The following is a 144,179-nucleotide window of genomic DNA, read 5'->3' on the forward strand; positions in this document are numbered from 1 at the left end:
TGGGCAAGAATGTGGCAGATGGAGTATAATGTGGGGAAATGTGAGGTTATTCACTTTGGTAGGAAGAACAGAGAACTGAATATTTTTGAAATGGTGAGAAACTATGAAATGTTGATGTCCAGCGAAACTTGTGTGTCCTGGACACCTGAACTCCAGGTTGTGCTCACCTCGTATAATCATCCAAAACCTGATGACGGAGAAAGTCTAAAAAAAACTAAGACAATAAACAACCCTTGGTGGATTCTGAGAGTCAGCAAAGTGGAATGGTTTACGACCACGAGTTAAGATCAGTGGTGCTTACGTACAGAACAATGCAGCCGAATCGTATAAAGATAGGGCATGCTCCCTTCTCAAATGTTAGAGCTCTCAATAGGGGATAGTCAGAAGTCCATTTCCACAGGCAGTCCGCAAAGGTCAGGTCTGATCTACCTGGATTCGCAGACAGTCCAGGTTGTGTTGATTGCTTGTCATTAATGTAATCTGTAGACAGTTGTATTATAATAATAATACTGTTGAATGTAATGTTGAAGACACCTGTCGTGCAACTCTGTTGTAATCAGTCTATTAAAATTGCTATTTTGTAACCACTCGGGCTAATTTCAAGCGGAAGTTATTGTTGATGGATTAACAACCCATAGTTGCGACAGTAACGGGAGAAATCCGCAAACAAACATTCACTTTAAATAGAAGCATCACACCCATAATTTATATTTTCACACGTTCATTTTTGCAGTTCTCACCAAAGTCCAAACATCGAAAGTCCACGTGTTTTTCAGAAGATTCCCATCCTGTTATGTATTTTGAGCAGTTTCCTACATGTATAAACATCACACCCATAGTTTATATTTTCACACGTTCTTTTTTGCAGTTCTAATCGAAGTCTAAACACGGAAAGTCTAAATGTTTTTCAGAAGATCCCCTCCTGTTATGTACCTTGATCAGTTTCCCACATCCATTTCCTGTGATGTGATAATTCTGGGTGCAGGATGAATGGAATTGGATTTGCTGCAGTCCGCTGACAGCAGGCGATGGAAGCGAGCGCCATGCTGAAGCTGACAGGTGACGGCGACTTCTGATGCTGCCTGACGTCCGGTGGGAGTGGGCGGGGATTTGAAAGCCAACCCATTCCACCAATCTCGGAGCTCTAAAGCGGTGCTTGACAAACATTGATAGAAACAAACACGCAATGTAGCATCCAGGCCTCGTAGAGCAACGATAGCGCGTCTGACTCCGGATCACAGGGTTGCGTGTTCAAATCACGTCGGGGTCGCAGTTTTTTCCCTGAGAGCCGGTTTGAACAATTCTGCAATTCAAGTTTGCTTTGCGTCTTCACAATTAACAGAACCCTGCTCTAAAGTCTGCCTCTGGCCGGGAGGGAAGCACCTGATGACCTCATTTATTTAATGCAAATAACAGAAGACAAACACACATCTTCGTTCAAAAACCACCCTGCAGGTGGACACATAGTGAGATAAACACAGGGCAGAGATGCAGACAGTATCCGGAAACATCGGGAAAGAGACAAGAGAAATAGATTGAGCGCTTTGTTATCAGAAAATTGTCTGAACCTCCACTGTCAATGAAAGGGCTTTTGTTGGTCGGTTTCCCATTGAACCGGATAATTCGGGAGAACTTGGTGGATGGTTGGTTCGTATTCCATTGTCCCCCACCATTGGAAAAGGTTTGTCCATCCCACCCGACTAACTCCTTTCAAAAGCCACTATTTCCAAAGCCAATATATCCTACCAGATGAGAAGGGAATAAAACTTGAAAAGAGCGTCACTGTGGATCAGTTTTCTCTCACTCAAAATTATCTGTTTAATGAAGTAAAATATGCAGGTGACAAAGAATACGGCAACAGCCACTGTCTCCCTTTTTGGCAGGAGAAGAAAATCGATCTGTCTGTTTGTGGAGACCAAGTTCCAACATAATGTTTCCACCCGGGATCGAACTGGGGACCTTTCGCGTGTAAAGCGAACGTGATAACCACTACACTACGGAAACCGATGGCATGGTATGTTACACAATGGGTAGCTGAATGGTGTGCTCTCTCTGCTCGTACTTGGAATGTGTTCTTCCATTGCAGCAAGAGACACAGACAGTGGCTGCTCCCCCTTATCTTTAAAAACTCTCAGGGTTGTGGGTTTGAGCCCCACGTTGGGCGAGTACCGTTTTAAACTTTTATGCTGCTTCCACCCGCCCCCCTCCGTCTCACCGCACACGATGGGGCCGCGCCCGGGCTGAATCGCTCCAATCAGGTTTCCGCCCCTGTCGCAGCATGAAATGGTCCTTATCAAAGTCACAAATGATGCCCTACGTGACTACAACCATGATAAACTATCACTCCTCATCCTTCTCAAATACAATATCTCACCGTGCTGTTATGCTGTTAGACTCGTTTCCTCTCTCTGCTCTTATTTGGAATGTGTTGCTTTTCCATCTGACAACACTTAGTATCATGGTATTATGTTAGTCCACAAGAGGAGATCATTCGGCCCATCGTGCCTGTGCCGGGTCAAACACACGTATTCGTTCAAAATAAGTTCAGAGACAGATTGAGTGTTTTTTTTATCAGAAAATTGCCTGAACCCCCACAGTCCACAGCTTTCCTCCCCGCTATCAACCACACGACCTACTTTTATGTCAACCGCAAATTTCTCAATCATGCCCCCTACGCTTAAGTCTAAATCGTTAATGTACACCACAAAAAGCAAAGGACCAAGTACCGAGCCCTGCGACACCCCACTGGAAACAGCCTTCCAGCCGCAAAAACACCCGTTGACCATTACCCTTTGCTGTCTACCACTCAGCTCATTTTGGATCCAACAAGCCACATTCCCTTGGATCCCATGGGCCTTTACTTTTTCGACCAATCTGCAATGTGGGAATTTTTCAAAAGCCTTGCTACAATCCATGTCGACGACATCAATTGCGCTACCCTCATCGATCCTCCTTGTCATCTCCTCGAAAAATTCAATTCGGTGAGTTGGACACGACCTCCCCTCAACAAATCCATGCTGACTGCCCTTGATTGGTCCGTGCCTTTCGAAGTAACAGTTGATCCTGTCCCTCATTTGAAATGGAGTCTTTCTCCTGCTTGCTGCAATAACAGATAAAGCGGGTATTAGCACTCAGGCCTGGCGAACTCAGTTGGTAGAACATGAGACTATTAATCTCAGAATCGTGGGTTCGAGCCCCACATTAGGCGAGGACCATTTTTAAGTTTCATGCTGCTATCACTGGCCAACAGTGCAGAAATAATGCAGAATAAAGCATGGTATCGGTAGTCAGAATAGCCGAGCGGTCTAAGGCGCTGCGTTCAGGTTGCAGTCTCTTCTGGAGGCGTGGGTTCGAATCCCACGTCTGACATTGCTGATTTTTACCAAGACGTGGAAATATTTTATTTGTGGATTGGGCTGCAGCTGATTTTTCTGCCAAGTTGATTTGCTCCTCCCACAAAAGCAACTGGCTTTGTCATGCATATGTGACTTGAGAAGTTTTGAATGGTGAAATGTTTGACATATTAATGACCGGGACAAAGAAATAGAACAGCAGTGGGAAACATTTAAAACGATGATCGATAGAGTCCAGGAGAAATATATCCCACGACAAAGCAAGAAAAAACTAGCCAGAAATGATACAACAGGGATGAATAAAGAAATAAGGACAAAATTGAAACTAAAGAAAAAGGCACACACGAGATAATAAAGGAGAGAGGGGAATGTGAAAAGACTGGGAAATAAGTCTAAAGAACTATTGGAAAGGCAAAAAGGAATATCAAAAAAGCGAAGTATTCTGGACACATCAACAGCCAAAGAAAATGTAGGATTGGAATAGGGCCACTAAGGGATACACATGACAAACTCACAGGCAATGACAGCGAAATGGCAGAAATATTAAATAATCACTTTGCTTCAGTATTTACCAGGGAGACTAATATTGTGGGCATGACAGGAGAAGAAGAGATCAAAAAAAATATAAAGACATTTAAGATCGAAAGGGGGGAGATAATTCATAAACTAATCAAAGCTAGAGAGGAAATTTCCTGTTAGGAGCCGAACCACAGTTTCAAACCGCTCAGCCACGCTAATTTCCGTATTACTGTTCAGGAGCACAGTTCACAGGGACACGATTACTGCGCTCCATTTAGAGAGGCTTAGTGACAGGTGGAAATTGACCTATTAATAGAATCATAGAATAGGACAGCGCCATTCGGATGCCATTCGGCCCATCGTGCCTGTGCCAGCTCTCTGAAAGTGCTGTCCAGTCAGTCCCACTCGCCTGCTGTTTCCCCACAGACCAGAAAAAGTTTCCATCCAAGCTTTTATCCAATTCCCTTTTGAAAACTGTGAGTTAAGAAAAACAATATTGAAAGGGGTGCTGGGGCCTCTGCAGCGTCGATGTAGAGTGTGTGATGATTGAAGTTATCAAGATGGTTGCTTTACACATGGTATGTTGTGCAATCATCCTGAAATATCTTCAATATCCAATACAATTTGAATTGCAAATCTGACGGACAAACACTGGAAAACAAGTAACGAGTGAACGCAAATCATCTGGGACCCGTTTTCAGCCTCACCGCACTTTAAATAAAGTGAAATAACTTTGCATTGAAAAGATTTGGAACTTGCATCTGTGCCTTTATCTGTTCCATTTCTTAAAGTTGCTGGCGTCTGATGATGAACACGCCTCTGCTCCCTCCATTGAACAAGAAAGGAGGTGTTTGACGTTGACGGGACCTGTTGGTTCTGAGCTCATTCTTTACATTGAGTGGGTTCGCGTCCTTCAACTTTAGCCCAGCGGTGAACTTCGCAGCAAACAAGTTCGACACCGTCTCACCGCGGACGCTGACTGCCATGTTTATTGTAAACAATTTTACAACACCAAGTTATAGTCCAGCAATTTTATTTTAAATTCACAAGCTTTCGGCGGCTTCCTCCTTCCTCAGGTGAACGTTTGTTGGAAATGACAAACGTTTCCAACAAACGTTCACCTGAGGAAGGTGGAAGCCTCCGAAAGCTTGTGAATTTAAAATAAAATTGCTGGACTATAACTTGGTGTTGTAAAATTGTTTACAATTGTCAACCCCAGTCCATCACCGGCATCTCCACATCATGCCATGTTTATTGTTATTTCTTTCAGACCTAAATAAATAGTGACCGTGATTTTATATTTGCACTCAGTGATTTTTAGGTAGTCTCCTTTCAGTGTTTCAAAGGCGACCCCTAATTTATGATAGTCCGGCCATTTCACCAGCCGTGTTGAAAACAAAACATGTCTCTGCTTTTCGCGTCTTTTTTCGAAAGGCAAAAAATATATTTCCCGTGACCTCTGAAGGATGGACAAGTACAGTTCAGAAACCAGAAGCAAGTTCACCGAGCTTAAATCGTCTGACCACGTTAAAGGCGATATATACATATATATATATATATATGTACAAGTAGTTGCTGTCTGTTTCTGTGGTTGTCTTTTTTCTGTGTGTGTCCATCTGCAGGTCGATTTTGAATCAATACCAGTGTTCGTGTCAGTTTGTTGCATGAAATAAATGAGGGTATCAGGCGCTCCCCTCCCTGCCACTGGGTAGGTACTGAGTCAGGGTTCAGACCAAACTTCTGTTTTGTTTTGTGTGAAAAAGCAATTGAAACCTTCATTCGGGAATTATCCAGTCTCATGTGAGCGGTGAAAGAAACAGTGACCCCGATGTGATGTGAACACGCAGCCTTTTGATCTGGAGTCAGACCTTTGCGCCACGCACTCTGAAGACAGGATCCTGGATGTTATTATATATATGAATGTTTCTCAAGCACCGTTTCAGACATTGGTTTCATCGATAGGGCTTATCAAATCTCCGCCAGGTCCCACCGGGTGTGAGACAGTATTGGAAGCAGCCTTCACCCCCAATATCACGCTGGCTTTCATCGCCTGCTCTCAGCGGACTGCATTAACAGGGCTGGGAGATATGGACTTTGTTCACATCATTCAGCAATGTGAATCGTTCAATATTTAATCATTTTTATACTACGGAAAACTGATGCTTCAAGCTCTGTGATATGGATATAACCCCTCAGCCAAACTAATTTCCGTATTACTGTCCAGGAGCTCATTTCACAGGGATACATTTCCTGCGCTGTATTTCGGAAGGCTGCAGAGAAGGATCGGTAGCGATGGTCAGGCAGGGAATCCCAGAGCATCGCGCCCACACAAACATTTCACTGTTTTTTTCATGTACCTGTTATCCGACCGCAGTTTAAACTTTTGCGAATGGCATGCTCAGATGATATTGTTCATTGAGTGTTTTCTTGCTCGAAACATCAGCCTTTATGGTTAACAGCCGAACGCGCTAACCGATTGCGCCACAGAGACCAACCGGTGCGGTTTCTTGCAAGATACACGAAAGCAGCGTGTCACCTGACCAAAGTTTCAAGTTGCAGCCACAGAAATGTAGTTGTCCATTATCAGTGTTACTTTTCCAGAAATAAAGGAAGGAACATTGTTTGTGGAAACATGGAAACGGTCTGATCTCGCTCACAGCATCGATATCACCGCCAACCAGCTCTCCTGCAACCGGCGCGCTAATCGCTGCTTTGTCTGTTACTTATTAGCACTGCGGGAGAGCATTCGTCACACGGATTGCAGCGGTTCAACAAGGCGGCTCACCACCACCTTCTCAAGGGTAATTAGGGATGGGCAATAAATACTGGCCTCGCCAGCGACACCCACATCCCATTAACGAATAAAAAATATTAATTTCAGATTCTGCATCAGTTTGAGGTGCTGTATTGGATTAAGCTGTTGTATTTGTTTGAGGTACTTTATTGCTTTGAGATACTGTATTAGATTTAGATGCTGTATTAGTTTGAGGTATCAATTTATGTTTCAGGTTCTGTATCGGTTTGAGGTACTGTATTAGTTTAAGGTGTTGTATTTGATTGAGGTACTGTATTAGTTTGAGGTACTTTATTAGTTTGAGATGATGTATTAGCTTGAGGTATTATATTAGTTTCAGATTCTCTATCCGTTTCAGGTATTGTATTCGCTTGAGGTACCGTATTAGTTTGAGGTACTGTTTTAATTTGAGAAGCTCTATCAGTTTGAGGTGTTATATTAGTTTGGGCTATCTGTATTGTAAGGAAAGAGTTAGTCTTTATATTGAATTAATATTAACCTTTACCATTTGCCTCTTAAGTAAGGAAGTATAAATCTCTGTTGGGAGAATGAAACTACAATCATAAGTCAGATTTGCTTCATTTTATATGCATGCATATGTTTAATATAGAGACGAGTAGATTCTGAAGTCCAGAAACTCTTGGATCGGAGCTGATATCATAATACTCATAAGTTTAATTATCCTTTTGATATAAACAATTCTCTGACAATCATAACAAGGCCTTTAAATCATTCAGAGCTGGTGTGTATGTGTGTCAGACAGCATTGTGTGTTATTCGTCTTACCAGCTTCACAGGGAAGCAGGAGAGGTGTGAGATATGTATGATTGCTACGTATCATTCCAAGCTGACGCAGCGGGAAAGAGCTGCACTGGTGAGAGATAAACACCATTCTGCTCTCTGGTCAATGGGCAAGGCCATATGTTTTAACTCACAAGTTCAAAAGTTATCGTTATAATTAATGCCTAAAGCAGAACACCTGGCTGTGCCGAAGGAGCCTGTTTGCACCACAAGGCGACATCTAGTGGAGGAGTGTAGTTAGGTGATGAGGGAAGTGATACTCTGATGACATCGAAAATTCTGGAAACCTTCAGCAGGTCAGGCAGCATCTGTGGAGCGAGAAACAGAGTTAATGTTTCAGGTCAATGACCTTTCATCAGAACCACGTTGGGCAGTTGTGTTTGGTGATAGTATGAAACATTGGAATTGTTTCACTCATGTGGGGTGATTTGGGTACTTTTCTGTCTTTGGAAGTTGAAGAGTAAAATAAGGGCTCGTCCGGGATTTGAACCCGGGACCTCTCACATATTTGGACAGACAACCCCGAAGCGAGAATCATACCCCTAGACCAACGAGCCCGTTGACAAAACCCAACGCATTAAAGAGCCAGCCGTCGTAAAACCCTTTTTGTTGGCTATCCTTGATAAGCAATTATGAGGACAGGTTGCAAAGACCAGACTTGCATTCCCTTGAGTGCAGAATATTAAGGGGTGATCTAATTGAGGTGTTTGGATTATTAAAGGATTTGACAGGGCAGATAGAGACTATTTCCTCTGGTGGGGAGAGTCCAGAACAAGGGGGCATAACCTTAAAATTGGAGCTGGGCCGTTCAGGGTTGATGTCAGGAAGCACTTCTTCACACAAAGGGGAGTGGAATTCTGGAACTCTCTCCCTCAAAAAGCAGTTGAGGCTGGGGGTCAATTGAAAATTTCAAAACTGAGATTGATAGATTTTGTGGCTAATTCGGGAGTTTAATGACTTTGACATTTTTTCCCTGTGACTTGGACAGTTTCGATCGATGAAATATTCGTGAAAAGAGTCAGTGCAAAGAGAGTCAACAGTTCATGTTTTCCCGAGACACTTCCTTCAGAGCTGAGAACGAAAAGTTTCTCATTTCCATAGTGCAGCGGTTATCATGTTCACCAGTTACACGCAGAAAGTCCCCGATTTAACCTCGGAGGGAAGCATGTTGTTGGGACTTGCTCCCCATAAACCTTCAGGGTCGAGTTTGTTCATGCATGAAAAGGGCGACAAACCTTTTTAAATTTAACAACGGCGACACCAGATTCCTGGTACAATAAGCACTAAACACTTTTAAGCAGACTCCTAAAATACAGTATGTAAAACGGGAAGGGATAAAAGTTCATGACATACAAAACACAAAGATTTATTGACGTTTTAATTGTCACTTGGCAAACAAGTTAGCATTTCCTTCAGTGTGCAACAGAACGTATTAATGGCGATTAAAAAAACATTAAATGTCTCACAGACTTGAATTATTTTTGTGCAATGAACTATTCCCAACCACAAGGGAACACTGCATCAAACATATATATTTAAGTATATAATAAGTATATATAATATATATATATAATCTATGCCATCAGTAGACCTCGTGGTGAAACGGTAGCGCGTCTGACTCTGGATTCTGAAGGCTGCGTATTTAAATCATGTCGAAATCACTACTTCTTATACCATTCATATCAGCCTGGATAATTTCGGAATCACTGCTTTTTAATAATAAACGAAACTTTGCTCACTAGTTCATTGTTCATTGCTCCCTGTCATTGATAATTGAAATGAAATATTAATCTGGCAAAGCCGGAGAACAAAATATTAAACCAGCGAAACAAATACTGAGCAAAATTATTTGCAATGTTTGGGGGGAAGTGCAGCTGAAAAGCAGAAGATCTGAATGGAATGATCAATGATTGAGCGGAATACATTGCTCGACTTGTTACTCGATTGCTTTCTTGCACAGCACCTCACAAACCCGTGACCTCAACCACCGAGAAGGACAAAGGCAGCAAGTACATGGGAATAACACCACCTGCACGTTCCCCTCCAAGTCACACACCATCCCGACTTGGAAATATATCGGCCGTTCCTTCATCGCCGTTGGATCCTGGAACTCCCTACCTAACAACACTGAGGGAGAACCTTCACCACACGGACTGCATCGGTTCAAGAAGACGGCTCACCACCACCTTCTCAAGGGCAATTAGGTTTGGGCAATAAATTCTGGCCTTGCCAGCGACACCCACATCCCATGAACGAATGTAAAAAATCTCTGTGCTCCTCCAATTCTGGCCTCTTGCGCATCCCCGATTTAAATCGCTCCGCCATTGGCGGCTGTGCCATCAGCTACCTAAGCTCTGGAAATGCCTCCTTAAACCTCTCCGCCTCTCTCTCCTTTAACACATACCTTAAAACCTACCTCTTCGACTAAGCTTTTGGTCACCTGTCCCAATATCTCCTTATGTGGCTTAGCGTCAAATTTTGTTCAATAACGCTCCCGTGAAGCACCTTGTGACGTTTTACTACGTTAAAGGCGCTCGACAAATGCAGACTGTGTCCTCTGGTTATCGACCCTCCTGCCAATGGAAACAGCTTCTCCCCATCCATTCTATCAAAATCCCCTCATAATTTTGAATACCTCTATTAAATCTCCCCTTAACCTTATTTTGCTCGAAGGAGAACAATCCCAGCTTCTCCAGTCTCTCCACATAACCCATCACTGGACACAATGCAAGGCGGAGGTTTGCAACGAGGATTGCAAATTATTGCCAGTCGGGAGCTGGACAAATCGAAAGGAACCGAAATGACAAACAGCTTTGTGAATCTGTAGATACGCTTTGGGAAACGGAATTGGAGGCGAATAAAAGACTGACCAGACAGGCGGCCAAGACGCAGCTGAGTCGGCATGTCCCCCTGGAACAGTTACTCTGATGTTGTGGATGAAATTAAGAGGTCGGAGCCATTTAAAGCGCTCCCAGTTACTGCAGATCAGGGATCAAAACCTGACATCAGCGTCAGGACGCTTAGAATACTTTTTCTTTATTTGTTCATGGGATGTGGGCGTCGCTGGCGAGGCCGGCATTTATTGCCCATCCCGAATTGCCCTTGAGAAGGTGGTGGTGAGCCGCCTTCTTGAACCGCTGCAGTCCGTGTGGTGAAGGTTCTCCCACAGTGCTACTGAGTGACAGACAAAGCACCGGTGGGCGCGTCGGTTGCAGGAGAGCTGGTTGGCGGTGATATCGACGCTGTGAGCGAGACCATATCGTTTCCATGTTTCCACAAACAATGTCCCATCCTTTGTTTCTGGAAAAGTAACACTGATAGTTGTCAATTGCATTCTGTGGCTGCAACTTGTAACTTTGGCTAGGTGACACGCTGCTTTAGTGTATCTTGCAAACACATGCACTGGGTGGTCTCTGTGGCGCAATCGGTTAGCGCGTTCGGTTGTTAATCAAAATCTTTGGTGGTTTGAGCCCACCCATGGACGAAAGTTGCACCTTTCTCTTCCCACTTTCGGATTCATTGCCTCATTCTGATCGTCCTGATGCCGGTGCAAGGTTTTAATTCCTGATCTGCAGTAACTGGGAGCACTTTAAATGGCTCCGATCTCTTCATCTCATTTCAAGTTTTCGAATGTGTGATTTGGCGACAAGAAAACACTCTGTGAACAATGTCATCTGAGCATGTCTGATTCGCTACAGTTCAAACTGCGGTCGGATATCAGGCACATGAAAAACAGTGAAATGTTTGTGTGGGCGCGATGCTCTGGGATTCCCTGCCTGACCATCGCCACCGATCCTTCTCTGCAGCCTTCCGAAATACAGCGCAGTGAATGTATCCCTGTGAAATCAGCTTGGCTGAGGCGTTATGTCCCGAACACGGGACTGCAAGCTTCAGGTTTCCGTAGTGTCGTGGTTATCACGTTCGCCTAACACGCGAAAGGTCCCCAGTTCCTTTCGGGCGGAAACCTTGTTCCCATTAAAAATGAATAAATATTTAACGATTCACACTGCTGATTAAATGTGAACAAAGTCCATAACTTGCAGCCCGCTGAGAGCAGGCGATGAAAGACCCGTGATATTGGGGGTGAAGGCTGCTTCCAATACTGTCCCACACCCGGTGGGACCTGGTGGAAATTTGGTAAGTCCTGTCTATTCAACCAAGGTGGGATAAATGAAACGGTGTTTGAGAAACATTCATGTGTATAATAACATCCTGGATCCTGTCTTCACGAGTGCGAGGCGCAAAGGTCTGACTCCAGATCAAAAGTCTGCGTGTTCACATCACATCGGGGTCACTGTTTCTTTCACCGCTCACATGAGACTGGATAATTCCCGAATGAAGGTTTTAATTGCTTTTCCACAGAAAAGAAACAGGTGTTTGGCCGAAAACCTGACTCAGTACCGACCCAGTGGCAGGGAGGGGAGAGCCTGATACCCTCATTTATTTCATGCAACAAACTGACACGAACACTGGTATTGATTCAAAATCGACCTGCAGATGGACGCACAGAAGAAAGAGAACCACAGAAACAGACAACAACGACTTGCATATATATCTGAAAACATTGCCTTTAACGTGGTCAGACGATTCAAGCTCGGTGAACTTGCTTCTGCTTTCTGTAATGTACTTGTCCATCCTTCAGAGGCCACGGGAAATATATTTTTTGCCTTTCGAAAAAAGACGCGAAAAGCAGAGACATGTTTTGTTTTCAACACGGCTGGTGAAATGGCCGGACTATCATAAATTAAGTCGCCTTTGAAACATTTAAAGGCGACTATCTAAAAATCACTTAGTGCAAATTTAAAATCACGGTCACTATTCATTTTGGTCTGAAAGAAATAACAATAAACATGTCAGTCAGTGCCCGCGGTGAGACGGTGTCGAACTTGTTTGTTGTGAAGTTCACCGCTGGGCTAAAGCTGACGCCGTTTAAAAAACGCGAACCCACTCAATGTGAAGGATGAGCTCATAAGCAACAGGTCCCGTCATCGTCAAACACCTCCTTTCTTGTTCAATGGAGGGAGCAGAGGCGTGCACATCTTCAGACGCCAGCAAATTTTACAAATGGAACAGGTGAAGGCACAGATGCAAGTTCCAAATATTTTCAATGCAAAGTTATTTCACTTTATTTAAAGTGCCGTGAAGCTGAAAACGGGTCCCAGATGATTTGCGTTCACTCGTGACTTGTTTTCCAGTGTTTGTCCATCAGGTTTGCAATTCAACTTGTATTGGATATTGAAGATATTTCAGGATGATTGCACAACATACCATGTGTAAAGCAACCATCTTGATAACTTCAATCATCACACACTCTACATCGACGCTGCAGAGACCCCAGCACCCCTTTCAATATTGTTTTTCTTAACTCACAGTTTTCAAAAGGGAATTGGATAAACGCTTGGATGGAAACATTTTCAGGGCAATGGAGAAACAGCAGGCGAGTGGGACTAACTGGACAGCTCTTTCAGAGAGCTGGCACAGGCACGATGGGCCGAATGGCATCCGTATGGCGCTGTCTTATTCTATGATTCGATTAATAGATCAATTTCCGCCTTTCACTGAGCCTCCCTAAATGGAGCGCACTAATCGTGTCCCTGTGAAATGAGCTCCTGAACAGTAATACGGAAATTAGCGTGGCTGAGCGGTTTGAAACTCTGGTTCGGCTCCTAGCAGGAAATTTCCTGTCTAAGTTTGATTAGTTTATCAATTATCTCCCCCCTTTCAATCTTAAATGTCTTTACATATTTTTTGATCTCTTCTTCTCCTGTCATGCCCACAATATTAGTCTCCATGGTAAATACTGAAGCAAAGTGATTATTTAATATTTCTGCCATTTCGCTGTCATTGCCTGTGAGTTTGTCGTGTGTATCCCTTAGTGGCCCTATTCCTATCCTAAACTTTCTTTGGCTGTTGATGTGTCTAGAATACTTTGCTTTTTTTGATATTCCTTTTTGCCTTTCGAATCGTTCTTCAGTCTTCTTTCCCAGTCTTTTCACATTCCCCTCTCTCCTTTATTGTCCAGTGTGGGCCTTTTTCTTTCGTTTCAATTTTACCCTTATTTCTTTATTCATCCCTGGTGTGTCATTTCTGGCTAGTTTGTTCTTGCTTTTTAGTGGGAGATATTTCTTCTGGACTCTATTGATCACCGTTTTAAATGTTTCCCACTGCTGTTCTATTTCTTTGTCCAGGTCATTAATATGTCAAACATTTCACCGTTGGAAACTTCTCAAGTCACATATGCATGACAAAGCCATTTGCTTTTGTGGGAGGAGCAAATCGACTTGGCAGTAAAATCAGCTGCAGCCCAATCCATAAATAAAATATTTCCACGTCATAGTAAAGATAACAAATGTCAGAAGTGGGATTCGAACCCACGCCTCCAGAAGAGAATGCGACCTGAACGCAGCGCCTTAGACCGCTCGGCCATCCTGACGACCGATTTCATGTTTCATTCTGCATCATTTCTGCACTGTTGGCCAGTGAAAGCATCATAAAAGTTTAAAATGTTACTCACCCATGGTGGGGCTCGAACCCACGATTAAGAACCTCGTGTTCTGTCCGACTGAGCTTGCCGGGCCTGAGCATTGTTCACCATCTTCTCTGTCAGAACAGCAAACAGGAGAAAGACTCCATTTCGAATTATTGCAATCAATTCTGAGGGACAGGATAAACTGTCACTTCGAAAGGCACGGACGAATCAAGGACAGTCACCATGGATTTGTTAAGGGGAGGTCGTGTCTGACGAGCCTGATTGAATTTTTCGAGGAGTTGACAAGCAGGATCAATGAGGGTAGCGCAATTGATGTCGTCTCCGTGGACTTTCGCAAGCCTTTTGAAAAGTTCCCACATGGCAGATTGGTCAAAAAAGTAAAGGCCCATGGTATACAAGGGAATGCGGCTTGTTGGATCCAAAATTGGCTCAGTGGCAGGAAGTTAATGGTCGACGGGTGTTTTTGCGGCTGGAAGGCTGTTTCCAGTGAGGTGCAGCAGGGCTCGGTACTTGGTCCTTTGATATTTGTGGTATACATTAACAATTTGGACTTAAACGTCGGAGGCATGATAAAGACATTTGCAGGTGACACAAAAATAGGCCGTGTCGTTGATAGCGAGGTGGAAAGCTGTAGACTGTGGGGGTTCACGCAATTTTCTGATAACAAAGCACTCAATCTATCTCTGAACGAATTTTGAACGAATACGTGTGTTTGACCCGGCACAGGCACGATGAGCCGAATGATCTCCTCTTGTGGACGAACATAATACGATGATACCAAGTGTTGTCAGATGGAATAGGAACACATTCCAAATAAGAGCAGAGAGAGGAAACTAAACTAACAGCATAACAGCACGTTGAGATATTGTATTTGGGAAGGATAAGGAGGGATGGTTTTTCATGGTGGTAGTCACATTGGGTATCAATTGTGACTTTGATAAGGACCATTTCATGCTGCGACAGTCTCTGGTACTGTGTGTGAGTGTGGGATTCATTCTGTATCTGTCAGTCTCTGGTACTGTGTGTGAGTGTGGGATTCATTCTGTATCTGTCAGTCTCTGGTACTGTGTGTGAGTGTGGGATTCATTCTGTATCTGTCAGTCTCTGGTACTGTGTGTGAGTGTGGGATTCATTCTGTATCTGTCAGTCTCTGGTACTGCGTGTGATTGTGGGATTCATTCTGTATCTGTCAGTCTCTGGTGCTGTGTGTGAGTGGGGGATTCATTCTGTATCTGTCAGTCTCTGGTACTGTTTGTGAGTGTGGGATTCATTCTGTATCTGTCAGTCTCTGGTACTGTGTGTGATTGTGAGATTCGTTCTGTACCTGTCACTCTCTGATACTGTGTGTGAGTTTGGAATTTATTCTGTATCTTGTCAGCAGTGTGTGTGAGAGTTTGTGATTCATTCTTTATATTCAGTCTCTCATACTGTGTGTTAGTGTGGGATTCTTTCGGTATCTGTCAGTCTCTGGTACTCCATGAGAGTGTGGGACTCATTCTGTATATACAGTCTCCATTACTGTATGTGGGAGTTGAATTCATCCTATTTGCAGTTACTCATACTGCATGTTAGTGTGGGATTCATACTGTACCTGTCAGTCTCTGGTACTTGATAAGAGTGTGGGATTTACTCTGTGTCTGTCAGTCTCTAGTACTGTATATGAGTTTGGGATTCCTTCTGCATCTGTGAGAGTTGGATTCATTCTGTGTCTGTGTGTCTCTGCTACTGTCTCTGAATGTGAGATTCATTCTGTATCTGTACGTAATTATTCTCTCAGATTATATTATAGCGTTCAATATTATAGCTTTAATATCTCAATGTTTAAATAGTAAATATGGACGTACTTTCGGATTTGATGCTCGAGGTTTTAATCAGATTATTTGTGTGCTTTTTGGAGTACTATTAAATCTGTATCTCTGTGAGTACTGTTGTGGATGATAATATATCTTTCAAACTGATAAGGTGACATTTTAGAATTGGTATGTATTGTTTAGATCAGTCTGTAGAAATGGAATTGATACCGTATCTTTCAGTCGAATATTGTACGAGATTTTTGGACTGGTATGTAATGTGTATCTCTGTCTGCACTACGAGAATTGATACTCTATCTTTAAATCTCATTCTACGAGTGCATTCTGAACAGGTATCTAATTTGTTTCTCAGGTTTACTATCTTTCAATATTTCTCACTCTGATACTCTACCTGAGTTTTGGACTTGTATGCAATTTGTATCATATGATACACTTTTCGAATGGATATTGCATGGATTAAAGTCATGTGTGTGAGAGTTCTGGGCTAGTATTCAATTTGAATCTCGGGGTACATTATTGGGATTCATTCTGTACCTTTGAATCGGGTACCATGTGTGATTTCCATCTGGTATTTAATTCGTAGCTAATTTTGCTCTGTTGTGAGATTGACACAGTGCCTTTCACTCTGAGCGTGTGATTTTGGACTGGGATTTTTGTATCTACCTGTCAGAGGGACTGAGTTAGGGGGAAATGGAACAGTGTCTGCCTCACCGACTCTGCTTGACTGTAGGATTGAAAATGTGTCTCTGGAAATTGTGATCAGTGTGGTACTGACTACTCCTGCTGTCTGAGACTGTGGAACTGATGAGCTGTCTGTGTCTCTGTGCTCTGTGAGTGATAATATACCTACTGTGTGTGAGAAGGAGCTGGCTGCACTGTTCCTTCTGCCTCGGGTGGAGGAAGCATCACATTTATTCTGGATCGTTCAAGGGTTTGCCTGTAGAAAGAAAATTATCTCTTGTTGCTCAGGAACATGTGAGGTAGAAAATACAGACGTGATCGGTTTAATATCTCTGTTAATGATCATTTTGAATATCCACAAATGAAATCCAGTGATACAAACAGTGTCAGTGTCTGACTCCACTGCAGTACTGCAGCACTCAGCTTCTGCATACCAGGTGTGTTGTGCTGTTTTACAACAATTTAATGACATCCAGACACGGCCCAACCCCTGCACTGATCCATGAATGGGACTACCCGATGGGGCAGGGAACTTTGTACTGGTCAGGTTTCTAATCTCCTCTCCCATGGGACTAACCGTTCAACCGAAACCAAACAGCCGCTGTTTAAATTGTGTCCTTCACACTTCTCACCTGATGCCTGCAATAGATGCTCTTTGTATAACTCCCCACATCCTTACTGTCCGGCTCTGTTTCCACTCTTCACTATCCAATCACAATAAATAGGGTGAGGCTGGAACTAAACCAGGGCCATTCATTACTGGTTTGGGGAGAGAAAGCAGCAATGATTTTAATAGCAGGTCCTTCCCATTCTCTCTCCCTTCCCCTGGACACACCCTGTCCACACACAGCCCGAGAATGACCTCTCCCTTCCCCCCTCTCAGTCCATGTTCAGGGACCTGTTCCTGATCCACTCCGCCTCTTATAAACAGCCCCCGGACTCCCCCTGAACTTGCCCCGGACTCAATGCCGATCTCTAAGCCCATCTGCGGACACGGTCCCGAAGCGATGATCTGCTGTAACGAGGCTGCTCTTTGCTCCCTTCCCCCTGGGGCCGTGATCTCTCCATTCCCGGCTGTTTTAAACCATCTTCTTCCGCTCACTGAGGGAATGGCGCACACAATTCCCAATCCAAAAATCGATGCAAACTTTCCCCAATTGGAATTAATCCCGAGTCTGAGCAAAGGAAGTGGGTCTGGGGGAAAGGTCAGAGGGAATGGGGTCCACAGGCAGTGCAGGAACAGGCACCAGAATGGGAAACAGATGGGATTCCACCAGTGCCTAACTCTGGAATCCAGACTGACTTTACAATCTCCAACTATTAAACTAGATGTTTCCATCCCTGCTGTTTCTCTCGGGGTCTTTTGATGGCAAAGAGCCTTTCAGAGATAAAGTGAGCAGCTGTGAAATCAGCCAATGGATTCTCTTCATTAATGGCCCCTATAATGTGTGACTGGGAGAGGATTTCTCAAACCAATCCTGGAGAAACATGGGAGGAAAGTGGGAGTCGGTGTATTTGCTGGGACCGTGTAGGGTTAATATCAGGCAGCAACAGTCGCAGATTAATTTAACCGGAGTGAAACTGTAGCTCACTGAGAGTAATATCGAACAGCCCTGAGCTGTAAAACTGCAGATAGTACAACAGGCATTAGAGGGTTAAATGTGACCCATTGTTTCTGTCCCTCTCTGTACTGTCCCTGAGTGTGGGATTAATAGTGTTTCTGACCCTTGTACAATATCAGTGAGAGATGAGATTGCATCTTCTGTCTCTCCAACGCGATCTTTCTGGATAAAACGGCACTTTCCCGGTCAGTCTGGAACTAATACTGTTAACGTCTGTCTGTCACTGTGTCTCACCGCTCTCTCTGTCTCTATCACCATGTCTGCCTCCCTCTCTCTCTCTGGTGCTGTATATGAAGGTGGATACTGCTATTGAGCGTGATTTGGACACAGATAGGAAGTGTAAGACTGATACTGTCTCTCTCTCTCTCTCTCTATTGCTGGACATGAAAGTGGGATACTGTCTGATATAAAATAGAGAGAATGAGATGTCCGGGCCGGGCCTCACTGGAACTGGGGATGTGTTTGGCTCCAGTCCCAGTTCATGGTCATAATCTTTTCACAGATTCAGAGCGAGAGTCTCTGTGAGACGGTAACACTGGCGGAGAAACTCCGCGTCATAACTCAAACCCCAACACATGAGATTCTCCAAATAAGCTGCAATAAGGTGTTTGTGAAACGCTGAACCCGTCTGGGAGGGGATGTGTGGGGAGATAAAACAGGGAAACAGACTGAAATGGAGGAGCCGAGTTGACTTGTTATTGAATGGACTGTATTTAGGCAGGAATATTAACGATTTCTCATTGTAACGGGGCTTATTTGAAAGCTTCGGGTTTTGGGAATCCTTGAATATGAAGCCCGGGTCTGTCAGGGTTTGTGCGGAGCGCTGAGGTTCGGTTCTATTATCGATAAACGGTTTGAAACTGTCGGATGGAGAGAACTGGAGGTGGAGCTGGAAGATCAGAGGCCGCTCTCCGCTCTGTCACTCTGACTGTCTCCTCCCCTCCCGATTTCTCTGTGTAATCCCCCATATGGAACCAAAGCGGGTCGGTGGACTCTAAACACGGTTTACTCGTTAACAGGACGAAAGGCGAGTAATGTTCCTGATCTCCTGGGCACCAGGCAATTCACTGTTATTTGTTTCTGTACAGAGTTACATTTCAGTGATTCCCCAGTGAGTTTGATGCGTTTTATAAATAATCCAACAAAATAGAACAGAAACGGAGCGAAGCGCTGAATTCCACAGATGCAGAAATGTTAGTCGATCAGTTCTGGTGATTCTTTTCGAGCCCAGCATGGCAAGTAGTTTAAATAAATACAACAAATCTGGTGATGTGTGGGCTGGGGTCGATAAGTCACCGTTTAAAGTACCGGACTGTGGTCACTGCCCCGACTCCAGTCCCATTAATACCTCATCTCGTCCACAACGAGACAAAAGCAGCTCAAAGCCACACTGGTAGCATGATATCAGCGTCTCCCTTCAGACAGTAACCAGTCCTTTCACAGATACAGAGGGTGGCTCTGAAAAGAGCCTTTACTTCGAGTTACATTGAAACTACAGCACAGAAACAGGCCATTCGGCCCAACTAGTCTATGCCGGCGTTTATGCTGCTCATGAGCCTCCTCCTTCCTTACTTCATCTAACCCTATCGGCATATCCTTCTATTCCTTTCTCCCTCATGTGCTGATCTATATTCCCCTTAAATGCCCTCATGTTATTTGCCTCAGCTGCTCCTCGTAGTTGCGAGTTCCACATTCTAACCACTCTCTGGGTAAAGCAATTTCTCCTGAATTCCATATTTGATTTATTAGCGACTATTTTACATTTATTACCTGAAGTTTTGGACTCCCCACAAGTGGAAACATTTTCTCTGCATCGATCCTAACAAACCCTGTAATTATCTTAAAAACCTCGATCAGATCAACCCTCAGCCTTCTCTTTTCTCGTGAAAAGAGACCCAGTCTGTTCAGTCTTTCCTGATAAGAATATCCTCTCATTTCTGGAATCATTCTTGTGAATCTTGTTTGCACCTTCTCCAGTGCTCCTGTGTCTATAATATGGAGACGAGACCTTTTCGCAGTATTCCAAGTCTGGTCTAAACAAGGTTCTATACAGGTTTAACATAACTTATTTGCTTTTCAACTCTATCCCTCTAGAAATGAATCCTACTGTTTGATTTGTCTTTTTATGATCTGATTAACCTGGGTCGCTACTTTTAGTAATGTGTGTATCTGTCCCACTAGATCCCTTTGCTCCTCTATCCCGTTTAGACTCTTATTATCCAAGCAGTGTGTGACCTCCTGATTCTTCATTCTGCAATTTTATTAATGGCCTCTTGCATTGTGAAGCTTTCTTCCTTTGTATTAACTAAATCCCCCAATTTCGTGTCGTCCACAAATTTTGGAATTGTACTTCCGATTCCCGAATCCAAATCGTTAACGTAAATTGTGAAGAACAGTGGTCCCAGCAACTGGAACTCAACTTCCCACCTTTTGCCAGTCTGAGTAGCGACCCTTAACCTCTATTCTCGGCTTTCAGTTTTGTAGCCAACTTACTATCCATTCTGCCAGCTGACCCTGACTCCACGTGCTCTGAACTTAGCCATGAGTCTACAATGTGGTACATTATAGAAGGCCTTCGGAAAATCCAAATATATCACATCGACTGCATTAAACTTGTCTACACTTTCTGTTCCTTCTTCAAAGATTTCAATCAGGTTGGTCCTGTCCGTTGGGTTATCAGATTAAGCCTTGGCCGGTTTATTTGCTCTTGGAGCTCACAATGCTGGTTTTCTTCGGCAGCAGCACGGCCTGGATATCAGACAACACCCTGAGCGATGGTCACCCGTCCCAGCAGCTTGTTGAGCTCCTCGTCGTTGCAGATGGCCAGCTGCAGGCGTCTGGGGATGAGGCGGGTCTTCTTGTTTGTCCCGGGCCGCGTGGCCGGCCAGCTCGAGGATTTCAGCCGTCAGATACTCGATGCACAGCAGCCAGATAGACCGGGGCTCCGGCACCCACACGTTCAGCATAGTTCCCCTTCCGCAGGAGCCTTTCAACACGGGTAACAGGGAACTGCAGTCCGGCCCGGGATGAGCGAGACTTGGCCTTGGACCGAGCTTTCCCGCCGGTTTTTCCTCTTCCAGACATTTCCACAATCTCACAAACACTTTCACAAAGAATGAAGAAATCCTCCCGCACTCGCACTTCTGATACCTTCTGGAGGAGTACAGTGGGGACACTTGTGATGGGTCTCTCTCAGAGTGTTTACACAGCCCGCTCACCCTCACTGATATTCTATCTTTGAACTGCTGTAATATTGTCCTTTAGTAATATTGCTGCTCCTCCTCCTTTCCCTATTTCCCTGTCCTTTCTAAAGATCTTATAGACTTGAATATTAAGCTGCCATTCCTGCCCAGTTGGTATTCAGGTCTCTGTAATGATTTAATGTAATTATTTAACTTTCCTCAAAGGCTGATGTGAGCTGTGGTAAAATGTATTTCCAGCTGGTCAAGTATTGCAGGTATCGACTGTCTCTTCAGTCCGATATCAGGTGAAGAATTACTGGCTGGTGTGGAATTTCCATTGATTGGGGGTTGGTGAAATCGACTGGGCGGAAACAGGAACTGCAACAGAGCGAGAAAGGATCCGTCAGAAACCAGTTCAAATGAAGAACAAAATCCAACAGCCTGCAGTGTCTGTTCAGGGTCTGATGTTTGGGAACTATTTTATTGTTGGTTATTTTCAGCGATGGTGGTATAGTGGTCAGCATAGCTGCCTTCCAAGCAGTTGACCCGGGTTCGATTCCCGGCTATCGCATTTAAGTGTTCTTATTAGTTTATTTCCATCAGAAACTGTTAAGTTTACAATCGAATTTGATGCAGTTCAGTTGGATCTTGTTTCCAAAACATAATCGGGTGTAATTATGGTAAAATGTTTTCAACCTTCATTTCTTTTCCCTACAGAAGGAAAAGAGGAAAAACATGCTGGAAATACTGAGTTACCAAGGGTCTAATGAGAGTGAGGAAGGGAAATGATATGTTCGCCTTTATTGTAAGGGTGTTGGAATATAAGAGTCAGGAGGTCTTGCTGCAATTGTAGTATGAGGAAATATTGCGTAAAATTGGCCAATATTCGGTGGAGTTTAGAAGAATGAGAGGTGATCGCATTGAAATGTATAAAATTCTTAGACGACTTGACAGGGTAGATGCTGAGAGTCTGATTCCCCTGGCTGGAGAGTCAAGAACTGGAGCTCATCGTCTCAAGATAAGGAATCGGCCATTTAGGACCGACATGAGGAAACATTTCTTCACTCAAGGGATTGTGAATCTTTGGAATTCTCTACACCCCAGAGGGCTGTGGATGATCAGTCGTTGAGTTATATTGAAAGCTGAGATCGATAGATTTTTGGACTCTTGGGGAATCAAGGGATATGGGGATGGGGCAGGAAAGTGGACTTGAGATCGAAGATCAGCCATGATCTTATTGAATGGCGGAGCAGGCTCGATGGGCCATATGGCCTATTCTGCTGCTATTTCTTATGTTCTTATGTAAAGAGCTTTATTTCCAAGTGTGCTGACGACAATAATTTAGGTAGCACAGTAAACATTGTAGATGGGAGCAGAAATTTGCAAAGGGACATTGATAGATTAAGTGAATGGGTGAAACTGTGGCAGATGGAGTTCAACGTGGGGAAGTGTGAGGTCATCCCTTTGGACCATAAAACGATAGATCAGTGTATTTTCTAAATGGCAAGAGGCTAGGAACTGTGGGGGAGGATAGAGATTTAGGGGGTCCAATACAGAAATCACTAAAAGTGATCACTAATTCACTAAAACAATGTTAAAATGGAGATTAAATTTTGATCTTTATCTCAAGGGAATTGGAAAAAAAGCAGTGCTCTGGTTAGGCATCATTTAGAGTTCCGTGCTCAGTTCTGGGCACCGCACTCTCTCTAATGGCTTGGAATGAGAAGGGGTTTTTCATTAAAGGAAGCTCACTGAAATACAGGGTTTTTGAAGAGTTATGATCAGAAATGGGAGCGGAGCTCATTTCCTGCTTCACACTGTTACAACACATTGAGGAGAACAGCATCAATGAAGATAAAGGGAATGAAATGAAATGTGTCACACAGTTACATCTCGCTGCTCTGTCTGACCATTTTAGTCGCTACTTCCCTGTAGAGGGATTTGAAAATTTGAAGGAAAAGCGTTGGGTGAAAATCCTTTTGCTTTGGGAAATCCTGAATCAATATTGAGGCTAAACTTGATGCCTGAGCAAGAAAACGAGCCGGTGCGACTCACCTGTGAACACATTGAAAACACGCCACAAGTCATTCAGATTGTCATCTTTTTGGATCAGTGCTTTCAAAGAATATCCTCTGTTATGATTCGTGTTCTGTTGTTGCTGCCGTTCACAACAACCTACCTGTGCGAAATGGGATTTTCGACTTTGACAAGGTTAAAAACAAGAGAAAGAAACTCAACAGCGCACCTGAGATGCGTGAAGCACTTTCATCCTGTGATCCAGATTGGAACGAGATCATGACCAACTGACAGACCCACCCCTCACATTGAGGAAGTGAAACTCAACCTGATCTTCTTTTACTGTATTTATACTGTATTTAAAATGTTTTTCAAGCAACGTCGATGTCTAATTTTAATTATTACTTGAAGTGAATTGAAGAGCGAGCATGGACTCACCTTTATTGGGATTTGATGAAAACTCCAGTCTGAAGTTATTATTGTTTGGGGTCCCTGGGGGAAGTGTTTTTCTTCCACTGTGTCACGAGAAAAATAGTTTGATAAACTCTGTTCTACATTGTACGGTCAGTGTCTGTTCAGCAAACCCGCTCTGAATTCCTCAGTCTGCATTTCCAGAAACGGTCTGTGGGCGACGCGGGCAACAAAACACTGACCCACAACCTGCGACTAATGGCGGCCGGAGAGCCCACAATCCAACGCGCCCCAGAAACCCCTCTATCTCTCCAAGGCGCTGATTTATCCGGCCGGCTGCCCTTGCCGCGCCTGCGCGCTGCGCCCCTTCGAATGGAGACAGACCGTATTCTAGCGCGCGCGGCATTCTGGGTAAGGTCATCCGCCATTGTAAACCCATCTCGCTGATGATTCTGTGATGGGGTTTAGAAGGACGAGGTTCATCCAATCAAAAGCAAAATAATGCGGATGCTGGAAATGTGAAATATAAAGAGAAAATGCTGGAAATCCTCAGCAAGTGGAGGAAATCATCCTCAGGTTTCTGGTTGGAACTAGCAAACGTGCTTTTGGACGAAGCAGAAATTAGCTCAAGGCCGTTCTCCTAACTTTGCAGACAGCCTGCAGCTTAACATGTTGGTGCTGAGGCACAGGAGACCTCCTTTCCTTTCTCAAACCTAAAAGCTTTCTGTGTCTGCCCGAACACGGCTGTTTTGCTCGAGCACTTGCCTCTGCTCACCAGCAGGGAGTGCCTTTGAATAACAACACGTCAAACCGCACTCACTTTCAGGCAAATAAGCCTTCCATCAGTCAGTCAGACCGACAGACAGACAGAGCTCTCGCTGTTTCCTCAAGCTCGGGCTGATGTTCTTTTCCGATGACCTCGTCTGCGTTCCGCAGGCTCGGGCTCTTCTCGGCATCATTCACGATTACTGTGCCTTCCCGTTCAGCGGTTGCTCACTTGCAGGTAGTCGATACCGCGGATTGGAGAAAAGTATTGAAAAAATTCAGTGAGGTGGCAATTCGTGGCGCTGCTTGGAGGCGAGTGTGAAGCGACTATTGTGAAGGGCAATTTGATTTGACAAGCAGGGGAATTAGCTCAAATGGTAGAGTGCTCGCTTTGCATGCGAGAAGTAGCGGGATTGATACCCCCATTCTCTACTCACTTTTTTACCTTGGGGAGTTGTCCCGAAACAAAAATGGTGTCAGTTTTCAGCCAATCCAAAACCCACGTGAATCCTCAGCTTCGACAAAGAGAGGTCAATGGGTAATCAATCTTTTGGTGTGCTGCAGTAAGCAAAAGTTTTTGATTTTGGTGTTGAGCAAAGATGGAAAGATGAAGTGAGACATGGAAAAAAGCTTCACAGGTCCTGATATCTCTTCTGTGGATTGAACGCAGGATTCACAAAGTTAATAAAACTAATGCACGCCCTGCTGTGTGAAAAGCGCATGAACGGTGGAGACTGCCAGGCAGCACTGCCAATTAGGTTAGTTTGCAAGCTATCTAAAGTCATAAAGTAATGGACAGTTGGCAAAAACAATCCAGTCAGGTCGGAGCTGTCCAGACAATCTTCTGATTTGTCATTGGACACGATATCCACTGCTCCACTGGTCGAGGGTTTGCAGAGAAAGTAGCAGCTCACACTGCCACAGCGCTGCGGTATGAGCAGGAAATGAGTCAGTCTCGGTCATGTACATGTGACTCCACGAGTCCGGGAGTGTCAAAAGGCGCACAGTGAATATTTACCAAAGAGAGCAATCTTGGCTGCTTCCCTTCGATCGTTCAGCTGGTACAGCGGAGGACTGCAATACAATTAACAGATAAAAGTCATCCTTAGGTTTCTGGTTGGAACTAGCGAACGTGCTTTTGGAGTAAGCAGAAATTAGCTCAAGGCCGTTTTCTTTACTTTACAGACAGCCAAAAGCTTAACATGTTGGCACTGAGGCACAGGAGACCTCCTTTCCTTTCTGAAACCAAAAGCTTTTTGTGTCTGTCCGAAAACGGCTGTTTTGCTCCAGCACTTTCCTCTGCTCACCAGCAGGACGTACCTTTGAGTAACAACACGTCAAACCGCACTGACTTTCAGGCAATTCAGCCATCCATCAGTCAGTCAGACAGACAGACAGACAGAGCTCTCGCTGTTTCCTCAAGCTCGGGCTGCTGTTCTTTTCCGATGACCTCGTCTGCGTTCCGCAGGCTCGGGCTCTTCTCGGCATCATTCACGATTACTGTGCCATCCCGTTCTGCTGTTGCTCAATTGCGAACACTCGAGACCGCGGATTGGAGCATTGAATGCATTCAGGGAGGGGGCAATTCGTGGCACTGCCTGGAGACGAGTGTTAAGCGATTATTGTGAAGGGCAAAGTCACCACCGTAACTGGGGAATTAGCTCAAATGGTAGAGTGCTCGCTTCGCATGCGAGAAGTAGTGGGATCGATGTCCGCATTTTCCACTCACTTTTTTACCTTGGGGAAGTGTCCCGAAACAAAAATGGTTTCAGTATTCATCAAATCCATAACCCACGTGAATCCTGAGCTTCGATAAATCGAGATCAAGGGGCAGTAAATCTTCTGGAGTGCTGCAGTCAGCAAAAGTTTTTGATTTTGGTGTTTCGCAAAGATGGAAAGATAAAGTGAGACATGGAAAAAAGCTTCACGGGTCCTGGTATCTTTTCTTTGGATTGAAGTCAGGATTTACAAAGTGAATAAAACTAATGCATTTCCTGCTCTGTTAAGAGTGCACGAACGGTGGAGACTTCCAGGCAGCACTACCAATTAGGTCAATTTGCAAGCTATTAAAAGTCATAAAGTAATGGACAGTTGGCAAAAACAATCCAGTCAGGTTGGAGTTGACCAGACAATCTTCTGATTTGTCATAAGACACGGTATCCACTGCTGCATTCGCCTCTCGGGTGTGCAGAGAAAGTAACAGCTCACACTCCCACAACGATGCGCTATGAGCAGGAACCGAGTCAGTCTCGGTCATGCACATGTGACTCCACGAGTCCGGGAGTGTCAAAAGGCGCACAGTGAATATTTACCAAAGAGAGCAATCTTTGCTGCTTCCCTTCGATCGTTCAGCTGGTACAGCGGAGGACTGCAATACAATTAACAGATAAAAGTCATCCTTAGGATTCTGGTTGGAACCAGCGAACGTGCTTTTGGAGCAAGCAGAAATTAGCTCAAAGCCGTTTTCTTTGCTTTACAGACAACCTACAGCTTAACATGTTGGCGCTGAGGCACAGGAGACCTCCGTTCCTTTCTTCAACCTGAAAGCTTTGTGCATCTGCCCGAAAACGTCTGTTTTGCTCGAGCACTTGCCTCTGCTCACCAGCAGGGCAAGTGCACCTTTGAGTAACAACACGTCAAACCGCACTGACTTTATTACGAACAGAAGACAAACACACGTCTTCGTTCAAAAAACACCCTGCAGGTGGACACATAGTGAGATAAATACAGGGCAGAGATGCAGACAGTATCCGGAAACATCGGGAAGTAGACAAGAGAAATAGATTGAGCGCTTTTTTATCAGAAAAATGTCTGAACCTCCACGGTCAATGAAAGGGCTTTTGTTGGTCGGTTTCCCATTGAACCGGATAATTCGGGAGAACTTGGTAGATGTTTGGTTCGGTTCCCTTGACCCCACCAGCGGAAAAGGTTTGTCGATTCCACCCGACAACTCGTTTCAAAAGCCACTCTGTCCAAAGCAAATGTATCCTTCCAGATTAAAAGGGAATAAAACTTGAAAAGAGTGTCACTGTGGATCAGTTTTCTCTCACTCAAAGTAAACTGTTCAATGAAGTAAAAGATGCACCTTCCAAAGAATCAGGGAACAGCCACTGTCTCCCTTTTTGGCAGGAGAAGAAAATCGATGTGGATGTTTCTGGAGACCAAGTTCCAACATAATGTTCCTGCCCGGAATCGAACTGGGGACTTTTTGTATACAAAGCAGACATGATAACCGCTGCACTACGGAAATGGATAATATTTCACTAAACAATGGGCAACTGAATGGTGTTCTCTCTCTGCTCGCAGTTGGAATGTGTTGTTTCAAGTGCAGCAAGAGATCCAGACAGTGGCTGTTCCCCCTTTGCTTTAAAAACTCTCAGGGTGGTGGGTTTCAGCCCACGTTGGGCGAGTACCGTTTTAAACTTATATGCTGCTTCCACCGGTGAGCCACAGCTCTGACACTTCCCCCACCCCCCCCTCCGTCTCACCGCTCACGATGGGGCCGCGCCCGGGCTGAATCTCTCCAATTCGGTTTCCGCCCCTGTCGCAGCATGAAATGGCCCTTCTCAAAGTCACAAATGATGCCGTATGTGACTACCACCATGATATACTATCCCTCCTCATCCTTCTCAAATACAATATCTCACCGTGCTGTTATGCTGTTAGACTAGTTTCCTCTCTCTGCTCTTATTTGGAATGTGTTGCTTTTCCGTCTGACAACACTTAGTATCATCGTATTATGTTAGTCCACAAGAGGAGATCATTCGGCCCGTCGTGCCTGTGCCGGGTCAAACGCACATTTTCGTTCAAAATTCGTTCAGGAATAGATTGAGTGCTTTGTTATCAGAAAATTGCCTGAACCCCGACAGTCTACAGCTTTCCACCTCAATATCAACCACACGGCCTATTTTTGTGTCACCCGAAAATTTCTTCATCATGCCCCCTACGTTTAAGTCCAAATCGTTAATGCATACCACAAAAAGCAAAGGACCAAGTACCGAGCCTTCCGGCACCCCACTGGAAAGAGCCTTCCAGCCGCAAAAACACCCATCGACCATTACCCTTTGCTTCCTGCCACTGAGCTAATTTTGGATCCAACAAGCCACATTCCCTTGGATCCCATGGGCCTTTAATTTTTCGATCAATCTGCCATTTGGGAATTTTTCAAAAGCCTTGCTAAAATCCATGTCGACTACATCAATTGCGCTACCCTCATCGATCCTCCTTGTCACCTCCTCGAAAAATTCAATCAGGTTAGTCAGACACGACCTCCCCTGAACAAATCCATGCTGACTGTCCTTGATGAGTCCGTGCCTTTCGAAGTGACAGTTTATCCGAGCCCCCAGAAATTATTCCAATAATTTGAAATGGAGTCTTTCTCCTGGTTGCTGCAATAACAGACAAGGCGATTAAAGTAACCATGCCCGGCGAGCTCAGTCGGTAGAGCATGAGATTCTTAATCTCAGGGTCGTGGGTTCGAGCCCCACTTTGGGCGAGTGCGATTTTCAACTTTTATGCTCAATTCACTGACCAACAGTGCAGAAATAATGCAGAATGGAATATGCATTCGGTAGTCAGGATGGCCGAGCGGTCTAAGGCGCTGCGTTCAGGTCGCAGTCTCTTCTGGAGGCGTGGGTTCGAATCCCACTTCTGACATTGCTTACTTTTACTAAGACGTGAAAATATTTTATTGGTGGATTGGGCTGCAGCTGATTTTTCGACCAAGTTGAGTTGCTCCTCCCACAAAAGCAACTGGCTTTGTGATGGAAATGTGACTTGAGAAGTTTCAAACGGTGAAATGTTTGACATATTAATGACCTGGACAAAGAAATAGAACAGCAGTGGGAAACATTTAAAACGGTGATCAATAGAGTCCAGGAGAAATATATCCCACTGAAAAGCAAGAACAAACTAGCCAGAAATGACACACCAGGGATGAATAAAGAAATAAGGGTAAAATTGAAACTGAAGAAAAAGGCACACACTGGACAATAAAAGAGAGAGGGGAATGTGAAAAGACTGGGAAAGAAGTCTAAAGAAATATTAGAAAGGCAAAAAGGAATATAAAAAAAAGCTAAGTATTCGAGACACAACAACAGCCAAAGAAAATTTAGGATAGGAATAGGGTCACTTAGCGATACACACGACAAACTCACAGGCAATGACAGCGAAATGGCAGAAATATTAAATAATCACTTTGCTTCAGTATTTACCAGGGAGACTAATATTGTGGGCATGGCAGTAGAAGAAGAGATCAAAAAATATGTAAAGACATTTAAGATGGAAAGCGGGGAGATAATTGATAAACTAATCAAACTCAGAGAGGAAATTTCCTGTTCGGAGGCTAACCAGAGTTTCAAACCGCTCAGCCACGCTAATTTCCGTATTACTGTTCAGGAGCTCATTTCACAGGGACACGATTACTGCGCTCCATTTAGGGAGGCTCAGTGAAAGGCGGAAATTGATCTATTAATCGAATCATAGAATAAGACAGCGCTATTCGGATACCATTCGGCCCATCGTGCCTGTGCCTGCTCTCTGAACGAGCTGTCCAGTTAGTACCACTCGCCTGCTGTTACTCCATTGCCCTGAAAATGTTTCCATCCAAGCGTTTATCCAATTCCCTTTTGAAAACTGTGAGTTAAGAAAAACAATAATGAAAGGGGTGCTGTGGCCTCTGCAGCGTCGATGTAGAGTGTGTGATAATTGAAGTTATCAAGATGGTTGCTTTACACATGGTATGTTGTGCAATCATCCTGAAATATCTTCAATATCCAATACAAATTGAATTGCAAACCTGAAGGACAAACACTGGAAAACAAGTCACGAGTGAACGCAAATCATCTGGGACCCGTTTTCAGCTTCACGGCACTTTAAATAAAGTGAAATAACTTTGCATTGAAAATATTTGGAACTTGCATCTGTGCCTTCACCTGTTCCATTTGTAAAAGTTGCTGGTGTCTGATGATGTACACGCCTCTGCTCCCTCCATTGATCAAGAAAGGAGGTGTTTGACGTTGACGGGACCTGTTGGTTATGAGCTCATCCTTTACATTGAGTGGGTTCGCGTTTTTTAAACGGCGTCAGCTTTAGCCCAGCGGTGAACTTCACAACAAACAAGTTCGACACCGTCTCACCGCGGGCATTGACTGACATGTTTATTGTTATTTCTTTCAGACCAAAATGAATAGTGACCGTGATTTTAAATTTGCACTAAGTGATTTTTAGATAGTCGCCTTTCAATGTTTCAAAGGCGACTCCTAATTTATGATAGTCCGGCCATTTCACCAGCCGTGTTGAAAACAAAACATGTCTCTGCTTTTCGCGTCTTTTTTCGAAAGGCAAAAAATATATTTCCCCTGGCCTCTGAAGGATGGACAAGTACATTTCAGAAAGCTGAAGCAAGTTCACCGAGCTTAAATCGTCTGACCACGTTAAAGGCAATGTATACAGATATATATGCAAGTCGTTGCTGCCTGTTTCTGTGGTTCTCTTTTTTCTGTGTGTGTCCATCTGCAAGTCGATTTTGAATCAATACCAGTGTTCGTGTCAGTTTGTTGCATGAAATAAATGAGGGTATCAGGCGCTCCCCTCCCTGCCACTGGGTCGGTGCTGAGTCAGGTTTTAGGCGAAACACCTGTTTCTTTTCTGTGAAAAAGCAATTGAAACCTTCATTCGGGAATTATCCAGTCTCATGTGAGCGGTGAAAGAAACAGTGACCCCGATGTGATGTGAACACGCAGCCTTTTGATCTGGAGTCAGACCTTTGCGCCATCCACTCTGAATACAGGATCCAGGATGTTATTATATATATATGAATGTTTCTCAAACACCGTTTCATTTATCCCACCTTGGTTGAATGGACAGGACTTACCAAATTTCCACCAGGTCCCACCGGGTGTGGGACAGTATTGGAAGCAGCCTTCACCCCCAATATCACAGGTCTTTCATCGCCTGCTCTCAGCGGGCTGCAAGTTATGGACTTTGTTCACATTTAATCAGCAGTGTGAATCGTTAAATATTTACTCATTTTTAATGGGAACAAGGTTTCCGCCCGGTTTCGAACTGGGGACCTTTCGCGTGTTCGGCGAACGTGATAACCACGACACTACGGAAACCTGAAGCTTGCAGTCCCGTGTTCGGGACATGACGCCTCAGCCAAGCTGATTTCACAGGGATACATTTACTGCGCTGTATTTCGGAAGGCTGCAGAGAAGGATCGGTGGCGATGGTCAGGCAGGGAATCCCAGAGCATCGCGCCGACACAAACATTTCACTGTTTTTCATGTGCCTGATATCCGACCGCAGTTTGAACTAGCGAATCAGGCATGCTCAGATGACATTGTTCACAGAGTGTTTTCTTGCAGCCAAATCACACATTCGAAAACTTGAAATGAGATTACGAGATCGGAGCCAATTAAAGTGCTCCCAGTTACTGCAGATCAGGAATTAAAACCTGGCACCGGCTTCAGGACTATCAGAATGAGGCAATGAATCCGAAAGTGGGAAGAGAAAGGTGCAACTTTCGTCCCTGGGTGGGCTCAAACCACCAAAGCTTTTGATTAACATCCGAACGCGCTAACCGATTGCGCCACAGAGATCACCCAATGCATGTGGTTGCAAGATACACTAAAGCAGCGTGTCACCTAGCCAAAGTTACAAGTTGCAGCCACAGAAATGCAATTGACAACTATCAGTGTTACTTTTCCAGAAACAACGGATGGGACATTGTTTGTGGAAACATGGAAACGGTCTGGTCTCGCTCACAGCATCGATATCACCGACAACCAGCTCTCCTGCAACCGGCGCGCCCACCGGTGCTTTGTCTGTCACTCAGTGCACTGTGGGAGAACCTTCACCACACGGACTGCAGCGGTTCAAGAAGGCGGCTCACCACCACCTTCTCAAGGGCAATTCGGGATGGGCAATAAATGCCGGCCTCGCCAGCGACGCCCACATCCCATGAACAAATAAAGAAAAAGTATTCTAAGCGTCCTGACGCTGATGTCAGGTTTTGATCCCTGATCTGCAGTAACTGGGAGCGCTTTAAATGGCTCCGACCTCTTAATTTCATCCACAACATCAGAGTAACTGTTCCAGGGGGACATGCCGACTCAGCTGCGTCTTGGCCGCCTGTCTGGTCAGTCTTTTATTCGCCTCCAATTCCGTTTCCCAAAGCGTATCTACAGATTCACAAAGCTGTTTGTCATTTCGGTTCCTTTCGATTTGTCCAGCTCCCGACTGGCAATAATTTGCAATCGTGGTTGCAAACCTCCGCCTTGCATCGTGTCCAGTGATGGGTTATGTGGAGAGACTGGAGAAGCTGGGATTGTTCTCCTTCGAGCAAAATAAGGTTAAGGGGAGATTTAATAGAGGTATTCAAAATTATGAGGGGATTTTGATAGAATGGATGGGGAGAAGCTGTTTCCATTGGCAGGAGGGTCGATAACCAGAGGACACAGTCTGCATTTGTCGAGCGCCTTTAACGTAGTAAAACGTCACAAGGTGCTTCACGGGAGCGTTATTGAACAAAATTTGACGCTAAGCCACATAAGGAGATATTGGGACAGGTGACCAAAAGCTTAGTCGAAGAGGTAGGTTTTAAGGTATGTGTTAAAGGAGAGAGAGGCGGAGAGGTTTAAGGAGGCATTTCCAGAGCTTAGGTAGCTGATGGCACAGCCGCCAATGGCGGAGCGATTTAAATCGGGGATGCGCAAGAGGCCAGAATTGGAGGAGCACAGAGATTTTTTACATTCGTTCATGGGATGTGGGTGTCGCTGGCAAGGCCAGAATTTATTGCCCAAACCTAATTGCCCTTGAGAAGGTGGTGGTGAGCCGTCTTCTTGAACCGATGCAGTCCGTGTGGTGAAGGTTCTCCCTCAGTGTTGTTAGGTAGGGAGTTCCAGGATCCAACGGCGATGAAGGAACGGCCGATATATTTCCAAGTCGGGATGGTGTGTGACTTGGAGGGGAACGTGCAGGTGGTGTTATTCCCATGTACTTGCTGCCTTTGTCCTTCTCGGTGGTTGAGGTCACGGGTTTGTGAGGTGCTGTGCAAGAAAGCAATCGAGTAACAAGTCGAGCAATGTATTCCGCTCAATCATTGATCATTCCATTCAGATCTTCTGCTTTTCAGCTGCACTTCCCCCCAAACATTGCAAATAATTTTGCTCAGTATTTGTTTCGCTGGTTTAATATTTTGTTCTCCGGCTTTGCCAGATTAATATTTCATTTCAATTATCAATGACAGGGAGCAATGAACAATGAACTAGTGAGCAAAGTTTCGTTTATTATTAAAAAGCAGTGATTCCGAAATTATCCAGGCTGATATGAATGGTATAAGAAGTAGTGATTTCGACATGATTTAAATACGCAGCCTTCAGAATCCAGAGTCAGACGCGCTACCGTTTCACCACGAGGTCTACTGATGGCATAGATTATATATATATATATTATATATACTTATTATATACTTAAATATATATGTTTGATGCAGTGTTCCCTTGTTGTTGGGAATAGTTCATTGCACAAAAATAATTCAAGTCTGTGAGACACTTAATGTTTTTTTAATCGCCATTAATACGTTCTGTTGCACACTGAAGGAAATGCTAACTTGTTTGCCAAGTGACAATTAAAACGTCAATAAATCTTTGTGTTTTGTATGTCATGAACTTTTATCCCTTCCCGTTTTACATACTGTATTTTAGGAGTCTGCTTAAAAGTGTTTAGTGCTTATTATACCAGGAATCTGGTGTAGCCGTTGTTAAATTTAAAAAGGTTTGTCGCCCTTTTCATGCATGAACAAACTCGACCCTGAAGGTTTATGGGGAGCAAGTCCCAACAACATGCTTCCCTCCGAGGTTAAATCGTGGACTTTCTGCGTGTAACTGGTGAACATGATAACCGCTGCACTATGGAAATGAGAAACTTTGCGTTCTCAGCTCTGAAGGAAGTGTCTCGGGAAAACATGAACTGTTGACTCTCTTTGCACTGACTCTTTTCACGAATATTTCATCGATCGAAACTGTCCAAGTCACAGGGAAAAAATGTCAAAGTCATTAAACTCCCGAATTAGCCACAAAATCTATCAATCTCAGTTTTGAAATTTTCAATTGACCCCCAGCCTCAACTGCTTTTTGAGGGAGAGAGTTCCAGAATTCCACTCCCCTTTGTGTGAAGAAGTGCTTCCTGACATCAACCCTGAACGGCCCAGCTCTAATTTTAAGGTTATGCCCCCTTGTTCTGGACTCTCCCCACCGGAGGAAATAGTCTCTATCTGCCCTGTCAAATCCTTTAATGATCCAAACACCTCAATTAGATCACCCCTTAATATTCTGCACTCAAGGGAATGCAAGTCTGGTCTTTGCAACCTGTCCTCATAATTGCTTATCAAGGATAGCCAACAAAAAGGGTTTTATGACGGCTGGCTCTTGAATGCACTGTTTTTTGTCAACGAGCTCGTTGGTCTAGGGGTATGATTCTCGCTTCGGGGTCGTCGATCCAAATATGTGAGAGGTCCCGGGTTCAAATCCCGGACGAGCCCTTATTTTACTCTTGAACTTCCAAAGACAGAAAAGTACCCAAATCACCCCACATGAGTGAAACAATTCCAATGTTTCATACTATTACCAAACACAACTGCCCAACGTGGTTCTGATGAAAGGTCATTGACCTGAAACATTAACTCTGTTACTCTCTCCACAGATGCTGCCTGACCTGCTGAGGGTTTCCAGAATTTTCCATGTTATCAGAGTATCACTTCCCTCATCACCTCACGACACTCCTCCACTAGATGTCGCCTTGAGGTGCAAACAGGCTCCTTCGGCACAGCCAGGTGTTCTGCTTTAGGCATTAATTATAACTATCACTTTTGAACTTGTTAGTTAAAACATATGTCCTTGCCCATTGACCAGAGAGCAGAATGGTGTTTATCTCTCACCAGCACAGCCCCTTCCCGCTGCGTCAGCTTGGAATGATACGTCGCAATCATACATATCTCACACCTCTCCTGCTTCCCTGTGAAGCTGGGAAGACGAATAGCACACAATGCTGTCTGACACACATACACACCAGCTCTGAATGATTTAAAGGCCTTGTTATGATTGTCAGAGAATTGTTTATATCTAAAGGATAATTAAACTTATGAGTATTATGATATCAGCTCCGATCCAAGAGTTTCTGGACTTCAGAATCTACTCGTCTCCATATTAAACATATGCATGCATATAAAATGAAGCAAATCTGTCTTATGATTATAGTTTCATTCTCCCAACAGAGATTTATACTTCCTTACTTAAGAGGCAAAAGGTAAAGGTTAATATTAATTCAATATAAAGACTAACTCTTTCCTTACAATACAGATACCCCAAACTAATATAACACCTCAAACTGATAGAGCTTCTCAAATTAAAACAGTACCTCAAACGAATACGGTACCTCAAGCTAATACAATACCTGAAACGGATAGAGAATCTGAAACTAATATAATACCTCAAGCTAACACATCATCTCAAACTAATAAAGTACCTCAAACTAATACAGTACCTCAATCAAATACAACACCTTAAACTAATACAGTACCTCAAACCGATACAGAACCTGAAACATAAATTAATACCTCAAACTAATACAGCATCTCAATCTAATACAGTATCTCAAAGCAATAAAGTACCTCAAACAAATACAACAGCTTAATCCAATACAGCACCTCAAACTGATGCAGAATCTGAAATTAATATTTTTTTTTATTCGTTAATGGGATGTGGGTGTCGCTGGCGAGGCCGGTATTTATTGCCCATCCCTAATTACCCTTGAGAAGGTGGTGGTGAGCCGCCTTGTTGAACCGCTGCAATCCGTGTGACGAATGCTCTCCCGCAGTGCTAATAAGTAACAGACAAAGCAGCGATTAGCGCGCCGGTTGCAGGAGAGCTGGTTGGCGGTGATATCGATGCTGTGAGCGAGATCAGACCGTTTCCATGTTTCCACAAACAATGTTCCTTCCTTTATTTCTGGAAAAGTAACACTGATAATGGACAACTGCATTTCTGTGGCTGCAACATGAAACTTTGGCCAGGTGACACGCTGCTTTCGTGTATCTTGCAAGAAACCACACCGGTTGGTCTCTGTGGCGCAATCGGTTCGCGCGTTCGGCTGTTAACCGTAAAGGCTGATGTTTCGAGCAAGAAAACACTCAATGAACAATATCATCTGCGCATGCCATTCGCAATAGTTTAAACTGCGGTCGGATAACAGGTACATGAAAAAAACAGTGAAATGTTTGTGTCGGCGCGATGCTCTGGGATTCCCTGCCTGACCATCGCTACCTGTCCTTCTCTGCAGCCTTCCTGAATACAGCGCAGTAAATGTATCCCTGTGAAATGAGCTCCTGGACAGTAATACGGAAATTAGTTTGGCTGAGGGGTTATATCCATATCACAGAGGTTGAAGCATCAGTTTTCCGTAGTGTAGTGGTTATCCCGTTTGCCGAACAGGTGAAAGGTCCCCGGTTCGAAACCGGCCGGGAGCTTTTTGAAACCTTGTCCCCATTAAAAATGATTAAATATTTAACGATTCACATTGCTGAATGATGTGAACAAAGTCCATATCTCCCAGCCGTGTTCATGCAGTCCGCTGGGAGCAGGCGATGAATGCCAGCGTGATATTGGGGGTGAAGGCTGCTTCCAAGACTGTCTCACACCCGGTGGGATCTGGCGGAGATTTGATAAGCCCTATCTATTTCACCAATATATGAAACGGTGTTTGAGAAACATTCAAAAAATATAATAACATCCAGGATCCTGTCTTCAGAGTGCGTGGCGCAAAGGTCTGACTCCAGATCAAAAGTCTGCGTGTTCACATCACATCTCACCGCTCACCGCTCACATGAGACTGGATAATTCCCGAATGAAGGTTTTAATTGCTTTTTCACACAAAACAAAACAGAAGTTTGGTCTGAACCCTGACTCAGTACCTCCCCAGTGGCAGGGAGGGGAGCGCCTGATACCCTCATTTATTTCATGCAACAAACTGACACGAATACTGGTATTGATTCAAAATCGACCTGCAGATGGACACACACAGAAAAAAGACAACCACAGAAACAGACAGCAACTACTTGTATATATATATATATATATATCTGTATATATCGCCTTTAACGTGGTCACACTGAAAGGAGACTACCTAAAAATCACTGAGTGCAAATTTAAAATCACGGTCACTATTTATTTAGGTCTGAAAGAAATAACAATAAACATGGCATGATGTGGAGATGCCGGTGATGGACTGGGGTTGACAATTGTAAACAATTTTACAACACCAAGTTATAGTCCAGCAATTTTATTTTAAATTCACAAGCTTTCGGAGGCTTCCTCCTTTCTCAGGTGAACGTTTGTTGGAAACGTTTGTCATTTCCAACAAACGTTCACCTGAGGAAGGAGGAAGCCTCCGAAAGCTTGTGGATTTAAAATAAAATTGCTGGACTATAACTTGGTGTTGTAAAATTGTTTACAATAAACATGGCAGTCAGCGTCCGCGGTGAGACGGTGTCGAACTTGTTTGCTGCGAAGTTCACCGCTGGGCTAAAGTTGAAGGACGCGAACCCACTCAATGTAAAGAATGAGCTCAGAACCAACAGGTCCCGTCAACGTCAAACACCTCCTTTCTTGCTCAATGGAGGGAGCAGAGGCGAGTACATCATCAGACGCCAGCAACTTTAAGAAATGGAACAGATAAAGGCACAGATGCAAGTTCCAAATCTTTTCAATGCAAAGTTATTTCACTTTACTTAAAGTGCCGTGAGGCTGAAAACGGGTCCCAGATGATTTGCGTTCACTCGTGACTTGTTTTCCAGTGTTTGTCCGTCAGATTTGCAAAATATTTCCACGTCTTGGTAAAAATGAGCAATGTCAGAAGTGGGATTCGAACCCACGCCTCCAGAAGAGACTGCGACCTGAACGCAGCGCCTTCGACCGCTCGGCCATTCTGACTACCAATACCATGCTTTATTCTGCATTATTTCTGCACTGTTGGCCAGTGATAGCAGCATGAAACTTAAAAATGGTCCTCGCCTAATGTGGGGCTCGAACCCACAATCCTGAGATTAATAGTCTCATGTTCTACCAACTGAGCTAGCCAGGCCTGAGCACTAATAACCGCCTTATCTATTATTGCAGCAAGCAGGAGAAAGACTCCATTTCAAATGAGGGACAGGATCAACTGTCACTTCGAAAGGCACGGACCAATCAAGGGCAGTCAGCATGGATTTGTTGAGGGGAGGTCGTGTCCAACTCACCTGATTGAATTTTTCGAGGAGATGACAAGGAGGATCGATGAGGGTAGCGCAATTGATGTAGTCTGCATGGATTGTAGCAAGGCTTTTGAAAAATTCCCACATGGCAGATTGGTCGAAAAAGTAAAGGCCCATGGGATCCAAGGGAATGTGGCTTATTGGATCCAAAATTAGCTGATTGGTAGAAAGCAAAGGTTAATGGTCAACGGGTGTTTTTGCGGCTGGAAGGCTGTTTCCAGTGGGGTGTCGCAGGGCTCGGTACTTGGTCCTTTGCTTTTTGTGGTATACATTAACGATTTGGACTGAAGCGTAGGGGGCATGATTGAGAAATTTGCGGTTGACATAAAAGTAGGCCGTGTGGTTGATAGCGAGGAGGAAAGCTGTGGACTGTGGGGGTTCAGGCAATTTTCTGATAAAAAAAAACACTCAATCTGTCTCTGAACTTATTTTGAACGAATACGTGTGTTTGACCCGGCACAGGCACGATGGGCCGAATGATCTCCTCTTGTGGACCAACATAATACCATGATACTCAGTGTTGTCAGATGGAAAAGCAACACATTCCAAATAAGAGCAGAGAGAGGAAACGAGTCTAACAGCATAACAGCACGGTGAGATATTGTATTTGAGAAGGATGAGGAGGGATAGTTTATCATGCTGGTAGTCACATAGGGTATCATTTGTGACTTTGATCAGGACCATGTCATGCTGCGACAGGGGCGGAAACCTGATTGGAGAGATTCAGCCCGGGCGTGGCCCCATCGTGTGCGGTGAGACGGAGGGGGGCGGGTGGAAGCAGCATAAAAGTTTAAAACGGTACTCGCCCAACGTGGGGCTCAAACCCACTACCCTGAGAGTTTTTAAAGATAAGGGGGAGCAGCCACTGTCTGTGTCTCCAGCTGCAATGGAAAGAACACATTCCAAGTACGAGCAGAGAGAGCACACCATTCAGCTACCCATTGTGTTACATACCATGCCATCGGTTTCCGTAGTGTAGCGGTTATCACGTTCGCTTTACACGCGAAAGGTCCCCAGTTCGATCCCGGGCGGAAACATTATGTTGGAACTTGGTCTCAACAAACATCCAGACCGATTTTCTTCTCCTTCCATAAAGGGAGACAGTGGCTGTTGCCGTATTCTTTGTCACCTGCATATTTTACTTCATTAAACAGATAATTTTGAGTGAGAGAAAACTGATCCACAGTGACGCTCTTTTCAAGTTTTATTCTCTTTTAATCTGGAAGGATATATTGGCTTTGGACAGAGTGGCTTTTGAAAGGAGTTAGTCGGGTGGGATGGGCAAACCTTTTCCAATGGTGGGGGACAATGGAATACGAACCAACCATCTCCCAAGTTCTCCCGAATTCTCCGGTGCAATGGGAAACCGGCCAACAAAAGCCCTTTCATTGACCGTGGAGGTTCAGACAATTTTCTGATAACAAAGCGCTCAATCTATTTCTCTTGTCTCTTTCCCGATGTTTCCGGATACTGTCTGCATCTCTGCCCTGTGTTTATCTCACTATGTGTCCACCTGCAGGGTGGTTTTTGAACGAAGATGTGTGTTTGTCTTCTGTTATTTGCATTAAATAAATGAGGTCATCAGGTGATTCCCTCCCGGCCAGAGGCAGACTTTCGAGCAGGGTTCTGTTAATTGTGAAGACGCAAAGAAAACTTGAATTGCAGAATTGTTCAAACCGGCTCTCAGTGAAAAAACTGTGACCCCGACGTGATTTGAACACGCAACCTTCTGATCTGGAGTCAGACGCGCTATCGTTGCTCTACGAGGCCTGGATGCTACATTGTGTATTTGTTTCAATCAATGTTTGTCAAGCACCGCTTCAGAGCTCCGAGATTGGTGGAATGGGTTGGCTTTCAAATCCCCGCCCACCCCCACCGGATGTCAGGCAGCATCAGAAGTCGCCGTCACCTGTCAGCGGCAGCATGGCGCTCGCTTCCATCGCCTGCTGTCAGCGGACTGCAGCAAATCCAATTATATTCATCCAGCACCCAGAATTATCACATCACAGGAAATGGATGTGGGAAACTGCTCAAGGTACATAACAGGAGGGGATCTTCTGAAAAACACTTAGACTTTCGGTGTTTAGACTTCGATTAGAACTGCAAAAAAGAACGTGTGAAAATATAAACTATGGGTGTGATGTTTTACATGTAGGAAACTGCTCAAAATACATAACAGGAGTGGAAACTTCTGAAAAACACGTGGACTTTCGATGTTTGGACTTTGGTGAGAACTGCAAAAATGAACGTGTGAAAATATAAATTGTGGGTGTGATGCTTCTATTTAAAGTGAATGTTTGTTTGCGGATTTCTCCCGTTACTGTCGCAACTATGGGTTGTTAATCCATCAACAATAACTTCCGCTTGATTTTAGCCCGAGTGGTTACAAAATAGCAATTTTAATAGACTGATTACAACAGAGTTGCACTACAGGTGTCTTCAACATTACATTCAACCGTATTATTATTATAATACAACTGTCTACAGGTTACATTAATGACAAGCAATCAACACAAACTGACCTGTCTGCGAATCCAGGTAGATCAGACCTGACCTTTGCGGACTGCCTGTGGCGATGGGCTTCTGACTGTCCCCTATTGAGAGCTCTAACATTTGAGAAGGGAGCATGCCCTATCTTTATACGATTCGGCTGCATTGTTCTGTACGTAAGCACCACTGATCTTAACTCATGGTCGTAAACCATCCCACTTTGCTGACTCTCAGAAACCACCAAGGGTTGATTATTGTCATAGTTTTTTTTAGACTTTCTCCGTCATCAGGTTTTGGATGATTATACTAGGTTAGCACAACCTGGAGTTCAGGTGTCCAGGCACTCAAGTTTCTCTGGACATCAACATTTCATAGTTTCTCACCATTTCAAAAATATTCAGTTCTCTGTTCTTCCTACCAAAGTGAATAACCTCACATTTCCCCACATTATACTCCATCTGCCACATTCTTGCCCACACACTTAACCTGTCTGTATCCCTTTGTCGACTCTTTGTGTCCTCTTCACAGCTTACTTTCCCACCTAGATTTGTATCTTCAACAAACTTGGATACATCACACTCGATCCCTTCATCAAGTCATTACAAGTCGTCTATAGGCATATAAATAGTAAACTGGTAGTGAGAGGAGGGGTAAGACCGATTAGGGACCAAAAGGGAGATCTACACATGAAGGCACAGGGCATAGCTGAGGTTCTAAATGAGTATTTTGAATCTGTCTTTACTGAGGTAGAAAATGCTGCCTAAATCACTGTAAATCACATTAAATGGGGAGGTAGTTGAGATACTGGATGGGGTGAAAATTGATAAAGAGGAGATCGTAGAAAGGCTGGCTGTACTTAAAGTAGATAAGTCACCTGGTCCGAATGGGATGCATGCTAGGTTGCTGAGGGAAGTGAGGGTGTAAATTGCAGAGGTCCTGGCCATAATCTTTCAATCCTCCTTAGATACAGGGTTTGCTGCCACAGAACTGGAGAATTGCAGATGTTACACCCTTGTTCAAAAAAGGGTGTAAGGATAAACCCAACAACGAGAGGCCAGTCAGTTTCAGCACGATGGTGGGAAGGTTTTAGAAATGATAATCTGGGACAAAATTAATAGTCATTTGGACAGGAAAGCCACTTTGGATTTGTTAAAGGCAAATCGTGATTGAGTTTCGTGATGAATTGACAGAGAGGGCTGATGAGGGCAATGTGGTTGATGTTGTGTAAATGGCCTTTCAAAAGACGGTTGATAAAGTGCCATAAAATAGACTTGTCAAAATGGGCGATAGTGGATGCTTCCTTATTCTTTAAAAGCACTTTCTTTTATTTCACTCAACAGATAACTTTGAATGAGCGAAAACTGATCCACAGTGAGGCTTATTTCAAGTTTATACCCTTTTAATCTGAAAGGATATATTGGCCTTGGAAGGATGGCAGCAAAAATTCACCAGATTGTTATCAGGGTGCAATAAGTTAAATTATGAGAAGATGTTGTATAAATTAGGTTTAAAATCACATAAGTCACACTGCAAAACGTTTTCATTTTTGATACATACATTAATGACCTGGACATGAGTATACACGGTATAATTTGAAAGATTGCAGATGACACGAATCTCGGGAATGTAGTAAACAATGTGGTGGATCGTATCAGACTTCAGGAGGACATAGAAAGCCTGGTGAAATGGACTTTAATAATAGAGGCATAGAGTACAAAAGCAGCACAGTTATGCTAAACGTTTATAAAACACTGGTTAGACTGCAGCTGGAGCATTGTATTCAATTCTGAGCACCGCACTTTAGGAAAGATGTCAAGGCCTTGTAGAGGGTGCAGAGGAAATTTACTGGAATGGTAACAGGGATGAGGCACTTTAGTTATGTGGTGAGACTGGAGAATCTGCGATTATCCCCTGAAAGCGCAGAAGATTAAGGGGAGATTTGAAAGAGTTGTTCAAAATAATGAAAGGTTTTGACAGAGCAAATAAGGAGAAACTGTTTTCAGTTGCAGAAGGGTCGGTAACCAGAGGACACAGATTTAAGGTAATTGGCAAAAGAGCCTGTGGCGACATGGGAGAACATAATTTACACAGCGAGTTGTTATGATCTGGAATGCGCTGCCTGAAAGGCCGGTGGAAGCAGATTCAATAGTTATTTTCAAAACAATTTGCAGGGCTTATGAGGAAAAAGCTTATGGTGGTGAGACATCTTGGATAGCTCTTTCAAAGAACTAGCACAGGCACGATGGGCCGAATGATCTACTTCTGTGTTGTAACATATTAAGTTTTGCTGGACGGAGAAGCAACGCATTCCAAGTCAGAACAGAGACAGGTGACTAAGTCAGTTCCCCATTGTTTTTAATGGGATAGCAGCGCTTTCCGTAGTGTCGTGGTTATCGCGTTTGCTTCACATGCGAAAAGCTCCCGAGTGTAAACATTGTTTTGAAACTTGCTCTCCATAAACATCCACGGAGGAGATTTTTTCTCGTGCCAAAAAGGGCGACAGTGGCTGCTCCCTTATTCTTGAAAAGCTGCATCTTTTAATTCACGAAACAGATAACTTTGAGTGAGAGAAAACTGATCCTCAGTGACGCTCATTTCAAGTTTTATTCCCTTTTACTCTAAAAGGGTACATTGGTCTTGGAAGGAGCGCAGCTCAGATTCAACAGAATGTTAGCAGAGCACGAAGGGTTAAATTATGAGGAGCGGTTACATACTTGTATCCCCTGGAATATAGAAGTCTTTTTATGATTTTGAAAGGTAGATAGACAAACCCTTTCCGCTGGTGAGGGAGTCAAAGACAATATCACAATATGACAATAGCTGTTTTACGAGTGAAAACGGCCCGACGCATCACTGTGAGTGTAAGAGACGAGCCTCTTGGTGCTGCGTCCTGTGCAGTGAATGTCAAAACTTTTAAAAGGTGAAGAAAGTGTTTGGGGTTCAGATACACAAATCTCTAATGGGAATGAGATTTTGTCAGAGGTTGCAGCCTTCCCCACTTCTCTTGCCCTTTGCGAGACACCTGTTCCGGTTTAAATTTACAAACTGGGTGAGTTGGTGATCACGGTACAGCAGACTCAGCGGTCCCAGGTGAGAGAGAGAAATCAGCCCGGGCGCGGCCACAATGTGCGCGGTGACACTGCACGGGAGGTCGGGTGGAGTCAGAGCTTGGGTTCACCCCTGAAAGCAACATTAAAAGTTTAAAAGCGAATTCCCCCAACGGGGAGCTCGAATCCACGATTCTGAGATTAAGAGTGTTATGTTCCACCGACTGAGCGAGCCGGGCCTGAGAAACCCAACCACTCTTGTCTGTCATTGCAGTAAACTCGCCCCTGGGTGTCCATGTGCATCAATCCCAAAATAACGTCCATTTCATTGGCTGTGTTTATCTATGTGTGTGTGTGTCCACCTGCAGGTTGATTTTGAACGAATACGAGTGTTTGTCTTCTGTTGGGAACATTAAATAAAAGAGCGCATCAGACACTTCCCTCCCCGACACTGGGGAACCAGTGAAAACGCAACTAAAGCATGAATTGCGGAATTATACAGACTCTTATCAGCGCCAAAAGTAGCTTTAGTATAGAAACACCCCAATAAATAAATAAATAATACAGGTGTATGTAAATACATTTGCAACGAAAAGAGTCACAAAACCAGAAATATTATTTGAACCTAATACAAACACTCCCAGATATATTTAGAAACCTGACATGTGTTTTCTGGTGGTGTCGTGGTTAGGATTCGGCATTCTCACTGTTATAGCCTTGGTTCGATTCCTGATCAGAGGACTTGCTGTTACAAAAAACAAATGCCAATTTTGGAGAATCACAGCAAATGTTCGACACAGAAGGAGGCCATTCGGACTATCATGTCCGCGCCGGCCGAAAATGCGCCACTCAGCCGAATCCTACTTTCCAGCGCTCGGTCCGGAGCCTTTTTGGTTACGCCACTTCAGGTGCATATCCAAGTATTATTTAAATGTAACGAGGGATTCTGCCTCGACCACCCTTTCAGGCAGTCAGTTCCAGACTCCTACCACTCTCTGGGTAAAAATAATTCTCCTCAGCTCCCCTCTAATCCTTCCACCAATCACTTTAAATCTATGCCGCCTGGTTGTTGACCTCCCTGCTAAGGTAAATAGGTCCATCCCATCCACTCTATCTCGGCCCTTCATAATTTTGTACACCTCAATTAAATCACACAACACCCTCTGAATACCAACATATATTGGACTCTCACCTTTTAAAAAGTATTCTGCTTTTCTATTATTCCTACCAAACTGGACAATTTCACATTTTCCCACCTTATACTCCAACTGCCACATTCTTACCCAATCGCTTAACCTGTCCACCTCCCTTTGCGTCCTCCTCACGGCTCACTTTCCCACCGACCTTTGTATCATCAGCAAACTTGGATACATTACACTCGGTCCCCTCATCTCAGTCATTAATATAGAATGTAAACAGCAATTGCAACATAAATTGCAAGGGCCGTTCGCGTGTAAAGCGAACTGGTAACCACGACACCACAAAAAACCGCTGGTGACTTATACTGGACAGGGGAACTGACCAGTCACCTCTCTCTTCTCTGATTGGGACAGTTTTACTTCTCTTGAAACAACACCTGTCCTGTCCCACACTAAAATCATGGAATAGAATCATGGACCAATACAGCACAGAAGGAGGCCATTCGGCCGTGTTGCCGTGCCTACTCTTTGAAAGAGCTGTCCAATTTAGTCCAAAAAACCCAGCCTTTTCCCCGTAGCCTTGCAAATCAGTCCTCTTCAAGTACCTGTCCAATTGCCTTTTGAAAGTTCCTATGAAAGCTGCTTCCACCAGCCTTTCAGGGAGTGGCTACCAGATCGTAACAACCCTCGGTGTGAAAAAAAATCTCCTCAGTTTCCCCTCTCGTCCGAAAAGCTCTCAATCCTTCTCTACGGATGCCTTTATACAAAAATGTCATTCATCAAAACAACACAAGTTACACAGGAAAACGTCTTCATTTTCAAATAATTAACGTTCCGAAGGAGCTCCCTAATTTCCCTCCCCTAACCTGATGAATCAGATCATTCTTGACCGGATCCTTTTCCACGTGAATCGGCTCTCCCCCACCCTCAGGAAGTAGCCATTCTGATTCTGTGACTGTGGCCAGCTTTGTTCGGGCAGTTGGTTTGACAGGTACCTCACACCGCACCCTCCTCCCGTGTTTGCTTCCACATCCGCAGATTGGGGCCGGGACTGGACTGATTTTTTTCTCTGTCTCACCCGGGGCCGTTGAGTCTCCTGCTCAGATCACAAACCAGCTCTCCTACACCCGATCACCAACTCACCCAGTTTGTAAATTGAAACCGGAGCAAGTGCCTCGTAAGAGAGCAAGAGATGTCGGGGAGGCAGCAACCTCTGACAAAATCTCAGGCTCATCAGAGAGGTTTGTGTATCTGAACCCGGAATAACCTTCTGCTCCTTTTAATGTTTTGACCATTGCACACTGCGCGGCACTCACAGACTCGTCTCTTGCACTGACAGTCAAGCAAGCGGAGGGTTCACTCACGAAAGCAGCGGAAAAGTTTAAAACAGAATTCGCCCAATGTGGGATTCGAACCCACAACCATGTGTTACCGACTGAATTCGCCGGGCCTGCAAAAATGTTTCCATTTGGTCCATTATTGCAGCGAGGCAGCTGCTGGCTTCGCCCCAGGCGCTGAGATTCGAATCGTGGAAGGATACAGCTCAGAAGCAGGCCATTCGGGCCATCGCGCCCGTGCCTTGTCCGACAAACCATGTACCAGATTCTCCTGAATTCCAAGGTGTGGAACGAAAGTGAACAACAAAAGCCTTTACATTCGACCGTGGAGGTACAGGCAATTTTCTGAGAAACAGGTTTGTCTATTTCCCGGTGTTTGCCTGTCTCTCTGGCTGTGTTTATCTCTCTGCGTGTGGAGCTGCAGGCTGATTTTGAATTAATAAGCATGTTTGCGCATGTTTCTTGCAAAAAATTAATGAGGGAATCAGACGCTTCTCTCCCTGACACTGGGGAACTGGTGAGGCAGAATTCAGAGCAGGGTTCTGTTTATTGCGAAAAAGGCAATGCAATATGAATTCCCTAATTATTCAGACTCCAACCAGCGCGAAGAACATGTGTGACCCCGACGTGATTTGAACACGCAGCCTTCTGATTTCGAGTTAGATGCGTTGCCGTTTCCTGAGCCTATTGTAATGTACTCCTATTTAATCACGGGAATATCCGCAATCAAGAGCGAAAACAAATTAAAAGCTGAATCACAGAGAAAGGGAAATCCATGCTACATCTGATAAGGCTGTTAAAACAGTTGCCTGGTGGTCTAGTGGTTAGGATTCGGCGCTCTCACCGCCGCGGCCCGGGTTCGATTCCCGTTCAGGGAAGTAAATTTTGAACACTTGTTATGTAAATCGCATGAACTGACTCAAAGTCTTTGAGAAGAAAAAAAAACAATCATTGTTTTCATCACCATTAATTAACCGATAACGTTATTTTGCAGAATGAAAGGCGACTGAAGGAAGTTGGAAAAGTTTAATAATTTATTTTGTGTGATGAACTTTTTATCCCTTCTCATTTGACACAGTGTATTTTTAAGGGGTTGGTTTAAAATGTTCAATGCTCGTGAGACCACGAATTTGTGTTAAATTTAACAGGACCGGCTATTTCACAGAGAAAAAATAAATTTGCTCCAACATAATGTTTCTGCCCGGGATTGAACCGGGGACCTTTCGCGTGTAAAGCGAACGTGATAACCACTACACTACAGAAACTTCTGCTTCAGTCATTAGCCAGAAGTTCGAATGACTGCATTGACTCTCTCATAACTATTCAATTGATCGAAGTTGCACAAGTCACAAAAGAAAAATGTTCATTTCAAAGTTATTAAACTCCCAAATGTGGCCTGTCTTGTTTGGACAGGGGTTGACCCTGACGTCACAGCCTCAACAAAGCATATTCTCAACATTTCCACAGGGAACAGGAGGAGGCCATTAAGCCCCTTGAAGCTGTTCCGCCCTTCAATTCGATCACAGGTGATCTGTAACTGAAATCCATTTACCCGCCTTTGCTCCCTCTCCCTCGATACCCTAACCCAACATAAATCGATCGATCTCAGTCTTGAAAGCTTCAATTGACCCCCAGCATCCACAACCTTTTGGGGGACAGAATTTCGGACTTCAACTGCCCTTTGTGTAAAAAAGTGCTTCCTGATTTCGAACCTGAATGGCATGGTTCTAATTTTAAGGTTATGTCCCCCTCGTTCTTGATTCCACAGAGGAAATTGATTCTCTCTCTCTATTCTATCGAATCATTTCAACATGTTAAACACCTCGCTCAGACCGCCCCTCAATCTTCGAGACTCGAGGGAATACGAGCCGAGTCGATGCAGCCTGTCCTCATAATTTAACCTTTTTAGCCCCGGTAACATTCTGGTGAATCTGCTCTGCACTCCCTCCAAGGCCAATCTATCCTTCCTGAGGTGCAGTGTCCAAAACTGAACGCAGTGACACCAGACGCAGTCTAACCAGAGCTTTATATAACTGGAACATAACTTCGACTTCTTTATATTCCAGCCCCCTGAGATAAAGGCTAACATTCCGTTAGCCTTTAAATTATTTTTGGACCCGTCCGTTAGCTTTTACTGATTTATGTAAATGAACCGTTAATTCTCTCTGCTTCTCCACAGTTCCGAGCTTCTTACCATTTGGAAAATACCATGACCATAGGTCCAAAGTGGATTACCCCACATTGAACTCCATCTGCCATAGTTTTGCCCACTCACTTAATCTATCAATGTCCCTTTGCAACTTTCCAATCGCATTCCACACTACTTACTCTACCACCTAACTTAGTATCATCAGAAAACTTGGATATACGACTCTCTGTTCCTTCATCTAAGTCATTGATAAATATGGTGACAAGCTGAGACCCAAGTTACAGATCCCTGGGGGACACCACTAGTCCCATGATGCCAATTGGAGTATGTACCCATTATCCCCAAAATCGGTCTCCTACCTCCGAACCAATTCTCTACCCATGTCAATACGTTGCCTCAAGTTCCATGCACTTTCATTTTTGCCAACAGTCTCTTGTGTGGAACCTTATCAAATGCCTTTCGGAATTCCATATAAATAATATCATAGGAACATAGGAACAGGAGAAGGCCATTCAGCCCCTCGTTCCTGCTCCGCCATTTGATAAGATCATGGCTGATCTGTGATCCAACTCCATATACCCGCCTTTGGCCCATATCCCTGAATACCTTTGATTGCCAAAAAGCTATCTATCTCAGATTTAAATGTTTTCTAATCTCGCTCCTGAAAGGTGCGGCTCGAATGTTCAGACAAAATGGTGGCATGTTCGCCGGACATCTTGGACAAAATGTCTGTAAGCACGGCGGCCATCTTGGACAAAATGGCGGCAAGTCCTTCACGGCTGTTCGACAGGAACAGAAAGGGGCCATTGAGCTCCTCAAGCCCGTTACATCGTTACTGGAAGCCGATCATCTCCTCAAGCCTGTTACATAGAATCAGGAGGAGGCCATACAGCCCTTCGAGCCTGTTATACAGGAACTTGAGGCCAATCAACCCCTCAAGCCTGTCAAATAGCAAAAGGAGGAGGCCATTCAGCCCCTCAAGCCCGTTACATCGTTACTGGAAGCCGATCATCTCCTCAAGCCTGTTACATAGAATCAGGAGGAGGCCATACAGCCCTTCGAGCCTGTTATACAGGAACTTGAGGCCAATCAACTCCTCAAGCCTGTCAAATAGCAAAAGGAGGAGGCCATTCAGCCCCTCGAGCCTATTATCTGGGAACTGAAGGCCATTCAGCCCTTCGAGCCCCTTACACCAGATCTGGTGGCCAATCAGCCCCTCAAGCCTGTTACATAGGAACAGGAGGAGGCCATTCAGCCCCTCGAGCGTGTTATACGGGAACTGAAGGCCATTCAGCACCGTGAGCTTATTACACTGGAATAGGACTCGGCCATTAAGCCCCTCGAGCTTGTTGCACTGGAACAGGAAAAGGCCATTCAGCCCTTCGAGACTGTTATACAGGATCTGGACGTCATTCAGCCCCTCGGGCATGTTACATAGGAACAAGAGGAGTCCATTCAGCCCCTCGAGCATGTTAATATAGGAACAGGATGAGTCCATTCAGCCCCTCAAGCATGTTCCATAGGAAAAGATGAGTCCATTCAGCCCCTCGAGCATGTTACATAGGAACAAGAGGAGTCCATTCAGCCCCTCGAGCATGTTACATAGGAACAAGAGGAGTCCATTCAGCCCCTCGAGCATGTAACATAGGAACAAGATGAGTCCATTCAGCCACTCGAGCATGTTACATAGGAACAGGAGTGGACAATTCAGCTTCTCAACCTGTTCCGCCATTCAATTAGATCATGGCTGATCTGTAGCTTAACTCCATCTACCCGCCTTGGTTCCTTAATCCTTAATACCCTTGCCTAACAAAAGTCTATCAATCTCCGTTTTGAAATTTTGTATTGACCCCCAGCCTCAACAGACTTTTGTGGGAGAGAGTTCCAGATTTCCACTACCCTTTGTGTGAAGAAGTGCTTCCTGACATCACCCCTGGACGGCCGAGCTCTAATTTTAAGGTTATGGCCCTTTGTTCTCGGCTCCCCCAACAGAGGAAGTAGTTTCTCTCTATCGACCCTATCAACTCCTTTCATCATCTTCAAAACCTCAATTCAATCACGCCATAATCTTCTTTATTCAGGGGAATACAAGGCTAGTCTATGCAACCTGTCCTCATAATTTAACCCTTTTAGCCCCGATATCATTCCGGTGAATCTGCGCTGCAGCCCTTCCAAGGGCAATATATCCTTCCTGAGGGTCAGTGCCCAGAACAGAATGCAGTCCACCAGATGGGCTCTAACCAGAGCTCTGTACAGCTGGAACATAACTTCCACCCCTTTATATTCCAGCCCTCTTGAAATAAAGGCCGACATTCTATTCGCCTTTTAAATTATTTTTGTAACTGTCCACTAGCTTTTAATGATTTCTGTACTTGGACCCCTAAATCTCTCTGCTCCCCCACAGTTCCGAGCTCCTCACCATTTAGAAAACTCTCTGATCTATCTTTCTTAGATCCGAAGTGGATGACCTCACATTTCCCCACATTGAACTCCATTTGCCACAGATTTGCCCACTCACATAATCTCTCAATGTCCTGGGAATGCTTGGTGCTTTTGTTTGGTTGGAGAATGCTTTAAATCAGTTCGTTATTTTAAAAAGATTAGAATTGATTTTTAATTTGTATTTTTTGAACAAGATCATTATTCCCCGATCAGTAAAATGTCTGTGTTTTTCAGATAGTGGAGACAGTTCAGAGATAGTTGCCTTTTTGTCTACTTAAATGAAGTGAAATTTTGCTGATTTAAAATCAGCTGTATTTCTCAGCTTGAAAAAGCAGCTCCTCTGTTCGGTGAGGCTTCACTCTCAATGTCTCAGTGTTTCCGCTTGTCCTGATATCAATGTAACATTTGAAGGGCTCCAGGTAATGAACAGTGAAACCCCTTCAGATTATCTCAGCCACTCGTTCTATCCAGTGCCGAATAGTGCCTGCTCTTCAGAGGGTGACAGATTCACACTACTCTAGACCTTGTTTTAGACTTTAACTGCCAAACAAATTGATGAAACAGTAAGAGAACAAACAAATAGTAGCAGTAAGACAACAATTTTACTGTAAAGCTCAACCAGATCCTTATTGGAAAAGAAAATAATAAAAAATTCACAAACACTATACGAAACTGTGACCGAACTTTCGAACATCCTGGTTCTTTGTTGTCTTTTTCTCACAAACTATGGAAACTGTCGACTTGATGAACATTCTCAGAGATTCCAAACAGACTCACCAGTTTGAAAAAGACAGGCTGATAAATGCCTTCAAAACAGTGACTGGGAGCCAGTCATTTTAAGCATTAGTCTGTTTAATTCAAAAGCAGCTGCCAATCAAAACTGTACGAGAAGAAATGACCCCGGGGGTTTGTATCTGAATCAAATGTTTAACTTTGTGAGATGCACGCTGTCTTTGAGAGGTGCAGCCTGCCTTTCAGAGGTGCGAACCACTCACGCAATATCGGGCCCCCCTGCTGGTGAGAATCTGCTCAACAGCGCAGCCAGGCCTGACTGCTCGCAGGAATCAGGAAAATCACCAGGCAGCACCAATCTCACGGGCTGTCCGCATCTCAACGACCGGGTGCAGGTTCATCACGTGGGGGTTAATCGCCCCCTGCGCCCGGATTCGGAGGTTATCGAATTTAACCCCGTACATATCGTTATATATATATATATATATATATATTGCATAGAATACAGCACGACACATAAACAGGCCATTCAGCCCATCTGGATAAAGAAGTTCCCCTGAATTTCTTATTTGACAACAACTTCTGGAGCAGAAAATATAATACAATACATAATCTAATATTCTACGTATATATATTTAACAACGAATGTACAGTACAGCACAGTACAGTGTCCATTCGGCCCGACTACTATTTCTGCTTCACAACAGCTACTTTTTTAATATAAAATACAATACAATATATATTTATATAAATATTACAGAGAATTCAGCACGTCACCGAAACAGGCCATTCGGCCCATCTGGATAATTAAATATCCCACAGCGTTCCCACAGTGACCAAGTGATCCCACAGTGCACCCAGTGATAGTGCCCCATTGATCCACAGTGTCCCAGTGATCTAAAGTGCAGCCAGTGATCCCACAGTGATTGCCGAGTGACCCATTGATACCACAGTGCATTTGTGATAGTGCCTCAGTCATGCACAGTGTCCCAATGATCCACAGTGCACCCAGTGATCCCACAGTGAACACAGCGTGACCCAGTGATCCGACAGTGCACCCAGTGATCCCACAGTGATCGCAGAGTGACCCAGTGATCCTACAGTGCACCCAGTGATATTGCCGCAGTGATCCAAAGTGTCTCAGTGATCCCAAAGTGCCCCAGTTCTCTCAAAGTGATCCCACTGATCCCACAGTGTCCCAGTGATCCTAAAATACCCCAGTGAACCTGCAGTGTCCCAGTGATCCCACAACAACCTGTGACACCACAGTGCTCCCATTGATCCCACAGTGACCCAGACAAAACTCACGTGAGTCCCATTGGGCGCAGCCTGTGTTAAAGGCCTCGGTCAGTGCCCTGTGGAGAGAAAGCCTGTAGTTTGTGGTCAACTTACAGTTTGTGGCCTTTTCCAATCAGCCAAAGAGTTCAAACAAATTCATGACATTCAAAAGAGTCAAAGCAAAAAGCTTTTTAAAAAACCTAACACACAGCATGATCCCTCACTCAGTTACAGGGACAATCTCTCAGCAACACTCATTTACACAGAAACAAAGCCCAGTTTATAAAGGAGAAGAATCGAAGTAGTAAAAGATTGAGAGACAATCTTAATCGATAACAACTTGTATTTATTTCTTACAGCAACCACTACAACATAAATTTGCATTATTACATATATATGTATTTGCATAATACAACTACTATTTCAAAGCCTCCATAAAGAATGTGGGGAAAGAGCAAAGGGGGAAATGGGACGAATTCGACAGCCCTTTCAAAGAGCTGACACAGGAACAGTGGGGCGAAAGGCCTCCTCTTGTGCCATAGTTACCATGAAACCTTAAAACTATGAACAAAAACTTCAATATCATGAACCTGAAACAAAATGGACACCAGTAAGGCAGTCATCTTACTGAGGGGCAAGCTGGACATCTTACTGAGGGGCAAGGCGGCCATTTAACTGAGGGGCAAGGCGGCCAAATTGCAGGGGGACAAGATGGTCATATTGCACAAATTGGCCGCCATGAAGCTTAAACAAATTGGGCGCCTTGATCCTGAAACCTAATGGCCACCAATAACGCAGCCATCTTATGAGGGGCAAGATGAAGCTAGCTGTGGTGTGAGATATGGAGAAAGTTCATTTGCTGTTCCTGTTAAATCACCGTTGAACTATAGTTAAAAATTCAAACGGAGTGAGACTGGCACTATCTGGTGTTTAACACAAAGACAGCGGAGCAGTGAGGAAATCAAGGACCAAAATGTGAACTTCTGCAAAAAAAAAGGATTAACATTTGATTATTTGGGCGGAATGCTTATGGAGAAGGAGAGACCAGACATTCGGAGGAAAAGTCAAATGAGCCATTTTGTGTAGAGTTTGAAATTTTTTGCTTCTATCAATAAATCATAGTAAAATTGGACTCAATCTGAATGCAGGTCTGATGGAGCATTTGGTTCATTTCTCTATTATTCATATTTTTCTTTAATCTGAAACAATAACAGTGCATGTAAGAGTAACAGAACAGGAGAGTGCTGTGGGACCCTGTCCAGTTTAGTAACACAGCAGAAGGGGTAAGAGTACATTGTGATTTATTACAGAATCCAGCAGCTCACTGGGAAAGTTACACATGGTCCAGATGGAGGAATAAAAAGGTGCAAAGTGATTTTACACTTTAATTTGGGGCAGTGCCTTTTTATCTCAAAAAAGGTTAAAATTTATATTTAAATAATGGGCTCTTTCTCCTAAAGAAACTTCAGGCACAAACCATGGCTTTATGAACAAAACAATCATTTATTATTCTTAATGTACTAGAAAATTTCACATTTGAATTTAATCAACATCTTGGGATTATACCCGATTTAGAATTGCTTCAACACCAACAAAACTACACATTCTGAATTCCCAAAATGCATAACCGTTTGGAAATCCAATATCTATCTTCCACTAAGCTGATAACGAAAGTTATATCCTCATGGTTGACTCAAGCTTGCCTGGAAGATTCCAGGCCTTTTGATTGATACTGTTGTAGTGTCGCCTGTCTTACTCTGGCATCCAGGTGATCTGCTTCACAGGCAACCTGTAAACCAGCATCGAGGCATCAAGCTGGGAGGTAGCGAGCAGTCATGAAGATTCCAGGTGAGGTGGTGCTGCGAGGAAGCGAAAGGTGAGTTTGGAGCAGCATTGGTGGATCTGCGTCTCTCCCCACTCAACTTCTGCCCAGCTTCTTTGTAACATAGAACCACCCCTCTGGGGCGTTAGCTCATCAAAAATAGTTTCCTACAAATACAACCCACGATTGATTGACACTTCACTTGTTTTCTCTCAGTGTCCACAACGTAACCAAGTCAAGCCGGCAGGAGTTCAAACCATCTCCAGCCCTCCTGGAATCGTTATTATTGCTCGGGTGATCTATCCTCTGCTGTGTGGTCTTTCACAACGTGTCATTAACAATCCTTCCAACAGCCCTTCCTTCTTTTGTTCGTCCCTTTCCTTCAGACATGCTGAAGCCGATTTAGTCTCAGGCTTTCGTTTATCAGATGAATTTTTACCACACAGAGCAGCTGGGAAACTCCTGCAGTAAGTAATGGTCAGGGTCAGGTACACAAGGCTGAGTGACTTAATTATGCAGCCTCCAGGCATCACCTCTCTCTTTGTTTCTGTCTGTGGATCTACTTTTCCCTTTTCCTTCTCTCTATCTGTCTCTTCCTCCTTCCCTTTCCATCTGTCTTTATTTCATTCTGTTTGCTTCTCACTCTCTCCAGCTCTACTTCTGTCTACTTCTTTCTCTATGTTTCTATTTGACTTCTCGATCTCTTCTTTGAATCTGTTTCAGTATTTCATTCCATCTCTCTCAGTCTCTGTTTTAATCTTCGTATTTCTCATCCTCTCTCCTGTTTTCTATTTTCTCCCTGCTTTCTGTTCCTCCTTTTCTCTTTCTCTTTGTCGTTTTATGTCTGACACTCTTCTGCTCTGACTCTCTCTCAGTGTCTAGTTATTTTGAATTGATTTCATCTGTCTATTTACCTCTCGTTTCCTATCACTTTGTAATTATTTGGCAGTGTCTCTCTCTCTCATTATATATATATATATATATATATATATATATATATATATATATATATAGATAGATATGCTTTCTTTCTCTCTTTATTTTTCTCTCTTGTCTTAATAATTTACTCTTTATTTCTCTCCGTCTCTGAGTAACTCTCTCTGCCCTTCTTTATTTCTGCACTTTTCTAATTTGTACATATATTTGTCCTTATGTTCTCTCTCTGTCTGTCACTCTCTCTGGCTCTCGTCTCTCTCCCTCTGCCTCTCTATCTATCTCTTTCTCTCCCTCTCTCTGCCCTCTCTGTCTCTCACTCTCTCTGTGTCTCTCTCTCCCTGCCTCTCTCTTTGTCTTTCTCCTGTTCTCTATCTCTATCTCTCTCTGTGCCACTCTCTCTGTCTGTCTCTCTCTCTGTCTCTCTCTTTCCCTCGCTTCCCTCTCTCTATATCTCCCTCTCTGTCTCTCTGCCTCTCCTTCTTTCTCTCCCTCTCTTTCCCACCCTCTCTCCCTCTCTCGCCCTTTCCCTCTCTCTTCCCCTTTGTCTCTCTTTCTCTGTCTCTCTTTCTCTGTCTCTCTCCAACTCTCTCTTTGTCTCTGACTCTCCCTCTCTCATTCTCTCTGTCTCCCTCTCTCTGTCTCTGTCTCTGTCTCTCTCTAATTGCATCTCCCTTCCTCTCCCTCTTTCTCGCTCCCTCACTCCCTCTTTCTCACTCTCTCCGTCTCCCGTTCTCCCCCTCCCCTCTCTCTCTCTGTCCCTCTCTCTGTCTCCCCTCTCTCTCTCCATCTCTCTGTCTCCCCTCTCTCTCTCCCTCTCTCTCTCTCCCTCTCTCTCACCATTTATGTGAAGTACACACATCCTGATCAGTTCCACAGAAGTTCCTTTGATTTCCAGCTTTTCCCATTTTGCCTTGCGGTCAGTTAATTAAGATCAAGCTGAGCTCTTTAGTGCCGCCATTTTGAGCAACAATTCATGTGTTGTCTGCAAAGCAAATGCTGCCTTAATAGGTGAGATTATCAATAAAATATCATCTCAGAATTAGATTTATGATCATTTCATGGGTCTGTGCTGCTAATATAAAATGTACTTTCCATCCCCTGGGAAGTGTAGGGGATGGAGTATGAAATGGGATTTAGTTCTAGTGCTTGAAACCCTTCAGCTCTTTCTATGATTTCACTAATTTAACAATTAGATTGAATGGGTATTTCACCGCGTTCTTCAGCTCCTCTCTGAATTTAGTCTGGGTCAGGACATAAATACACGTGTTTGTACAGCAACTGAGAAGCTGCAACATCTTTGATGTTTGATCTGTGAGAAAAACAGGGTCAGAGTAGGAGTAATAAAACGGAATGTCTGCAATTCGCACATAAATGTTAAATACAACATATGTCAGCCACAACAGTATAAAACTGCCCGATATACTGAAGAGTAAAATGATGGATTTCTTTCGGTTCTCCATCTCTGGGTCCTTGTTATTCTCTCCATTACTGCGGCCCCGTAATCCGCTGCGGACTCGACTGGACATTAAAATACGCCTGACCGTCAGAATATTGAACAGTAAGATCAGACAGAACGGGATAAAAGGTTTTAAAATGAGGTCAAACATGTCAAACGCGGCCCATGCGGGAGAAGAACGGAAGCTCAGTATAGTCTCACAACCCCAGGGAACATTATCAATTATATATTCAGGTTCAAATGTAAAGTACCAGGGGATATTCACCAAACAGCCCAGCACACTCACTGTTCCCAGAACCACAGCCGCCGTTCTCTCGGTGCAATATTTAGTTTTCAGCTTCTCACAACAAATGGCCACAAATCGATCAAAGGTGAACGCGACTGTGAGCCAGACAGAAACCACGAAGGCTGCACCACTCAAGAACATAATAGAACTACACACAGGAGTAATGTGCAGGAATGGCCATGGGCTATACATCGCATTAATCCACACCAGTATCACACGAATGATAACGACCATGAGATCGGCCACTGCCATTCCCACCAGGTAGCGACTGATGCATTTGGAGAGACCGCACTTTCCTCGGGACAGGATCACAATCGCCACCAAGTTAACTGTAAGAGAGAGAAAAGGAAGCTGAGAAATTACTGATCAGACCTGGAGTCAAAGCAGCAGATTGAGAGGATCTGGCGTGAAATTTCCAGCTTTGTTCCTGCATCGAAGGGTGGAAAGTGATTGATTGACCTGGGCAGCGCTTTCGGGCAGAGAGCTGTTTTTAAACACAGTGATCAATAATGAATTGGGAGATGGCGACAGGAAGTGAATAAATTGAGCACCGGATCTACTGGAAGGGCTGAGTGAGGGCGCAGTGCCGGTGGGGAAGGGAGAAGGGGTTTTACACACCGGGAATCCAGCGGATAAAAGCCGGATTTGGGCCCCAGACGGACGAGGAAAGAGAGCGGAGGGTCAGGAAGGTGAGGGGACAGGGAGAGGTGCAGCTGGTTTGTTGCTCTGGTTCAAGTGAGCCGACAGGGGCTGGCACGAAATGGGAAAGGCAGCTGGCGACCGAGCCAGTGAATGAGATTGGGAGGGAGACAAAGAAAAGGACATCGAGGAGCTGAAGGGGAGTCAGGAGCAGATAGTTTGGGAAAGTAGATAAACTGAAGCTTGGGATGAGGAGACAAAGGATTCAATGCAGTGGGAAGAGAGGCTGGGATTCACAGGGAGAGACTGTAGCAGAGTGTTAGAGGAAATCTAATCTATCGGTCCCACTAACACAATCCAAATATTACATTCAACAGTTCATTTCTGTGGTTATTGGTGTCAGGAAATCTGTGTGGGTATAAAATATGTTTAATAAATTTACTTTGTACATTCAATTAAAATTAAATTTATACATATTAATTAAAACAACCTCATTGTTTATTGAATTCAGCTGAGCTTTAACGTACAGTATCCGAACAAATGATGAAGACATTTCGAATTCTATTCTTTAAGCAAATTCTAATTATGTTAAGTTGGAACACAAGGAACATTCACAAAAACAGACTGAGGACCTGACAGGGATAAAAACATGAGGAGCGAGTCCCACAATAAAAACTCACCCAATCTGACCACATCATAATAACACCTTCAAATCACATTTTCTATATTTAATTGTACTGGAAGTTTCAGCAGTTCATTCTAATGAATTATTCACATTACAGCCTCTCGCTTTCCCTTTCGGTCGCTCTCTCCATCACTCACTCCAATCATTTTCTCAAGTCACATTTTCTGTGTTTAATTGTACTGGAAGTTTCAGCAGTTCATTCTGATGAATTATTCACACCACAGCCTCTCGCTTTCCCTCTCAGTCGCCCTCTCTATCATTCACTCTACTCTCTTTCTCAAGTCCATTTTCATATCCGATTGAATCCTATCATCCTGTGCCTGCATTCTGTTCACCAGCCCCGTGTCCACCGATCCGATTCTCAGTCAGTTTGTTAAATAGTGAAGCCTCTGTGGAATAGTTTAATGTTTCTACAGATCATCCAATTCTCCACCTGTTCACCTGCACTGTTCACTTCATTTGCAAATCATGGAATGAACAGAATCGAATGCCTCTTCCAGACAGATCTCTCAATAATTGGGATTCCTTTTCCTGCAATTATGAAGTAAAGGGATAGATGGCGGGACTTTTCAATTAACAAGACGCTAACATCAGACTTATCATCTGCAGATAAATAGAAGGACTCCTGATTCCAGCAGATACAGTGCACACGACGAACAAACGAATTAAGAACAGGATTAAACCATTCGGCACCTCGAGCCTGCTCTGCCATTTGATAAGATCATGGCTGATCTGATTGAGACCTCAACCCTACTTTCCCGTTTACCCACTATAACCTTTGACTCCCTTGTTAATCAGGAATCGATCTAACTCAGCATTAAAAATATTCAATCATCCTGCCTCCAGCGCTTTCTGGGGAAAGGAGTTCCACAGACTCACGACCCTCTCACAGAAAAAAATTCTCCTCACCTCTGTCTTAAATGGGAGACCCTTATTTTTAAACTGTGGTCCCTAGTTCTAGTCTCTCCCACAAGGGGAAACATCCTCTCAGCATCTACCCCTTCTAGCCCCCTAAGAACCTTAAATGTTTCAATTTGGCGAACTCTCATTCCACTAAACTCCAGTGTATACAGACCCAACTTGTCCAACCTTTCCTCATCAGATCACCCCCTCATTCCAGGAGTCAGTCGAATGAACCTTCTCTGACCCGCCTCAAAAGCAATTATGTCCTTTCTTAAATAAGGAAACCAAAACTGCACACAGTATTCGAGAAGTGGTCTGACCAATGCCCTGCACAACTGTAGCAAAACTCCTCTACTTTTATTTTCCATTCCCCTTGCAATAAATGACAACATTCCATTTGCCTTCCAAATCACTTGCTGTACCTGCATACTAACTTTTTGTGATTCATGTACTAGGACACCCAGATCTCTCTGTACCTCAGAGTTCTGCAGTCTCTCTCCATTTAAATAATATACTGCTCTTCTATTCCTCCTGCCAAAGTGGACAAGTTCACATTTTCCCACATTATACTCCATCTGCCAAATATTTTGCCCACTCACTTAACCTACCTGTATCCCTTTGCAGACACCTTACTCCTCTTCACAACTTACTTTACTACCTTCATTTGTGTCATCAGCAGATTTCGCAACCATACATTCGGACCCTTCATCCAAGTCATTAATACAACATAATATCAAAACATTTAATTTTACAGTGAAGTCCAGTGACAGTCAGTGAATTCATCCACAGTGAAGCAGAGAAGGAGATGTGAAAGAGTCAGCAGAAAACTCAGTTCAGTTCCCAGACATCTGAAGCGGCGTCAGACACATAGATAATGAAATGATATTTCATGACAATGATCATCAATAAATACATTGAAATCCCAGATAAACTGAAGCATGTTATTGGGGAGGGGGGATACTGCGTTGCCTCCTTGTAAACACTGAGACCTTGAGCTGTCTCATTATTAAACACTGAAAACACATTGATGAAAGTATATTGCAGGGCAGGTTAGTTCCAAAACAAGAAATTGTTATCAACTCCTGATGGTCTGATACCAGTTCTTAGCCCAGACACCTGATTCCAATACATTCAGTACAGAGAATAATCCAGTAACAATGTCAATGTTGGATATGCAAAGTTCATACAGATATAATGCAGCTCCTACAAGACCGAAAGAGCAGAGACTTAACACATTCCATCATTCAACCAATAGAACAGAACAGGTGACTGTGTGAAACATGCAGGGAGAAAAAACAATTTTCCAAATACAGCAGCAGAGTTAACACTGATTTACACCATTAACAGATGAGATAACGGCTTACCCGGAACACCAATGGCTGCAAGAACAGGATAATAAATGCGTATTGTCTGAATCATTACTGGATATTCCATTTCTGTGAGAAGCACTGACTTCTGTTACCCTCGAAACCGCAGTTCTGGCAGGCACTCTGAGCTGATCCATTCCAACAAGCCCTGATTTATACAGGGGATAAGTCTCCACTGACACGGTTTTACCCCTGACCATTGCTATTAGTTACAGTCAGTTTAACAAACACATTACATCAGCAGCTTTGACTCCGATGTAAATAATGCGGTGAATGAAACACAAACATCGCGAAGTCCAGGTTATTATCTTAATCAGATCTCTCTCAGGAATAAAGGTTAAATCTGTTCTCATACAGGACTGATCCAATAATAATGATCAGGTCCATTTACAGTTTTTATATAATTGTATTGACCATGTTCACTCCTGGTGATTCATTTATTAATGTTACCGATTTCTCCGCAGTGTACACTGAATCCAGGGACACAAGCAGATCCGTTTCACTCTGTTCCTGCAGTTTCCCAGTTAAAATATGAATTGTGAGTCTCTGACACGAGGACAGTCAAAGGGCAGTTTGAGGATTGCAGCCTAGAAATGCCTGTGGGTGTTATTAGGGGACGGACACTGAACGTGTCCCATTGACATTCCTCTCTCCGCTATTTTACTGCAGATGTTTACCCGTTTATTCTGCATTGGTTCACGGCTCCAGTAAAATTGGTCCGGTGTAACACTGAGCTCAGCTCATGACGCGATCCGACCTCCATCACAAAGGCCCCGTGATTCCCTCATCCGCCTTCATTCCTTCCTCAGCCCATTGCCATTGAAACCCTCATCAATGCCTCTGTCCCCTCCAGACTCCATTCCTCCAATGCACTCCTGCCCGGCCATCCAGCCTCCACCTTCCATAAACGTGAGCTCGTCCAAAACTGTGCAGTCCGTGTCCAACCAGCACCAGGCCCTGCTCGGTCTCACTGACCCTCATTGGCTCACAGTTCCATATCACTTAAATTTAAAATTCTCATCCATGGGTTTTAAACCCCCCTGGCCCACCCTCCCCATCTTCACACACACAGTAAACCTACCAATGATCTCCTCATTCATCGGTACGGAGCTATTTTGGTGGGACTGCCCTCTCTTGGTTCCACTCACCTATCTGATCAGAGCCAGGAGAAGCTTCTCTTCCCACCCTATCCTGCTTATCTCTGATGTTTCTAAATGTTTTATCCTTGGCTCCCTCCTCTTCCTCATCTTCATGCTGCCCTTTGGTGACATACTCCACAGACACGGACCAGCTTTCAAATGGACGCAGACAAAACGATCGCCTCTCTTGACCCTTCGTGCAGGAACAGAGAGATCTGGGGTGAAATGTGCACAAATCGTTGAATGTGGCAGTGCAAGTTGGGAAAGCGGTTAAAAAAGCGTACAGAATCCTGGGCTTTAGAAATAGAGGCAAACAGCACAAAAACTAGGATGTCATGATGAACCTTTAGAAAACACTGGTTCGGCCACAATTGTAGTATTGTGTCTAGTTCTGGGCCCGGCACTTTAGGAAAAATGTGAAGGCCTGAGAGAAGATACAAAACAGATTTACTAGAATGTTTCTCGTGATGAGACACTTTAGTTACGTGGATAGACTGGAGAAGTTGGGGTTGTTCTCCTTGGAACAGAGAAGGTTGCAATGAGATTTGATAGAGGTGTTCAAAATCATTAAGGGTCGAGATAGAGCGGAGATAGAGAGAAACTGTTCCCATTGGCGGAACGGTCAAGAATCAGATGACATCAATTTAAGGAGATTGGCAAAAGAACCAACGATGACACGAGTAAAAACTTTTTTACACAGCGAGTGGTTAGGATCTGGAATGCACTGCCCGATGGGGTGGGGGAGGCAGATTCAATTATGGCCTTCAAAAGGGAACTGGATAAGTACTTGAAAGGAAAAAACAATGCAGGACAACGGGGATAAGGCGGAGGAGTGGGACGAGCTGGATTGCTCTTGCATAGAGCCGGCACGGACTCGATGCACCGAATGGCCTCCTTCTGTGCAGTAACCTTTCTATGATTCTATGACTCCAATGTCTTTGTGTTTGTCAGACCCACATTCTGTTTTAGATGAGACACAATTTCCTACTGTTAAAAATTCGGAAGTCCTAGCGACAGATTCCATCCCACCCCTGGCTTTTTGATTGGTGAGTCGCTCACCACTCCGTTCCTCCGCTTCTAACAACTTGTGCATCCACAGTTCATTTGTCCTACTTTTGACAGCCGTGCCTTCAGCCATATCCACGCTCCAGTGTGGTCTCCTTAAGCCCCTCCATCTCCCTCTCCCCATTTCAGGTGCTGGCCTTGGCTCAGTGGTAGCACTCTCACCTCTGAGTCAGAAAGTTGAGTTCAAGTCCCACTCCAGAGACCTGAACACATAATCCAGGCTGACAATGCGGATCAGCACCGAGGGAGCACTGTGCTGTCGGATGGTCAGTACTGAGGGAGCACTGTCCTGTCGGATGGTCGGTACTGAGGGAGAACTGTGCTGTAGGATGGTCATAATCTCATAAGAAATAAGGAGCAGGAGTAGGCCATACGGCCCCTCGATCCTGCTCCGCCATTCAATCAGATCATGGCTGATCTTCGACCTCAACTCCACTTTCCCGGCCTATCCACATATCCCGTGATTCCTTTAGAGTCCAAATGTTCATCGATCTCAGCCTTGAATATACTCAATGACTCAGCATCCACATTCTTCTGGGGTCGATAATTCCAACGATTCAAAACCCTCCGAGTGAAGAAATTCCTCCTCATCTCAGTCCGAAATGGGCCACCTTTTATCCTGAGACTCGTTCTAGACTCTCCAGGTGAAACAGCCTCTCAACATTTACCCTGCCAAGCCCTCTAAGAATTTACTAAGCTTCAATTAGATCACCTCTCATTCTTCTAAACTGGAGAATATGGGCCTATTCTCAATCTCTCCTCATATGACAACCGTTTCATCCCAGGAATCAATCTGGTTAACATTCGTTGCACCGCCTCTAAGGCAAGTGTATCCTTCCTTAGATAAGGAGACCAAAACAGTACACAGTACTCCAGGTGTGGTCTCACCAAATCCCTGTACAATTGTAGCAAAACTTCCTAACTCTGGTACTCAACCCCCTTGCAATAAAGGCCGACATACCATTAACCTTCCTAATTGCTCGCTATACCTGCATGTTGACTTTATGTTTTGTGGACAAGGTCCCCCAAATCTCTCTGAACACTAACATTTAATAGTTTATCACCATTTAAAACATATCACATTTTCTATTCTTTCTACCAAAATGAATAATCTCAAATTTCCCCACATTATACTCCATCTGCCACCATCTTGCCCAATGTCTATTTCTCTTTGCACACTCTTTGTGCCCTACACACAGCTTACTTTCCCACCTCGCTTTGTATCATCAGCAAACTTGGTACATTGATCAGTACAGAGGGAGTGCAGTACTGTTGGAGGGTCAGTATTGAGGGAGCACCATACTGTCGGAGAGTCAGTACTGAGGGAGTGCAGTACTGTTGGAGGGTCAGTATTGAGGGAGCACCGTACTGTCGGAGAGTCAGTATTGAGGGGGCGCAGTACTGTTGGAGGGTCAGCACTGAAGGAATGCAGTGCTGTAAGAGTGGCAATACTGAGAGAGTGCTGCACTTTTGGAGGGGCAATAATGAGGGAGCACAACAATGTCGGAAGTGCCCACTTTTGTGCGACACGTTAAAGCGAGGGCTCATTTGCTTTCTTCGGCAGATGTAAAAGATACCCGGCCAACATTCAAAAAAGTGTAGCGGAGTTCTCCTTGGTGTCCATGCCAATATTACTCCATCAACAAATAATACTGAAACGGATTTTCTGTTCATTTATCTCAATGAAGTGTGTGGGATCTTGCTGTGTGCAAATTGTCTGTCGCGTTTCCTACATTACCACAGTGACTAAATTTCACAATGTACTTCATTTTCTGTTTTGGGATGTCCTGAGGCCTTGAAAGGCGCTATATAAATGCAAGTTCTTTACTTCTTACAGACCTTCCATGCAACCCATCTCTTGCTTCAAGCTTTTGGCATCCCTCCTAATACCTCCTTATTTTGGGCCTTCTTTCGGGCACTATCGGGTCCTGCTCTCCTCTGCCAAAACTGCTCACTATTCCAGGATCATCCTGGAATGTAAAGATAACCCCCGGCTTCTCTTCTCCACTACAAACCATCTTCATAAACCCCTCTCCCCTGCCCCCTCCACCCTCACCCCCCACGAAAAGTGCGAGGAGCTCATGGAATTCTTTGTCACTAAGATTGAGACCATCCGTTCAGCTGCCTCCCTTCCCCTAGCCCACCAAGCTAAACTTCCCTTCCGGATCTCCCCTGCCCTAGCCCTGAACTCACATCTTTCTCTTGTTTCTCTCCTGTCTCCCCTCACGCCGTCCCCATGCTCATCTTGACCATGAGACCCGCCTCTTGCTCCCTCGACTCTATTCCCAGTAAACTGCGAGCCACCCAACTTCCCGTCCTGGGCCCCATGTTATCTGATATTAATAACGGTTCCCTCTCCTCAGGTACTGTCCCCCTCCCCTTCAAATCTGCCGTCATCACAACCCTTCTCAAAATATCCACCTTGTCTCCTCTGTCCTTGAAATTACTGCCCCATCTCCAACCTCCCTTTCCTCTCCAAAGTCCTTGAACGTGTTGTCACCTGTCAAATCCGTGGACATCTTTCTCACATCTCCATGTGTGAATCACTCCCATCAGGTTTCCGCCCCTGCCACAGTACTGAAACCACCCTTATCAAAGTCACAAATGACATCCCATGTGACGGTGACCGTGTTAAACTTCCCTCCTTATCCTTCTCGACCTGTTTCCAGCCTTTGACACGGTTCACCACACCATCCTCCTCCAACGCCTCTCCTGCATCGTCCAGCTGGGTGGGACTCTGCTCGCCTGGTTCCATTCTTATCTATCCAGTGACAGCCAGCGAATCACCTGCAATGGTTTCTCTACCCGCTCCCGCAACTTTACCTCTGGAGTTCCCCAAGGATCTATCCTTGGCCCCCTCCTATTCCTCACCTACATGCTGCCCCGCGGCGACATCATCCGAAAACACAACGTCTGATTCCACATGTACAATGACCACACCCAGCTCTACCTCACAACCACCTCCCTCGTCGCTTCTACTGTCTCTCATTTGTCACATTGCTTGTCCGACATCCAGTACAGGTTGAGCAAAAATTTCCTCCAGCTAAATATTGGGAAGACTGAAGCCATTGTCTTTGGTCCCCGCTGCAAACTCCGTTCCCTAGCCACCGACTCCTTCACTCTCCCTGGCCACTGTCTGAGGATGAACCAGACCGTTCACAACCTTGGCGACCTGAGATGAGTTTCTGACCACTTTTCTGCTCCATCACCAAGCCCGCCTGCTTCCACTTCCGTAACATCGCCCGCCTCCGCTCCTGCCTCAGCTCATGAGCTCCTTAAACATTCATCCATGACCTTGTTACCTCGAGATTTGACGATTCCAATGCTTCCCTGGCCGGTATCCCATATTCCACCTTCCATATATTGACCTCATCCAAAACCCTGCTGCCCGTATCCTAACTCGCAACAAGTCCCGTTCAACCAACATCCCTCTGCTCGCTGACCAACATTGGCTCCCGGTCGGGGAACGCCTCAATTTTAAAATTCTCATCCTTTTTTTCAAATCCCTCCATGGCCTTCGGCCCTCCCTATCTCTGTATCCTCCTCCAGCAAGAAAACCCTCGGAGATCTCGGCGCTCCTCCAATTCTGGCCTCTTGTGCATCCCTGGTTTTAATCACTCCACCATTGGCAGCCGTGCCTTTAGCTGCCTAGGCCCCAACTCTGGAATTCCCTCCCTAAACTTCTCCGCCTCTCTACCTCTCTCTCCTCCTTTAAGACGCTCGTCAGAATGTACCTCTTTGAACAAGCTTTTGGTCACCTGTCCTAATATCTCCTTATGTAGCTCGGTGTCAAATATTGTTTGATAATCGCTCCTATGAAGCAGCTTGGGATGTTTTACTACATTAAAGGCGCTATATAAATGCAAGTTTTTGTTGTTGTTGATCATGGTTGATCTGTATCTTAAATCTGTCCACCTGCCTTGGTTCCAGACCATTTAATACCCTTGCCTAACAAAAATCTATCAGTCTCAGTGTTGAAATTGTCAATTGACCCACAGCCTTAACAGCGTTTGAGGGGGGAGTGAGTTCCAGATTCCCACTGCCCTTTGTGTGAAGAAGTGCTTCCTGACATCACCCCTGACCGCCTTAGCTCTAATTTTAACGTCCTGGCCCCTTGTTCTGGACTCTCCATCTACCCTAATTAAATCATTTAATCATCTTAAACACTTTAATTAGATCACTCCTTAATCTTCTACACTCAAGGGAATAAAATACTAGTTTATGCAACCTGTCCTTATAATTTAACCCTTTTAGTCACGGTATCATTCTGGTGAATCTCTGCTGCACCCCTGCCAAGACAAATATATCCTTCCTGAGGTGCGATGCCCAGAACTGAACACAATGTCTCCAGATGGTTTTTAACCAGAGCTCTGTACAGCTGTAACATAATTTCCACCCCTTTGCATTCCAGCTCTCTCGTGATAAAGGCCAACATTCCCGTAACCTTTTAAATTATTTTTTGTACCTGTCGACTAGCTTTTAGTGATTTCTATACTTGGACCCTAAATCTCCCTGCTCATCCACAGTTCCGAGCTTCTCACCATTTAGAACATTCTCTGATCTATCTTTCTTAGGACCAAAGGGGATGACCTCACACTTTCCCACATTGAACTCTATCTGCCACAGTTTTGCCCACTCACTTAATCAATCGAGGTCCCTTTACAACTTTTTGCTCCCATCTACACTATTTACTGCGCCACCTAACTTAGTTTGATAAGTAAACTTAGATATACAGCTATTCCTTCATCCAAATCATTTATAAATATAGTGAAAAGCCGTGGTCCCAGTACAGGTCACCGGGGGACGCCACGAATCACATCCTGCCAATTTGAGAACATATCCATTATTCCTATTCTCTGTCTCCTCCCTCCTAATCAATTCCCCATTCAAGCCAATAGGTTGCCTCCCATTCCATGTGCTCTCATTTAACAGTCCCCTATGTGGAACCTTGTCGAATGTTATCAGCATGATCTGTAAAAACTCCCACCAAACTCCCATCATCTGGGGGAGTGAGGCCTCCACATTTAGCAGCCTCCCACTTCGCTTTGACTCTGAAAACACTCCAAGCCAGGCCAACTCAGCAATTGACTTGTGGGCTCCTTCAAATCTGTGGCCCCATGAACGAGCACTGCAAGATCATGCGTGCAGCTATAACCATTTCTCTGAGGCTGAATTTGATAAATCTACAGCACTGATTATTTCACATAATTTGTGCTGTAAGGTTGGTTTAGTGAGAGCGCATTTCATTCAACGAGAACGGGTGAAAGTGACGTCATTGGAAGCGGGGTTACTCACAGAGCCGTAGCTTTTTAACATGCGCTGAGAGTGATGTCATCGGGTGGCCCGGTACATGTGGGCGACACGCGTTGAATGGAAACCGGAAGTACTCACACTGTCACTAATTACTCCCATCAAACAAAAGAACAAAAGAACGTAAGAAATAGGAGCAAGAGTAGGCCATATGGCCCCTCGAGCCTGCTCCGCCATTCAATAAGATCATGGCTGATCTTCGACCTCAAATCCACTTTCCCGTCTGATCCCCAAATCCCTTGAATTCCCTAGAGTCGAAAAAACTATCGATCTCCAACTTGAATATATTCAACGACTCAGTATCCACAGCCCTCTTGGGTAGAGAATTCCAAATATTCACAACCCTCTGCGTGAAGAAATTCCTCCTCCTCTCAGTCTTAAATGGCCGACCCCTTATCCTAAGACTAAGCCCCCTGGTTCCAGACTGTCCAGCCATGGGAAACATCTTCTCAGCATCTACTCTTTCAAGCCTTCTTAGAATCTTATATGTTTCAATGTGATCACCTTTCATTTTCAAAACCCCAGAGAATATACGTCCATTTTACTCAATCTCTCCTCACAGGACAACGCTCCCAACCTAGGAACCAATCTAGAGAACCTTTGTTGCACCGCCTCTAAGGCAAGTCTATCCTTCCTGAAATAAGGAGACAAATACTGCACACAGCACTGCAAGTTTGATCTCACCAAAGCCCAGAACAACTGCTGAAAGAGTTCCTTACTCTTGCACTCCAACACCCTTGCAATAAAGGCCAACGTAGAATCATAGAAAATTTACGGCAAAGAAGGAGGACATTCGGCCCATCGTGTCCGCGCCAGCTGAGAAACGAGCCACCGAGCCAAATTCCACTTTCCTGAATTTGGTCCGTTGTCCTGCAGGTTACGACTCTTCAAGTGCACATCCAGGTGTTATTTAAATGCGATGAGGGCATCTGCCTCTACCACCCTCTCAGGCAATGAGTTTCAGACCCCTACCACCCTCCATGTGAAAAAAAAAACCTCATTTCCGCTCTAATCCTTCTACCAATCACTTTAAATCTATGCTCCCTGGTTATTGACCCCTCCGATAAGGTAACTAGATCCTTCATTTCACACTATCTAGTCCCCTCATAATTGTGTACACCTTGGTGAAATCGCTCCTCAGCCTCCTCCGTTCCATGGAAAACAACCCCAGCCTATCCAATCTGTCATCATAGCTAAAATTATTTTTGTATTACGCTCGGTGGCTCGTTTCGCAGCCGGCGTGGACACTGGATTCACTGTGGGGTCACTGGATTACTGTGCGATCACTGGACACTGTGCGATCACAGGGACACTGTGCGATCACTGTGGGATTACTGGGTGCACTTTGGATCACTGGGACACTTTTAATCAGTGGGGTATTGTCACTGGGTGCACTGTGGGATCACTGGGTCACTCTGCGATCATTGTGAGATCACTGGTGCACTGTGGATCACTGGCAACATCCTCGTGAATCTTCTCTGCACCCTCTCAAGTGCAATTACATCCTTCCTGTAAGGTGGTGACCAGAACTGTGCGCAGTGTTCAAGCTGTGGCCTAACTAATGTTTTATATAGTTCCAGCATGACATCCCTCCTTTTATATTCTATGCCTCGGCTAATAAAGGAAAGCATTCGATATGCTTTCTTAACCACCTTATCTACCTGCCCTGCTACCTTCAGAGATCAGTGGATATGCACTCCCAGGTCCCTAACTTCTTCGACTACTTTCAGTAACATCCCATTTATTGTGTACACTGTTCCCTTCTTTGCTCTCCCCAAACACAGAACCTCGCACTTCTTCAGATTGAACTCTATTTGCCACTTTTCTGCCCATCTGCCCAGTCCATTGATATCTTCCTGCAATCTACAGCTTCCCTCCTCACTATCAACCACACGGCCGATCTTTATGTTATCCGCAAATGTCTTAATCATGTTTATGTCTAAGTCCACATCGTTAAAGTAAAACACATCGTTAAAATGTACCACAAAAAGCAATGGACCTAGTACCGAGCCCTGGGACAATGTGGGATCACTGGATGGAATGTGGGGTCACTGGGTTACTGTGGGATCACTGGACACTGTGCGAAAACTGGGACACTGTGCCATCACTGTGGGATTACTGGGTGCACTGTGGATCACTGGGACATTGTGGATCAATGGGGCACCGTCACTGGGTGCACTGTGGGATCACTGGGCCACTCTACGATCACTGTGGGATCACTGGTAGCACTGTGGATCACGGGGACACTGTCGATCAATGAGGCACTATCACCGGTTGCACTGTAGATCACTTGATCACTATGCGATCATTGTGGGATCACTGGGTGTACTTTGGCATCACTGGGAGCACTGAGGACCACTGGGACACTGTGGATCAATGGGGCACTATCACTGGTTGCACTTTGGAATCACTTGGTCACCATTGGAACACTGTGGGATATTTATTTATCCACTTGGGCCTAAAGGACCCTGTTTCTCTGCTGTACATTCGATGTCATTCTATGTAGTATAAAAATATATATAATGTTGTTGTTGTAAAACATGGAATCCCGGAGAGACTTCTTTACCCAGATGGGCCGAATGGCCTCTTTCTATGCCGGGCTGTTTTCCATGCTTTATATATATATATATATATATCTAAAGATAAGTAATATATATACAAGAAGATATTGTTGTAAAATAGATATAGCAGTTGGGCCGAATGGCCTCTGTGCTATACTTTGCTGTATTGTACATTCAATACAATATATATATAACTATATAATTCCATTATATATTATATATTGCAACATATTCAAGAATTTGTTGTTGTTGTCAAATAAGGAATTCAGCGGAAAATCTTTACCCAGATGGGCCGAATGACCTGTTTCTGCAACGTGCTGCATTCTATGTAATATTTATGTGAAGATATATGATATTGCATTACATATAGAAGAAGTAGTTGTTGTAAAATAGAAATAGCATTCGGGCCGAATGGTCTCTGTACTGTGCTGTACATTTGATGTTAAATATATATAAATATATTATTAGATTATATGTTGTATTATATTTTCGACTCCAAAAGTTGTTGTTGTCATGCAAGACATTATGGGGAATTTCTTTACCCAGAGGGGCTGAATGGCCTGGTTCTGTGCAGTGCTCTATTGTATGTAAATATATATATAAAGATATGTACGGGGTTAAATTCGATAACCCCCGAATCCGGGCACGGGGGGCGATTAACCCCCATGTGATTAACCTGCACCCGGTCATTGAGATGCAGACAGTCCGTGAGATTGGTGCTGCCTGGTGATTCACCTGATTCCTGCGAGCAGTCAGGCCTGGCTGCGCTGTTGAACGGATTCTCACCAGCAGGACGGGGGGTGGGGGGCAATATTGTGTGAGTGGTTCGCAACTCTTTCAGGCAGCCTGCACCTCTTCAAGGCAGGCTGCTCCTCTTAAAGTCAAACATTTGATTCAGATACAAACATCCGGGGTCATTTCTTCTCGTACAGTTTTGATTGGCAGCTTCTTTTGAATTAAACAGACCATTGTTTAAAATGACTGGCTCCCAGTCACTGTTTTGAAGCCATTTATCAGCCTGTCTTTTTCAAACTGGTGAGTCTGTTTGGAATCTCTGAGAATGTTCATCAAGTCGACAGTTTCCATAGTTTGTGAGAAAAAGACAACAAAGAACCAGGATGTTCGAAAGTTCGGTCACAGTTTCGTATAGTATTTGTGAATTATTTCTTATTTTCTTTTCCAATAAGGATCCGGTTGAGCTTTACAGTAAAACTGTTGTCTTACTGCTACTATTTGTTTGTTCTCTTACTGTTTCATCAATTTGTTTTGCAGTTAAAGTCTAAAACAAGCTCTAGTGTAGTGTGACTCTGTCACCCTCTGAAGAGCAGGCACTATTAGGCACTGGATAGAACGAGTGGGCTGAGATAATCTGAAGGGGTTTCACTGTTCATTACCTGGAGCCCTTCAAATGTTACATTGATATCAGGACAAGCGGAAACACTGAGACATTGGGAGTGAAGCCTCAGTTAACGGAGGAGCTGCTTTTTCAAGCTTAGAAATACAGCTGATTTTAAATCAGCAAAATTGCACTTCATTAATGTAGGCAGAAAGGCAAATGTCTCTAAACTGTCGCCACTCTCTGAAAAACACGGACATTTTACTGATCGAGGAATAATGATCTTGTTCAAACTGTACAAAATAAAAATAAGTTCATATCTTTTTAAAATAACAATCTGATATAAAGCATTCTCCAACCAAACAAAACTACCAAGCATTCCAAGGACATTAAGTGATTATTGAATGGGTAAAACTGTGGCAAATGGAGTTCAATGTGGGGAAATGTGATGTCATCCAATTCGGATCTAAGAAAGATAGATCAGAGAGTTTTCTAAATTGTGAAGAGCTCGGAACTGTGGAGGAGCAGAGAGATTTAGGGTCCAAGTACAGAAATCATTAAAAGCTAGTGGACAGTTATGAAAATAATTAAAAAGGCTGATAGAATGTTGGTCTTTATTTCAAGAGGACTGGAATATAAAGGGGTGGAAGTTATGTTACAGCTGTACAGAGCTCTGGTTAGAGCCCATCTGGAGGACTGCATTCAGTTCTGGGCACTGCACCTCAGGAAGGATATATTGGCCTTGGAAGGGCTGCAGCTCGGATTCACCAGAATGATATCGGGGCTAAAAGGATTAAACGATGAGGATAGGCTGCATAGACTGGGCTTGTATTCCCCTGAATATAGAAAATTGAGGGGTGATCTAATTGAGGTGTTTAAGATGTTTAAAGGAAATTACTGGATAGATAGAGAGAAGCTGCTTCCTCAGATTGGGGAGTCCAGAATAAGGGGGCAAAACCTTAAAATTAGAGCTAGGCCGTTCAGGGGTGATGTCAGGAAGCACTTCTTCAAACAAAGGTTAGTGGAAATCTGGAACTCTCTTCCCACAAAAGTCTGTTGATCCGGGGGTGGGGGGGGGGGGGTCAATTCGAAATTTCAAAACAGAGATTGATAGATTTTTGTTAGGCAAGGGGATTATGGATTAATGAACCAAGGCGGGTTGATGGAGTTAAGATGCAGATCAGCCATGATCTAATTGAATGGCATTCTCTCTCTCTCTCTCTCTGCCATTTTAAGTTTCTTTCTGCCTGCCTGTGTAAAAGACACAATGTATATCCAGTGTACTGGGACGTGCTGTTCTCTGTGACTGGCCTGTTTGAATAACAACGACACCTTTTGATTGGTGTGATGCTGTCCCAACATCGTATAAGATATGCGATTTGAGAACCTTTTCATTCAATCATCTGACGAAGGAGATAATCTCCGAAAGCTTGTGATTTTAAAATAAATTTGTTGGACTATAACCTGGTGTTGTAAGATTCCTTATAATTGAATGGCGGAAGAGGCTCGAGGAGCTCGATGGTCTACTCCTATTCCTACTGATCAGGCTCGAGGGGCTGAATGACCTCCTCCTTTTCCTGTGTAACAGGCTCAAGGAGCTGATTGGCCTCCTCCAGTTCGGGTGTAACGGGCTCGAGGGGCTGAATGGCCTTCAGTTCCCTTACTACAAGCTGGAAGGGTTGAATGGGCACCTCCTGAAGCTATCTGAGAGGCTTGAGGGGTTGACTGAGCTCCAGTTCCTGTGCAACAGGCTCGAGGGGCTGAATGGCATCCTTCTGTTCCTGTAGAACAGCCTTGAGGAACTTGCCGCTATTTCGTCCAAAGCGGATGCCGTAGCTGCCGCCATTTTGTCCATGATGCCTGCGGTATTTGCCGTTATTTTGTCCAAGATGTCCGCCGTACTTGCTGCCATTTTTCCAAGATGGCTGCCGCTTTCGGCGCCATTTTGTCCAAGATGGCCGCCGTATGTGCGGCCTTTTTGATCAAGATGGCCTCTGCGCTTGTGGCTATTTTGACCAAGATGGCCGTCGTACTTGCTGCCATTTTGTCCAAGATGGCTGCAGTATTTGCCATCATGCTGGCCGCGTGCAAGTGCACAAACATATATTTTACATCTACTTGTTGTTGTTGTTGTCGTGGTGGGACCCCGAGATCACTCTATGGTGTCTGTATGCACTCTGGGATCCTTACTTGCACACTGGGATCACTCTGGGTTCGCTGGGGCATTCTGAGGTCACTGTGGTATCACTGGGGGCACTCTGCGTGGTACTTGCCGCCATTTCGACCAAGTTGGCTGCCGTACTTGCCGCTATTTTGTCCAAGTTGGCCTGCGTACTTGCGGCAATTTTGTCCAATATGGCCGCCGTTCTTGCCGCTATTTTGTCCAAGATGGCCACCGTACTTGCCGCCATTTTGTCCAAGATGTCCGCACTACTTGCCGCCATTTTGTCCAAGATGTCTGCCGTACATGCCTCCATGCTGGCCGTGTGTAAATACACTTATATATGTCAAATATTTATATGATATATATCTTATAAATACAAGTTGTAGTAGTAGTCGTAGTAGTAGTTGTGGTGGTGGTCTAAATATAAAGACTGCCACTATAGGATCACTGTTAGAATGACTGGGTGCAATCTAGGATCAATGGGTGCACTCCAGGATCACTCTGGGGTAACTGGGTGCACTCTGGGATCACTCTGGTGTGACTGGGTGCACTCTGGGGTCACTGGGACATTCTGCAGTCATTGTGGGATCACTTGGGACATTCTGCACGGGACTTGCCTCCATTTTGTCGAATAGGACCACACTACGTGCCGCTACTTTTTCCAGATATCTGCCATTCTAGCCGACATTTTGTAGAAGATGTTCGCTGTACTTGCCGCCATTTTGTCCATGATGGCCGCCGTACTTAACGCCATTTTTTTCAAGATGGCCGCCCTACTTGCCGCAATTTTGTCCAAGATGGCCACCGTACTTGCTGCATTTTTGTCCAAGATGGCCTCCGTACCGACCGCATTTTTGTCCAAGCTGGCCACCGTACTTGCTGCCGTTTTGCCCAAGATGGCCACTGTACTTGCTGCCATTTTGCCCAAGATGGCCACCGTACTTGCAGCTATTTTATCCATGATCGCTGCCGTACTTGCCTCCATGCTGGCCGTGAGTCAATACACGTATATATATATATATATATAATAAATACAAGTTGTTCTTGAAGTGGTGGTGTTCCAAATATAAAAACTCCCACTCTGGAATCACTCTGGGGTGACTGGGTGCAGTCTGCGATCACTGTGTGCACTCTGGGACCATTCAGGTGTGACAGAGTGCACTCTGGGATGCCTGGGATGCGCTTTGCGATCACTCAGGGGTGACTGTGTGCACCATGGGATACATGAATGCATTCTGGGATCAGTCTGGGGTGATTGGGTGCACTCTGGGTTCCCGGTTTGAACTCAGTGATCACTCTGGAGTGACTGGGTGAAGTCTGGGATATCTTGGGTGTCACTGGGACATTCTGGGGTCACCGTGGGAACACTGGGGACATTCTGCGAGTTATTTGCCGCCATTTTGTACAAAATCGTTGTGTACTTGCCCCCAATTTCTACAAGATGGCTGCTGTACCTGCCGACATTTTGTCCAGGATGGCGGCCGTACTTTCCGCCATTTTTGCCCAAGATGGCGGCCGTGCATGCCGTCATGCTGGCCGTGGGTAAATACACAAATATTACAAATAGCAGTTGTTGTTGCAGTACTAGTTGTTGTTGTGTTGGTCTAAACATAAAGACTGCCACTCTCGGATCACTCTGGGGTGACTGGGTGCACTCTGGGATCACTGGGTGCAATCTAGTTTCACTGTGGGGTCACTGGGACATTCTGGGGTCACAGTTGTGTCACTGGGGACACTTTGCGCGGTATTTGCCATAATACTTGCAGCCATTTTGTCGAAAATGACCACCTTACTAATAAAAGTCGTTGTTGTAGTAGTTGTTGTGGTGGTGGTCTAAATATAAAGACTGCCACTCTGGGATCCCTTTTGGGTGACCGATGCCTCTCCAAGAGGGAACCGTCCGAGGCCTCCTCTACAGCTTGCACCAAACCGGGCCCAAATGAGTTCGATTTGTTTATTGCCCTGGGATTTAATTTCCTCTCTGGGCCCTGGTTTTGGGGCCTCGGTTTAACATGTTCCTGTTCGATTGTGACCGTTGAGATTTAACCAGGTTAAAACCTGTGGTTGAAGTAGCCCGGCCTGCAATGTTATAGAAACACGTTAACCCAGTGTGAGACAAAAAGGGGCCGAGAGGAGATTAACGTCTTAAACGTGAACCCCTTACGGGCTTCAAGGGTTTGTCATAATTTCAAAACGATGCTTCTGTTTCGGGGAGATGGGACAACTTTGAGGTTTCAGACCGGCCAGGTGAGGTGTTTTGATGGAGAAACTGCATCCAGTGGCAGCGGGTCGGTAATCAGAGGACACAGATTCAAAATAATTGTCAAAAGAGCCAGACGTGACATGAGGAAGGATTATTTTTCCACAGCGAGTGGTTCTGATCTGGAAGTTACTGCCTGAAGTGATGGAGGAAGCAGATTCAGTAGTAACTTTCAAAAGGAAATTGGACAAATACTTGAAAAGGAACAAATTGTTGGGTTTGGGGAAAGGAGTGGGACCAACTGGATAACTCTGTCAAAGAGCCTGCACAGGCACGATGGGCCGAATGGCCTGCTTCAATGATACAACATTCTCTGATATTGCTGGCTGGTTCATGGCGGCCAAGAAGGTTCACTCGGTTAATCCCGGGGATGAGGGGGCGGACATATGAGGAGAGGTTGAGTAGATTGGGACTCTACTCATTGGATTTCAGAAGAATGAGTGGTGATCTTATTGAAACATATAAGATTGTGAAGGGGCTTGATCGGGTGGATGCGGTAAGGATGTTCCCAAAGATGGGTGAAACTAGAACTAGGGGGCATAATCTTAGAATAAGGGGCTGCTCTTTCAAAGCTGAGATGAGGAGAAACCTCTTCACTCAGAGGGTAGTAGGTCTGTGGAATTTGCTGCCCCAGGAAGCTGTGGAAGCTACATCATTAAATAAATTTAAAACAGAAATAGACAGTTTCCTAGAAGTAAAGGGAATTAGGGGTGACGGGGAGCGGGCAGGAAATTGGACAGGAATTTAGATTTGAGGTTAGGATCAGATCAGCCATGATCTTATTGAATGGCGGAGCAGGCTCGAGGGGCCGATTTGCCTACTCCTGCTCCTATTTCTTATGTTCTTATTTTGTGACAGGTGCATGGCAGTAATTTTACGTTGCCTTGAGGCCATGTTACGTTGCATGTCGGGCGGCCAATTTTTGGAGTCCCAGCTGAGCTCTCCTCAATTTGTGTAAATTGCACATCCACCCCCCCCCCCCCCCCCCCGAGTAAGACCCACCAGGTTTAATAGACCGACAAGTCACATCTGTGACGCTGATTGGAGGAGTTGGGATGTACTTTCCAGGAAACTTCATTCAATATTTTAAAATACGAACACCAGTTTGTTAATTTTAAATAATGAGGAGACCAGGCCTGAGCTGAAGTAAACGGTGGAGTTTTATTAACTTAGCACATGGACAGCAACTCACATTTAGATAGAAGCCTTTATAGCAGTGAATCGTCTCAACGTGCTTCACAGGAGCAATCAGACAAAATTTGACACTGAGCCAAGCAAGGAAATATTACTCCAGGTGACCAAAAGCTTGGGAAAACAGGTCGTTTTAAGGAGCATCTGAATGGAGGACAGAGAGCGGAGAAGAACAGGGAGGGAATACCAGATATTAGGGCCAAGGCAGCTGAAGGCAAGGCACACAGGGATACTTGTTCCAGATTCTGATTCCTGACTGGGAGAGGCACCCAGTAGTACTGAACGCAATTATCAGTTTCCCACTGCAGCCCAGACTGAGCCCCACCCTGGGCCCTTCCTGTCTGTACATTGATCCAGTTTCCCACTGCAGCCCAGACTGAGCCCCACCCTGGGCCCTTCCTGTCTGTACATTGACCAGTGTCCCACTGCAGCCCAGACTGAGCCCCACCCTGGGCCCTTCCTGTCTGTACATTGACCCAGTGTCCCACTGCAGCCCAGACTGAGCCCCACCCTGGGCCCTTCCTGTCTGTACATTGACCCAGTTTCCCACTGCAGCCCAGACTGAGCCCCACTCTGGGCCCTTCCTGTCTGTACATTGACCCAATGTCCCACTGCAGCCCAGACTGAGCCCCACCCTGGGCCCTTCCTGTCTGTACATTGACCCAGTGTCTCACTGCAGCCCAGACTGAGCCCCACCCTGGGCCCTTCCTGTCTGTACATTGATCCAGTTTCCCACTGCAGCCCAGACTGAGCCCCACCGTGCGCCCTTCCTGTCTGTACATTGACCAGTGTCCCACTGCAGCCCAGACTGAGCCCCACCCTGGGCCCTTCTTGTCTGTACACTGACCCAGTGTCCCACTGCAGCCCAGACTGAGCCCCACCCTGTGCCCTTCCTGTCTGTACATTGACCCAGTGTCCCACTGCAGCCCAGACTGAGCCCCACCATGGGCCCTTCCTGTCTGTACATTGACCCAGTGTCTCACTGCAGCCCAGACTGAGCCCCACCCTGGGCCCTTCCTGTCTGTACATTGACCCAGTGTCCCACTGCAGCCCAGACTGAGCCCCACCCTGGGCCCTTCCTCTCTGTACATTGACCCAGTGTCCCACTGCAGCCCAGACTGAGCCCCACCCTGGGCCCTTCCTCTCTGTACATTGACCCAGTGTCCCACTGCAGCCCAGACTGAGCCCCATCCTGGGCCCTTCCTGTCTGTACATTGACCCAGTGTCCCACTGCAGCCCAGACTGAGCCCCACCCTGGGCCCTTCCTCTCTGTACATTGACCCAGTGTTCCACTGCAGCCCAGACTGAGCCCCACCCTGGGCCCTTCCTCTCTGTACATTGACCCAGTGTCCCACTGCAGCCCAGACTGAGCCCCACCCTGGGCCCTTCCTCTCTGTACATTGACCCAGTGTCCCACTGCAGCCCAGACTGAGCCCCACCCAGGGCCCTTCCTCTCTGTACATTGACCCAGTGTCCCACTGCAGCCCAGACTGAGCCCCACCCTGGGCCCTTCCTGTCTGTACATTGACCCAGTGTCCCACTGCAGCCCAGACTGAGCCCCACCCTGGGCCCTTCATGTCTGTACATTGACCCAGTGTCCCACTGCAGCCCAGACTGAGCCCCACCCTGGGCCCTTCCTGTCTGTACATTGACCCAGTGTCCCACTGCAGCCCAGACTGAGCCCCACCCTGGGCCCTTCCTGTCTGTACATTGACCCAGTGCCCCACTGCAGCCCAGACTGAGCCCCACCCTGGGCCCTTCCTGTCTGTACATTGACCCAGTGCCCCATTGGTGACCATCCAGCCCCGGATATCCTGCAGAATCATCACTGGGGGACCGGGTGACTGAGTCTCGTGACCCTGTCGCTGGGCCTCTGACGTCACAATGGGAGACGACGCTCGCTCAGCTCGAGCTGGAAACCGTTAAAGGGCCGTTGGGATTTTAACCTGGAGCGCGGCCGGTTAAAGGGGAGGGACAGAGAATCGGCCAAAAATGTTCATATAATGAGACCAGGAATGGTTATAAATTGAAATGTTCATATAATGAGACCAGGAATGGTTATAAATTGAAATGTTCATATGATGAGACCAGGAATGGTTATGAATTGAAATGTTCATATAATGAGACCAGGAATGGTTATAAATTGAAGTGTTCATATAATGAGACCGGGAATGGTTATGAATTGAAATGTTCATATAATGAGACCAGGAATGGTTATAAATTGAAATGTTCATATAATGAGACCAGGAATGGTTATGAATTGAAATGTTCATATAATGAGACCAGGAATGGTTATAAATTGAAATGTTCATATAATGAGACCAGGAATGGTTATAAATTGAAATGTTCATATAATTAGACCAGTAATGGTTATAAATTGACATGTTCATATAATGAGACCAGGAATGGTTATAAATTGAAGTGTTCATATAATGCGACCGGGAATGGTTATAAATTGAAATGTTCATATAATGAGACCAGGAATGGTTATAAATTGGATTTGTTCATATAATGAGACAAGGAATGGTTATAAATTGAAGTGTTCATATAATGAGACCGGGAATGGTTATAAATTGAAATGTTCATATCATGAGACCAGGAATGGTTATAAATTGAAATGTTCAAAAATGAGACCAGGAATGGTTATAAATTGAAATGTTCATATAATGAGACCAGGAATGGTTATAAATTGAAATGTTCAAATAATGAGACCGGGAATGGTTATAAATTGAAATGTTCATATAATGAGACCGGGAATGGTTATCAATTGAAATGTTCATATAATGAGACCAGGAATGGTTATAAATTGAAATTTTCATATAATGAGACCAGGAATGGTTATCAATTGAAATGTTCATATAATGAGACCAGGAATGGTTATCGATTGAAATGTTCACATAATGAGACCAGGAATGGTTATAAATTGAAATGTTCATATAATGAGACCAGGAATGGTTATAAATTGAAATGTTCATATAATGAGACCGGGAATGGTTATAAATTGAAATGTTCAAATAATTAGACCAGTAATGGTTATAAATTGACATGTTCATATAATGAGACCAGGAATGGTTATCAATTGAAATGTTCATATAATGAGACCAGGAATGGTTATAAATTGTAATGTTCATATGATGATACCAGGAATGGTAATAAATTGAAGTGTTCATATAATGAGACCAAGAATGGTTATAAATTGAAATGTTCATATAATGAGACCGGGAATGGTTATAAATTGAAATGTTCATATAATGAGACCGGGCATGGTTATAAATTGAAGTGTTCATATAATGAGACCAGGAATGGTTATAAATTGAAATGTTCATATAATGAGACCAGGAATGGTTATAAATTGAAATGTTCATATAATGAGATCAGGAATGGTTATAAATTGAAATGTTCATAAAATGAGACCGGGAATGGTTATAAATTGAAATGTTCATATAATGAGACCAGGAATGGTTATCAATTGAAATGTTCATATAATGAGACCAGGAATGGTTATAAATTGAAATGTTCATATAATGAGACCAGGAATGGTTATAAATTGAAGTGTTCATATAATGAGACCAGGAATGGTTCGAAATTGAAATGTTCATATAATGAGACCGGGAATGGTTATAAATTGAAATGTTCATATAATGAGACCAGGAATGGTTATAAATTGAAATGTTCCACACTTCGTCCGCGTCTGGATTCCCGCAGTGACTCCAGGTGTCTCCTTCCGTTTGAACTGAACTGATTCTCCCTCAACCTGAAACAGATTAAAGATTAAACAGGAAATAAACAGATTGAACAACAGTGTAAATAACAGGGAGACTGGGGTTAATATTTCAAAAATAATTACAGACAAATATTACCCATAAAAGGGCCTGAATCCCAGTGATATTTTATTTATTACATTAAACATTAACACAAACACTCACCCGATCCGCTCCAGACTCCTGCGGGTCAGTATGAGGGAGCGGAGAGCGGGGACAGATCGGTCTGTGAAGGAGTTTAATCCCAGGGACAGACCCGTCAGTGACCTGAGAGCGGAGACAAGATCTTCGGTGCAAGAATCTGTGAGACCGACATCATCCAGACTGAGGATCAGAGAGAGAGAAATCACAGGAATCAGGGTAAATCCCCAGTGTTTATTAATAACACTATTACTGATACTAATAATAATGTACAGTGTTTATTAATAACACGATTACTGATACTAATAATAATGTACAGTGTTTAATAATAAAACTGTTACTGATACTAATAATGTACACTGTTTTTAATAACACTTATTGATACTAATAATAATGTACAGTGTTCATTGAGAATTATAATGTATATTAATAACACTATTATTGATCATATTAATAATGTCGATTATTAGTAGCACTATTAGTGATACTGATATGTATGTACAGAGGTCATTAATAACACTATTTCTGATACTAATAATTATATAAACTGTTTATTAATAACACTATGACTGATATTAATATTAATGTACGGTGTTTATTAATAACACTACAACTGATACTAATAATAATGTCGATTATTAGTGGCATTATTACTGATCCTAATAATAATGTACAGTGTTTATTAATAACACTGTTATGGATACTATCAATAACGTAGTTTATTAGTAGCACTATTACTGATACTGATAATAATGAACAGAATTTATTAATAACACCATTACTGATACTAATAATAATATGCAATGCTTATTAATAACACTCTTACTGATACTAATAATAAAGTACACTGTTTAATAACACTATTACTGATGCTAATAACAATATACACTGTTTATTAATAACACTATTACTGATATTAATTATAATGTACAGTGTTAGTCATCCAGTTATTACAAACACAATCTCAAACAGTCTGATACTTACTGCAGTTTCTGTATTTTACAGTCTGGGTTCTTCAGAGCCGCAAACAACAGTTTCACTCCTGAATCTCCCAGTTCATTAATACCCAGGTTCAGATCCGTCAGTGACCGCTTTGTACTGAGAGCGGAGGAGAGATCCTTGGTGCAAGAATCTCTCAGACCGATATCCCATTTGCTGGGGATCAGAGACAGCGAAATAACAGGAATCAATGTAAATCCCCAATGTTTATTAAGAACACTATTGCTGATACTAATAATAATGTACAGTGTTTATTAATAACACTATTACTGACACTTTTATCCCCATCACCCTGAAAACTAATCCTCTTCAAGTACATGTCCAATTACCTTTTGCAAGTTCCTTTAAGCAAGTGCGTTCCAGATCTTCAAAAATATCTCTGTGAAAGGATTTCTCCTCATTTCCCCTCGAGTTCGTTTGAAATTATTTTAAATCTATGCTCTCTGGTCACTGACCAAGTTGCCAAAGGAAACAGTTTCTCCCTATTTGCTCTGTCAACACCCCTCGTAATTTTGAACACCTCTATTCGATCTCCCCGTAACCTTCTCTGGCCTAAAGAGAACAATCCCAGCTTCTCCAATCTCTCCACACAACTGAAGTCCCTCACCCCTGGTATAATTCTGGTAAATCTCCTGTGCACCCTTTTCAAGGACTTGACATCTTTCCTAAAGTGTGATACCCAGAATTGAAAACAATACTCCAGCTGGGGCCTAACCAGTGATTTGTAAAGGTTTAGCTTGGCTTCCTTGTTTTTGTATTCAATGTCCCTATTTATTAAACCAATTATCCCAGGCGCTTTCTTCACCGCATTACCAACTTGCCCTGTCACCTTCAAAGATTTGTGAATATGCGCCCCCAGGTCCCTCTGTTCTTCCTCCTCCCTCAAAATACCATTTAGATTATCCTGTCTCTCCATGTTGTTCCACCCAAAGTGCATCACTTCACACTTATCCGTGTAAAATTGCATCTGCCTTGTGTGTGCCCATTTCAACAATCTGTCTATGTCCTCCTGAAGTCTGCTTCTGATGTGTAACACGCTCGAGGGGTTGAATGACCTCGTCTTATTTAAAATCATTTCCTCGAGGGGCTGAATTGCCTCCTCCTGTTCCAACGTAACAGGCTCCAGGGGCAGAATGGCCTCCTCCTGGTTCTGTGCAACAGGTTCGAGGGGAGGAATTGCCTCCAACTGTTACTATGTAACTGGCACGTGGGGCTGACTGGCCTCCTCCTGTTCCTGTGTAACAGACTCCATGGGCTGAATGGCCTCCTCTTGTTCCTATGTCACAGACTCCAGGGGCTGAATGGCCTCCTCCTGTTCCTGTGTAACAGACTCCAGGGGCTGAATGACCTCCTCCTGTTCCTATGTAACAGACTCCAGGGGCTGAATGGCCTCCTCCTGTTCCTGTGTCACAGACTCCAGGGGATGAATGGCCTCCTCCTGTTCCTGTGTCACAGACTCCAGGGACTGAATGGCCTCCTCCTGTTCCTATGTAACAGACTCCAGGGGATGAATGGCCTCCTCCTGTTCCTGTGTCACAGACTCCAGAGACTGAATGGCCTCCTCCTGTTCCTATGTAACAGACTCCAGGGGATGAATGGCCTCCTCCTGTTCCTATGTAACAGACTCCAGGGGATGAATGGCCTCCTCCTGTTCCTATGTAACAGACTCCAGGGGATGAATGGCCTCCTCCTGTTCCTATGTAACAGACTCCAGGGGATGAATGGCCTCCTCCTGTTCCTATGTAACAGACTCCAGGGGATGAATGGCCTCCTCCTATTCCTATGTAACAGACTCCAGGGGATGAATGGCCTCCTCCTGTTCCTGTGTAACAGACTCCAGGGGATGAATGGCCTCCTCCTGTTCCTGTGTAACAGACTCCAGAGGATCAATGGCCTCCTCCTGTTCCTATGTAACAGACTCCAGGGGATGAATGGCCTCCTCCTGTTCCTGTGTAACAGACTCCAGAGGATCAATGGCCTCCTCCTGTTCCTGTGTAACAGACTCCAGAGACTGAATGGCCTCCTCCTGTTTCTATATAACAGACTCCAGGGGATGAATGGCCTCCTCCTGTTCCTATGTAACAGACTCCAGAGGATGAATGGCCTCCTCCTGTTCCGGTGTAACAGACTCCAGGGGCAGAATGGCCTCCTCCTGTTCCTGTGTAACAGACTCCAGGGGCTGAATGGCCTCCTCCTGTTTCTATGTAACAGACTCCAGGGGATGAATGGCCTCCTCCTGTTCCGGTGTAACAGACTCCAGGGGCAGAATGGCCTCCTCCTGTTCCTGTGTAACAGACTCCAGGGGATGAATGGCCTCCTCCTGTTCCTATGTCACAGACTCCAGGGGATGAATGGCCTCCTCCTGTTCCTATGTAACAGACTCCAGGGGATGAATGGCCTCCCCCTGTTCCTATGTCACAGACTCCAGAGGATGAATGGTGTGATTCTGTTCTTGAGTTAAAGGTTCAAGAGACTGAATGGTCCCCTGCTGTTACAGTGTAACAGGCTCTCCGCACTGAATGGCCTTTTTCTGTTTCTGTGTTGCAGGCCCGATGGTCTTAATGGCCTCCTCCTGTTTCTACAAAACATATTACAGTCGCTGAATTGCCTTCTCCTCTTCCTGTATAACAGGCTCGAGGGGCTCAAAGGCCTCTTCCTGTTCTGTGTCAACGGCTCGAGGGGCTGAATGGCCTCCTCCTACTCCTCTGTAACAGACTCGAGGGGCTGAATGGCCTCCTCCTGTTCCTGTGTAACAGGTTTGAGGGGCTGAACGGCCTCCTCCTGTTCCTGTGTAACAGGTTTGAGCAGCTGAATGGCGACTCCTGTTCCTGTGTAACAGGCTCTAGGGGTTGAACGGCCTCCTCCTGATCCTGTGTAACAGGTTTGAGCGGCTGAATGGCCTCCTCCTGTTCCTGTGTAACAGGCTCGAGGGGTTGACCGGCCTCCTCCTGTTCCTGTGTAACAGGTTTGACGGGCTGAATGGCTACTCATGTTCCTGTGTAATGTGCTTGAGGGGCTGAATGGTCTCCTGCTGTTACTGCGTAACAGGTTCGAGAGGCTGAACGGCCTCCTCGTGTTCCTATGTAAACAACCTCCTTGTTTTTATACTCTATGCCTCTATAATTTTAAACCGGTTTCTCAACCAGTCCTGCAAACTTCACAGATTTGTGTGCATACACCCCCAGGTCTCTCTGTTCCTGCACTCCCTTTAGAATTGTACCATTTAGTTTACATTGCCTCTCCTCATTCTTCCTGCCAAGATGTATCACTTCTCTGCGTTAAATTTCATGTTCCATGTGTCCGCCCATTTCATCAGCCTGTCTATGTCCTCTTGAAGTCGATTACTATCCTCCTCACTGTTTACTATACTTGCAAGCTTTGTGTGATCTGCAAATTTTGAAATTATTCACCATTATAATTTCTCCCGTCTCAGCCTCTAAGGGACCAATGTTTACCTTCGCTTATCTCTTCCTTTTTCAATTCTTGTAGAAGCTCTTACAAACTGTTTTTATATTTCTTGCAAGTTTACTCCCGCATCGTATATAAGAGCAAGGGCATAGAATAACTTGGTGTTGTAAAATTGTTTACAATAGAATATAAGAGCAAGGAGGTTATGATGGAGCTGTATAAAACACTGGTTAGGCCACAGCTGGAGTACTGTGTGCAGTTCTGGTCGCCACACTACAGGAAGGATGTGATCGCTTTGGAGAGGGTGCAGAGGAGATTCACCAGGATGTTACCAGGGCTGGAGCGCTTCAGCTATGAAGAGAGACTGGGAAGATTGGGTTTGTTTTCCTTGGAGCAGAGGAGGCTGAGGGGGGACATGATTGAGGTGTACAAAATTATGAGGGGCACAGATAGGATGGATACTAAGGAGCTTTTTCCCTTCGTTGAGGGTTCGATAACAAGGGGACATGGATTCAAGGTAAAAGGCGGGAGGTTTAGAGGGGATTTGAGAAAGAACTTTTTCACCCAGAGGGTGGTTGGAGTCTGGAACTCACTGTCTGAAAGGGTTGTGGAGGCAGGAACCCTCACAACATTCAAGAAGCATTTGGATGAGCACTTGAAATGCCATCGCACACAAGGCGACGGACCAAATGCTGGAATATGGGATGAGAGTAGACAGGGCTGATGGCCGGCGCGGACACGATGGGCCGAAGGGCCTCTATCCGTGCTGTATAACTCTATAACTCTATGAATCTATTCAATTTTCTCCCTCTTTATCAATTTCTTCGTCATCCTTTGCTGATTTCTAAAACTCTCCCAATCCTCAGGCTAACTACTCTTTTTGGCAACATTATATGTCTCTTCTTTAAACTGAACTTCTCTAGTTAGCCAAGGTTGAATATTTTTCCCATCTAGTTGTTATTCCTCAAGGGAATGTATATTCATTGGCAATTATGAATTATTTCTTGAAATGCTGGCCATTGATTATCGACTGTCATATCTTTTAATCTAATTTCTCAATCTACCTTAGCCAACTCGCCCCTCGTAACAAAGTAATTGGCTTTGTTTAAATTTGAGACCCTGGTTTCGGATTGAACTACATCACTGTCAAACTCAATATGAAATCCTATCATGTTATGATCACTGTGTCCCAGAGGATCCTTAACTCTGAGATTACTAATTAACCCTGACATTACACAATATTAGATCTAAAATAACCTATTCCCTAGTCGGTTCCTCGACATATTGTTCTAAAGAACTATCTCGAATGTATTCCATGAAATCGTCCTCCAAACTACTTTTGACAATTTGGTTTGCCCAGTCTATATGAAGATTAAAGCCCCCCCATGATTATTGCATTACCCTTATTGCATGCTCCTCTAATTTCCTGATTTATACTCTATCCAACACTATGACAACTGTTAAGGGCACGATAAACTGTTCCCACAACATGGGTTAGATGCAGAGTAAAGCTCCCTCGACACTGTCCTGTCAAACACTCCCAGGGCAGTTGCAGCACGGGTTAGATACAGAGTAAAGCTCCCTCTACACTGTCCTGTCAAACACACCTAGGGCAGTTACAGCACGGGTTCGATACAGACTGAAGCTCGTATATGAAATACAGAAAGTTGGCATGCAAGCAAAGCAAGCAATTAGGAAGGCAAATGCAATGTTGGCCTTTATTGCAAGACGGTTGGAATACAAAACTAAAGAAGTATTTCTGCAGTTGTCCAGGGCTTTGGTGAGAACTCACTTGGAGTACTGTGCACAGTTTTGGTCCCCTTATCTAAGGGAGGGTGTACTTGCCTTGGAGGCAGTGCAACGAAGGTTAATAAATCAGTTCCTGGGATGAGAGGGTTGTCCATTCAAAACAGAGATCGATAGATTTCTAGATATTAAAGGCAACAACGGATTTGGAGATAATGCAGGAAAATGGCATTGAGGTGGAAGATCAGTGGAATTCAGTTGAATGGTGGAGCAGGCTCGGGGTGCCGGATGGCCTACTCCTGCTCCTATGTCTTATGTTCTCATGTCCTATGAGGAGTGATTGAGTAGAATGAGCCTATACTCTCTGGAGTTTAGAAGAATGAGAGGTGATCTCATTGAAACATACAAGATTCTGAGGGGGCTTGACAGGGTAAATGTTGAGAGGCTGTTTCCCCCTGGCTGGATAGTCTAGAACAAGGGGGCATAGTCTCAGGATACGGGGTCGGCAATTTAGGGCTGAGATGAGGAGGAATTTCTTCACTCAGAGGGTCGAGAATATTTGGAATTCTCTACCCCATTGGGCTGTGGATGCTGAGTCATTGACTATATTCAAGGCTGAGTTCGATAGATTTTTGCACTCGAGGGGAATCAAGGGAAATGGGGATTGGGCGGGTAAGTGGAGTTGAGATTGAAGATCAGCCATGATCATATTGAATGGCGGAGCAGGCTTGAGGGCCTACTGCTGCTGCAATTTCTTATGTACTTATGAGCAGAAGCCGGCCATTAATCCCCTCGAGCCTTTGACATCGGAACAGGAGGAGGTCATTCAACTCTCGAACTTGTTACACAGGAAAAGAAGGCCATTCAGCCCTTGGAGCCTATTACACAGGTACAGGAGGATGCCATTAGCCCATCGAAGCTGTTATGCAGGAACAGAAAGCCAATAAGCCACTCAAGCCTGTTATAATTTAACAGGCGCCATTCAGCCCCTCGTGGCTGTTACACAGGAAAAGGAGGAGGCCATTGAGCCCCTCAAGGCTGTTACAAAGGAACAGGAGGAGGCCATTCAGCCCCTTGAGTCCGTTATACAGGAACTGAATGCCATTCAGCCCCTCAAGCTTATTACACTGGAAAAGGACGAGGCCATTCAGCCCCTTGAGCCTGTTATGTAGGATCAGGAGGAGGCCATTGAGCCCCTCAAGGCTGTTACACAGGAACTGGAGGAGGCCATTTAGACCCTCAACGCTAATACTTAGGGACAGTTGGAGACCATTTAGCCCCTAGTGCGTGCTCACTGCAACAAGAGGAGGCCATTCAACCCCTCAAGGCAGTTATACAGGAACAGGAGGAGTCCATTCAGCCCCTAGGGCATGTTACACAGGAGCAGGACGAGGCCATTCAGCGCCTCGAACCTGTTATGTAGCCTCAGGAGGAGGCCATTCAGCCCCTCGTGCCTGTTTTGTAGGAACAGGAGGAGGCCATTCAACCCCTCTCGGCTGGTACATAGGAACAAGAGGAGGCCATTCAGCCCCACGAGCCTGTTACACAGGAATTGGTGGAGGTCATTCAGATCTTAGGACCTGTTACATAGGAACAGGAGGGGGCCATTCAGCCCTCGAGTCTGTCACGTAGGTACAGGAGGAGGCTATTCAGCCCAGAAGGCCTGTTACACAGGAAGATGAGGAGGCCGATCAGCCCCTCAAGACTGTTACACAGGAACAGGAGGAGGCCATTCAGCCCCTCCAGCTTGTTACAAAGGAACAGGAGGAGGCCGTTCAGCCCCTAGGGTCTGTTACACTGCAACAGGAGGAGGCCATTCAGCCCCTCAAGGCTGTTTCACAGGAACAGGATGAGGCCAATTAGCCCTTCAAGCCTGAAAGATCGGAACAGGAGGAGGCCATACAGCCCGTCAAGCCTGTTATACAGGAACTGAAGGCCATTCAGCCCGTCGAGCCTATTACACTGGAAACGGACGAGGCCCATTCAGCCTCTCGAGGCTGTTAAGTAGAAACAGGAGGAGGCCATTCAGCCCCTCAAGGCGGTTACGCAGGAAGAGTCGGCCAATCAGCCCATGAAACCTTTTACATTGGAACAGGAGGAGGCCATTCAGCACCTCAAGCCTGTTACATAAGAACAGGAGGAGGCCATTCAGCCCCTCGAGCCTGTTACACAGGAACAGGAGGAGGCCATTCAGCCCCTCGAGCTTGTTACACAGGACCTGGAGGAGGCCATTCAGCCGCATATGCCTGTCACATAGGAACAGGTGGAGTCTATTCAGCCCCCAGGGCCTGTTGCACATAAACAGGAGGAGGCCATTCAGCCGCTGGAGCATGTAACACAGGAGCAGGATGAGGGCAATCAGCCCCTCAAACCTGTTACACAGGAACAGGAGGAGGCCATTCAGCCCCTCGAGTCCGTTATACAGGAACTGAAGGCCATTCAGCCCCTCAAGCATATTACACTGGAAAAGGACGAGGCCATTCAGCCCCTTGAGCCTGTTATGTAGGATCAGGAGGAGGCCATTGAGCCCCTCAAGGCTGTTACACAGGAACTGGAGGAGGCCATTCAGCCCCTCAACGCTAATACTTAGGAACAGTTGGAGACCATTCAGCCCCTAGTGCGTGTTACACTGCAACAAGAGGAGGCCACTCAATCCCTCAAGGCAGTTACACAGGAGCAGGACGAGGCCATTCAGCCCCTGGAGCCTGTAACACACGAGCAGGATGAGGGCAATCAGCCCCTCAAACCTGTTAGATAGGAACAGGAGGCGGCCATTCAGCCCCTCGCGTCTGTTATACGGGAACTTACGGCCATTCGGACCCTATTACACTGGCAAAGAATGAGGCCATTCAGACCCTTAATCCTGCTGTGTAGGATTAGGAGGAGGGCTTTCAGCCCCTCGAGCCTGTTACACAGGAACAGGAGGAGGTCATTCAGTCCCTCGAGCCAGTCACATAGGAACTTGAGGAGGCCTTTCAGCCCCTAGGGCCTGTTACACAGAAGCAGGATGAGGCCAATCAGCCCCTTAAGCCTGTTAGATCGGAACAGGGAGAGGCCATTCAGCCCCTCGAGCCTGTTATACAGGAAATGAAGGCCATTCAGCCCCTCGAGCCTATCATGTAGGATCAGGAGGCGGCCGTTGAGCCCCTCAAGGCTTTATCACAGGTACTGGAGGAGACCATTCTGCCTCTCCAGGCTGTTACACAGGAACATGAGGCCAATCAGTCCCTCAAGCCTATTACATAGGAACAGGAGGAGGCCATTCAACCCCTCAAGGCTGTTACACAGGAGGAGGAGGGGCCATTCAACCTCTCAAAACTGTTGCATGGGAATAGGAAGAGACCATTCAGCCCCTTAAGCCTGTTACATAGGAAGAGGTGGAGGCCATTCAGCCCCTGGGGTCTGTTATGTAGGATCAGGAGGAGGTCATTGAGCCCGTCAAAGCTTTTACACAGGAACAGGAGGAGGCCATTCAGCCCCTCGAGCCTGTTACACTGGAAGAGGAGGAGGCCACCCAACCCCACAAAACTGTTACATTGGAATAGGAGGAGGCCATTCAACCCCTCAAGGCTGTTACACAGGAACAGGTGAAGAGCATTCAGCCCATAGGGTCTGTTACACATGAACAGGAGGAGGCCATTCAGCCGCACGAGCCCATCACGTAGGATCAGGAGGACATTGAGCCCCTCAAGGCTTTAACACAGTTACTGGAGGAGGCCATTCTGCCTCTCAAGGCTGTTACACAGGAACAGGAGGCCAATCAGTCCCTCAAGCCTGCTACATAGGAAAAGGGGGAGGCCATTCGGCCCCTTAAGGCTGTTACAAATGAACAGGAGGAGGCCATTCATCCCCTCAAGGCTGTTTCACAGGAACAGGAGGAGGCCATTCATCCCCTTCAGGCTGTTAAACAGGAACTGGAGGAGGCCATTCAGCCCATCAAGGCTTTTTCATAGGATCAGCACGAAACCATTCAGCCAGTCGAGCCTGTTACACAGGAACTGGAGGAGGCCATTCAACCCCTCGACCCTGTCACATAGGAGCAGGAGGAGGCCATTCAGCCCCTCGAACCTGTCACGTAGGAACAGGAGGAGGCCATTTAGCCCCTCAAGCCTGTTAGATCGGAATAGGAGGAGGCCATTCAGCCCCTCGAGCCTATTACACTGGAGAACTGCGAGGCCCATTCAACCTCTCGAGCCTGTTATGTAGGATCTGGAGGAGTCCATTTAGCCCCTCCAGCCTGTCGCATAAGAAAAGGGGGAGGCCATTCAGCACCTTGGGCCTGTTACACTGGAGCAGAATGAGCCCAATCAGCCACTCAGCTTGTTCGCTCGCAACAGGAGGCCATTCAGCCCCTCGAGTTTGTTATACGGGAACCGAAGGCCATTCAGCCCCTCGAGCCAAATGCACTGGAAAGTCGAGTCCATTCAGCCCCTCGAGCTGTTTAAGCAGGAACATGAGAAGGCCTTTCAGCACCTCAACACTTTTGCACAGGAACAGGAGGAGGCCATAGTGACTCAGTGATCTCAGTGAACCCTCAATGCTCCACAGAGAACTCGCAGCGACCCACTGATCCCACAATGTCCCAGTGATCGCACAATAACCCAGTGATCGCACAGTTTCCCATTGATCCTACAGTATCCCACAATGACCCAGTGATACCATTGAGCCACAGTGATCCCATGGTGTCCCAGTGATCCCGCTGTGTCCCACAGTGATTCCTCAAAAACACAGTCATCCCACGGTGACCCAATGATCTCACTGTGAACCTACAGTGATCCCAGTGATCCCACAGTGTCCCACAGTGATCCCACAAAGACCCAGTGACACCACAGTGACCCAATGATCCCACAGTGACCCAGTGATCACAGTGACCAAGTGATTCCTCAATGCCCCACAGAGATCGCACAGTGACCACATTGTGCTCCCAGTGATCCCACAGTAACCCAGACACAACTCACGTGAGCCCCATTGGGCGCAGTCTGTGGTGAAGGCCTCGGTCAGTCCCCTCTGGAGAGAAAGCTTCTTCTCCAAGGATTCCTCTTCCTCCCAAAATTTCTCTTTTCACATCTTCATATTATGGAATTTCCACAAAAATAATCCACTAGAGAGAGAGAGAGAGAGAGATAAATAAGGAATTAATTAAAAACAAAGCAAGAGATGAAAAAAGCACAGCGAGAGCCCAGAGTTCCCTCACACTCACACTCACTCACATTCATTCCGTTCCACAGGCAATCTCTCAGCAAACACCATTGATAAAATCCCCAGTTACAAATCTGAGACTCTAACGAAAAGAGAGGAAAGTTGGGAGAGAGAGAGAGAGACTCGGGACAGACTGAAGAGCGCATGTTGTTTCACTCTTTCTCTGATACAAGTTTTCAGGGTTTTCTCTCCTGCTTTGCCACTCACTCATTCCCCCTAAAATGTGCCGGTCTGACTCTCTGTCCTGGTCAATATTTGCTGCAGGATCCAAACTGCCCCGAGTTCCTTTTCTCTTCTGTTCCTGGAACAGGGGACAAAAAGGTGAACGAACTTTCCCTTTGCTCTTTTCTCTTGTTTTAATTAGCAGTGGATAAAAAGCCTGTAGTTTGTGGTCAACTCACAGTTTGTGACTTTTTCCAATTAGCCAAAGTGTTCAAATGAATTCATATCATTTAAAACAGCTGAAGCAAAGAACTTAAAAAAAACCAAATAGACAGCAAGATCCCTCACTCAGTTACAGGGACAATCTCTCAGCAACATTCATTTACAGAGAAACAAAGCCCAGTTTATAAAGTAGATAAATGTAAAGATTGAGAGACAATCTTTATAGACATAACAACTTGTATTTATATATTACAGCAACTACAACAACAACTTGGATATATAAATATATATATTTGTATATTTACACATTACCACTACTACATGGCCCAGATAAGGGTTGTGGGGAGAGAGCTGAGAGGGAAATGAGATCACCCATTCAAAGAGTTAGCTCAGGCACGGTGGGCCGAATGGCCTTCTCCTGTGTTGAACCCACTATGATACCATGAACAACAACTTCAAAGTCTGGGACAGGAAACAAGATAGCCGCCTCTACGGCAGACATCATACTGAGGGGCAAGCTGGATATCATAATTGGAGCCAAGGTGGCCATCTTATTGGGGTCAAGGTAACCATGTTAAACAAAATGGCTGCCCTGAAGCTTAAACAAAATGGCTGCCCTGAACCGAAAACGAAATGGCCTCCAGTCAGGCAGCCATCTTAATGACGGGTAGGGCGGCCATCTTAGTGAGGGACAAGGAGGGCATCGTCAGCAAAATGGCGGCCATGAAGTTCATTCAAAATGGCTGCATTGTACCGGAAGTAAAATGGGCAGCAGTCAGGGTGAGGGGCAAGGTGGAGCTTGTTGTGTTGAGAGAGACGGAGGGGGTTCATTTGCTGTTGCTGTTATATCACTGTTGCACTATAGTTAAAGATACAAACTGTGTGAAACTCGCATTGGCTGGTGTTTAATACAAAGACAGCGGTGCAGTGAGGGAATTAAACACCAAAAAGTGAATTTCAGCAAAAATTGGATTAGCATTTGGTTATTTGGACGTAATGCTTTGGAGAAGGAGAGACCAGACATTTGGAGGGAAGGTCCAATTAGCCATTTTGTGTCGAAAATGTAATTCGAGCTTCTATTGAATAAATCAGAGTAAAATTGGACTCAATCTGAATGTAGTTCTGATCTGGGATTTGGTTAATTTCTCCATTATTCATATTTTTCTTTAAACTGAAACAGTAACAGTATTTGTAACAGTAACAGATCAGGAGAGTGCTGCGGGACCCTGTCCAGTTTAGTAACACAGCAGAAGGGGTAAGAGTACATTGTGATTTATTACAGAATCCAGCAGCTCACTGGGAAAGTTACACATGGTACAGATGGAGGAGCAAAAAGGTGCAAAGTGATTTTACACTTTAATTTGGGGCAATGATATTTTATCTCCACGAAATTTAATTTTACATTTAACTTAATGAGCTCTTTTTCTTAAAGAAACTTCAGGCACAAACCATGGCTTCATAAAGAAAACAATCATTTATTATTATCAACACACTGGAAAAATTGGCATTAAAATTTAAACAGCACCTTGGGTTTATATCTGATTTAGAATTGCTTTAGCACCAATAAAACAACACATTCTGAATTCCTAAAATGCATAACCGTTTGGAAATCAAATGTCTATCTTAGAATAAACCCATAATGAAAGTTATATCCTCATGGTTGGCTCAAGCCAGCCAGGAAGATTCCAGGTATTTTGATGGATACAGGTGTAATGTAGCGAGGCTTTCTCTTGTATCCAGGTCATCCGCTTCACAGGCAATCTGTAAACCTGCATCATGGCATCAAGCTGGGAGGCAGCGAGTCGTCAGGAAAATTCCAGGTGAGGTGGTGCTGCCAGGAAGCGAAAGGTGAGTTTGGAACAGTTATGGTGGATCTGTGTCTCTCTCCACTCAACTTCTGCCCAGCTTTTAAACAGATTTTTAACACAGAATCACATCTCTGGGACGGTGACTTATCAACAATAGGTTCATAAAAATACAACCCACGATTGATTGACACTTCACTTGTTTTCTCCCAGTGTCCACAACGTAACCGAGTTAAGTCGGCAGATGTTCAAACCACCTCTCGCCCTCCTGGAATCGGTCTTATTGCTATGGTGATCTATCCTCTGTTGTGTGATCTTTTACAATACGTCATTAACAATCCTTTTTACACACCTTCCACCTTTTAAGAGTCCTTTTCCGAATGACATGCTGAAGCCGATTTATTCTCAGGCTTTCGTTTATCAGATGATTTTATACTACACAGAGCAGCTGGGAAACTCCTCCAGTAAGTAATGGTCAGGGCCAGGTACACAAGACTGAGTGACTTTATTGTGCAGCCTCCAAGCATCACCTTTACAAAAGTCAAAATTAAATCCACAAGAGTGTTACCCCAGAACAAACATGAACTGTCTGGCCTGCTTCATCTACTGCTGTTCTGCTGGTCAGCACTCTCACACACTCCAGGCTGATTACACAGTTTGTTTGGTTATTTAATGCTTTCTGTGTTCTATTCTCACTCCTGTCTCTACCCTCCGATCTCTTTATGTGTTCGTCCGTCTTTCAATGTATCTGTTCTCTGTTTATATCGTTTGTCTCTGTTTATTTTCTGCCTGTTTTTCTATCTTATTATTTCCACTTCCACTTTCATCACTTTGTAACTTTTTGTCAGTCTCTCTCTGTCCTTCCATCCATGTCTGCTTGCTCTCTCTCATTATATAGATGATTTCTTTCACTCTTTATTTTTCTCTCCTTTCTTACAAACTGTCTTTATATCTCTCCTTTTCCGAGAAGCTCTGTCTTTCTCCCTCTATGTTTCTCTCTTTCTCTGTGTCTCACTCTCTCTCTTTCACACACACACACCCTCGCTTTTATGTGAATCTGTCTGAAATTTTTCTGCGCTTTTTTAATCATTATATTTCTTTTGTCCCTTTATTCTCTCCCCGTCTGTCTAAATCTCTCTCTTTTTTCCCCTTCTCTCTGTTTCTCTCTCCCGCTGTTTGTGTGTCTCTCTCCCTCCCCTGTCTCGCTCTCCCTCTCTTTCTCTCCCCCACCTCTGTCTCTTTCTCCCTCTTTCTCTAAATCTCTGTCATTATTTTTCTCTCTCTCTCCCTCTCTCTCTCGCTCTCTCCTTTTCCATTTATGTGGACTGTATCCATTCTGATCAGGCCCACAGCAGCTACTTTTGTTACCAACTTTTCAAAATTTGCCCGGTGGCCAATTGGTTGAAGTCCAGATGAGCTCTTTAGAGCCGCCATTTCGAGCAACAATTCATGTGTCGTCTGCAGAGTAAATCCTGCCTCAACAGGAAAGATTGTCAATAAAATATATCAGAATCAGGTTTAAGATCATTTCGTGATTCTGTGCTGCTAATATAAAATGTACTTTCCATTCCCCGGGAAGTGTAGGGATGGAGTATGAAATGGGATTCAGTTCTAGTGCTTGAAACCCTTCAGCTCTTTCTATGATTTCACTAATTTAACAATTAGATTGAGTGGGTATTTCGCAACGTTCTTCAGCTCCTCTCTGAATTTCGTCTGGGTCAGGACGTAAATACACGTGTTTGTGCAGGAACTGAGAAGCTGCAGCATCTTTGATGTGTGTTCTGTGATATAACCAGGGTCAGTGTGGGAGTAATAATACCGAATGTCTGCAATTCGCACATAAATGTAAAAGACAACCCATGTCAGCCACAACAGTATAAAACTGCCCGATATACTGAAGAGTAAAATGATGGATTTCTTTCGGTTCTTCATCTCTGGATCACTCTGATTCTCTCCATTGCTGCGGACGCGGAGCCCCCTGCGGACTCGACTGGACACTAAAATAAGCCTGACAGTCAGAACATTCAGCAGCAAAATCAGACAGAACGGGACACAAGGGGTTAAAATGAGGTGAAACATGTCAAATGCTGCCCATGCGGGGGAAGTACGGAAGATCAATTTAGTCCCACAAAAGAAGGAAACATTATCAATTATTAATTGGTTTTCAAGTGTAAAGTACCAGGGGACACTCACCAAACAGCCCAGCACACTCACTGTTCCCAGAACCACAGCCGCCGTTCTCTCGGTGCAATATTTAGTTTTCAGCTTCTCACAACAAATGGCCACAAATCGATCAAAGGTGAAAGCGACTGTGAACCAGACAGAAACATTCGCAGCTGCAAATCCCAAGAATATAATAAAACTGCACACGGGAGTAATGTTCAGGAATGAAATTGGGAGATACATCAAAGGAATCTCTCTCAGTATCGGATCCGCTATAACGACCATGAGATCGGCCACTGCCATTCCCACCAGGTAGCGACTGATACATTTGGAGAGACCGCACTTTCCTCGGGACAGGATCACAATCGCCACCAAGTTAACTGGAAGAGAGAGAAAATGAAGCAGAGAAATTATTGATCAGACCTGGAGTCAAAGCAGCAGTTTGAGAGGATCTGGGGTGAAATTTACAGCTTTGTTGCTGCATCGAAGGGTGGAAAGTGATTGATTGAACTGGGCAGCACTTTCGGTCAGAGAGATGTTTTTAAACGCAATGCCCAATAATGAATTGGGAGATGGATACAGAAAGTGAATAAAATGCGCACCGGATTCACTGGAAGGGCTGAGTGAGGGCACAGTGCCGGTGGGGAAGGGAGAAGGCGTTTTACACAATGGGAATACAGCGGATTAAATCAGGAGTTAGGTTCCAGGTACACAGGGAAAGAGAGGGAAGGGTCGGTATGTGAGGGGACAGGGGGAGGTGCAGCTGGTTTGTTGCTCTGGGTTAAGAGAGCCGACAGGGACTGGCACTAAACGGGAAAGGCAGCTGGAGACCGAGCCAGTGAGTGAGATTGGGAGGGAGACAAATAAAAGGACATCTAGGAGCTGGAGGGGAGTCAGGAGCAGATGGTTTGGGAAAGTGGACAAACTGAAGGAACGGATGAGGAGACAGAGGATTCAATGCAATGGGAGGAGAGGCTGGGATTCACAGGGAGAGACTGCAGCAGAGTGTTAGAGGAAATCTAATCTATCGGTCCCAGTAACACAATCCAACTAATACATTCAACTGTTCATTTCTTTGGTTATTGGTGTCAGAGAACGTGTGTTGGGTATCAAGCATGTTCAATATATTTACTTTGTACATTCAATTAAAATTAAATTGATGTTTATTAACTAAATCAATCTCGTTATTCATTGAATTCACCCTAACTTTAAAGTACAGTATCCGAATAATTAATTACGATCAAGAAATTACTGATTCTATTCTTGAAGTAATTTTTAATCATGTTTAGTTATACGTTGGAAAACAAGGAACATTCACAAAAACAGACTGAGGGCCTGACAGGCATATAAACACGAGGAGCGAGTCCCACAATAAAAACTCACCCAATCTGAACATATCATAAGTCACATTTTCTATATTTAATTGTACTGGAAGTTTCAGTCGTTCATTCTGATGAATTATTCACACCACAGCATCTCGCTTTCCCTCTCAGTCGCCCTCTCTATCGCTCACTCGACTCTCTTTCTCAAGTCCATTTTTATATCCGATTAAATCCTATCATCCTGTGCCTGCATTCTGTTCACCAGCCCCGTGTTCCACCGATCCTATTCTCAGTGTTAGTTTGTAAAAAATAGTGAAGCCTCTGTGGAATAGTTCAATGTTTCTACAGATCATCCGATTCTCCAGCTGTTCACCTACACTGTTCACTTCATTTACAAACCATTAAATAAACAGAATAAATTTCCTCTTCCAGATAGATCTCACAATAATTAAGATTCCTTCTGCTGTAATTATAAAATAAAGTGATAGATGGCGGGATTGTTCAATTAACAAAACGCCAAAATCACACTTATAATCTGCAGATACATAGAAGGGCTCCTGTTTCCAACAGATATATTGTTAACTAATACAAGATAACATCGAAACATTTCATTTAACAATGTAGTCCAGTAACAGTCAGTGAATTCATCCACAGTGAAGCAGAGAAGGAGATGTGAAAGAGTCAGCAGCAAACTCAGTTCAGTAACCAGACATCTGAAGCGGCGTCAGATACACACATAATGAAATAACATTTCATAACAGTGATCACCAATAAATACATTGAAATCCCAGTTAAACTGAAGCATGTTATTGGGGAGGGAGGACATTCCGCTGCCTCATTGTAACACTGAGACCTTGAGCTGTCTCATTATCAATCACTGAAAACACATTGATGAAAACATATTCCAGAACAGGTTAGTTCCACACGATGGAAATATTAACAGCTCCTGGTGGTCTGATACCAGCTCTTAGTCCTGACAGCGTCTGATTCCAACACATTCAGTACAGGGAATAATCCAGTAATGATGCCAGGTTTGTATATACAAAGATCACAACAGATATAATATAACTCCTACAAGTTCGAGCGTTTAGAAGTTAAGGAGATAGCATTAGTCAACAATATATTAATACAGGGAATAATCCAGTAACAATTCCAGGGTTGGATATACGAAGTTCATTGCGGATATAATGCAGCTCCTACAAGACCGAAAGAGCAGAGACTTAACCCAGTCCATCATTCAACCAATAGAACAGAACAGGTCACTGTGTAATATATGTAGGGAGAAAAAGTAATTTGCCAAGTACAGCATTAGACTTAACACTGATTGAAACCAATAATAGCTGGGATAATGGCTTACCTGGAACTCCAACGGCTGCAAGAACAGGATAATACATGCGTCGTACATGAATTATTACTGGATATCCCATTTTTGTGAGAAGCACTGATTTCTGTTGGCCTGGAAACCACAGCTCGGGCAGGCACTCTGAGCTGATCCATTCCAACAAGCCCTGATTTATACAGGGGATAAGTCTCCACTGACATGGTTATCCTCCTGACCATTGCTGTTAATTACAGTCAGTTTAACAAACACATTATATCAGCAGCTTTGACTCCGATGTAAATAATGTGGTGAATAAAACACGAAGATCTCAAATACAGGATATTATCTTGATCAGACCTCTCTTCGGAATAAAGTTTAAATCTGTTCTCATACAGGACTGATCCAATAATAATGAGCGTGTCCATTTACAGTTTTTATATAATTGTATTGACCATGTTCACTCCTGGAGATTCATTTATAAATGTTACCGATTCTCCGCATTGTAGACTGACTCCAGGGACACAAGCAGGGTCGGTTGAGGGTTACAGCCTAGAAATGACTGTGGGTGATATTAGGGGACGGACACTGAACGTGTCCCATTGACATTCCTCTCTCCGCTATTACTGCAGATGTTTACCCGTTTATTCTACATTGGCTGACGGCTCCAGTAAAATTGGCCCTGTGTAACACCGAGCTGAGCTCATGACCCGATTTGGCATCCATCGCAAAGGCCCCGTGATTCCCTCACCCGCCTCCATTCCTTCCTCAGCCTATTGCCATTGAAGCCCTCATCAATGCCTCTGTCCCCTCCAAACTCCATTCCTCCAATGCACTCCTGGCCGGCCACCCAACCTCCACCTTCCATAAATGTGAGCTCGTCCAAAACTCTGTTATTCATGTCCAACCAGCATCAGGTCCTGCTCGGCATCGCTGACCCTCACTGGCTACCAGTTCCTTAAATTTAAAGTTCTCATCCTTGGGTTTGAATCCCTCTATGGCCCACCCCTCCCCGTCTTCACACCTATAGAAAACCCACCAATGACCTTCTCATTCATCGGACACTGGTCTCCTTTGCTGGGACTACCCTCTCTTGGTTCCACTCCCCTATCTGATCAGAGCCAGGAGAAGCTTCTCTTCCCACCCTATCACCGTTATCTCTGATGTTTCTAAAGGTTCAATCCTTGGCTCCCTCCTCATCCTCATCCACATGCTGCCCTTTCATGACATAGTCCACAAACACGGATCAGCTTTCAGATGGACGCTGATAAAACCACGGCCTCTCTTGACCCTTCGTGCAGGACAGAGAGATCTGAGCTTATGTATAAACAAATCGTTGAAGTTGGCAGTCAAGGTTGAGAAAGCAGTGAAAAATACATGCAGAATCCTGGGCTTTATAAATAGAGGCATAGAACACAAAGGCAAGGATATCATGATGAACCTTCATAAAACACTGGTTCGGCCACAATTGGAGTATTATGTCCAGTTCTGGGCCCCGCACTTTAGGAAAAATGTGAAGGCCTCAGAGGAGGTGCAGAAGAGATTTACTGGAATGATTCCCGGGATGAGGGACTTTAGTTACATGGATAGACTGGAGAAGCTGGGGTTATTCTCCTTGGAACAAAGAAGGTTGAGGGGAGATTTGAGAGAGTTGTTCAAAACTATAAGGGGTCTAGATAGAGTAGATAGAGAAAAATTGCTCCCATTGGCGATAGGGCCAAGAATCAGAGGACATCAATTTAAGGAGATTGGCAAAAGAACCAAAGATGTCATGAGTAAAAACCTTTTTACACAGCGAGTGGTTTGGATCTGGAATGCACTGCCAGAGGGGATGGTGGAGGCAGATTAAATCATGGCCTTCAGAAGGGAACTGGATAAGTACTTGAAAGGAAAAAAAAATGCAGGACAACGGGGAAAGGTCGGAGGAGTGGGACGAGCTGGATTGCTCTTGCAGAGAGCCGGCACGGACTCGATGCGCCGAAAGGCCTCCTTCCGTGCAATAACCTTTCTATGTTTCTAAGACTCCAATGTTTTTGTGTTTGTCAGACCCACATTCTGTTTTAGATGAGACACAATTTCCTCCAGTTAACATTTGGAAAGTCCTCGCTACCGATTCCATCCCACCCCTGGCTTTTTGATTGGTGAGTCGCTCACCACACCGGTCCTCCACTTCTGGCAAATTGTGCATCCGCAGTTCATTTGTCCTTCTTTTGACAGCCGTGCCTTCAGCCATATCCACGCTCCAATGTGGTCTCCGTAAGCCCTTCCATCTTCCTCTCCTCGTTGCAGGTGCCAGCTGTGGCTCAATGGTACCACTCTCACCTCTGAGTCAGAAGGTTGTGAGTTCAAGTCCCATTCCAGAGACCTGAACACATAATCCAGGCAGACACTGTAGTGCAGTATTGAGGGAGCACTGTTCCATCGGATGGTCAGTACTGAGGGAGCACTGTCCTGTCGGATAGTCAGTACTGAGGGAGCACTGTCCTGTCGGATGGTCAGTACTGAGGGAGCACAGAGCTGTCGGATAGTCAGTACTGAGGGAGCACTGTCCTGTCGGATGGTCAGTAGTGAGGGAGCACTGTGCTGTCGGATGGTCAGTACTGAGGGAGCACAGTTCTGTCGGATGGTCAGTACTGAGGGAGCACAGTGCTGTCGGATGGTCAGTACTGAGGGATCACTGTGCTGTCCGGATGGTCAGTATTGAGGGAGCACTGTGCTGTCCGGATGGTCAGTATTGAGGGAGCACAGTGCTGTCGGATGGTCAGTACTGAGGGAGCACAGTGCTGTCGGATGGTCAGTATTGAGAAAGCACTGTGCTGTCGGATGGTCAGTACTGAGGGAGCACAGTGCTGTCGGATGTCAGTATTGAGGGAGCACTGTGCTGTCGGATGGTCAGTACTGAGGGAGCACAGTCCTGTCGGATGTCAGTATTGAGGGAGCACAGTGCTGTCGGATGGTCAGTAGTGAGGGAGCACAGTGCTGTTGGATGGTCAGTACTGAGGGAGCACAGTGCTGTCGGATGGTCAGTATTGAGGGAACACAGTGCTGTCGGATGTCAGTATTGAGGGAGGACAGTTCTGTCGGATGGTCAGTACTGAGGGAGCACAGTGCTGTCGGATGTCAGTATTGAGGGAGCACCGTGCTGTCGGATGGTCAGTATTGAGGGAGCACTGTGCTGTCGGATGTCAGTATTGAGGGAGGACAGTCCTGTCGGATGGTCAGTACTGAGGGAGCACAGTGCTGTCGGATGTCAGTATTGAGGGAGCACTGTGCTGTCGGATGGTCAGTACTGAGGGAGCACAGTGCTGTCGGATGTCAGTATTGAGGGAGCACAGTGCTGTCGGATGGTCAGTAGTGAGGGAGCACAGTGCTGTCGGATGGTCAGTACTGAGGGAACACTGTCCTCTTGGATGATTATAAGAACGTGACGAATAAGGAGCAGGAAGAGGCTATACGGCACCTCGAGTCTGCTCCGCCATTCTATCAGATCATGCCTGATCTTCAACTTCACCTCCACTTTCTGGGCCAATCCACATATCCCTTCATTCCTTTCTCGTGCAAATGTTCATCGACCTCAGCCTTGAATGTACTCAACGACTCACCATCCACACTCGTCTGGGTTTGAGAATTCAAACGATCACAACCCGCAGTGAAGAAATTCCTCCTCCTCTCAGTCCTAAATCGCCCACCCCTTATCCTGAGACTATGATCCCAAGTTCTAGACTCTCCAGACACGGGAAACAGCCTATCAGCATCTATCCTGTCAAGCATTCTGAGAATTTTATAATTTTCAATGAGATCACCTCTCATTCTTCTAAACTAGAGAATATGGGCCTTTTGTTCTCAATCTACCCAACAATGTGGAAAATTGCTCACGTATGTCCTGTCCACAAAAAGCAGGGCAACTCCAATCCTGTCAATTACCGCCCCATCAGACGACTCTCAATCATCAAAAAAATGATGGAAGGTTTCGTCGACAGTGCTATCAAGCGGTACTTACTCTCCAGTAACATGCTCACCGATGCTCGGTTTCGGTTCCGCCAGGATCACTCGGCTCCAGACCTCATTACAGCCTTGGTCCAAACATGGATAAAAGAGCTGAATTCCAGAGGTGAGGCGAGAGTAACTGCCCTTGATATCAAGGCAATATTTGACTGAGTGTGGCACCAAGGAGTCCGAGTAAAATTGAAGTCAATGGGAATCAGGGGGAAAACTCTCCAGTGGCTGGAGTCATCCCTGCAACAAAGGAAGATGGTGGTTGTTGGAGGTCAATCATCTGAGCACCAGGACATTGCTGCAGAAGTTCCTCAGGGCAGTGTCTTCGGCCCAACCATCTTCAGCTGCTTCATCAATGACATTCCCTCCATCATAAGGTCAGAAATGGGGAAGTTAGCTGATGATTGCACAGTCTTCAGTTCCATTCGTAAATCCTCGGATAATGAAGCAGTCCGTGTCCGCATGCAGCAAGACCTGGGTAACATGAGGCTTGGGCTCATAAGTAGCAAGTAATATTCGCGCCAGACAAGTGCCAGGCAATGGCCATCTCCAAATAGATAGAGTCTAACCACCTCCCCTTGATATTCAAGGGCATTACCATCGCCGAATCCCCCACCATCAACATCCTGGGGGTCACCATTGACCGGAAACTTAACTGGACCAGCCACATAAATACTGTAGCTACAATAGCAGGTCAGAAGCTGGTTATTCTGCGGCGAGTCACTCATCTCCTAACTCCCCAAAGCCTTTCCACCATCGATCAGGCACAAGTCAGGAGTGTGATGGAATACTCTCCACTTGCCTGGATGAGTGCAGCTCCAAAAACACTGGAGAAGCTCGACACCATCCAAGATAAAGCAGCCCGCTTCATTGGCACCCCATCCACCACCCGAAACATCCACAGGATGCACTGCAGCAACTCGCCAAGGCTTCTTCGACAGCACCTCTCAAACACGCGACCTCTACCACCAGAAGGAAAAGAGCAGCAGGTACATGCGAACAACACCTCCTGCAAGTTTCCCTTCAAGTCACACACCATCCCGACTTGGAAATATATCGCCGTTCCTTCATTTTCGCTGGGTCAAAATCCTTGAACTCCCTTCTTAACAGCACTGTGGGAGAACCTTCACCACACGGACTGCAGCGGGTCAAGTAAGCTGCTCACCACCACCTTCTCAAGGGCAATTAGGGATGGGCAATAAATGCTGGCCTCGCCAGCGACGCCCACATCCCATGAACGAAGAAAAAAAATCTCTCCCCTTATGACAACCCTCTCATCCCAGGAATCAATCTGGATAACATTCGTTGCACTGCCACTAAGGCAAGTTTATCCTTCCTTAGATATGGAGACCAAAACAGTACACAGTATTCCAGGTGTGGTCTCACCAAATCCCTGTACAATTGTAACAAAACTTCCGTACTCTTGTACTCCAACCCTCTTGCAATAAATTCCGACATACCAATTGCCTTCCTAATTGCTTGCTGTACCTGCATATTAACTCTCTTTTTTGTGGACAAGTTCACCCAATTTCTCGGAATAACAACATTTAATAGTTTCTCACCATTTAAAATATATTCCGTTTCTCTATTATTTCTACCAAAGTGAATAACCTCACATTTCCCCACATTATACTCCATCTGCCACCTTCTTGTCCACATTTAATCTGTCTATATCCCTTTGCAGAATCTTTGTGTCCTCCTCCCAGCTTACTTACCCACCTAGCTTTGCATCGTCAAGACACTTGGTACATTGGTCAGTACTGAGGGAGTGCAGTACTGTCGGAGGGTCAGTATTGAGGGATCGCAGTACTGTCGGAGTGGCAGTACTGAGTGAGTGCTGAACGTTCGGAGGGGCAGTAATGATGGAACGCGACAATTTCGAAGGTGCCAACTTTTGTAGGACACATTAAACAGAGGGCGCATCTGCCCGCTCAGGTAGATGTAAAAGATCCACCGGCAATATTCAAAATAGTGTAGAGGAGCTCTTCCCGGTGTCTTGGCCAATATTTATCCACCAACCAACATCACTGAAACTGATTTTCTTCTCATTTATCTCAATGAAATGTGTGGGATCTTGATGTGTGCAAATTGGCTGCTGCGTTTCCTACATTACCACCGTGACTGCACTTCACAATGTACTTCATTGACTGTTTTGGGACGTCCTGAGGTCTTGAAAGGCGCGATACAAAGGCAAGTTCTTTCCTTCTTTCAGACCTCCCGTGAAACCCATCTCTTGCTTCAAGCTTTTGTCAACCCTCCTAATTTCTTCTTCTTTTGGGCCTTCTTTCGGGCACTATCTGGTCCTTCTCTCCTCTGCCAAAACTGCTCACTATTCCAGGATCATCCTGGAATGTAAAGATAACCCCCGGCTTCTCTTCTCCACCAGAAACCATCTTCTTAACCCCCTCTCCCCTGTCCCCTTCCACCATCACCTCCAACGAAAAGTGCGAGAAGCTCATGGAATTCTTTGTCACTAAGATGGAGACCATCCGTTCAGCTGCCTCGCTTCCCCTAGCCCACCGAGGCAAACTTCCCCTACGGCTCCCCCCTGCCCAAGCCCTGAACTCACATCTTTCTCTTGTTTCTCTCCTGTTTCCACTCATACCCTCTCCGAGCTCATCTTGACCATGAGACCCACCTCCTGCTCCCTCAGCCCTATTCCCACTAAACTGCTGACCACCCAACTTCCCTTCTCGGGCCCCATGTTAGCTGATATTGTTAACGGTTCCCTCTTCTCAGGTACTGTCCTCCTCCACTTCAAATCTGCAGTCATTACCCTATCCTCAAAAAAACACTCTTGACCCCTTTGTCCTTGCAAACTATCGCCTCCATCTCCAATGTCCCTTTCCTCTCCAAATTTATTTAACGTGTTGTCATCTCTCAAATCCGTGCCCATCTTTCCCACAACTCCATGTTTGAATCCCTCCAATCAGGTATCCGCTCCTGTCACAGTACTGAAATGGCCCTTATAAAAGTCACAATTGACATCCTATGTGACTGAGACTGTGGTAAACTATCCCTCCTCATCCTTCTCGACCTGTCCGCAGCCTTTCACACGGTTGACCGCACCATCCTCCTCCAAGGCCTGACCTCCATTGTCCAGCTGGGAGGGACTGCGCTCGCCTGGTTCCATTCTTATCTATCCAGTGGTAACCAGTGAATAACCTGCAATGGCTTCTCTTCCTTCTACCTCATCGTTACATCTGGAGTCCCCCAAGGATCGATTATTGTCCTCCTCCTATTTCTAATCGACATGCTGTCCCTCGGCGTCATCATCCGAAAACACAAAATCAGATTCCACATGTACAATGTCAACACCCAGCTCAACCTCACAACCACCTCTCTCGACCCTTCCACTGTCTCTCATTTGTCACATTGCTTGTCTGACATTCAGTACTGGATCAGCAACAATTTCCTGCGACTCAATATTGGGAAGAGCAAAGTCATTGTTTTTGGTCCCTGCCACAAACTCCGTTCCCAAACCAGCGACTCCATCTGTCTCCCTGGCCGTTCGCAACCTTGGCGTCCTATTTGACCATGAGATGAGCTTCTGAACATAAACCAGTTCCATCATTAAGACCGCCTACTTCACCTCCCGAACATCACCCCCGTCTCTGCCCCTGCCTCAGTTCATCTGCTGCTGAAACCCTCATCCATGCCTTTGTTACCTCCAGACTGGACGATTAAAGCGGTCTTCTGGCCGGACTCTTATCTTCGACACTCCAGAAACTTGAGCGCATCCACAACTCTGCTGCTCGTATCCAAACTCGCACCAAGTCCCTTTCTCCCATCATCCCTGTGCTCGCTGATCTACATTGGCTCGAGATCCGGGAGCGCCTCGATTTTAAAATTCTCATCCTTGTTTTCAATTCCCTCCATGGCCTCGCCCCTCCGAACATCTGTCACCTCCTCCAACCCCACAACCCTCCGCGACCTCTGCGATCTTCCAATTCTGGCCTCTTGCGCATTCCCGATTTTAATCGCTGCACCATTGGCGGCCATGCCTTCTGCTGTCTCGGCCCGAAGCTCTGGAATTCCCTCCCTAAACCTCTCCACCTCTCCACCTCTCTCTCCTCCTTGAAGGCACTCTTAAAACCTACCTCTTTGACCCCGTCCTAATGTCTCCTTATGTGGCTCAGTGTCAAATTGTGTTTGCTCATCGCTCCCGTAAAGTGCATTGAGACGTTTTACTGCGTTAAAGGTGCTGTATAAAGGCAAGTTGTTGATGTTCTTGTTTCCGCTTGTAGAGGGGTCTGGGAGAGTGAATCAACATGAAAAAGGGGGACCAAGGACTGCAGATATAGAGACAGCCCCCAGATTGTGTCGTCAAAAAGATGGATGTCTGTGAGTGAGCCAATATGTAAAATGGTTCCAAGGACTGTAGATATTTAGGAAGTCCCCAGATTCTGTCATTATTTACAGGGGTCGGTGAGAGTGAGTCGATATTTACAGGGGTACCAATGGTGGGGCTCATTCTGGGCTGCAGTAGGACAATGGGTCAATGAACAGACAGGAAGGGCCCGGGGTGGGGCTCAGTCTGGGATGCAGTGGGACACTGGGTCAATGTAGAGACAGGAAGGGCCCAGGGTGGGGCTCAGTCTGGGATGCAGTGGGAGACTGGGTCAATGTACAGACAGGAATGTCCCAGGGTGGGGCTCAGTCTGGGCTGCAGTGGGACACTGGGTCAATGTACAGACAGGAAGGGCCCAGGGTGGTGCTCAGTCTGGGCTGCAATGGGACACTGAGTCAATGTACAGACAGGAAGTGCCCAGGGTGGGGCTCAGTCTGGGCAGCAGTGAGACAGTGGGTCAATGCAGAGTCTGGAAGGGTCCATGGTGGGGCTGCATTCTTACATGCACTGAAACAAAGGGAGCCCTCGTTTAACATCTCATCGGGGAATGCAGCATTAAATGGAAAATAGAATCAGGCAGAGTAGAAAACGAGCTGCCGATTCGCTGTCGCCCGTTTTGCTCTGACGCCCGATGTGAATTTGTTCTCGAATCTATTCCTTAGCCTGGCGATCTCATGGGGTTAAATTGTCAGATATCCACACAGTGAATCCTAAATTAATCTCACCAATCTGCAATATTGTCAGACACGGATCTAAACTATAATGTGAGAATCAGTGATCCGGCTAATGCTGAATTGCGGTGATACTCTCAGCTGCTTTTGCAATCGGTTATTCATTGTGTTAATTGTATGCCTATTAATTATTTGTTATTAAAATTGCTACTTGACCCTGTATGCAACTGTCTATATGTACTTATTATTGTTGTACTCAATGTTTAAACAACGGTAATTATGATTTCCAAGTCAATAAACTACGATTGTGCATGATTTGCTGTCTGACTTACATAAGAACATAAGAAATTGGAGCAGGAGTAGGCCAATCGGCCCCTCGAGCCTGCTCCGCCATTCAATAAGATCATGGCTGATCTGATCCCAACCACAAATCTAAAGAACACAACAAGTCGGAGCAGGACCCGGCCACAAAGACCCTGGGCCCTCTCCGCCACCCACAGGGCATTGACCGATCCGAACTCAGCTTCATGTCCAATTTCCTGCCCGCTCCCCATAACCCCTAATTCCCTTTACTTCTAGGAAACTGTCTATTTCTGTTTTAAATTTATCTAATGATGTAGCTTCCACAGCTTCCTGGGGCAGCAAATTCCACAGACCTACCACCCTCTGAGTGAAGAAGTTTCTCCTCATCTCAGTTTTGAAAGAGCAGCCCATTATTCTAAGATTATGCCCCCTAGTTCTAGTTTCACCCATCTTTGGGAACATCCTTACTGCATCCACCCGATCAAGACCCTTCACAATCTTATATGTTTCAATAAGATCGCCTCTCATTCTTCTGAACTCCAATGAGTAGAGTCCCAATCTACTCAACCTCTCCTCATATGTCCGCCCCCTCATCCCCGGGATTAACCGAGTGAACCTTCTTTGTACTGCCTCGAGAGCAAGTATGTCTTTTCTTAAGTATGGAGACCAAAACTGTATGCAGTATTCCAGGTGCGGTCTCACCAATACCTTATATAACTGCAGCAATACCTCCTTGTTTTTATATTCTATCCCCCTAGCAATAAAAGCCAACATTCCGTTGGCTTTCTTGATCACCTGCTGCACCTGCATACCAACTTTTTGATTTTCTTGCACTAGGACCCCCAGATCCCTTTGTACTGCAGTACTTTCCAGTCTCTCGCCATTAAGAAAATAACTTGCTCTCTGATTTTTCCTGCCAAAGTGCATAACCTCACATTTTCCAATATTATATTGCATCTGCCAAATCTCCGCCCACTCACCCAGCCTGTCTATATCCCCTTGCAGGTTTTTTATGTCCTCCTCACTCTCTACTTTCCCTCCCATCTTTGTATCATCTGCAAATTTTGATATGTTGCACTCGGTCCCCTCCTCCAAATCGTTAATATAGATTGTAAAGAGTTGGGGACCCAGCACCGACCCCTGTGGAACACCACTGGTTACTGGTTGCCAGTCCGAAAATGAACCATTTATCCCAACTCTCTGCTTCCTGTTCGATAACCAATCCTCCACCCATGCCAGAATATTACCCCCAATCCCGTGATTTTTTATCTTAAGTAATAATCTTTTATGTGGCACCTTGTCGAATGCCTTCTGGAAGTCTAAATACACTACGTCCACTGGTTCCCCTTTATCCACCCTATACGTTATATCCTCGAAGAACTCAAGCAAATTTGTCAGACATGACTTCCCCTTCATAAAGCCATGCTGACTTAAAAGTGAGTGGAGATTTGGAAAGAAAGTGTTAATCCATTCACTCAGTAACATGTGGGGATCCTCATAAATGGTCGGTGAGGTGAACTCATTCAATCTGAACTGGGTGATGTAAGACAGTTCAGCGAGCAATATTAGGCATCATTCACTTCCAGACATAGGCTGGGAGGTTAAACCCAGACGGTTCCTTGGTGAGGAGGTAAGGTGAAGGGGTCATAGGTTCATCTGGTCCCTTGCCATGTGTTTGTTGGTGCACTGAATACCAGCGTTATAACGGGCTTCTAACACACAACCCTATGGTTCAGAAGCGATTGTGCTCCCACTGAACCACAGCTAACACGAGTTTGGAATGAAATCAAAATCCACCTGCATGAATGAGCCAAGCTACAGATGTCAAGATATGATTAGGATTGAAGGTACAGTGTTCATGAAGATCTGAGTGACAGCATCTGGTCTCGGGGAAGACCCCAGTTTCAGTACTGAGAACTAAACCAGTGCATCGTGGCAGCAAGGGACAGGATAGGAAAAGCGGAATCTGTCGAGGTACAAAACCAGCAACAGTCTGCCCTGTGAGGAGAGGACCCATCTCCTCTCGTTCTCCAATCCTCCTTTGCCATCAGCAAATAAACGACAATATTTCTGGATCAATTTCAAAAAATGATTCCTTGTTGGTTGTCTGCTAAAAACGGAGATCAAATTTCATACCTGTTTATCAAACAGCGTGTGTCTGACTCTAAGGTGATTGAAGATGCAGCACCTCCCCCCATTAGAGAAATAGTCTCTGCTTGATCGAACCGAGCACTTCAGCTGCATTTATCCCGTGATCGAAAAAGTCTGCACTTTCCAGAAAGCCATGCGAAGGGAGAGGGAAAAGCAAGTCTGTTTCACTTTCCCTCTCTCTATCGGTTTCCCTCTCACCCCTCTCCCTCTTTCTGTTCCTCCCGAATTCTCTTTATATTTATTATTTTTCGTTCTCTATCTCCATAGAATCATAGAAGTAATAACATTACAGTTGATTGTTATAATGAAAATGATAACTGATTGAGGGGAACAAAGGTTCAATTGGACATGATAACAAATATATTGGGGAATGAATTTTCAGTTTATTGTTAGTATAGTCATCAGAACTAATACACTGGGGAATGAATTTACAGTTGTTTGTCAATAGAGTCATGATAACCAAAACACTGGGGAATGAATTTACGGATGTTTGTTAATAAAGCCATGATAACCAATACACTGGGGAATGAATTTACAGTTGTTTGTTAATATCGTCATGATAACTAATGCAATGGGAAATAATTTAAATTGTTTGTTAATATAGTCATGATAACCAAGATGCTGGGGAAGGAATTCACAGTTGTATGTTAATATAGTCATGATAACTAATACATCGGGGAATGAATTTACAGTTGTTTGTTCATGTAGTCATGATAAATAACACACTGGGGGAATGAACTTCGAGTTGATTGTTAATATAGTCATGATAAGCACGACACAGGGGAATGAAGTTCGTTGCTTGTTAATATAGTCATGGTAACCAATTCACTGGGGGAACGAATTTACAATTGTTTGTTGATACAATCATGATAACCAATACAATAGAGAATTAATTTACAGTTGTTTGTTAAAATTTCCATGATAACCAATACACTGGGGGAATCGATTTACAGTTGTTTGTTAATAAAGTCGTGATAACCAATACACTGGAGAATGAATTTACAGTTGTTTGTTAATAAAGTCGTGATAACCAATGCACTGGGGAATGAATTAACAGTTGTTTGTTAATATAGTTATGATAACCAATACACTGGGGAATGAATTTACAGTTGTTTGTTAATAAAGTCGTGATAACCAATGCACTGGGGAATGAATTAACAGTTGTTTGTTAATATAGTTATGATAACCAATACACTGGGGAATGAAATTACAGTTGTTTGTTAATAAAGTCGTGATAACCAATACACTGGGGAATGAATTCAAAGTTCTTTGTTAAGGTAGTCATGATAATCAATACACTGGGGCATGAATTTACAGTGGTTTGTTAATATAGTCATGATAACTAATGCTTCGGGGAATTAATTTACAGTTGTATGTTGATATAGTCATGATAACGAATACATTAGGGAATGAACTTACAGTTGTTTGTTGTTATAGTCATGATAACCAACACATTGGGTAATGAATTTACAGTTGTTTGTTGAAATAGTCATGAGAACCAATACACTGGGGAATTAATTCGCAGTTGTTTGTTAATATAGTCATGATAAGCACGACACAGGGGAATGAATTTAGTTGCTTGTTAATATAGTCATGGTAACCAATTCACTGGGGGAATGAATTTACAATTGTTTGTTGATACAATCATGATAACCAATACAATAGAGAATTAATTCAGAGTTGTTTGTTAAAATTGCCATGATAACCAATACACTGGGGGAATCGATTTACAGTTGTTTGTTAATAAAGTCGTGATAACCAATACACTGGGGAATGAATTTACAGTTGTTTATTAATAAAGTCGTGATGACCAATACACTGGGGAATGAAATTACAGTTGTTTGTTAACATAGTCATGATAACCAATGCACCGTGGAATGAATTCAAAGTTCTTTGTTAAGGTAGTCATGATAGCCAATGCACTGGGGCATGAATTTACAGTTGTATGTTGATATAGTCATGATAACGAATACATTAGGGAATGAACTTACAGTTGTTTGTTAATATAGTCATGATAACCAACATATTGGGGAATGAATTTCCTGTTGTTTGTTAATATAGTCTTGATAACTAATGCATTAGGGAATGAATTTACAGTTGTTTGTTAACATAGTCATGACAACCAATACACTGGGGTAATGAATTTTCAGTTGTGTGTTATTATAGTCATGATAACCAACACATTGGGGAATGAATTTACAGTTGTTTGTTAATATAGTCATGATAACCAATACACTGGGGAATTAATTTACAATTGTTTGTTAATATAGTCATGAGAACCAATACACTGGGGAATGTATTTAAAGTTGTTTGTTTGTATATTCATGATAACAAATACACTGTGGAATGAATTTAAAGTTCTTTGTTAAGGTAGTCATGATAACCAATACAATCGGGAATGAATTTACTGTCGTTTGTCAATAGAGTCATGATAACCAATACAGTGGGGAATGAATTTACAGCTCTTTGTTCACATCGACATTTTTTTTTTTCATTCGTTCACGGGATGTGGGCGTCGCTGGCAAGGCTGTCATTTATTGCCCATCCCGAGCGAGATTTTTACAACTGAGTGGTTTGCTCGGCCATTTCAGAATCAACCACATTGCTGTGGGTCTGGATTCACATATTGGCCAGACCGGGTAAGGACGGCAGGTTTCCTTTCCTAAAGGACATTCGTGAACCAGATGGGTTTTTACGAAAATCCGGTAGTTTTATGGCTATCATTACTGATACTAGTATTTTAATTCCAGATTTTTATTTAATTAATTGAATTTAAATTCGCCAGCCGCCGTGGTGGGATTTGAACTCGTAACTCCGGATTTTAGTTCAGGCCTTTGGATTACTAGCCCAGTAACATAACCACTACGCTACCGTACCCGTACCGACATAATGACTAATACACTGGGGAACGAATTTGCAGTTCTGTGTTGATTTAAGTCATGATAACTAATAAACTAGGGAACGAATTAACACTTGTTTATTCATATAGTCAAGATAATAAATACAATGGAGATTGAATTTACAGTTGTTTGTTATTGTAGTCATGATAATCAATACATTGGTGAAATGAATTTAATTGGTTTGTTCTTTTAGTCATGATAACCAATACACTGGGGAATGGATTTACAGTTGTTTGTTCAGATGGTCATAATAACTAATACACTGGGAAAACAATTTACAGTTGTTTGTTAATATCGTCATGATAACCAATACACTGAGGAATGGATTTACATGTGTTACTTTAGTCCTGCAAACCAATACATTGTGCGAATGAATTTACAATTGTTTGTTAATATCGTCATGATAGCCAATACACTGGGGAAATGAATTGACAGTTGATTGTTCACATTGTCATGATAACCAATGCACTGTGGAATGGATTGACAGTTGAATGTTCATATAGTCATAATAACGAATACATGGGGAAGTCAATTGACAGTTGTTTGTTAGTATAGTCATGATAACCAATACACTGGCGAATGAATTTACAGTGTTGTGTTAATATACTCATGATAACTCAGACACTGGGGAATGAAATTACAGTTGTTAATTTAGTCAATATAACAAAAAAATTGGGGAAGGAATTTATATTTGTTTGTGCATGTCGTCATGAAAACCAATACACTGGGGAATGAATTTTCATTTGTTTGTTAATACAGTCATTATAACATATACACTGCGGAATGAATTTACATATGTTTGTAAATATAGTCATGAGAAGTAATACACTGGGGAATGAATTCACAGTTGTTTGTTAACAGAGTCATGATAACCACAACACTGGGAAATCAATTTACATTTGTTTGCTAATATAGTCATGATAAACAATTCACTGGGGAATGAATTTACAGTTTTTTAATATGCTCAGGATAACTCACACACTGGGGAATGACTTTACAGTTGATTTTTAATATAGTCAAAATAACGAATACACTGGGGATGAAATTACAGTTGATTGTTCATATAGTCATAATAAAGAATACATTGGGGAATCAATTTACAGTTTTGTGTTAATAGAGTCATGATAACAATGACACTGGGCAATGAATTTACAGTTGTTTGTCAATAGAGCCATGATAACCAATACACTGGAGAATGAATTTACAAACTGTAAATTTGATTATCATGAATATAGTCATGATAATCAAAACATTGGGGAATGAATTTGCAGTTGTTTGTTGATATAGTCATGATATCCAATACACTGGTGAAGGAATTTACAGTTGGATGTTCATATAGTCATGATAACTAATACATTGGGGAATGAATTTACAGTTTTTTGTTAATATATTCCTTACAACCAAATCATCGGGGAATGAATTTATAGTTCTTTGTTAATGTAGTCATGACAAATAACACACTGGGGGAATGAATTTAGAATTGTTTGCTGATATAGTCACGATAACCAAGACACCGGAGAATGAATTTAGTTGCTTGTTAATAAAATCATGGTAACCAATACACTGAGGGAACGAATTTACAATTGTTTGTTGATACCATCATGATAACCAATACAATGGGGAAGTAATTTAGAGTTGTTTGTTAATATAGTCATGATAACCAATGCATCGGTGAATTAAATTACAGTTGATTGTTAAAATAGTCATGATAACCAATACACTGGGGAATGAATTTACATTGTTTGTTAAAATAGTCATGATAACCAAGACACGGGGGAATGAATTTGCAGTTGTTTGTTAATATAGTCATGATAACTAATGCAATGGGAAATAATTTAAATTGTTTGTTAATATAGTCATGATAACCAAGATGCTGGGGAAGGAATCTACAGTGGTTTGTTAATATAGTCATGATAATTAACACACTGGGGGAATGAATTTCGAATTGTTTGTTAACATAGTCATGATAACCAAGACACTGGGGAATGATTTTAGTTGCTTGTTAATTTCGCCATGGTGTGCAATACACTGAGGGAACGAATTTACAATTGTTTGTTCATACAATCATGCTAGCCAATACAATGGGGAAGTAATTTAGAGTTGTTTGTTAAAATAGTCATGATAACCAATACACTGGGGGAATGGATTTACAGTTGTTTGTTAATGTAATCATGATATCGAATACATCGGCCAAACAATTTGCAGTTATTTGTAACTATAGTCATGATAACTAATACGTTGGTGAATGAATTTACAGTTGTTTGTTAATATAGACTTTATAATCGATACACTGGGGGCATGAATTTACAGTGGTTTGTTAATATAGTCATGATAACTAATGCAGCGGGGAATTAATTTACAGTTGTATGTTAATATAGTCATGATAACTAATACAATGGGGAATGAATTTACAGTTGTTTGTTAATGTAGTCATAATAACTAATACATTGGGGAATGAATTTACAGTTGTTTGTTGATAAAGTTATGACAACTAATACATTGGGAAATGAATTTACAGTTGTTTATGAATATTGTCTTGACAACCAATACACTGGTGGAATGAATTTACAGTTGATTGTTAATATGGTCATGATAACAAATACACTGGTGAATGAATTTATAGTTGATTGTTAATATAGTCATGATAACAAATACACTGGTGAATGAATTTATAGTTGAATGTTAATATAGTGATGATAACCGATACACTGGGGAGTGGATTGACGGTAGTATGTTAACAGAGTCATGACAACAAATCCACTGGGGAGTGAATTTACAGTTGATTGTGGATATATTCATCATAACTAATACACTGGGGAATGAATGGACAATTGTTTGTTAACAGTCTCATGATAACCAATACACTGGGGAATGATTTTACATTTGGGTGTCAATATCGTCATGATAACCAACACACTGGAGAATGAATTTACAGTTGATTATTAACCTCGTTATGAAAACCAATACACCGGGGAATGAATCTACAGTCGTTGGCGCAGATAGTAATTATAACCAATACACTGGCGAATGAATTTACAGTTGTTTGTTAAAATTGTCATGACAACCAATACACTGGGGAATGAATTTAAAGTTATTTGTTAATATAGTCATGATAACTAATACACTGGGGATGGATTTACAGTTGAACCTTAACAAATTCATGACAACAAATCCACTGGGGAATGAATTCACATTTGATTGTGAATATAATCATTCTAATCAATTCACTGGGGAATGAAGTTACAGTTGTTTGTTGACATAGTCATGATAACCAACACACTGGAGAATTAATTTACAGTTCATTGTTTATATAGTCATGATAACAAATACACTGGTGAATGAATTTATAGTTGATTATTAATATAGTTATGATAACCAGATGCACCGGGGAATGGATTCACAGCAGTTTGTTGATGTCGTCATGAAAACAAATGCACTGGGGAATGAATTTACAGTTGATTGTGAATATAGTCATGTTAACAAATACACTGGGGAGTGGATTTACAGTTGTTTGTGAAAATAGTCATGCCAACCAATACACTGGGGAATGAATTTACAGTAGATTGTTAATATTGTCATGAGAACCAATAAATTGCGAAAATAATTTACATTTGTTTGTTCATATAGTCATGATAACAAATACATTGGGGAATGAATTTACAATTGTTTGTCAATATAGTCATTATAACAATCACATTGTGAAATGAATTTACAGTTTTATGTTGAAAGTGTCATGATAAGCAATGCACTGGGGAATGGATTTACAGTTGTTTGTGAACAGATTCATGAGAACCGATACACTGGGGAATTAATTTACAGTTGTTTCTTAATATATTCATGATAATCAATACACTGTGGAATTAACTTACAGTTAACTGTTAAAAGAGGCATGATTGCCAATACAATGGGAATGGATTTACAGTTCTTTATTAATTGAGTCATCAGAACTAATAAACTGTGGAATGAATTTGCAGTGGTTTGTTGATACAGTCATTGTAACCAATAGACGGGGGAATCAATTTACCGTTGTCTGTTAAAAGAGTCATGATTACCAATACACAGGGGAATGAATTTACAGTTGTTTGTTCACATCGACATGGTAACCAAAACACTGAGGAATAAATTTACAGTTGTTAGTTATTATAGTCATGATAACCAATATACTGGGTAATGAATTTAAAGTTGTCTTTTTACAGAGTCCTCGTAACCAATTCACCGCGGAATGAATTTACACTTGTTTGTTGATGTAGTCATGATAACAAATCCACGGGGGAATGAATTGACAGTTGTTGGCGAATATAGTAATTCCAACCAATACATTGGGGAATGAATTTACAGTTGTAAGTTAATATAGTGATGCGAACCAAAACACAGAAGAATGAATTTCCAGTTGTTTGTTAACATAGTCATAATAACAAATACACTGAGGAATGAATTTACAGTTGTTTGTTGATATAGTCATGATAACCAATACACTGGGGAATGGATTTACAGCTGTTTGTTAATATAGCCATTATTGCCAATTCACTGGGGAATGAATTTACAGTTGTTTGTTGATGGAGTCATGATAACCAATACACTGGGGAATGAATTTAAACTTGTTTGTTGATAGAGCCATGATAACCAATACACTGGGGAATGAATTTCCAGTTGTTTGTTAATATAGTCATTATAACAAATACACTGGGGAATGAATTTACAGTTATATGTTAATAGATTCAGGATAACCAAAACACAGAACAATGAATTTACAGTTGTTTGTTCATAGAGTCATGATAAACAATGCACTGGGGAATGGAGTTGCAATTGTTTGTTAATATCGTCATGACAGCAAACGCACTGGTGAATGAAATTGCAGTTGTTTGTTAATGTAGTCATGATAACCAATACACTGGGGAATGAATTTACAGTTGTTTGTTGACAGAGCCAATGATATCCAATACACTGGGGATTGAATTTCCAGTTGTTTGTTAATATAGTCATGACAACCACAACACTGGGGAATGGATTTACAGCTGTTTGTTAATATTGCCATTATTGCCAATACACTGGGGAATGAATTTACAGTTGTTTGTTAACAGAGTCATGATAACCAATACACTGTGGAATGAATTTACAGTGTTTTGTTGATATAGTCATGATAACCAACAGACTGGGGATTAAATTTACAGTTGTTTGTTAATATAGTCATGATATCCAATATACTGGGGAATGAATTTAAACTTGTTTGTTGATAGAGCCATGATAACCAATACACTGGGGAATGAATTTCCAGTTGTTTGTTAATATAGTCATTATAACAAATACACTGAGGAATGAATTTACAGTTGTTTGTTAATGTAGTCATGACAACCAATACACTGGGGAATGAATTTACAGTTGTTTGTTCATAGACTCATGATAAACAATGCACTGGGGAATGAAGTTGCAATTGTTTGTTAATATCGTCATGACAGCAAACGCACTGGTGAATGAAATTGCAGTTGTTTGTTAATGTCGTCATGATAACCAATGCACTGGGGAATGAAATTAAAGTTGTTTGTTGATCGAGCCATGATAACCAATACACTGGGGAATGAATTTACAGTTGTTTGTTAATATAGTCATTATAACAAATACACTGAGGAATGAATTTACAGTTGTTTGTTGATATAGTCATGATAACCAATACATTGGGAATGGATTTACAGCTGTTTGTTAATATAGCCATTATTGCCAATACACTGGGGAATGAATTTACAATTATTTGTCAATAGATTCAGGATAACCAAAACACAGAAGAATTAATCTACATTTGTTTGTTCATAGAGTCATGATAAACAATGCACTGGGGAATGAAGTTGCAATTGTTTGTTAATATCGTCATGACAGCAAACGCACTGGTGAATGAAATTGCAGTTGTTTGTTAATGTAGTCATGATAACCAATACACTGAGGAATGAAATTAAAGTTGTTTGTTGACAGAGCCATGTTAACCAATACACTGGGGAATGAAATAAAAGTTGTTTGTTAATATAGTCAATATAACAAATACACTGAGGAATGAATTTACAGTTGTTTGTTAATATAGTCATGACAACCACAACACTGGGGAATGGATTTACAGCTGTTTGTTAATATTGCCATTATTGCCAATACACTGGGGAATGAATTTACAGTTGATTGTTAACAGAGTCATGATAACCAATACACTGTGGAATGAATTTACAGTGGTTTGTTGATATAGTCATGATAACCAACAGACTGGCGATTAAATTTACAGTTGTTTGTTAATATAGTCATGATAACCAATATACTGGGGAATGAATTTACAATTGTTTCTGAACAGAGTCATGCGAAACAATACACCGGGGAATGAATTTACAGTTGTTTGATGATATAGTCATGAAAGCAAATCCACTGGGGAATGAATTGTCAGTTATTTGTTAATATCGTCATTATAACAATTACACTGGGGAATGAATTTACAGTTGTTTGTTGAAATAGACATGATAAACAATGCACTGGGGAATGAATTTACAGTTAATTGTGATTATAGTCATGATAACAAATACACTGGGGAGTGGATTTACAGTTGTTTGTAAAAATAGTCATGACAACCAATACACTGGGGAATGAATTTAAAGTTGTTTGTTAATATAGTCATTATAACAAATACACTGAGGAATGAATTTACAGTTGTTTGTTTATATAGTCATGATAACCAATACATTGGGGAAGGAATTTACAGTTGTTTGTTACGAGAGTCATGACAACCACAACACTGGGGAATGGATTTACAGCTGTTTGTTAATATAGCCATTATTGCCAATACACAGGGGAATTAATTTACAGTTGTTTGTTAACAGAGTCATGATAACCAATACACTGTGGAATGAATTTACAGTGGTTTGTTGATATAGTCATGATAACCAATACACTGGGGAATGAATTTACAGTAGATTGTTAATATTGTCATGAGAACCAATAAATTACGAAAATAATTTACATTTGTTTGTTCATACAGTCATGATAACAAATACATTGGGGAATGAATTTATAGTTGATTGTCAATATAGTCATTACAACAATCACATTGTGAAATGAATTTACAGTTTTTTGTTGAAAGTGTCATGATAAGCAATGCACTGGGGAATGGATTTACAGTTGATTGTTAATATAGTCATGACAACCAATACACTGGGGAATGAATTTACAGTTGTTTGTTAATATTGTCATGACAACCAATACACTGGGGAATGAATTTACAGTTGTTTGTTAATATTGTCATGATAACAAATACACTGGAGAAAGAAATTACAGTTGTTTGTGAATGGAATCATGGTAACCAATACACTGTGGTGTAAATTTACAGTGGTTTGTTGACATAGTCATTACAACCAAGAGACTGGGGAATAAATTTACAGTTGTTTGTTAAAAGTGTCATGATTACCAATACACTGGGGAATGAATTTACTGTTGTTTGTTAAAAGAGTCATGATTACCAATACACTGGGGAATGAATTTACAGTTGTTTCTTCACAGATTCATAATAACCAATACACTGGGGAATGACATTGCAATTCTTTGTTAATATAGTCATGATATCCAATACACTGGGGAATGAATTTACAGTTGTTTGTTATTATTGTCATGGTAACCAATACACTGAGGAATTAATTTACAGTAGTTTGTTGATGTAGTCATGATAACCAACACACTGGAGAAAGAATTTACATTTGATTGTTAACATAGTCATGATAACAAATACACTGGTGAATGAATTTATAGTTGATTGTTAATATAGTTATGATTATCAAGACACTGGGGGATGGATTTACAGCTGTTTGTTGATTCTGTCATGAAAACTAATACACTGGGGAATGAATTTACAGTTGTTTGTTAAAATTGTCATGTTAACCAATAAATTAGGAAATGAATTTACATTTGTTTGTTCAGATCGTCATGACAACAAATACATTGGGGAATGAATTTACAGTGCTTTGTTAATATAGTCATAATAACCAATGCACTGCAGAATGAAATTACAGCTGTTTCTTAATATTGCCATGATAAAAATTACACTGGTGAATGAAATTGCAGTTGTTTGTTAATGTAGTCATGAAAACCAATACACTGGGGAATGAAGTTATAGTTGTTTGTTGATATAATCATGATAACGAATACACTGGTAATGAATTTGAAGTTGTTTGTTAATATAGTCATTACAACAATCGCAATGTGAAATGAATTTACAGTTGTTTGTTGAAAGAGTCATGATAACCACTGCACTGGGAAATGGATTTACAATTGCTTGTTAATATCATCATGATGCCAAATAAACTGGGGAATGAATTTACAGTTGTTTCTTAATATAGTCATGATAACCAATACACTGGGGAATGGATTTACAGTTGTTTGTTAATAGAGTCATGATAACCTATACACTGGTGAATGAATTTTCAGTTGTTCGTTAATATAGTCATTATAACAAATACACAGAGGAATGAATTTACAGTTGTTTCTTAATATAGTCATGATAACCAACACATTGAGGAATGAATTTACAGTTGATTCTTAAGATAGTCATGATTGCCAATACACTGGGGAATGAATTTACAGTTTTTTTTAACAGCGTCATGATAACCAAAACAATGTGGAATGGATTTACAGTGGTTTGTTGATATAGGCATTATAACCAATAGACTGGGGAATGAAATTACAATTATTTGTTCAAAGAGTCATGATCACCAATACACTGGGGATTTAATTTACAGTTGTTTTTTCATATAGCCATGATAACCAATATACTGGGGAATGAATTTACAGTTGTTTCTTAATCGAGTCATACTAACTAATACATCGGGGAATGAATTTACAGTTGTTTGTTGATATAGTCATGATAACAAATACACTTGGCAGTGATTTTACAGTTGTTAGTGAAAGTAGTCATGACAACCAAGACACGGGGGACTGAATTTACAGTTGTTTGTTTATATTGTCATGAGAACCAATGAATTAGGAAAATAATTTACATTTATTTGTTCATACAGTCATGATAACAAACACATTGAGGAATGAATTTACAGTTGTTTGTCAATATAGTCATTATAACAATCACATTGTGAAATGAATTTACAGTTTTATGTTGAAACTGTCATGATGAACATTACACTGCGGAATGAATTTACAGTTGTTTGTGAACTGATTCATGAGAAACAATACACTGAGGAATTAATTTACAGTTGTTTCTTAATATATTCATGATAACCAATACACTGTGGAATTAACTTAGAGTTAATTGTTAATCGAGTCATGATAACCAATACAATGGGGAATGGATTTACAGCTGTTTGCTCATATTGTCATGATTGCCAATACACTGGGGAATGAATTTACAGTTGTTTATTAATTGAGTCATGAGAACTAATAAACTGTGGAATGAATTTGCAGTGGTTTGTTGATACAGTCAATGTAACCAATAGAATGGGGAATTAATTCACCGTTGTTTGTTCACATCGTCATGATAACCAAAACACTGAGGAATAAATTTACAATTGTTCGTTATTATAGTCATGATAACCAATATACTGGGGAATGAATTTCAAGTCGTCTTTTTACAGTGTCCTCGTAACCAATTCACCGGGGAATGAATTTACACTTGTTTGTTGATATAGACATGATAACAAATCCACGGGGGAATGAATTCACAGTGGTTGGCGAATATAGCAATTCCAGCCAATACACTGGGGAATGAATTTACAGTTGTTTCTCATAGAGTCATGATTACCAATACACTGGGGAATGAATTTACAGTTGTTTGTTAATATAGTGATGCTAACCAAAACACAGAAGAATGAATTTAGAGTTGTTTGTTCATAGAGTCATGATAACCATTGCACTGGGGAATGAAGTTGCACTTGTTTGTTCATATCGTCATGACAACAAACACACTGGTGAATGAAATTGCAGTTGTTTGTTAATGTCGTCATGACAACCAATACACTGGGGAATGAATTTCCAGTTGTTTGTTAATATAGTCATTATAACAAATACACTGAGGAATGAATTTACAGTTGTTTGTTAATTTCGTCATGATAACCAATACATTGGGGAAGGAATTTACAGTTGTTTGTTAAGAGAGTCATGACAACCACAACACTGGGGAATGGATTTACAGCTGTTTGTTAATATAGCCATTATTGCCAATACACAGGGGAATGAATTTACAGTTGTCTGTTCACAGAGTCATGATAACCAATACCCTGTGGAATGAATTTACAGTGGTTTGTTGATATAGTCATGATAACCTATATACTGGGGAATGAATTTACAGTTGTTTCTGAAGAGAATCATGCGAAACAATACACCGGGGAATGAATTTACAGTTGTTTGTTGATATTGTCATGAACGCAAATCCACTGGGGAATGAATTGTCAGTTATTTGTTGATATCGTCATTACAACAATTACACTGGGGAATGAATTGACACTTGTTTGTTAAAATAGACATGATAAACAATGCACTCGAGAATAAATTGACAGTTGATTGTGAAGAAAGTCATGATAACAAATGCACTGGGGAGTGGATTTACAGTTGTTTGTGAAAATAGTCGTGCCAACCAATACACTGGGGAATGAATTTACAGTAGATTGTTAATATTGTCATGAGAACCAATAAATTACGAAAATAATTTACATTTGTTTGTTCATATAGTCATGATAACAAATACATTGAGGAATGAATTTATAGTTGATTGTCAATATAGTCATTACAACAATCATATTGTGAAATCAATTTACAGTTTTTTGTTGAAAGTGTCATGATAAGCAATGCACTGGGGAATGGATTTACAGTTGATTGTTAATATAGTCATGACAACCAATACACTGGAGAATGAATTTACAGTTGTTTGTTAATATTGTTATGAGAACCAATAAATTACGAAAAGCATTTACAGTTGTTCGTTCATATCGTCATGATAACAAATACATTGGGGAATGAATTTATAGTTGTTTGTTAATATTGTTATGAGAACCAATAAATTACGAAAAGCATTTAAAGTTGTTCGTTCATATAGTCATGATAACAAATACGTTGGGGAATGAATTTACAGTGCTTTGTTAAGATAGTCACAATGAGGAATGAATTACCAGTTCTTTGTTAATATTGTCATGACAATCAATACACTGGGGAATGAACTTACAGTTGTTTGTTAATATTGTCATGATAACAAATACACTGGAGAAAGAAATTACAGTTGTTTGTTAATGGAATCATGGTAACCAATACACTGTGGTGTAAATTTACAGTGGTTTGTTGACATAGTCATTGCAACCAAGAGACTGGGGAATAAATTTACAGTTGTTTGTTAAAAGAGTCATGATTACCAATACACTGGGGAATGAATTTACAGTTGTTTGTAAATATAGTCATGATAACCAATATACTGGGGAATGAATTTACAGTTGTTTGTTCACAGATTCATAATAACCAATACACTGGGGAATGAAATTGCAATTCTTTGTTAATATAGTCATGATAACCAATACACTGGGGAATGAATTTACAGTTGTTTGTTATTATTGTCATGATAACCAATACATTGAGGAATTAATTTACAGTAGTTTCTTGATGTAGTCATGATAACCAACACACTGGAGAAAGAATTTACATTCCATTGTTAACATAGTCATGATAACAAATACACTGGTGAATGAATTTATCGTTGATTGTTAATATAGTTATGATTACCAAGACACTGGGGGATGGATTTACAGCTGTTTGTTGATTCTGTCATGAAAACTAATACACTGGGGAATGAATTTACAGTTGTTTGTTAAAATTGTCATGTTAACCAATAAATTAGGAAATGAATTTACATTTGTTTGTTCAGATCGTCATGACAACAAATACATTGGGGAATGAATTTACAGTGCTTTGTTAATATTGTCATAATAACCAATACACTGCAGAATGAATTTACAGTTGTTTGTTAATATTGTTATGAGAACCAATAAATTACGAAAAGCATTTACAGTTGTTCGTTCATATCGTCATGATAACAAATACATTGGGGAATGAATTTATAGTTGTTTGTTAATATTGTTATGAGAACCAATAAATTACGAAAAGCATTTAAAGTTGTTCGATCATATAGTCATGATAACAAATACATTGGGGAATGAATTTACAGTGCTTTGTTAAGATAGTCACAATGAGGAATGAATTACCAGTTGTTTGTTAATATTGTCATGACAATCAATACACTGGGGAATGAACTTACAGTTGTTTGTTAATATTGTCATGATAACAAATACACTGGAGAAAGAAATTACAGTTGTTTGTTAATGGAATCATGGTAACCAATACACTGTGGTGTAAATTTACAGTGGTTTGTTGACATAGTCATTGCAACCAAGAGACTGGGGAATAAATTTACAGTTGTTTGTTAAAAGAGTCATGATTACCAATACACTGGGGAATGAATTTACAGTTGTTTGTTCACAGATTCATAATAACCAATAAATTGGGAAATGAAATTGCAATTCTTTGTTAATATTGTCATGATAACCAATACACTGGGGAATGAATTTACAGTTGTTTGTTATTATTGTCATGATAACCAATACATTGAGGAATTAATTTACAGTAGTTTCTTGATGTAGTCATGATAACCAACACACTGGAGAAAGAATTTACATTCGATTGTTAACATCGTCATGATAACAAATACACTGGTGAATGAATTTATAGTTGATTGTTAATATAGTTATGATTAACAAGACACTTGGGGATGGATTTACAGCTGTTTGTTGATTTTGTCATGAAAACTAATACACTGGGGAATGAATTTACAGTTGTTTGTTAAAATTGTCATGTTAACCAATAAATTAGGAAATGAATTTACATTTGTTTGTTCAGATCGTCATGACAACAAATACATTGGGGAATGAATTTACAGTGCTTTGTTAATATTGTCATAATAACCAATACACTGCAGAATGATATTACAGCTGTTTCTTAATATTGTCATGATAAAAAATACACTGGTGAATGAAGTTGCAGTTGTTTGTTAATGTAGTCGTGAAAACCAATACACTGGGTAATGAAGTTATAGTTGTTTGTTGATATAATCATGATAACCAATACACTGGGTAATGAATTTGAAGTTGTTTGTTAATATAGTCATTACAACAATCGCAATGTGAAATGAATTTACAGTTGTTTGTTGAAAGAATCATGATAACCAATGCACTGGGATATGGATTTACAATTGCTTGTTAATATCATCATGATACCAAATAAACTGGGGAATGAATGTACAGTCGTTTCTTAATATAGTCATGATAACCAATACACTGGTGAATGGATTTACAGTTGTTTGTTAATAGAGTCATGATAACCTATACACTGGTGAATGAATTTTCAGTTGTTCGTTAATATAGTCATTATAACAAATACACAGGGGAATGAATTTACAGTTGTTTCTTAATATAGTCATGATAACCAACACATTGTGGAAAGAATTTACAGTTGTTTCTTAAGATAGTCATGATTGCCAATTCACTGGGGAATGAATTTACAGTTTTTTTAACAGCGTCATGATAACCAAAACAATGTGGAATGGATTTACAGTGCTTTGTTGATATAGGCATTATAACCAATAGACTGAGGAATGAAATTACATTAATTTGTTCAAAGAGTCATGATTACCAATACACTGGGGAATGAATTTACAGTTGTTTCTTAACAGAGTCATACCAACTAATACATCGGGGAATTAATTTACAGTTGTTTGTTCATATAGCCATGATAACCAATATACTGGGGAATGAATTTACAGTTGTTTCTTAACAGAGTCATACTAACTAATACATCGGGGAATGAATTTACAGTTGTTTGTTGATATAATCATGATAAAATTACACTGGGGATTGGATTTACAGTTGTTTGTGAAAGTAGTCATGACAACCAAGACACGGGGGACTGAATTTACAGTTGTTTGTTTATATTGTCATGAGAACCAATAAATTAGGAAAAGAATTTCCATTTATTTGTTCATATAGTCATGATAACAAATACATTGAGGAATGAATTTACAGTTGTTTGTCAATATAGTCATTATAACAATCACATTGTGAAATAAATTTACAGTTTTATGTTGAAAGTGTCATGATAAGCAATGCACTGGGGAATGGATTTACAGTTGATTGTTAATATAGTCATGATGAACAATACACTGGGGAATGAATTCACAGTTGTTTGTTAACAGATTCATGAGAACCAATACACTGGGGAATTAATTTACATTTGTTTCTTAATATATTCATGATAACCAATACACTGTGCAATTAACTTACATTTAATTGTTAATATATTCATGAAAACCCATACAATGGGGAATGGATTTACAGCTCTTTGCTCATATAGTCATGATTGCCAATACACTGGAGAATTAATTTACAGTTGTTTATTAATTGAGTCATGAGAACTAATAAACTGTGGAATGAATTTGCAGTGGTTTGTTGATACAGTCTTTGTAACCAATAGACTGGGGAATTAATTCACCGTTGTTTGTTCACATCGTCATGATAACCAAAACACTGAGGAATAAATTCACAATTGTTCGTTAATATAGTCATGACAACCAATACACTGGGGAATGAATTTACAGTTGTTTGTTAATATTGTTATGAGAACCAATAAATTACGAAAAGCATTTACAGTTGTTCGTTCATATCGTCATGATAACAAATACATTGGGGAATGAATTTATAGTTGATTGTCAATATAGTCATTACAACAATCACATTGTGAAATGAATTTACAGTTTTTTGTTGAAAGTGTCATGATAAGCAATGCACTGGGGAATGGATTTACAGTTGATTGTTAATATAGTCATGACAACCAATACACTGGGGAATGAATTTACAGTTGTTTGTTAATATTGTTATCAGAACCAATAAATTACGAAAAGCATTTACAGTTGTTCGTTCATATAGTCATGATAACAAATACATTGGGGAATGAATTTACAGTGCTTTGTTAAGATAGTCACAATGAGGAATGAATTACCAGTTGTTTGTTAATATTGTCATGACAATCAATACACTGGGGAATGAAAATGCAGTTGTGTGTTAATGGAATCATGGTAACCAATACACTGTGGTGTAAATTTACAGTGGTTTGTTGACATAGTCATTGCAACCAAGAGACTGGGGAATAAATTTACAGTTGTTTGTTAATAGAGTCATGATTACCAATACACTGGGGAATGAATTTACAGTTGTTTGTAAATATAGTCATGATAACCAATATACTGGGGAATGAATTTACAGTTGTTTGTTCACAGATTCATAATAACCAATACACTGGGGAATGAAATTGCAATTCTTTGTTAATATAGTAATGATAACCAATACACTGGGGAATGAATTTACATTTGTTTGTTATTATTGTCATGATAACCAATACATTGAGGAATTAATTTACAGTAGTTTGTTGATGTAGTCATGATAACCAACACACTGGAGAAAGAATTTACATTCGATTGTTAACATAGTCATGATAACAAATACACTGGTGAATGAATTTATAGTTGATTGTTAATATAGTTATGATTACCAAGACACTGGGGGATGGATTTACAGCTGTTTGTTGATTTTGTCATGAAAACTAATACACTGGGGAATGAATTTACAGTTGTTTGTTAAAATTGTCATGTTAACCAATAAATTAGGAAATGAATTTACATTTGTTTGTTCAGATCGTCATGACAACAAATACATTGGGGAATGAATTTACAGTGCTTTGTTAATATAGTCATAATAACCAATACACTGCAGAATGAAATTACAGCTGTTTCTTAATATTGTCATGATAAAAAATACACTGGTGAATGAAGTTGCAGTTGTTTGTTAATGTAGTCATGAAAACCAATACACTGGGTAATGAAGTTATAGTTGTTTGTTGATATAATCATGATAACAAATACACTGGGTAATGAATTTGAAGTTGGTTGTTAATATAGTCATTACAACAATCGCAATGTGTAATGAATTTACAGTTGTTTGTTGAAAGAGTCATGATAACCAATGCACTGGGAAATGGATTTACAATTGCTTGTTAATATCATCATGATACCAAATAAACTGGGGAATGAATTTACAGTTGTTTCTTAATATAGTCATGATAACCAATACACTGGTGAATGGATTTACAGTTGTTTGTTAATGGAGTCATGATAACCTATACACTGGTGAATGAATTTTCAGTTGTTCGTTAATATAGTCATTATAACAAATACACAGGGGAATGAATTTACAGTTGTTTCTTAATATAGTCATGATAACCAACACATTGTGGAATGAATTTACATTTGTTTCTTAAGATAGTCATGATTGCCAATTCACTGGTGAATGAATTTACAGTTTTTTTACAGCGTCATGATAACCAAAACAATGTGGAATGGATTTACAGTGCTTTGTTGATATAGACATTATAACCAATAGACTGGGGAATGAAATTACATTAATTTGTTCAAAGAGTCATGATTACCAATACACTGGGGAATTAATTTACAGTTGTTTGTTCATATAGCCATGATAACCAATATACTGGGGAATGAATTTACAGTTGTTTCTTAATAGAGTCATACTAACTAATACATCGGGGAATGAATTTACAGTTGTTTGTTGACATAGTCATGATAACAAATACACTGGGGATTGGATTTACAGTTGTTTGTGAAAGTAGTCATGATAACAAATACATTGAGGAATGAATTTACAGTTGTTTGTCAATATAGTCATTATAACAATCACATTGTGAAATGAATTTACAGTTTTATGTTGAAAGTGTCATGATAAGCAATGCACTGGGGAATGGATTTACAGTTGATTGTTAATATAGTCATGATGAACAATACACTGGGGAATGAATTCACAGTTGTTTGTTGACAGATTCATGAGAACCAATACACTGGGGAATTAATTTTCATTTGTTTCTTATTATATTCATGATAACCAATACACTGTGGAATTAACTTACATTTAATTGTTAATAGAGTCATGATAACCCATACAATGGGGAATGGATTTACAGCTCTTTGCTCATATAGTCATGATTGCCAATACACTGTAGAATTAATTTACAGTTGTTTATTAATTGAGTCATGAGAACTAATAAACTGTGGAATGAATTTGCAGTGGTTTGTTGATACAGTCTTTGTAACCAACAGACTGGGGAATTAATTCACCGTTGTTTGTTCACATCGTCATAATAACCAAAACACTGAGGAATAAATTTACAATTGTTAGTTATTATAGTCATGGTAACCAATATACTGGCGAATGAATTTCAAGTTGTCTTTTTACAGAGTCATACTAACTAATACATCAGGGAATGAATTTACAGTTGTTTGTCATGAATGAATTTACAGTTGTTTCTCATCGAGTCATGATTACCAATACACTGGGGAATGAATTTACAGTTGTTTGTTAATATAGTCATGATCACCAAAACACTGAGGAATGAATTTACATTTGTTTGTTCATAGAGTCATGATAACCAATACACTGGGGAATGAAGTTATAATTGTTTGTTGATATACTCATGATAACCCACACACTAGGGAATGAATTTTCAGTTGTTTTTTTTTATTGTCATTATATCCAATACACTGGGGAATGAATTTACGATTGTTTGTGTATATAGCCATGATAACTAACACATTGGGGAATGGATTTACGTTTGCATGTTAAGAGAGTCATGACAACAATTCCACCGGGGAATGAATTTACAGTTGATTATGAAATTTACAGTTGTTTGTTAACAGCTTCATGATAACCAATACACTGGGGAATGAATTTACAGTTGTTTGTCAATATCGTCATGAAAACTAATACACTGGGGAATGAATTTATAGTTGATTGTTAATATCGCCATGATAATCAATACACTGGGAAATCAATTTACAGTTGTTTGTCAATAGAGTAATAATTAACAATACACTGGAGAGTGGATTTACAGTTATTTGTTAAAATAGTCATGAAAACCAATACTCTTGGGAATGAATTTACAGTTGTTTGTTAAAATAGTCATGATAACCAAAACACTGAAGAATGAATTTACAGTTGTCTGTTCATAGAGTCATGATAACCAATGCACTGGGGAATGAAGTTACAATTGTTTGTTAATATAATCATGATAACCAATACACTGGGGAATGAATTTACAGTTGTTTGTTCATATCGTGATAATAACCAATACACTGGGGAATGAATTTACAGTTGTTTGTTGACAGAGCCTTGATAACCAATACAGTGGGGAATGCATTTCCAGTTGTTTGTTCATATTGTCATTGTAACAAATACACTGGGGAATGAATATACAGTTGTTTGTTGATAAGGTCATCATAACTAGTATACTGGGGAATGGATTTACAGTTGTATGTTAACAGAGTCATGACAACAATTCCACTGGGGAATGAATTTACAGTTGATTGTGAATATAATCATTACAGCCAATACACAGGGGAATGAATTTCCAGTTGTTTGTTCACGGAGTCATGATAACCAATACACTGGGGAATGAATTTACAGTTGTTTGTTGAAATAGTCATGATAACCAATACACTGAGAAATGAATTTACAGTTGTTTGTTAATATAGTCATGATAATCAATACACTGTGGAATGGATTTACAGCTGCTTGTTGATAACATCATGAAAACGAGTACACTGGGAAATGAATTTACAGTTATTTGTTAATACAGTCATATTTAACAAAACATTGGGGAGTAGATTTACAGTTGTTTGTTGAAATAGTCATGACAACCAATACACTGGGGAATGAATTTACAGTTGTTTGTTAATATTGTCATGATTACAAATAAATTAGGAAATGAATTTACATTTGTTTGTTCAGATAATCATGATAACAAATACATTGGGGAATGAATTTACAGTGCTTTGTAAATATTGTCATAATAACCAATACACTGAGGAATTAATTTGCAGCTGTTTGTTATTATTGTCATGATAACCAATAGACTGGGGAATGAACTTACAGTTGTTTGTTAATATTGTCATGATAACAAATACACTGGTGAAAGAAATTACAGTTGTTTGTTAATGTCGTCATTATAACCAATGCACTGGAAAATGGATTTACATTTGATGGTTAATATAATCATGATAACAAATGCACTGTTGAATGAATTTACAGTTGTTCATATCGTCATGATAACAAATACACTGGGGAGTGGATTTACAGTTGTTTGTGAAAGTAGTCATGATAACCAAGACACGGGGGATTGAATTTACAATTGTTTGTTTATATTGTCATGAGAACCAATAAATTAGGAAAAGAATTTACATTTGTTTGTTCAGATAATCATGATAACAAATACATTGGGGAATGAATTTACAGTGCTTTGTAAATATTGTCATAATAACCAATACACTGAGGAATTAATTTGCAGCTGTTTGTTATTATTGTCATGATAACCAATAGACTGGGGAATGAACTTACAGTTGTTTGTTAATATTGTCATGACAATCAATACACTGGGGAATGAATTTATTGACGTTTGTTAATATTGTCATGATAACAAATACACTAGTGAAATAAATTACAGTTGTTTGTTAATGTAGTCATGATAACCAATTCACTGTGGTATGAATTTGCAGTGGTTTGTTGGCATAGTCATTATAACCATGAGACTGGGGAATAAATTTATAGTTGTTTGTTAAAAGAGTCATGATTACCAATTGACTGGGGAATCAATTTACAGTTGATTGTTAACATAGTCAATGATAACCAAAACACTGAGGAATACATTTACAGTTGTTTGTAAATATATTCATGATAACCAATATACTGGGGAATGAATTGACAGTTGTTTCTCAATAGACTCACGCAAACCAATACACCGGGGAAAGAATTTATAGTTGTTTGTTGACATAGTCATGATAACAAAATCCACTGGGGAATGAATTGACATTTGTTGGCGAATATAGTCATGATAACCAATACACTGGGGAATGAATTTACAGTTGTTTCTCATAGAGTCATGATTACCAATACACTGGGGAATGAATTTACAGTTGTTTGTTAAATATTGTCATGATAACCAAAACACTGAGGAATGAATTTACATTAGTTTGTTCATAGAGTCATGGTAACCAATACACTGGGGAATGAAGTTATAATTGTTTGTTAATATACTCATGATAACCCATACACTAGGGAATGAATTTACAGTTGTTTGTTTTTATTGTCATTATATCCAATACACTGGGGAATGAATTTACGATTGTTTGTGTATATAGTCGTGATAACTAACACATTGGGGAATGGATTTATGGTTGCATGTTAAGAGAGTCATGACAACAAATCCACCGGGGAATGAATTTACAGTTGATTATGAATTTACAGTTGTTTGTTAACAGCTTCATGATAACCAATACACTGGGGAATGAATTTAAAGTTGTTTCTCAATATCGTCATGAAAACTAATACACTGGGGAATGAATTTACAGTTGTTTGTTAATAGAGTCATGATAACCAATACACTGGGGAATGAATTTATAGTTGATTGTTAATATAGCCATGATAATCAATACACTGGGAAATCAATTTACAGTTGTTTGTCAATAGAGTAATAATTAACAATACACTGGAGAGTGGATTTACAGTTATTTGTTAAAATAGTCATGATAACCAAAACACTGAAGAATGAATTTACAGTTGTCTGTTCATAGAGTCATGATAACCAATGCACTGGGGAATGAAGTTACAATTGTTTGTTAATATAATCATGATAACCAATACACTGGGGAATGAATTTACAGTTGTTTGTTCATATCGTGATAATAACCAATACACTGGGGAATGAATTTAAAGTTGTTTGTTGACAGAGCCTTGATAACCAATACAGTGGGGAATGAATTTCCAGTTGTTTGTTCATATTGTCATTGTAACAAATACACTGGGGAATGAATTTACAGTTGTTTCTCATAGAGTCATGATTACCAATACACTGGGGAATGAATTTACAGTTGTTTGTTAAATATTGTCATGATAACCAAAACACTGAGGAATGAATTTACATTAGTTTGTTCATAGAATCATGGTAACCAATACACTGGGGAATGAAGTTATAATTGTTTGTTAATATACTCATGATAACCCATACACTAGGGAATGAATTTACAGTTGTTTGTTTTTATTGTCATTATATCCAATACACTGGGGAATGAATTTACGATTGTTTGTGTATATAGTCGTGATAACTAACACATTGGGGAATGGATTTATGGTTGCATGTTAAGAGAGTCATGACAACAAATCCACCGGGGAATGAATTTACAGTTGATTATGAATTTACAGTTGTTTGTTAACAGCTTCATGATAACCAATACACTGGGGAATGAATTTAAAGTTGTTTGTCAATATCGTCATGAAAACTAATACACTGGGGAATGAATTTATAGTTGATTGTTAATATAGCCATGATAATCAATACACGTGGAAATCAATTTACAGTTGTTTGTCAATAGAGTAATAATTAACAATACACTGGAGAGTTGATTTACAGTTATTTGTTAAAATAGTCATGATAACCAAAACACTGAAGAATGAATTTACAGTTGTCTGTTCATAGAGTCATGATAACCAATGCACTGGGGAATGAAGTTACAATTGTTTGTTAATATAATCATGATAACCAATACACTGGGGAATGAATTTACAGTTGTTTGTTCATATCGTGATAATAACCAATACACTGGGGAATGAATTTAAAGTTGTTTGTTGACAGAGCCTTGATAACCAATACAGTGGGGAATGAATTTCCAGTTGTTTGTTCATATTGTCATTGTAACAAATACACTGGGGAATGAATTTACATTTGATTGTTGATATGGTCATCATAACTAGTATACTGGGGAATGGATTTACAGTTGTATGTTAACAGAGTCATGACAACAATTCCACTGGGGAATGAATTTACAGTTGATTGTGAATATAATCATTACAGCCAATACACAGGGGAATGAATTTCCAGTTGTTTGTTAATATACTCATGATAACCCATACACCAGGGAATGAATTTACAGTTGTTTGTTTTTATTGTCATTATATCCAATACACTGGGGAATGAATTTACGATTGTTTGTGTATATAGTCGTGATAACCAACACATTGGGGAATGGATTTATGGTTGCATGTTAAGAGAGTCATGACAACAAATCCACCGGGGAATGAATTTACAGTTGATTATGAATTTACAGTTGTTTGTTAACAGCTTCATGATAACCAATACACTGGGGAATGAATTTAAAGTTGTTTGTCAATATCGTCATGAAAACTAATACACTGGGGAATGAATTTATAGTTGATTGTTAATATAGCCATGATAATCAATACACTTGGAAATCAATTTACAGTTGTTTGTCAATAGAGTAATAATTAACAATACACTGGAGAGTGGATTTACAGTTATTTGTTCAAATAGTCATGATAACCAAAACACTGAAGAATGAATTTACAGTTGTCTGTTCATAGAGTCATGATAACCAATGCACTGGGGAATGAAGTTACAATTGTTTGTTAATATAATCATGATAACCAATACACTGGGGAATGAATTTACAGTTGTTTGTTCATATCGTGATAATAACCAATACACTGGGGAATGAATTTAAAGTTGTTTGTTGACAGAGCCTTGATAACCAATACAGTGGGGAATGAATTTCCAGTTGTTTGTTCATATTGTCATTGTACCAAATACACTGGGGAATGAATTTACATTTGATTGTTGATATGGTCATCATAACTAGTATACTGGGGAATGGATTTACAGTTGTATGTTAACAGAGTCATGACAACAATTCCACTGGGGAATGAATTTACAGTTGATTGTGAATATAATCATTACAGCCAATACACAGGGGAATGAATTTCCAGTTGTTTGTTCACAGAATCATGATAACCAATACACTGGGGAATGAATTTACAGTTGTTTGTTGAAATAGTCATGATAACCAATACACTGAGAAATGAATTTACAGTTGTTTGTTAATATAGTCATGATAATCAATACACTGTGGAATGGATTTACAGCTGCTTGTTGATAACATCATGAAAACGAGTACACTGGGAAATGAATTTACATTTGTTTGTTCAGATAATCATGATAACAAATACATTGGGGAATGAATTTACAGTGCTTTGTAAATATTGTCATAATAACCAATACACTGAGGAATTAATTTGCAGCTGTTTGTTATTATTGTCATGATAACCACTAGACTGGGGAATGAACATACAGTTGTTTGTTAATATTGTCATGATAACAAATACACTGTTGAATGAAATTGCAGTTGTTTGTTCATGTCGTCATGTTAACCAATGCACTGGAAAATGGATTTACAGTTGTTAGTTAATATAATCATGATAACAAATGCACTGTTGAATGAATTTACAGTTGTTCGTTAATATAGTTATTATAACAAATACACTGGTGAATGAAATTGCAGTTATTTGTTAATATTGTCATGATAACCAATATGCTGGGGAAAGAATTTACAGTTGTTTCCTAATAGAGTCATTCTAACCAATACACCGGTGAATGAATTTTCAGTTGTTTCTCATAGAGTCATGATTACTAATACACTGGGGAATGAATTTAAAGTTGTTTGTTATTTGAGCCATGATAACCAATACTCTGGGGAATGAATTTCCAGTTGTTTGTTAACAGAGTCATGATAACCAAAACACTGGGGAATGAATTTACAGTTGTTTGTTAATAGAGTCATGATAACCAATACACTGGGGAATGAATTTACAGTTGTTTCTTAACAGAGTCATGCCAACCAATACACCGGTGATTTAATTTACAGTTGTTTGCTGATATAGTGATGATAGCAAATACTTTGGGAATGAATTTACAGATGTTTGTTAATATAGTCATGATAACCAATAAATGGGGAATAAATTTGCAGTTGTTGCTTAATATAGTCATGATAACAAATCCACTTGGGAATGAATTGACATTTGTTGGTGAAAAGAGTCATTATAACCAATACACTGGGGAATGAATTTGTAGTTGTTTGTTAAAATGGTCATGATAACCAATACACTGGGGAAAGAATTTACTGTTGATTATTGATATTGTCATGATTTCCAATAAATTAGGAATTGAATTTACATTTGTTTGTTAATATAGTCATAATAACCAATACAGTGAGGAATGAATTTACATCTGTTTGTTAATATTGTTATGATAATCAATGCACTGGGGAATGAACTTACAGTTGTTTGTTAAGATAGTAATGATAACAAATACACTGGTGAATGAAATTGCAGTTGTTTGTTTATGTCGTCATGATAACCAATACGCTGGCGAATTAAGTTATAGTTGTCGTTAACATAATCATGATAACCAATACACTGGGGAATGAATTTATAGTTGTTTGTTAAGAAAGTCATGATAACTAATGCACTGGGAAATGGATTTACAATTTTTTGTTAAGATAATCATGATAACAAATACATTGGTGAATGAATGTTCAGTTGTTTGTTAATATAGTCCTGATAACCAATACACTGGGGTATGAAATTACAGTTTTTTGTCAATAGAGTCATTATGACCTTTTCACTGGTTAATGAATTTGCAGTTGTTCGTTAAATTAGTCATTATAACAAATACACTGGGGAATGAATATACAGTTATTTCTTAATATAGTCATGATAACCAATACATTGGGGAATGAATTTACAGTTGTTTCTTAGTATAGCCATGATAACCACGACACAGGGGAATGAATTTACCGTTGTTTGTTCACTGTGGAATGTATTGACAGTGGTTTGTTGATATAGTCATTCTCACCAATAGAGTGCGGAATAAATTTACAGTTGTTTGTTAATATAGTCATGATAACCAATATACTGGGGAATGAATTTACAGTTGTTTCTTAATCGAGTCATGCCAGCCAATACACCGGTGAATTAATTTACAGTTGTTTGCTGATATAGTGATGATAGCAAATACATTGGGAATGAATTTACAGTTGTTTGTTAATATAGTCATGATAACCAATACATGGGGAATGAATTTACAGTTGTTCGTTGATATAGTCATTATAACAAATACACTGGGGAATGTTTTTACAGTTGTTTCTTAATATAGTCATAATAACAAATGCACTTGGGAATGAATTGACAGTTGTTGGTGAAAATATTCATTATAACCAATACACTGGGGAATGAATTTACAGTTGTTTCTCACAGAGTCATGATTACCAATACACTGGGGAATGAATTTTCCGTTTGATTGTTAATATAGTGATGAAAGCAAATACATTGGGAATGAATTTACAGTTGTTTGTTAATATAGTCATGATAACCAATACACTGGGGAAATGATTTACTGTCGTATGTTAACTGAATCATGGCAACAAATCCACTGGGGAATGAATTTACAGTTGTTTGTGAATATAGTCATGTTAACCAATGCACTGGGGAATGAAGTTACAGTTGTTTGTTAATAGAGTCATGACTACCAATACAGTGGGGAATCAATTTACAATTGATTGTTAATATATTCATGATAACCAATACACTGTGGAATGAATTTACTGTGGTTTGTTAATAGCGTCATGATAACCAATACAATGGGGAATGAATTCACGTTTGTTTGTTCATATGTCATGATAACGAAAACACTGGGGAATAAATTTACAATTGATTGACAACAGAATCATAATAACCAATAAACTGGGGAATGGATTTACAGTTGTTTGTTCACATATTCATGATTACCAATACACTGGGGAATGAATTTAAAGTTGTTTGTTCATTGAGCCATGATAACCAATACTCTGGGGAATGAATTTCCAGTTGTTTGTTAACAGAGTCATGATAACCAAAACACTGGGGAATGAATTTACAGTTGTTTGTTAATAGAGTCATGATAACCAATACACTGGGGAATGAATTTATAGTTGATTGTTAATATAGCCATGATAATCAATACACTGGGAAATCAATTTACAGTTGTTTGTCAATAGAGTAATAATTAACAATACACTGGAGAGTGGATTTACAGTTATTTGTTAAAGTAGTCATGATAACCATAACACTGAAGAATGAATTTACAGTTGTCTGTTCATAGAGTCATGATAACCAATACACTGAGGAATAAACTTACACTTGTTTGTTAATATAGTCATGATAACCAATATACTGGGGAATGAATTTACAGTTGTTTCTTAATCGAGTCATGCCAGCCAATACACCGGTGAATTAATTTACAGTTGTTTGCTGATATAGTGATGATAGCAAATACATTGGGAATGAATTTACAGTTGTTTGTTAATATAGTCATGATAACCAATACATGGGGAATGAATTTACAGTTGTTCGTTGATATAGTCATTATAACAAATACACTGGGGAATGTTTTTACAGTTGTTTCTTAATATAGTCATAATAACAAATGCACTTGGGAATGAATTGACAGTTGTTGGTGAAAATATTCATTATAACCAATACACTGGGGAATGAATTTACAGTTGTTTCTCACAGAGTCATGATTACCAATACACTGGGGAATGAATTTTCCGTTTGATTGTTAATATAGTGATGAAAGCAAATACATTGGGAATGAATTTACAGTTGTTTGTTAATATAGTCATGATAACCAATACACTGGGGAAATGATTTACTGTCGTATGTTAACTGAATCATGGCAACAAATCCACTGGGGAATGAATTTACAGTTGTTTGTGAATATAGTCATGTTAACCAATGCACTGGGGAATGAAGTTACAGTTGTTTGTTAATAGAGTCATGACTACCAATACAGTGGGGAATCAATTTACAATTGATTGTTAATATATTCATGATAACCAATACAATGTGGAATGAATTTACTGTGGTTTGTTAATAGCGTCATGATAACCAATACAATGGGGAATGAATTCACGTTTGTTTGTTCATATGTCATGATAACGAAAACACTGGGGAATAAATTTACAATTGATTGACAACAGAATCATAATAACCAATAAACTGGGGAATGGATTTACAGTTGTTTGTTCACATATTCATGATTACCAATACACTGGGGAATGAATTTAAAGTTGTTTGTTCATTGAGCCATGATAACCAATACTCTGGGGAATGAATTTCCAGTTGTTTGTTAACAGAGTCATGATAACCAAAACACTGGGGAATGAATTTACAGTTGTTTGTTAATAGAGTCATGATAACCAATACACTGGGGAATGAATTTATAGTTGATTGTTAATATAGCCATGATAATCAATACACTGGGAAATCAATTTACAGTTGTTTGTCAATAGAGTAATAATTAACAATACACTGGAGAGTGGATTTACAGTTATTTGTTAAAATAGTCATGATAACCATAACACTGAAGAATGAATTTACAGTTGTCTGTTCATAGAGTCATGATAACCAATGCACTGGGGAATGAAGTTACAATTGTTTGTTAATATAATCATGATAACCAATACACTGGGGAATGAATTTACAGTTGTTTGTTCATATCGTGATAATAACCAATACACTGGGGAATGAATTTAAAGTTGTTTGTTGACAGAGCCTTGATAACCAATACAGTGGGGAATGAATTTCCAGTTGTTTGTTCATATTGTCATTGTAACAAATACACTGGGGAATGAATTTACAGTTGTTTCTCATAGAGTCATGATTACCAATACACTGGGGAATGAATTTACAGTTGTTTGTTAAATATTGTCATGATAACCAAAACACTGAGGAATGAATTTACATTAGTTTGTTCATAGAGTCATGGTAACCAATACACTGGGGAATGAAGTTATAATTGTTTGTTAATATACTCATGATAACCCATACACTAGGGAATGAATTTACAGTTGTTTGTTTTTATTGTCATTATATCCAATACACTGGGGAATGAATTTACGATTGTTTGTGTATATAGTCGTGATAACTAACACATTGGGGAATGGATTTATGGTTGCATGTTAAGAGAGTCATGACAACAAATCCACCGGGGAATGAATTTACAGTTGATTATGAATTTACAGTTGTTTGTTAACAGCTTCATGATAACCAATACACTGGGGAATGAATTTAAAGTTGTTTGTCAATATCGTCATGAAAACTAATACACTGGGGAATGAATTTATAGTTGATTGTTAATATAGCCATGATAATCAATACACGTGGAAATCAATTTACAGTTGTTTGTCAATAGAGTAATAATTAACAATACACTGGAGAGTGGATTTACAGTTATTTGTTCAAATAGTCATGATAACCAAAACACTGAAGAATGAATTTACAGTTGTCTGTTCATAGAGTCATGATAACCAATGCACTGGGGAATGAAGTTACAATTGTTTGTTAATATAATCATGATAACCAATACACTGGGGAATGAATTTACAGTTGTTTGTTGACAGAGCCTTGATAACCAATACAGTGGGGAATGTATTTCCAGTTGTTTGTTCATATTGTCATTGTAACAAATACACTGGGGAATGAATTTACATTTGATTGTTGATATGGTCATCATAACTAGTATACTGGGGAATGGATTTACAGTTGTATGTTAACAGAGTCATGACAACAATTCCACTGGGGAATGAATTTACAGTTGATTGTGAATATAATCATTACAGCCAATACACAGGGGAATGAATTTCCAGTTGTTTGTTCACAGAATCATGATAACCAATACACTGGGGAATGAATTTACAGTTGTTTGTTGAAATAGTCATGATAACCAATACACTGAGAAATGAATTTACAGTTGTTTGTTAATATAGTCATGATAATCAATACACTGTGGAATGGATTTACAACTGCTTGTTATTATTGTCATGATAACCACTAGACTGGGGAATGAACATACAGTTGTTTGTTAATATTGTCATGATAACAAATACACTGTTGAATGAAATTGCAGTTGTTTGTTAATGTCGTCATGTTAACCAATGCACTGGAAAATGGATTTACAGTTGTTAGTTAATATAATCATGATAACAAATGCACTGTTGAATCAATTTACAGTTG

At 42.1% G+C, this 144,179-nt stretch overlaps 13 non-coding genes across 13 annotated transcripts; 6 read left to right on the top strand and 7 right to left on the bottom strand.

The window, feature by feature from the left end:
- Positions 1–1,931: 1,931 nt before the first annotated feature.
- Positions 1,932–2,004, bottom strand: trnav-uac (transfer RNA valine (anticodon UAC)). Its single transcript has one exon. It is a non-coding gene; the product is annotated as a tRNA-Val (tRNA).
- A 1,282-nt stretch (positions 2,005–3,286) lies between these two features.
- Positions 3,287–3,369, top strand: trnal-cag (transfer RNA leucine (anticodon CAG)). The gene has a single exon. It is a non-coding gene; the product is annotated as a tRNA-Leu (tRNA).
- Positions 3,370–7,935: 4,566 nt separating this feature from the next.
- Positions 7,936–8,023, bottom strand: trnap-cgg (transfer RNA proline (anticodon CGG)). The gene is given in 2 exon segments: positions 7,936–7,971; positions 7,988–8,023. It is a non-coding gene; the product is annotated as a tRNA-Pro (tRNA).
- Positions 8,024–13,816: 5,793 nt separating this feature from the next.
- Positions 13,817–13,899, bottom strand: trnal-cag (transfer RNA leucine (anticodon CAG)). Its single transcript has one exon. It is a non-coding gene; the product is annotated as a tRNA-Leu (tRNA).
- A 7,852-nt stretch (positions 13,900–21,751) lies between these two features.
- On the top strand, positions 21,752–21,823 carry trnag-ucc (transfer RNA glycine (anticodon UCC)). The gene has a single exon. It is a non-coding gene; the product is annotated as a tRNA-Gly (tRNA).
- A 7,043-nt stretch (positions 21,824–28,866) lies between these two features.
- Positions 28,867–28,939, top strand: trnak-cuu (transfer RNA lysine (anticodon CUU)). Its single transcript has one exon. It is a non-coding gene; the product is annotated as a tRNA-Lys (tRNA).
- A 78-nt stretch (positions 28,940–29,017) lies between these two features.
- Positions 29,018–29,100, top strand: trnal-cag (transfer RNA leucine (anticodon CAG)). The gene has a single exon. It is a non-coding gene; the product is annotated as a tRNA-Leu (tRNA).
- A 9,249-nt stretch (positions 29,101–38,349) lies between these two features.
- On the bottom strand, positions 38,350–38,432 carry trnal-cag (transfer RNA leucine (anticodon CAG)). Its single transcript has one exon. It is a non-coding gene; the product is annotated as a tRNA-Leu (tRNA).
- A 78-nt stretch (positions 38,433–38,510) lies between these two features.
- trnan-auu (transfer RNA asparagine (anticodon AUU)) lies at positions 38,511–38,583 on the bottom strand. The gene has a single exon. It is a non-coding gene; the product is annotated as a tRNA-Asn (tRNA).
- Positions 38,584–39,716: 1,133 nt separating this feature from the next.
- Positions 39,717–39,789, top strand: trnav-uac (transfer RNA valine (anticodon UAC)). Its single transcript has one exon. It is a non-coding gene; the product is annotated as a tRNA-Val (tRNA).
- Positions 39,790–40,450: 661 nt separating this feature from the next.
- Positions 40,451–40,522, bottom strand: trnaw-cca (transfer RNA tryptophan (anticodon CCA)). Its single transcript has one exon. It is a non-coding gene; the product is annotated as a tRNA-Trp (tRNA).
- A 7,049-nt stretch (positions 40,523–47,571) lies between these two features.
- On the top strand, positions 47,572–47,643 carry trnae-cuc (transfer RNA glutamic acid (anticodon CUC)). The gene has a single exon. It is a non-coding gene; the product is annotated as a tRNA-Glu (tRNA).
- Positions 47,644–47,957: 314 nt separating this feature from the next.
- Positions 47,958–48,030, bottom strand: trnav-uac (transfer RNA valine (anticodon UAC)). The gene has a single exon. It is a non-coding gene; the product is annotated as a tRNA-Val (tRNA).
- Positions 48,031–144,179: the final 96,149 nt, after the last annotated feature.

Source organism: Heptranchias perlo, unplaced genomic scaffold (assembly GCF_035084215.1).
Source record: "Heptranchias perlo isolate sHepPer1 unplaced genomic scaffold, sHepPer1.hap1 HAP1_SCAFFOLD_50, whole genome shotgun sequence".
Taxonomy (NCBI): domain Eukaryota; kingdom Metazoa; phylum Chordata; class Chondrichthyes; order Hexanchiformes; family Hexanchidae; genus Heptranchias; species Heptranchias perlo.